This window comes from Haliotis cracherodii, unplaced genomic scaffold, assembly GCF_022045235.1.
Source record: "Haliotis cracherodii isolate W230 unplaced genomic scaffold, xgHalCrac1.p SCAF_4, whole genome shotgun sequence".
Taxonomy (NCBI): Eukaryota; Metazoa; Mollusca; class Gastropoda; order Lepetellida; family Haliotidae; genus Haliotis; species Haliotis cracherodii.
Window position 1 is genome coordinate 4966660 of NW_027266297.1, and position 139949 is coordinate 5106608.

At 41.9% G+C, this 139949-nt stretch overlaps 2 protein-coding genes across 2 annotated transcripts; one reads left to right on the plus strand and one right to left on the minus strand.

Annotated features, from left to right (window-relative positions):
• The first annotated feature begins 2335 nt into the window (after window positions 1-2335).
• Window positions 2336-73115, plus strand: LOC139480212 (potassium voltage-gated channel protein Shaw-like). The gene is made up of 3 exons (XM_071263243.1): window positions 2336-3070; window positions 49402-49667; window positions 70935-73115. The coding sequence occupies exons 1-3, from the start codon at window positions 2752-2754 to the stop codon at window positions 71991-71993; spliced, it is 1644 nt and encodes a 547-aa protein (XP_071119344.1). The 5' UTR covers window positions 2336-2751; the 3' UTR covers window positions 71994-73115.
• Window positions 73116-85053: 11938 nt separating this feature from the next.
• Window positions 85054-110172, minus strand: LOC139478611 (very long chain fatty acid elongase 4-like). The gene is made up of 8 exons (XM_071261163.1): window positions 109808-110172; window positions 100697-100774; window positions 99699-99886; window positions 97087-97167; window positions 96510-96566; window positions 94626-94740; window positions 93850-93977; window positions 85054-87659 (listed from the first exon to the last, which is right to left on the minus strand). Exons 2-8 carry the CDS (start codon window positions 100758-100760, stop codon window positions 87465-87467), a joined length of 828 nt encoding a protein of 275 aa, XP_071117264.1. The 5' UTR covers window positions 100761-100774; window positions 109808-110172; the 3' UTR covers window positions 85054-87464.
• Between the last annotated feature and the right edge of the window lie 29777 nt (window positions 110173-139949).

Sequence of the window (139949 nt, forward strand, 5' to 3'; positions counted from 1 at the left end):
ATAACCAAAAGCATGCGGAATTTGATACATCGTAGAATATCTTTCATTTTCAATAATACATATCGGAATAGAAGGATACATTAACTTAATCATTCAATCATATGCTCCAGAAAGTGAAAGCGTCACGCAAGGATGTACCGTTTGAAAATCTAATTAAGTCATCAATCAGGAAAACTTCATCGTGAAAAGTGGAAACAGTTATTGCAAAGTTATTCAGAGTAGCCTTGTGGTTAAAGGGCTCGGTCGTCACGCCGAAGATCCGGGTTCGATTCTTCACGTGTGTACCATGTTTAAAGCCCATTTCTGGTGTCACCCCACCGTGATATTACTGGAATATTGTCGAAAGCGGCGTAAAACCATATTAACTCACAATAAGGAGAGAGTGAATGTTGCTTTAAGCTGTTTGCAATGTTCCAGTTTATAAAAAGCGACCTGCAAATATGAAAAAATATAATTATATTGATAACAATGGGTGGCAGCCCCATTACAAGAAGCGGTAGTGCGGACACATTCTGTCCCTATGCAAACGAGAGGGGACGGATCGCTTGGGATATTGCCATTTTGGAGACCGTGCGGGTAACGTTACTCTGTATACGAGTCCCTGCCATTTTAAGCTGTTTAACTAACATTTATATAGCTCCTTAATTCCAATTAGATATATGCTGATGTATACAATGTTTTACTTTTGTTAAAAGAAGTAACGTTTAAGTGCTTGCTTGGCGTGTTTTGAAATCTTCGTTCCATTTGCGATGTGGGATTCAGAACTCATCTAAATTTATACTTGAAAGGAATGTGAACACACTGACGCTGAGAGTTACCTAACGCATTAGGGTACATTATTTATAATGACAAAGCTGAAAGGTTAGTCGATATTAATCCCATTGTTGTCGCTTCCTCTGCCGATATTCAATGAACTTTTTCTGCACAAAACTGAGGACAATTTCAGCATGTATTTTAAGTCAAGTGTATCTGTGTGTGTGTGTGTGTGTGTGTGTGTGTGTGTGTGTGTGTGTGTGTGTGTGTGTGTGTGTGTGTGTGTTATCGCCGCATTTAACAATAGTTAATGCATCTTTATGACAGAGACATGTAAGTGGAATCTTGACCAGACAGTTCGGTGATCGTTATTATGAGCAACGATCCACGTCGTATGGCATGGAGGTAGGTGGAGGAAAGTACCATTCTCTGGAAGAATCTGCCCAATCTGCCAGTTGTATGACATAGGTGATACATTTCACTGTTTGTGTATGTGTCCTTCATTTGAAGAAGAGAGGAAACATCTCATTCATACTTTTATTATGCTAAATCGAACATGTATAAAATGAATTTACTCTTTAATAGCAGAGAAAGGTATCCAAGTTATGAAAAATAATCATGATAGAGTCCAAACCAGGAAAGAATGTCTCATAAATGTTTGTATAGATTTTCAGCTGTGTTCTGTACCTGATCCGACAGCTGGGAAAAGATATTTATGACATCGTAATACTGTTTTCATGTACATACGTTTGTATAATCAATACATGAATTGTATGTCTAATGCCGCTGCTAGCGACCCGAGTTAAATAAAGTTCAGTTCTGGCAAACCATCAAGTGAGCGAGTTTGGACATATGGGTCCCCTCACACAACATGGGTTACTTGAGACCAACATGGGTTACTTGGGACTAATTCTAACCTGGAATCGTGTTCCCAATTTACTCTTACGTCCATTTATGAGGAGCTTGGGACAAATTCTACTCCGATCAGTCACGCAGACCCTAGCCCAGATCGAGACAATACAGCTAACAATGTGAAGAACTGTAAATATTGTTCAATTAGAGTATGTTAATTACTCAAATTGATGAGCCTGAACTTATCAAGTAAGATTAATCAACCAGCTCATCGTGTCCTACAGCCCGACACACCAAGGATGTCCCCTAACACACTGTCATTTAAGAAAAACGTCAAGCATGCTGTATATTAGCCCAAATGGGCTTGATGTTACACTACTGTCGTCAAGTAGGAAGAGCACCAAGGCTAGGGCGTCCCTTGTCGCCTGCAGCATGTACAAGGCTGCCGCCGGTGGATGTCGACTCGGATATAATTAGCCTACACAGACGTTCCTGGCCGTAAGCATAAGTTTTTTTCTAATCGGTCCTGTGAGGTAGTGGATATGGTAGTGTGATGTGTGCTTCTGCAAGAACGGGCGGTAGTCATGGTGACGATTTAGTGAAACTTTCAGTGTTTTACCGGACTCTACGCTTGATCGAGGAGCGATGTTACACGGGATCGTCTCAATCCGCTCAGACGGTAGTTCCACGATCGAAGAGTAGTGTGTTTAGAAACGGAGGGTCGGGCGGCAGGCTGCGGAGGATTCAGCGACAAGCTGTACAATACTGAGCAACCGACACGCGGAGTTTTGTCTTTGTCTTATGCCACCAAGTGGACTTTGAAAACTGGGATGAATATTTCATGAGTTTGTGCTTCACAGAATCCATGACCTGGGGTGACCCGCGAATCCATTGGCCGTAGTGGTGGGATCGGTTATGTTTTATTAAATGCGGCAACCACAGAGGTTGAGCGATGTAAGACAGCGTTTCTTGTAGCCGTTGTCAATGAATGGAATGTCGTTGCTTGGATGGCAGTAGCAGACGACTTTAGCAGAAGCAGACGACACTACTTCAAATTGTGTTTCGTGTCTGTTGCTCCAGAATGACAGGAGGCTCGCACAGATGTAGAGGGGAGGAGGAGGAGGTTGAAAGCCCCTTTGGCAAACTATGATAATTACCCATGCAACTTTAATCATGAGTGCGTATGTTCGAGGTAGCAAGGATGGTCAGCGTTTCATAGTGGACGAGGACGATGGCGGGAACACCCCTCTTAAAGTCCGCAGACAGTCGTTGACTGATGACGAGGAGATTGTTCTCAACGTGGGGGGCGTGCGGCACGAAACGCACGCGTCAACCCTGCAGAACGTGCCCAACACGCGCCTGTCACGTCTGGCAGAAAACCACCTGTTGGGTGGCGGGAAGGAGGAATATTTCTTTGACCGACACCCTGCCGTTTTTAACTCTATCATCGACTTCTACAGAACAGGTAGGTGACAAAAATGTTTTACAACTCCCATCCACCTACACCCTACACCCATGCCATATTCAACCCTGTACCCAGAAGATCAGAAACAGATGTGCCATGACTGTCAATCTCTTCACTACCTATATATATTATACCCGACTCTTGTCAAACACCCTAACATATGTCAAACCATCATCACCTTCTTTTTGTTCTATTACCAGTAATTGTCCAGATGAGTACACTTCCTATCGAGACCCGTGAAAATCCGGGGTAGAATAGGTCTTCAGGAACCCATGTTGCCGTAAAAAGCGACTATGCTTGTCGTAAGAGGCGACTAACTGGATCGGGTGGTCAGGCTCGCTGACTTGGTTGATGCATGCCATCGATCCCAATTGCGTGTATCAATGCTCATGACATCAATCACTGGGTTGTCTTGTCCAGATTATTTACAGACCGCCGTCATATTGCCATTGGAAGAGTGCGGCGTTAAACAATAAACAAACTTGCTATCGAAAATTGTTTGAAATGTACACCAGTTGTCAATACTTGTTGTGGTAACATCTGCAAACATTTTCATTATGCAGATGTAGTGAACGCCATTGTGAAATGAACAATTGTTTTCTTATCAGATATTATGTTTATTCGCGATTTAGAATATATGTAACAGTCGTACCTTGATTAAAACACACAATGTGTGGTATGGCCACAGAGTGCCGTTCTCCTCCCAGTGTTTACAATGCAATTCACATACAAAACACATGTCGACGGCTGATGAAATACATACGTTATATACCATGTTATATATATAAACCGTTAAGGATGATCATACTCGTATATATTTACATTAACAATGCTAATTCTCAAGAGGTATTCCTTCACATGCTTTCCATCAGTACAATGGTAGTTTTGTGATTTTTTCGTGTTTATTGTACGTCAACACGCAACACCAGCAAGGTACACAGACAGTATACATGTCATCAGGCAATGATGGCTCGCTAATGCGTGGTTTGCTGTAATCATGTCTGTCTCCCGACCTAAGACCATCATGAATCTTCTGATGAAGGGAGGGTCATGTATGTAGTGCCACGACCATTTTGTCTCTTGATGTGCTCTATCCTGTCGGAGTTTCCACAGGGTTTTCTTTGAATATTGTTCTAAAATATTTTGTGATTAGGTAATTATTGACTGGAAATATTTCTAATACCAGCTCCATTGACGGAAATGATTGCTTAATCAAGCTTTTTGTCAAATAAATGGCATGGTAAATGTCCAAGGTCAACCCAACACTGAGTAAACGTTACCCTATTTTCAATGACGGCCAACTCGCAAGGCTCAAGGTTGATGGTTGGCTACATGGTTCAGTCTGTTTCATGTTCGTTGTATTGACCTGTGGTATATGCTGGCCTGGGCTAATTGGGGTCGTCGTAAAGCTGACTACACTGCCGTCAGGGTTGAAACAGTCCAACGAAGTACAAGCTGGAATCATCCATATCGCCTTTGGATTCTCTAGGGCACCGGCAAGTGCGGTTCGGCGGTTATTGGTACCGAAGTATCTGAGTCACGTGGAGGTCTCGCTGGTGTCAGTTCTCTTTGTTTCATGCACATGTGATGTGCAAGAAAGTATTGATTTGGTTCCCATATTTGACAATCAAATCAAAGAAATTTCACTGTCAGAGTCCCTCAGGGTTTTATCGGTGGTGATTGTATTTCGAAATTGACGTTAGGACTGCTATTTAAAGTCCGTCCGTTTCACGTACAGCAAAACCCCTTTCAAGCCGACGTTGTCGTTCCCAATGGACTCGTCCGTATTGATGTAATTCAAGGTTAACGAAATCTGGTGACAGAGTAAAGTTAATATATATTTTTGTACACACGGTTTCAAACGTTATCTGTCGGAATGCAGATTTAACGGCGCCGGACTAACATGGGTATATGGTAGGACGTGCCAGTGTTTGTCTTGAATGGCCCAAAGCATGGCAGTATAATTTGTTTGTTGTTTAACGCCGTAATATTCCAGCTATATGACGGCGGTCTGTAAATAATCGAGTCTGAACCAGACAACGCAGTGATTGACATCATAAGCATCGGTCGAAGCACTTGGAATAACAATTGCATGCATTAACCAAGTCAGTGAGACTGACTACCCGATCCCGTTAGTCGCCTCTTACCAGAAGCATAATCGCCCTTTACGGCAAGACTTGGTGCTGAAGACCTATTCTAACCCGGATCTTCATGTCATAAGGTCAAGAGTTCGTCCATTTTTCTTGAAGTCGCTATATACCAAAGTGCAATAAAGACAATTCGCTGTTTAAGTACACGAGGATGAGATATTTATTTACAATGTTGATAAACGTTACGTGTTTTAAGAGTTATATGTGTTGACTATTGTATGTCCGTGAACTTCATCCTTTGAAGTCGACATGACCCCAACGAATCTAAAACCACATTTATAACGCCTAAAGGTTACACACAACCAAATGTTTTCCCATAGACTTCTATAGTAACGTTATGATTTTTTTAAAAATAACTAAGCATTCAACAGCTATTACCTGTACGTGTGTGCACAGTTTGGCCTTAGAGCAGCAATAAAAAAAATAAAAATGACTAGCTTAGCCAGCTCCTTTTCCGAGTACCGGAAGCTAAACACACCACCCCCAGTTTCGCACCAAATGCCACCTACTTGAAAATAGCTGTGGTCACATTCAGCATAAGTCATCATGTTGAAAAAGACAGTACTAAATATAGAAAAACATGGTCAGTTTTAATAACTGGATGGATGTACATTTGAAAGACATAAAAATCTTACAGAATATCCTCCAATCACAGCCTGCAGATATCTCTTGATCTGCACTGAAGGCTCACTACGAAAACCGCACTCTCCAAACTGGTACTGATTTGGTGTAGTAGAACCTGTAGACAAATCAGAATATATTTGCACTTGTCAAATCTGTGATTTATATGTTGTATATATATGTAGCTTCTCAGAAAAAAAATTGAAATTGGATTAAACTTCACTACTTGTTCCTATCCAGCATGTCTATATGGCACCAGAATACATAGTTTTGATGCACAGAAAGAGTTGTGAGAGTTTAATGATGTACACTTCATCAATGTTTTACAAAAGGTATTTCTGTATTAATAAAGAAGTTTTTACCTTCATGCACTGGCCATGGACGTTCATTTATATTTCATAAAAGATGGTGGTCAGGGGTCAATTCTATAAATGATTGAGGCTGCATAGATCATATCACCCTAAATTATTTTTTCGACTAAAAATATTGAACAAATCTTTAAACCTCAAAACCAGTTACAATACATATTTAAAATTGAGTAGTGGTCTGTTGTTTGCCTTCCTTTGCTGACATCATCAGAACATAGCAGAGTCTGCTACATTCATGGAATATGGTTTTGACACTCATGACATGATGCGATTGATATTGTTTGAGATTGCTCGAACTTACACCATCCATTGTTTATATAATTAAACACTCAAATGGCTGTCAGCATTTGGTAAATCATCTATGGAGGGGCTATCACAAATGTTTGTGCTTTCATATACTCCAAAAATCAAAAGTATAATCCTCTATGATATAGGCTGATGACATAAGTACACATGGAAAGGAATCAGAAAAAAAATCTCAAAATTGGACAGAGAGCATGGAATTCAGGCCAACAATAAGCAAGGGACACATTAAGCAGCTTTAAAGTCATCATATATGTAAGGCTGGATAATGAACTTTACCAGAAAATAGGAAATAAAGGGGTGCATTGTTAACAGCAATCTCAAACACTGACCAGTCAACCATACCGCCTATTAAAGCCGAGAAATTGAAATGGACCCTCAAGTAGTAAAAAGCTTTTTGAAACCACAGCATGGAAGGAAATTACACTTAACTCTATTGATTTATTTAGTTAAGACTTTAAAATACTCACAGGACATCAAACATTCTTACTGTTTAATGTTTCAAGGTGGCTAAACTTGCTTATTTCAGTTATTTGCCAGTTTCAATGAAACAAAGTTAAAATTCCATATAATTTTGAAAATGTACAGCTTATTCTGACATAAATGTAATTCTTTCTATTCACAATTAACAGTGTCATGCAATACCAGCTTAAAATAGTGTTTCTCTCCAATAATTTATGGGTTTATAGGGGAATGAAAGATACAATGCATTTTACTAAACAGGGGAGATAATTTAATTTTGTCGAACACTATCACATTCTTTACAGATGATTTCAGAACCATAATGTTACATTCCAAAAGAGCCAGTGGATATTATTTTCATCTAAGTAGGTTCTGGGACTGGTGTATAGCCCTTACTTCATGTTTGCAAACTAAAAAACTGCACAGTGAGGCATTAAGGGAGCACTGTCAGAAATGTCTAGTGCATGAGGGTCATCTTATTATGGCACTTGATAGTGAGCAACAGAGGGGCCTCAAGTGGACTGGAGTTCTTAAATGTACTTACTGTACCTACATGTCCAAGTTCCACAACTTCTGCAAGGTAATAAAGCGCAGCAAGGCAAAACAAGGGTTGTCGATCACACACTGCCAACACCGGACTTCGGATCAGCTTCTCCAAATGCCAAATTCGATGTCGAAACTCCTACTTCTTCTGCATGAGTGCACATATACCTCCCCAGTCAACATCAGGCATGTGAAAAGCTGAAAAAAAGTGTTCAGACAATATCAAATGGCAAACCAGTTTGGGTATAACAGCCAGGAGTCAGTTCCTGAGGGGACAAAATAATTATTTGAAAGTTATATGAGTGAAAAATAAGTCTGTTTTAAGAAACTTAATAGAAAAATAGCATCATTCATTCACACAAGAGCACCTAACAGAAAGACATATTGGTATGCTACATTGTTTACTATAAATAAGGGGATGTTTGACATATTCTGCTGTCAGCAGTGTACATGCTTCATATTCAAGATAACGGCATCGCGTAACTTGACTGGCAAGCGATTGACACAAGGCAGAAATTGTTGTGGCAGTGGTGACTTTATCCTAATTTGTTGTCAAATTCATCAGTTTCAACAAATTCAGAAGGCAGGAGGAGGGTTTGTTGGACAGAGGTACCCTGGGGGGTTCGTGCTGAGTTCGACCACAATACGAAGCAACATTCATTTCCAGCCCATCCAAATGCTCCATTCAACTCAAAATGTCCCCAACTTCACTGTCATTATTTTTAAATTTGCCTCCATGGTGTATCCATGGTGAAATATAAACAGAAAAGCATGTAAAGTATGAATTACTGAAATGTGCACTCACCCTACAGGTTACACACAACCAAATGTTTTCCCATAGACTTCTATAGTAACGTTATGATTTTTTTTAAAATAACTAAGCATTCAACAGCTATTACCTGTACGTGTGTGCACAGTTTGGCCTTAGAGCAGCAATAAAAAAAATAAAAATGACTAGCTTAGCCAGCTCCTTTTCCGAGTACCGGAAGCTAAACACACCACCCCCAGTTTCGCACCAAATGCCACCTACTTGAAAATAGCTGTGGTCACATTCAGCATAAGTCATCATGTTGAAAAAGACAGTACTAAATATAGAAAAACATGGTCAGTTTTAATAACTGGATGGATGTACATTTGAAAGACATAAAAATCTTACAGAATATCCTCCAATCACAGCCTGCAGATATCTCTTGATCTGCACTGAAGGCTCACTACGAAAACCGCACTCTCCAAACTGGTACTGATTTGGTGTAGTAGAACCTGTAGACACAGTAGCTACTTTTCTGTTATAGTGAGTCAATGACTGAGTATGATTTTACGCCGCTGTTGATGGGGACACCTGAAATGGGCTTCACATATCTACATTGATACATTGATTTAGTAGAATATGTATCTCTCTCTCCATAGTGCTTTACATGAATGTGCATATAACGTTCATTGATTGACACACTGTACCATATGGGGGAATCGACCACGAGCCTTCGGCGTGACGATCGAACGCTTTAACCACAAGCACCCCCCCCCCCCCCTCCCCCTCTGTTGTGTTATAGGTCATACAGGGCATGTTTGTTTCAAATAAGAGCTATTGGTGGTTTTAACGAACGCTAGTGTAAGAGGCTTGTGGTAGTTGATCGCTGCAGTTGAAAGGGGGTCGTGGAATGGATTAGAAGCGATCGAGAATATCGCAGGCTTAGATTATGTTGTGGTCAGGATCGACAGTAGCTGCCTGACATTGACCACAACTAAATGAGACAAATTTGGAAAACATTTTTTGAGAGACATCAGCATTGTCTTTTCGCCTTTCGCAAGATATAACTTCAAAATGGTCAATGTTTTCGACAAGTTGTAACGTGAAGCAGTTCATTTCATGAACGTCAGTGTTGAGGTAAATATAATTAAAGCGGTAGTTATGACTTTATCAAGGTCAGTGTTAGCGTCAAGATGATGCACACATCGGTAGATATGACTTTATCAAGGTCAGTGTTAGCGTCAAGATGATGCACACAGCGGTAGATATGACATTATCAAGGTCAGAGTTAGCGTCAAGATGATGCACACAGCGGTAGATATGACTTTATCAAGGTCAGAGTTAGCGTCAAGATGATGCACACAGCGGTAGATATATGATTTGTTTGATGTTTAACGTCACACTCAGCAGTAGTCCAGCTACATGATGGCGGTTTGTAAATAATCAGGTCTGAACCAGACAATCCAGTATAATACACCGTGCGCATCGATCTACGCCTTGGGATAAGATGACATGCATTAACTAAATCAGCAAGTCTGACCACTTGATCCCGTCAGTCGCCTCTTACAAGCATTGGTTGGTGAGGTCCAATTCTAACCCGGATCTTCACGGAGTCTGTGGATCTGACTTTACCAGTAGACAGTGTTGGTGTCCAGATGATGTATACAGCAGTAGATATGTTTTGACGGAGGGCAGTGTTAGTGTCAAGATGATGGCTACAGCAGTAGATATGTTTTGACGAAGGACAGTGTTAGTGTCAAGATGATGGCTACAGCGATAGATATGTTTTTACGAAGGACAGTGTTAGTGTCAAGATGATGGCTACAGCAGTAGATATGTTTTGACGAAGGACAGTGTTAGTGTCAAGATGATGGCTACAGCAGTAGATATGTTTTGACGGAGAGCAGTGTTAGTGTCAAGATGATGTATACAGAGGTAGATATGTTTTGACGAAGGACAGTGTTAGTGTCAAGATGATGGCTACAGCAGTAGATATGTTTTGACGATGGACAGTGTTAGTGTCAAGATGATGTATACAGCAGTAGATATGTTTTGACGAAGAACAGTGTTAGTGTCAAGATGATGTATACAGCGATAGATATGTTTTGTCGAAGGACAGTGTTAGTGTCAAGATGATGACTACAGCGATATATATGTTTTGATAAAGTACAGTGTTAGTGTCAAGATGATGTCTACAGCGATAGATATGTTTTGACGGAGGGCAGTGTAAGTGTCAAGATGATGTATACAGCAGTAGATATGTTTTGACGAAGGACAGTGTTAGTGTCAAGATGATGTCTACAGCGATAGATATGTTTTGACGAAGGGCAGTGTTGGTGTTAAGATAATGTATACAGCAGTAGATATGTTTTGACGGAGGGCAGTGTTGGTGTTAAGATAATGTATACAGCAGTAGATATGTTTTGACGAAGGGCAGTGTTAGTGTCAAGATGATTGCCACAGCAGTAGATATGTTTTGACGATGGACAGTGTTAGTGTCAAGATGATGTATACAGCAGTAGATATGTTTTGACGATGGACAGTGTTAGTGTCAAGATGATGTATACAGCAGTAGATATGTCTTGACGATGGACAGTGTTAGTGTCAAGATGATGGCTACAGCGATAGATATGTTTTGACGGAGGGCAGTGTTAGTGTCAAGATGATGGCTACAGCGATAGATATGTTTTGACGGAGGGCAGTGTTAGTGTCAAGATGATGGCTACAGCGATAGATATGTTTTGTCGAAGGGCAGTGTTAGTGTCAAGATGATGACTACAGCGATAGATATGTTTTGATAAAGTACAGTGTTAGTGTCAAGATGATGTATACAGCAGTAGATATGTTTTGACGAAGGACAGTGTTAGTGTCAAGATGATGTCTACAGCGATAGATATGTTTTGACGAAGGGCAGTGTTGGTGTTAAGATAATGTATACAGCAGTAGATATGTTTTGACGAAGGGCAGTGTTGGTGTTAAGATAATGTATACAGCAGTAGATATGTTTTGACGAAGGGCAGTGTTAGTGTCAAGATAATGTATACAGCAGTAGATTTGTTTTGACGAAGGGCAGTGTTAGTGTCAAGATGATGGCTACAGCAGTAGATATGTTTTGACGATGGACAGTGTTAGTGTCAAGATGATGTATACAGCAGTAGATATGTCTTGACGATGGACAGTGTTAGTGTCAAGATGATGGCTACAGCGATAGATATGTTTTGACGGAGGGCAGTGTTAGTGTCAAGATGATGGCTACAGCGATAGATATGTTTTGACAAAGGACAGTGTTGGTGTCAAGATAATGTATACAACAGTAGATATGTTTTGACGAAGGACAGTGTTAGTGTCAAGATGATGGCTACAGCGATAGATATGTTTTGACGATGGACAGTGTTAGTGTCAAGATGATGTATACAGCAGTAGATATGTTTTGACGATGGACAGTGTTAGTGTCAAGATGATGTATACAGCAGTAGATATGTTTTGACGGAGAGCAGTGTTAGTGTCAAGATGATGACTACAGCGATAGATATGTTTTGATAAAGTACAGTGTTAGTGTCAAGATGATGTATACAGCAGTAGATATGTTTTGACGAAGGACAGTGTTAGTGTCAAGATGATGTCTACAGCGATAGATATGTTTTGACGAAGGGCAGTGTTGGTGTTAAGATAATGTATACAGCAGTAGATATGTTTTGACGAAGGGCAGTGTTAGTGTCAAGATAATGTATACAGCAGTAGATATGTTTTGACGAAGGGCAGTGTTAGTGTCAAGATGATGGCTACAGCAGTAGATATGTTTTGACGATGGACAGTGTTAGTGTCAAGATAATGTATACAGCAGTAGATATGTTTTGACGATGGACAGTGTTAGTGTCAAGATGATGTATACAGCAGTAGATATGTCTTGACGATGGACAGTGTTAGTGTCAAGATGATGGCTACAGCGATAGATATGTTTTGACGGAGGGCAGTGTTAGTGTCAAGATGATGGCTACAGCGATAGATATGTTTTGACAAAGGGCAGTGTTGGTGTCAAGATAATGTATACAACAGTAGATATGTTTTGACGAAGGACAGTGTTAGTGTCAAGATGATGGCTACAGCGATAGATATGTTTTGACGATGGACAGTGTTAGTGTCAAGATGATGTATACAGCAGTAGATATGTTTTGACGATGGACAGTGTTAGTGTCAAGATGATGTATACAGCAGTAGATATGTTTTGACGGAGAGCAGTGTTAGTGTCAAGATGATGTATACAGAGGTAGATATGTTTTGACGAAGGACAGTGTTAGTGTCAAGATGATGGCTACAGCAGTAGATATGTTTTGACGATGGACAGTGTTAGTGTCAAGATGATGGCTACAGCAGTAGATATGTTTTGACGATGGACAGTGCTAGTGTCAAGATGATGTATACAGCAGTAGATATGTCTTGACGATGGACAGTGTTAGTGTCAAGATGATGACTACAGCGATAGATATGTTTTGACGGAGGGCAGTGTTAGTGTCAAGATGATGGCTACAGCGATAGATATGTTTTGACGAAGGGCAGTGTTGGTGTCAAGATAATGTATACAGCAGTAGATATGTTTTGACGAAGAACAGTGTTAGTGTCAAGATGATGGCTACAGCGATAGATATGTTTTGACGATGGACAGTGTTAGTGTCAAGATGATGTATACAGCAGTAGATATGTTTTGACGATGGACAGTGTTAGTGTCAAGATGATGTATACAGCAGTAGATATGTTTTGACGAAGGGCAGTGTTAGTGTCAAGATGATGTATACAGCGATAGATATGTTTTGACGAAGGACAGTGTTAGTGTCAAGATGATGGCTACAGCGATAGATATGTTTTGACGAAGGACAGTGCTGTGTCAGGAGGATGTCTACAGCAGTAGATATGTTTTGACGAAGAACAGTATTGTGTCAAGATGATGTATACAGCAGTAGATATGTTTTGACGAAGCACAGTGTTAGTGTCAAGATGATGTATACAGCAGTAGATATGTTTTGACGAGGCACAGTGTTAGTGTCAAGATGATGGCTACAGCGATAGATATGTTTTGACGAAGGGCAGTGTTAGTGTCAAGATGATGTATACAATTGCAGATATGGTTTCACAAACACAAATGTTGGCCGTCAAGATGGTAGACAGGACTTCCCGAAGGGCAGTGTTAGTGTCAAGATGGAAGTAATAATGGATAAACTAGGGTATTGCTAACGCAAGCAAAGACTTCATTCACACGTCACTTGTAACTGATATATGTTTAATCTACTTGATATCATAATCATTTCGGTTATTGTATGGATTAAACGTTAGCCGATCTGGGCACGCGTCTTCCATAATGTCCTTAAACCACCGGCGTGGTGCCATTATGGTAAACGGTAGACGCGATGGCCCCGGTTGCAGCAGCGCTGTTGGTGCCATGCCATAGTTACATTCTTCCCGTTTCCTCATAAATCATAGGAAGACTCCAGAATACATGTATTCTCAGATTCTCAGACATATGCATTACACGAGACCATTTCATCTCTCTTTAGTTGTCGACTAGATTTCAGGTTTGCACACCCAATATATGTATTGGATTGGACAACGCAGAAAATGACTGGGCGATTGACTAATGACACGGCAAATGACACTGTGATATTCCTATTGGAAATGCCCATTTTCCTCCGTCATAAGAAGGCGGAAGTGGTATGTAACATGAACCTATCGTGTATAATGGCGGTGTTCCCCAATTTCGATGTTGTTATAAAGGTCGATTTTCTTAAAACCAAGATGTCATGCGACTGGAGTACCTAAAATACCAACCTGAAGATTTATAGACGAAGGAAGTGTAGATACTAACTCGATTAAGCAGAATCAGATGCACGGAACCGTTTTGCTATTTCACAATACGTTATCGATCGAGTGACGTTTTCAGATTGATGTCTATCAGAAGGAGTCTTGTAGCTACGTCGTAGTGTTTATATATGGCATTTCACTTGTGCGTCACGTTCTCTTGTTATTTTCAATGATTATCTTTGATTATCTCGGGTTGCCAAATATCATGAGAGGCGCATCTCGTTATGCAGAGTCGTGTCCCTTAGCTATGCCAGGATCAGCTAAATTTGTGTTCGCCCAGATTATGACCCTTGGTCTGTCGGCACCAAGCATACGCTCAGGGATTTCACCAACGTGGTTTGAGGACGACCTACCTCACTTTAACGTTCTCCCTACAGTGTAAGAATTCGCTGTTGCATCTTCGATCAGCCAGGTGTTATTTCTCCATTCCATTATTATGACCCTTGACCTATCCGCTACAGTAATTTGTTTCTGAAGTGACGTCACAAGCTCATGAGTAAATTGATTGGAGGACTAGTTTTGCTTCATGTCTTTCGAATCGGGCTTATTGTATTATTGTAGCGAATGGATCCTGGGGTTTTATCATAATAGAATAGATATTTAACATACTGGAAAATTCGAGGATGACGATTTTATACTCGTGTAACTAAAATACCGTTCTAAACGGTGGGAAACCCAGCTCACCCGCTAACGCAAGAGTTTTTAATGAAGATGCGAATTTGATCAAAAAGTTACATTGGATGAAATCTATTCAGTTTGTATTCTAATTAACGTGATGTCGGTGATGTGCAAAATATGAGTAAGTGCCCATTCCGCATTTTCTTCATCATTTGATCCCCGTTGAATTACATCCTGTTTAAAATTTAAGCGGTATCAATTGTTAAGTGGAAAACGTTATTAATCAATATCCATATTTCTAAAAAATACCAATGTTTGAGTGTAGTAAACATAATGAATATTATTGGATTGAAATATATTATTGGATTATTAGTGTGAAACATTTATATCCCTGTAATGAGATTGACAAAAAAAAACAATCTTGGAAAATGCGCTTACGCTCTCTGTCGTTTTCAGTTACTCATAGGCCATTTATTGATTCCGGATTACAATCTATGTTTGTCGGACGCATCTATTCAATTGATCGGCTAACTACACTATCATTTAGTAAACTGTTTTCTTACGCCGGGTCGTTGTTCATAATATGAGTCACTGTTTGTCGTGATTAAATTATTCATAAATAGTTTCTCAAGGAATACGGATCCACCATCCTATATTGAAGTAACATATGCAGCTTCTGACTATTGTTAGATATCCCCCACCCCCTCAACTCCCGAAGATTATTCTCCAGTAACCTATGTCTGTGGTGAGAGACGGCCAAACTTGATCGGGTGGCGTATCACAGCTAATGGTTTCATTCTCCGTCTACTTAGAGATGTCTCCTGGCAACGGTTGAGAAAGAAAATAATCGCCTTAAAGAAAAGTGAGTTGATGTAAGAGCCCATGGCTGTAAACATTTCGCGGTAATATTACTTCGAATCGGTTTCCAAAAAGGCATCAGGAAGATATTTTTTATACTTCTGCAGAAGTTGTTTCTGTATGGCAAGCGAGTACCCCAGTCTGTCCGTTCTATTTGAACACTATCCTTTTCTGTGTAGTCAGTGTGCTTATGTTGCAATGAAACACGCCCGAGACTTTCTGCTGCCAATGGTGCTGCATATCCCCTGCTGCCATCTGTCGCCAGGTTGGGAATAATCCGTGGGCGATAGCAGTGCGGACAGGTGTACATGCTCAATAATTAACGTTATGCATCTCAATTACAGAACTAACGTTCAGCATTGCAATGAGTAATTGATGTTTTCATAAAAAAACCATACCTTTGCTGAAACATCTGATTAATGGCATGTATCTACGCCCGCGCTTCTCCCGTGTACTGTACAGCCACCCTCTTGTTACACTGTGATATGAAAAAATAAAGTATATAAATAATAAAAATAAAGAAATGAATCTCTCTCCCTCTCAAATGAAAGCGTACCAATCGTAACAGAAGTATTATCCAATATGGCGGCAGGCCCGCCATCTTTGAAAATAATCCATTCCGCAGTGAGATTAGAGCACGCTGAAGACTGGGTGACTTAAAATTTAATGTCGCATCGGCATTATTTCAGCCATATAGCACGCTCAAGATACAAGCGGGGCAAGTCATTAGATGAAGACTCAGATAGCGGCCAGCTGTGGTTCTGTGCGTGACCCGTTGATCAAAGTGATGCCACACGACAGTCGACATGACTTATTCATTACTGGGATTCACTCCCTCTACAGCACATGTAACATTAACATTATAGACGCTGGAGCCCGAGTGGACTTCGTTTACAAATATCTGACTTTTAGATGGCCGCAGCGAGCCGTTTTGCTCCTGACGACCGTGGAAACGCTGCTTCAACTGCACCAGTATTTGAGGATTGGTTTAATATATTTGAATTATCTGTATTAATTACGGCAAACCATGATGTAGTAACGAAACTATAGTGTTAATGAGTCTGAGTACAACCGGCGAACCACGTGAATCCCACAGCTCGCTCAAATACAGACTGTTAACGTGTACAAAGCATACTAACGAAAAAATCAAAGTGATTTTATTCTAAAATTAGATAATGCATCTTTCAATACACGACCGTGATGAATCTCCTCGACTTAAAGGTTGCGATACAGAATTTGGATGTGCATGTGAATGCATGGCGCACAATTTGGATGTTTGCGTGTTTGTTGGGAGCATGAGACTCACAAACGTGTTGTTATTGTGAATATCTTATTGAAACTTAAAATAAAACGTAAATAACGCTTACGTGCCACGGGTATGCTGCAAACAAGAATGGCGCCAGACACAGCTGCCAGACATTTTTATGTTTATCGAATCGCCATATCGTCTCTTTGAGACGTTATCTGCAACAGCGTCACACTTATGACTTGCCACGCGTCGGTCGTCCACGTTGGACGTCACGTCAACAAGACAACTATTTTCGATGGTACATCTAAGGAATAAATACCCAAACTGCCACATTAACAGCTCCCGACAATTCCTGGGTAGAGACCAATTACTGGCAGATCCGTACTCAACTGGTTGAACGAGCAAAACATACGACCTTACGTATACCCATAGAGTGAATATTGACCCGTTTGTGTTCAGAGATGTTTCCTCCTGTTGAACTAAATATCTTTTTTCTCTTCTAAAAATTGAAGGTTTGAAGTAAAAATCATTGAAACACATTCGTCTGTATGGCCTCATGTAGCCGTCACCTTCTTATATTGTGAGTTAACATTCGTCCGTACATTCCCATGTTACCGTCACATTCCTTCACACCATGAACCGTCACAAGTCGATATTGTTGCGCCTATGCAGAGCATGCTTTCTGAACATGGCTATCATTTCAAGAGAGCCCTAATGTCATCACACCTAGAGGTTTTGCACATGACTGAAGTTTCTGAAAACAGATGAAGTCATTGATTGGTTCATTCCCAAAGGAGACTACAATTAGCGGAAGCATTACGTGCCCATTCATTGTGACATAACATGCAGGGAATATGTATTTCAAACAAAAGCTCGTTTTCAGACAAAACTTGTCTTGTCAAAACATAGTTTCGTTAGTAAGCATTGCAGGTTGTTGGAGACCGTGACATCGTGTCTGCCGTAGTTAAGGATGGTGGGTAATTACTGAAGCACGCCAGTCAGGTAGTCTCATAGGGCTGTGTCTGGGGAAGTGGAGTGGAAATCATTAAGATTAATTTTGAGATTATTTCATGTAGATCACCTGTTTAGAAATGTATTTCTTTCACATTGTAGGACATATTTTCCTTATGGGAAGAATGTGTTGTAAACTGCAACAATCCATGCAGTAATTTGTTTTGTTTGTTTGTTGTTTAACGCCGCACTCATCAATATTCCAGCTATATGACGGCGGTCTGTAAATAGTCTGGACCAGACAATCCAGTCATTGACATCATGAGCATCGGTCCACGCAATGGGGACCAAGTCAGCGAGCCTGACCACCCGATCCCGTAAGTCGCCTTTTACGACAAGCATATAGTCGCCTTTTAGGGCAAGCATGGGTTCCTGAAGAATTATTCCACCCCGGATCTTCACGGGTCTCCATGTAGTAAATATAAGAGTAGCGGTAAAAATGATATGGATGGATTACTGAAAATTAGTTATGTCCCCGGGTGTTGGCAAGAATGTTAAGGATCCTGATCTATCGGTAGCATACGCAACTCACTCAAGTTGCAGGAAAGAGTAAGTGGTTCTTTGTTGCCTAACATCGCACAGCGGTACTCCTGTCACACGGGGATGCGACGGCGAGTGTTGACAATCCACTGACATGATAGCGCATTTGCTATTAAGCCCGAAATGTTCAGGTCTCAGACGTTTACCACCTTGGTGAAACCCACGAACACAGGTATGGTGCTGACAAACCTAGACACATATTCGGGGCGAACCAGATTCGAACAAACGATCATAGGTTTCTGATTTGTCCAAGGGACACAACCCTGCATATCGACGCGGCACCTTTGACTACTGAGTCACCCGTGCCCCCATCTAGACAGGAGTAAGTGAGTAAGTGAGTTGGGTTTTAACGCCGCTTTTAACAGCATTCCAGCGTGTCAGCTTAATGTGGGAGGAAAGCCCGAAGTGATGCAGTTCTCAGACGTTTACCAATTCGGTGAAACCCACGAGCACGGGTATGGTGCTGACAAACCTAGAAACAATAATCGGGGCGAACAGGGATTCGAACCCACAATCATAGGTTTTTGGCGTGCCCAACGGACGCAACTTTGCACAGAGAATCGCGACGCCTTAGACGACTGGGTCACCAGTGCCCCCTCTAGACAGGAAGTAATGCTTGCTTCAAATAGGAATTTTCAAATTAATAAATCCGAAATACATTGGTTTATCGTCCCTGGTGTGTTCGGAATGAAAAAAAAACCCGCTGGAAGCAGACGCGCTATTTTATAACCTTTTACGAACAAATTTTCAAATTTGATATTTTGTTTGTTTTAAGGTAATGTTTATTATAAGAAAATGGAGACGGCTCCAGCCCATGCCGCATCTGGCTTCCTTCAATCGTGGCAGTCAATCGTAAAGTTGGGCGGTCGGGTAGCCTAGTGGTTAAAGCGTTCGCTCGTCACGCCGAAGACCCGGGTTCGATTCCCGACATGGGTACAATGTGTGAAGCCCATTTCTGGTGTCCCCCGCCGTGATATTGCTGGAATATTGCTAAAAGCGGCGTAAAACCATACTCACTCACTCAATCGTGGTGGTCAATCGTAAAGTTGGGCGGTGGGGTAGCCTTGTAGTTAAAGGGTTCACTCGTGACGAAAAAGGCTCGGCTTTGATTTGCCTCCATGGGTACAATGTGTGAAGCCATATCGGTGTTCCCAGCCTTGATATTGCTGTAATATTTCTATAAGCGGCATAGAACCATACTCACCCGCACAATCTTAAAGTAGGGGATTTACGAACGTCTCGGCCCTAGGAGCGCTTCTTGGACCCAGGTTCCCGTGCCAAGCGACCTTTGCGCCAAGACTGTCGTTAGTCAATGTTAAATAATAAGAATAACGATCGCCTCCGCGCTACGATTTTTTTTCTGGAACGAGACACCGATAAACTATATATCTATGTTGTTAGTACCTTGTAAGCACATGAGAGACACACGAGACTGCTGATGTAAGCACTTCACTCGCATGGACAAATGTTATTGCGTGCCGGATGAAGCAGTGATGTTTACACACACAAATCAAAACGTTTGGCATCACCTCCATGATTTCAACCAACATTTACCGACTGCCATATCCAATTGCTTCTAACAACAGCAGGTTAATTATTAATGTATGTGAGTTAGGAAGTACAGTTTCACGCCGCTTTTAGCAATATTCCAGCAATATCATGGCCGGGGACTCCAGGAATGGGTCTCAGACATTGATTAATGTATGTAATTGCTCAGAATATTTTTCTCTGAAGGAACTTGTTGCTTTGGCCAGTGTAAGTTCCATACAGCTTTGCTACTCTGAATGAAAATGGGCCGAATATTATGATTATTTTGTACATTAACACCAGAAATTAACACCAAATGTTTCATAGGATGTAACAATTGTCCCACCACAGTGCTGTTGGTGGTTAATATATGCCTACCTCCATAATCAGATACTTTTACCATACACTGCCATCGTTGTAACGCTTTAAAACAGTAATATAAACAAGAACATAGCTTGCATACGCATCTGTAGTTTCTCCCATGCACATATGGCATGTTGCATGGTTGAAGTCAACCTTTCTGCCAACATAACCCCCGTACACCAGTTCGTCTTTTTATTCATGGGTTAAATTATGCGAGTTATTAGATGCACAGCCTGCGTTTATTCCACATATTGAACTACCCACGCGCTTGATGATAACACCTGTCACCGACAGTAGGGTTGGTGCACAGATACAGCACAGCGGGTTACCATACTCATGTATACGTATCGTGTTATAATTGAAAACGATCATTAGGTAAGATAATATTGATTATATACTATAGTGATCGGCCGACTTGTCAACATAGGGTTGATGTGCATTTGTAATGGGAATCGACCCCCAAAACACAAGAAATTTAATTACGAGTGTAAATTTAAAACGTCAAAGCTGGAGAAAAACAATCATCTCGATCATCCACCAAAAACATGTTTACGCTACCCCGGCCATGGTGTTTGATACATATTTGCCTGTTTACCGTTGAACAAAACAACGTTAGCCCTTCGACTGTCTAGAGGGGGCACTGGTGGCCAAGTCGTCTGAGGCGGCGCGGTTCGCTGTGCTGAGTTGCGTCTCTTGGGCACGCCAGAAACCTATGATTGTGGGTTCGAATGCCAGTTCGCCCCGATTATGTTTCTAGGATTGTAAGCACAACACCCGTGCTCGTGGGTTTCACCGAAGTGTGTGTGAGTATTGTTTAACGCCGGGGGACACCAGAAATGGGCTTCACACTTTGTACCCATGTCGGGAATCGAACCCGTGACGCTATAAAATTAGGCTACCCGATCGCCCTTCATCGAAGTGGTAAACGTCTAAGACCTGCGTCAGTTCGGGCTTTCCTCCCACATTAAACTGACACGCCGTGATATAACTGAAATACTTTTAAAAAAGGCACTCTCACTCACTCACTCGACAGTTGTAAGTCTATGTTAAGGTATTGGAGTTACGATCACCTTAGCGCTAAGATCGCTTTGTACAACGGCGCACTGCACACGAATACACGTGACGGATATAAGCATGGTATATTACACATATTGCCCTGTTCAGAAATACATGTTACAGATATAAGCATGGTCTATTACACATATTGCCCTGTTCAGAAATACATGTTACTGATATAAGCATGGTATATTACACATATTGCCCTGTTCAGAAATACATGTTACCGATATAAGCATGGTCTATTACACATATTGCCCTGTTCAGAAATACATGTTACTGATATGAGCATGGCATATTACACATATTAACCTATTCAAAAATACATGTTACTGATATAAGCATGGTATATTACATATATTAACCTGTTCAGAAATACGTGTTACTGATATAAGCATGGTCTATTACACATATTGACCTCTTCAGAAATACGTGTTACTGATATAAGCATGGTCTATTACACATATTGACCTCTTCAGAAATACGTGTTACTGATATAAGCATGGTCTATTACACATATTGACCTCTTCAGAAATACACGTGACTGATGTAAGCATTGTCTATTACACATATTGATCTGTTCAGATATATATGTTGCTGATATAAGCTTAGTGTAATGCACATATTTGCCTACACGTCAAAGACCCTACACATGCACAGCTGTTACCACACACACTGCAGAGTGTATTACATATAGGAGTCTGTATTCTCACGCTAATTAACTTGTCATGATACATTACCGATTATCCATATACGTTAGTTGTATAGGTTTTTATGTGCCTATGTCTAAGCATGAGCTTGATGTGTTTTTAAATTGTTTTACACATGCTTATGATATTGTCAGAATTTGCTTTTAGTAGAGATTTCTTATGATTATGGAAACGATTGTGTTCGGTTTGTTTTGCATCAAACTTGCTGGGACTGCCATTTAGTCCGAGTCTAGTCGTCCAATAAATTATTAACGATGCTGTTCCCTATGCAACATAAATATTGCTTACATAGCCACAGCGTACTGTGGTTTGAGAAATAACTATTCTTACTACCGTAATACCCCCCGACATGTTTTCAGATGCCTACTGATTGTAGTATTGTTCTCGTCACGAACATTTTCTCGTTTGTGGAATGTAGCCAATCGATTTCGCTTTTGTCTAGCCATCATTTGTGCTGATATCACGAAAGCAATTTTGTAGACATCTTCACAAGGCTTCCAGTGCTCCGAAATGACAAAAGACAAGATCACTCATATAAAATGATGTTTGTCATGAGCCAAACGTTCACCACTGCAGGGGGCACGAGTGGCCTCGTCATCTAAGGCGCCGCAATTCGCTGTGCAGAGTTGCGTCCCTTGGGCACGCAAGAAACCAACGATCGTGCGATGGAATCCCTGTTCGCCCCAAATGTTTGTAAGTTTGTAAGCACCATATCCGTGTTCTAGGGTTTCATCAAAGTGGTAAACGTCTGAGATCTGCATCGCTTCGGGCTTAACAGCAAATGCGCTTTCATTATTGTTTACAGGCCACCGTCGTATCATCGTATGACAGGAGAACTGCGGCGTCATGCAACAAACAGAATAGGTAAACGTCTGAGATCTGCATCACTTCGGGCTTTCCTGTAACATTAAGCTGAGACGCCGTGATATAACTTGAATACTGTTCAAAGCGGCGTTAAACACAACTCACTCACTCACCGACTGCAGATATAATAGAATTAGACAGATTTACTTGCAAAACCTAATTATCTAATCGGTATTACTGTTTCACGTTTAAAACGGCCGCCCAGTGTGATGTAAGGGTGTCGTTAATTATTTTTTTTGTGAAGGGAGAGTATGGGACGTGATGGGTATTCTGAAAACTAATGTATATCTGGATCAGAAAAACTATTTCACGCCTCCTTTTTGGGAAGCGCAGACTGAAAAAAACCCATTCCGTCTTAACCACAAACCCCAACACACCTGACACCGAACATTAATGGTTAGTCCCTAAAGAAGGCCGTGGATGTGTTTATTTCAAACACCTGGTATCATCATATTTTCAGTGCTCCAAAATATACATTTTGCCTTTTAAGCCCAATTGAGTCAGTTTCGGCAGATAATGGAGACTGATTATTGTCTGGCTTTGACGTTTTATATTTAGGTCCCCGCCATTGCATAGATCGTGAGGAGTTTTGACGAGGGAGACGCTGCGAGGCATCAGGAGTATTATTGGACTATATATACACGGAAGGACTAATGGCTCTTGGCGTTGTTTTCTTCCTGTGTGTCCTCATTAAGTCTTCACCCTTCTTGTTATCATCTCCCTTAGTACACGAGGTGGGATATTGGCGTCATCAACACAGTAACAACTAGACGCCATAATGGTCGTATATAGAAGAAAAATCCTAGTTGTGTTTATCAAAGCTCGAAATATATAAGCATTTTGGATATGCTCTTGTTTGTACTTAATTGTATTTGCTAGTTTCACTTCAAATTCAAGACCCAGAGAAGATTTGGGTTAGAAGTAGTCTTCAGCATCTCATGTAAGAGGCGACTAACGGGGACCGTTGATCAGACTCGCTGACTTGGTTTGATGCATGATGTCATATCCCAATTGCGTGGATCGATGCTCATGATGTCAATGACCGGTTCGTCTGATCCACACTCGATTATTTACAGACCACCGTCATGTAGCTGGAATATTGCTGAGTGCGGCGTTAAACAACGAACGAACAAACAAACAACATCCATTTGAATAAGTGAGTGATTTTGATTAAACGCTGCTTTGAACATACTTTTATGTAAAATTAACGTCGAAAAATTAGTATGATGATATATATGTATTTCCAGGAAGTAGTAACCTTTTTGAGTCAGTGAGTTGGTTTTGACGCCGCTTTCAACAGTATTTCAGTTACATCACGGCGTGTCAGCCTGGGGGCGGGGACACGCCCAAACCTGATGCAGGACCTAGACGTTTACCACTTGGGTGAAACTCACCAGCAGGGGTAGGTGATGACGAACCTGGAAACATAACCAGGACGAATCTGGGATTCGAACCCACGGTCATTGAGAACCTGAGGCGCACAGGGAATCCCGACGGCCAAGACAACCTAGCCACCAGTCCCTTCAGTTAATGTATTGGGGAAATAGCATGGTGTCCATAACGCAACTGTTTTACTGTTACTGATGAAGTATGGGCTACAGAGTGGGTAGATAGTGTGATTATACACACATACTTGGTGGCTAGACTTGCACAATAACAACTGTTTTACTGTCACTGATAAAGTATGGGCTACAGAGAGGCTTTCAGATATTGTGATTATACACACATACTTGGTGGCTACAGTTGCATACTAACAGAAGGTGTCTTCGCAATGCACCTTTCATTTCCAAGTGATAATATTGCAATATTGTCATGATGTTAAAAAATGTCACGTATCTGTCAGAACATTGCCATAACATAACACGAGTTTTTGATTGTTTCCACTGATTCATTATCATAGCATTGCCATTAGTCGGCCCTTAATGATTTCTACCTCAACAAAAGCCAGCTATACAAACAGGAATCACTGGTTCGTGTGGGCGCATCGTTTGCTTATGGTGATTGTGGAGACCCAAGTGACTCAGTTTCAAAAGTCTGTTTCATTTTTATTTACCTGTTACTGTTCGATGTTGGCGTTATTTGACTAAAGAATAATGCTATTTAGAATGTATACGATGTCTTGTGTGATACTGACAATTACGCAATAGTGTAACTCAGTAATCCGGAGTCCTTGTATAGTCTTAAGGGTAACCATAGTGTTATGTGGTGTTTATCAACCAGTGCTAGTATTTTAGGGAGGAAATCAGTCAAAAAAGCCAATAACGATTTGACATAGAACTCCATGGACGAATATCGTCATGATTGTTTCTTTACCCTTGTATGTAACGTGCATTTCACATTATAATCGGTAATCAGGAATGTCATGTATAGTTACTTTATTGCATTGTATAAACATATGACCCTCAGAATACGAAATATATTATCCATCCCTCAAATCTCCTATTGGCACCCCAGTCCGTCCAATTTCGAGTATCACAGAGTTCCTTATATCTCGTAGTATAAAAAAAGTCTCTGATATGTAGACGGTGATTCTTGATTACCATCTTTCTCTGTTTCGAAAGTCTCAAATTTAACACAGAAGGTCTAATATTAATAATACATAGGAAACCGGATATTAACACGCCAGAGCGTTTAAACTCTGGCAGCTTGTGTCAGACAATGCATTGCTCAGGTCATGTACATGTGGCAGGGTAATTCCATTGTTTACAAGCCTTATGCTTATATCGTGGTTGAAAGGTACTTATAAATGTTGTATAACAACTGGCGCCACGGCAGACCATGGCATATCAAAGCATCGTATTTAATGCGTGTAACTTAATATAACCAGACAAGCAGAATGTGCCTGGCGCATCTAGGTTGTTTGACGTCACGGGATCAATGCAGCCGTCCACGTTGACGTACACACGTCATCCCGTCCCCCCTACCCCAATACACCATTGAAGCATACTCATGCTGACGTATAAAAAACACATGAACCAAATCAACAAAAATAGCGATTGACTAACTCCATTTTGGCTCAAAAACGTAAATTGTTTCCGAATTGCTTCGATTTTTCATATTTTTCACCCCGTCTCTTTCACAAAATACTGTATCCACGCTTGATACCTGTGCCAAGATAAAATGCTAAATGACAAATATTAGAATCGCTCGTTTATTCTGTGTAAAAAATCATGGCTTTATATTTCCCATCCATACTTTACAATAACAACGGTTTTCTATTACCTAAGCAATCTACTACAGTAGAGTAATACGAAACCGAGTAGAAAAGTAATGTTTCGCTGTCGTGATTGAAGAATTATCCACTCAATGTGTCTAGGTATCTCTAGATTGATTGTACATAGCGTACTGGAAAGTAGGGATGCTCCTCCCTGTCCATGGAATCTAGCAACGCCAACAGCTCCAGGGACATACAGTTGCGTCAACGACCACAATGGCTGTAACTCCATTTACGCCGGTATACATAATGGAAAGTGTGTTAGCACAACCGTCTCGCTGGTGCAGGGACGTCAGTTCAAAGTCCTGGGTTTCCAAAAGTAAAATTAACAACTATGCCGTTAGTTTGAGCCCGCGCCACCTTCGTGCCGCCATTCATATTTTATAGCCGCTGCCGCTGTGGGCGACTATTCCGCCGGCGGCGACGAAATATGACGGGTTCTGTTGTCTGGTTGTAATAGATCCGTGATTAAAAATTCATTTTGTTTCAGAGAAATGAAAAAGATTACCTCCTTGTTGTTACGTTTATCGTAATAATGTTAATAATACATGTAGCGCGAAGCGGTTAAATGGATCGGGAGGCCAGGCTCGGTGACTTGGTGTCACCAGAAGATTTTGTGTCTTCTCAACGTCGTGGATCGTCGCTCCCGTTATCAATCACTGGATTGTCTGATCCAGACTCATTTATTTAGCCGTTGAGCTGGAATTAAGCTGACTGGAAGGTCAACGTATGAAATATGATTTCAGACCTGACCAACGTATGCTTTAACCAATAGACTACCTATTCCCCCGAATTGAAAGAGTGAGTGAATGTGGTTTTACGCCACGTTTAGCAATACTCCAGCAATATGATGGCGGGGTACACCAGAAATGTGTTTCACACATTGTATCCATGAATTGAACCCGGGCCTTCGGCGTGACGAGGGAACGCTTTAACCACGAGGCAACCCCACCGTCTCCCCGAATAGGATGAGGGGATTAAGTTGATATATAGGTTTAGAGACTGACGTGAGTTTGTGCCTATAATGTAAGAGGTAAACCAACTCGGGGATATATGATATGGAGATTTAAACAAGCGAGCAACCGTAACAAACACGCGCCACGTTCGAAACCGCCAATGGGTCTCCAAGTTTAGCTGAGTAAGTGCTTTTATCATGTATTCAGCTCGCGTCTTTTACCATATTAAAACGCCTCTTTGTATCTGTCAAGTTGTTTTATTTTCACAAGTGTATGTGACCAGAGTGTAGCTTAACCACGTTATTCCTCTTTTCGGCAGCTCTTGGTGCCCGGGTCGAATTCGACGGAACAACCAGGGGCTATGTTAATTTGCTCAGAGAGGTGATTGTGTGTGGGTAATGAATTCTCCGCCATGTAATTGCGATTGGTAACCGCCACGCGCTCGCAGCCTGAGGGATATTGCCTCAGGGAGTATTGCCTCATTTGAAGAAACTGACGCTCGTCCCTTGTCACGCGCGTTCTGTAGAACGAAGTTTTTCCACCGCAGTTCTTCATGGTGCCATTTTGGTGGAATCTCTGATCAATAAATGTGCAGCGTACAGCAGGCTGCCAATGCTGGAAACGGCACACGGTTCCCGCGTAGCTGTGCACCCTTCGACGCAAAGACCTAGCCCGCTCCATTTGCGTCAACACAATAACGCCATAGGTATGCTTCACGTGCTAGGTCAAGGATACTTGATGGCTTCTGACGTTATGTTGAGTCAGATATAGCTGAATAAGCCCACTTGATACTCAACAACAGCGGCATATTTCATGTCATCGGTATTAATACAAATGGTATCATTAATGGTTAAATGATTGCACGGAAATCGGCTCAAGCGGCGTTTTTCCCGTCTAGTTTTTATCAAATTAGTAAATCATTTACACATTATAGGATCATTACACGGACACTTTTGCATTATACTGCTTGTGTAGAGACGTATGTGGACGATGGTAAATAACTTGTGTTACGTTGTATTCTGTATTTTGAAATTTTGTGAACCTGTGACCTATGACTGACCACCGGACGCAAGCTAATCATGTCGAAAACGTAATTTTGACCTCTACATTGGAAGGTTATTAATTATATATAGGGGCGATCGGATAGCCTAGTGGTTGAAGCGTTCGCTCGTCACGCCGAAGACCCGGGTTCGATTCCCGACATGGGTACAATGTGTGACGCCCATTTCTGTTGTCCCCCGTCGTGATATTGCTGGAATATTGCTCAAAGCGGCGTAAAACCATACTCACTCACTCACTATTTATATATACTTCTCAAAAGAAATGAAGGAACGCCCGTTTCTGTCATTTCACTATAGTTCATTTGTCATGACATGACATATTAACTGAACTATTGGAATATGAAAGAATCTGGAGTTCTAACTTGACCTTTTTTCAAGTAGCATATCTTTCTTTATTGTTATATTCAAGTAATCCTGAGAACCCCCTGATCCTATTGGTTGCATTTCTCATTTATAATCCGATGTTCATAAAAGTTATTGCTTTGTTTGTTGTTAACGCCGGACTCACAATATTCCAGATATATAAACGGCGTTCTGTAAATAATCGAGTCTGGACCAGACATTCCAGTGATCGATATCATGAGCATTGATCTACGCAACTGGGATACGATGACATGCATTAACCAAGTCGGCGAGCCTGACGACCCGATCCCGTTAGCCGCCTTTTACGACAAGCATAGGTTGCTGAAGACTTATTCTTACCCGGATCTTCCCGGGTGAAAAGTTATTAAGAAATCGAGGTGAACTACAGACTCGTGGCTCTATTTTTTAATCAATGATCATGCTCCAGATGATGTAAACAATGCAGGGCCTTTCATCTTTGTATATCAAACAATTTCTGTATTTAATATAGAAAAATTCATTGTTTCCCTTTTAAAGCTGATACCATCAATATGAATAATTAAAGAATTCCGTACATATGCAACACGCTGTATGGTTTTCTTGGTTTACATCAGTTATCGCTGATGCCCGCGGAAGGCTCATGTTCGTTGGGGGAATGTATACATGATATCGTTAGGCCCTTTGAGGTGAGTGAGTTTGTTTGTTTTAACGCCGCTTTAAACAGTATGTATTTTATATCACGGCGTGTCAGTTTGACGTACAAGTGATACATATTTAGACGTTTACTAATCCACAAGAGCGGGTATGGTGCTGACAAATCTAGTCAGGGCGAATCTGGGATTCGAACCCACGCGCACAGGTTTTTTGCACGCAATGGACGCCACCCATGCCCCCGACACGGTGGAGTATGTGTTCATGATGTGAACTGTGGGTGATGTCTTGGATAACCTCAGACAGGAGCTTCTGACTGCAGCATCAACCTGAACGACGAGGGACGTCATCACACCTTTGACTACCAAGGCCCTTTTACACTTTCCAGGACGCTGTGACATAAGCGTACCACTGATGCGGCGTAAAATGTCATTCGCACACTACCTTGTAACACCACGCATCCAGTGCTCCTGATCCATCTTGTACCAGTTAACATTTGCCTGGTCAAGTCTATTCTACCGTGATAAAAACGGTGTTGGTACGGCGTTTAACACCATTCTTTCAAACAGGCCTGTCTAACGCTAATGGATTACACAGTCTTCTCTGTTGTCGCTTTTTATTACTTTCATGATACTGTCAACCGTGAGACTTGCTATCCCAAGTTGAAAGGAGTGAGTGAGTATGGTTTTACGCCGCTTTTAGCAATATCCCAGCAATATCACGGCGGGGGACACCAGAAATGGGCTTCACACATTGTACCCATGTCGGGAATCGAACCCGGGTGTTCGGCGTGACGAGCGAACGCTTTAACCACTAGGCTACCCGACCGCCCCCAAGTTTAAAGGAACGCCTGTGTGGGAAACAATGGGGCAATGATACTCGCATATCGAGACAACAGTGATGGAGACGACTTAATTCAACAAGAGGGAACTGTAGTGCACTTAACGACCGATAATCATTTAAAGTCTTCGTATTCCCATTATTCGCAAGACGTGGGTAAGCCAAGATGGCATTTTAAAGCCTTTTTTACAGTATATTCTGGACATAATAAACGACAGCTAATCATTACAAGTCTGTGCATTCCTAGCATGCGATTGTTGAAAGCAGTGGAGTAAGCAAAGAGGATATTTCAATGTCTCTCTTACAGTATATTACCAATACAAATGGGACATCACTTCCGATCGTCTGCTCCCGGAGCATCTGTGGCACGTGAAGTGCAGAGTTTGCAATGCAATATGTGTCAGGATCCCCGTGAGAGTAAACCCAAGACTTGACGTCTGCACACTGCCAGCCTGACAGGTTTTACTGGATCTCGGGAAACTTGACTGACGCAACGCGCCATCATGAATAAAGATGTCGGCACACTGCAGGCGACGTACAGATACATGGCACTGAGGGTCTCTTTCAGAACCCATCCTGCTGCAACGCAGACACGTTATTGGGATCAAGATCTTCCCTTATGTTCTACACCGAGTCTTATTGAAAGATCAATACATCTGCAACCGTGTCTGTTATGAGTATATATAATTAATAATTTAAACTAACAGTGGGTAGAGATGCTTTGAACTATCAGTGGGCAAAATTCGGTTCAAGTTTGATCTCAACCCCGGCACCACCAATAAGATCATTTTAAACCCCTAAGTACGCCTTTATCATTAAAATGCTCTAATTGCAGTGTAGTGTTTTTCTGGTTTTTGAGATGAAGCCCGTCTGATCAATGGCCCACGTGACCTATTGCGAAGCATTTGTCTGCAACTTCCGGTGTATTTCATTGCACGGAATTGTGGGATCGATTGGGCGCCTTCCACTATCACGACACACTCTCCGTTCCCCCGTCCGTCACTGTCTCTATTAATGACTTCAGTCTTTCCTTGTCGCATCTTAATTCGTTTTTTAAGCCTATTTGGATAATGTCAATAGATCGGTTAACATCGTAAATGTCAAATGGTTCTTGCTCTATATTTATTAGCTTGTGTGAATACCTGGCCCTTTTTAGTCATTTCAAAGGATAATTCACAATTTTGAAATTACTCATATTTAAATTGCGTAGAAAAAATCTATTTGTGTTATCATGAAGATCTCTGTAAACATGTCGTCTGTAAATATATCAAACGAATAACATTACATTAGTATAGCCTATCCCCCAGTGGTATCGTCGTTTTTCGTTTATCCAGACCCTTGAAAGTAGACACTTAAACACGCAGTACACTTTATCTGCGCTCGGCCCTTTTATCGCCAATCTTTTCGATATTCTTGTCGATGGAAACAGATCGTCCGATTTAGCAAGGTTCTTCTCTACTATTCTCCTATTCAGAGGCATGGTGTCGTATGGAGTTCTATAGCTACTGCATCCAACGAAACAATTCTTTTCTCTATGCTTTGTTGTTTAATGCCGCATTCAGCAATATTCCAGCTATATGACAGCTGTCTAAGTAATAGAGTCTGGACCAGACAATCCAGTGATTGACAACATGAGCAGCGATTCACACAATTGGGATCGATGACATGGATCAACCAGTCAGCGAGCCTGACCACCCGATCCCGTTAGTCGCCTCTTACGACAAACATAGTCGCCTATTACGGCAAGCATGGGTGCTGAAGACCTGTTCTACCCCGGATCTTCACGGGCCTTCTCTATGCGTCTTTGGGACAAGACATCTGACACGGTGTGGTGTTCATCAGGCAGACCGCCCACACATCTTCCAAAGTTCTTACTGTTGTAATGATTTACGTTGGATAGAGCTGTCTGGTCTTTTTACTCAGGAACTATCTCCGGCGATACCACAAGTATAGCCGTATACATATTCATAGTCTGACCTGTTGAGATGAGGTCTCTAGTTTGTAATTGCTGTATAGTGTTTGCTTCACTCGCTGCTGACAGTCAAGGCTGTGGTGGGCAAACTTCAAGCAACATGTGTGTTAGTTTTCTAACTATCGCTAGAAGACATGGGTTTCTCTGGTACGTATGTGGCCATGTGACGCCTTGTATTTACCTCACTTAAAGCCGAAATAATGAATTTTCAGATAAAGTGATATCTCGATAGTCTGAACCTTGTTAATCCGGAAGCCCAACATTCTTCATAAATACTGCTGATAATGTGTACAGAGTGACATTACTCCATAACCATAGTTCATTACCCTTTTCTGGACATTTATTAATCCGGACGATTTCAATGAGAACTATAATCTGGATTAACAGGGGGCGCTGTAACTATGGATTGTCTCCGTTGTCATAGAGACAAATTATTTGTTATGTAATCAATTCGACATATGCAATTATTTCTGATCGGGGACCATGTGCACAAAGTGATCTTAGCGCTACAACTGCTGGAAGCAGGTGCTAGAGTTAAGGAGTTACATTTCTCGTATGCTCGCTTTGTGCAAGTGGGTCCTGAAGTTACAGAGTGTATGGGTCAGTTGCGGGTTCCAGTTGTCACGGCGGCCCATAATCGGGTCTGGACCAGGCGAACCCAGTTGTTGATAGCATGAGCAACGTTTCAAGCCAATCGGGATCACCGAGGCCTCGTTTTGTCGGCCCTTACGACAAGCATGAGATTTGGAAATATTTGTATTTGTACAGCAAACAAATTACACTGAAGATATCTGCTGTTATCTTGCTATTAACTAAATTCCCTTTTTGGAGATTGTTCAAGCCGGATTAAGTTTTGAAAAGTTTCGATTTCAGAGAATGACCCCTCATCTGCCCATATTGAGCAATGTTTACGTGCTAATTCAGCCCGCAGCCGTAAGCCTGTGATCAGTAGTCAAGTCTTGCAACTCTCCTATAACAGCTACTTCAATAACTTGCAATCTTTATTGGAGGAAAGGTGAGCGTTGAAATTCCTACAATCAATCAGCCTGCTGTTGCTCACGTCTCTCTGAGTAAGGTGTGAGGCACGGACTGTTGGTATGATATCTTATGATTTGACGTACTTTTAAATCTTTAAGCACTTCACAGGAATTTGGCGATCCTTTCTGCCAGGAATGTAGACGACCTTGGGGAAGGATTTCAATGATTGTACGTGTTGAGAACCCTTATGGCTAGTCATGGCCAATGTGCAGCACTAAATAGCATGCACGGTCACACAAAGCCCTTTTTAAACTGCATTAGACGAAATCGATACACGAAAAGCTTTTAAGCACAATATTCTTAAACGGATTAATGATTCGGATATTGACTGTGCCAAAGCATCCTCATTTGCAACAGCAGCAGGTGCTGTGGGCAGTGTTGAAGAAAATTACTGCCACGTCCATCCTTGATTTTATTGTTAAAAATATACCTACCAAACCATGATTTATGGCTTATTTTCCTATTAGTCAATGAGTTGTATTATATATGTCCCATATTGTACGTAGAACAGTTCTCTAGACATCTGGTCATCCCGAGAACCCACAGGGACCCGTATTCCTTATGTAACTGTTCTACAACACGCAACTGAAACGAAGTCCTTCCTTTAACGCAATTACTGACCCAACATCAGTCGATGGTTCCCTTCTTGTCTAATGCGGGTTGTCTGGGATGGCTGTGTATATATACTATCTGTGTGGCAAATGTTTAATCTCAAAGTCACCTTCCAGAAACCCCAGACCTTCTTGCAAACAGACCACGGCGCCTTCTCTGCAAGAATAGTGATCTTAAGCCAACAACCGACGAAATGCATTCATCTACAATGAGGATGGGTCAGTCGAGGATTAACCCTGAGCCGGCATTAACCCTAAGCCGATGTCTCTGGATGTATTCGATGATACGTTGAGTCCTGATCTTGTCGTTGCGGTTCACAAACGACCATAGTGCGTACTATACCGATGGCTGCAAGACATGTTTAGGATTGTGAACAATTCTGATGTTTCCCCTGCAGTGACCCAATAGCCAATTAATGGCGTATTTCTGCTCTGTTCCGAATGGCGTATTTTACACTAAGTCTAATAAACGTCTTCTGCGATCAGGTGGCCCATGACTGGGATATGAATGACTATAAATTAGCAACTGATTGTATCCTTGTTCTTGTTGCTGGACCTATGTTCTAGTACAAGCAGTCAATTAGTGGCCTACGGCTGATGATGGTGTCAATACAGTTTACCTTCATACATACTGCAGCAGCGAGTGCATCTCAAGGCCTTGGTTACCGGTCCTTTGTTTCTGGAAGAATCACGCACCCATTACTCTTTGCCAGGACTCGATTATTCACAGTCAGCCGTCATATAGCTGGAATGTTGCTGAATGAGGCGGTAAACAACAAACAAAGCATAGAGAAAAGAATTGTTTCGTTGGGTGCAACAGTTGAGTGCGGCGTTAAACAGCAAACAAACAAACGAACAACCTACTCTGAGCTTCTTCTAATTCACTTCTCGTTTCCCCTTCGAGATTTCCCACTATGCTCTTTTCACACGCTCTGTCTCATCCGTCCTCGCTTTCTCATTATGTTTCACTTTCGTAATGTACATTCATAGAGCGCCAATATCCAGAAGGGCCCTGCTGAGTGACGCTTTTGCACTAGTCTGGTAGTGAACATAGTCAATGGGAGATGTAGGTCGATTGGGACAAATGTGTTTTTAACAGTCCCTCGAATTCGTTGATGCCTTTGGCACTCTTAGTGTCGATGGAAATATTGGTCCAAAGAGTTGAACCGGCCTTGGCATAACATCGGTCGCCCTATGCGTGGTTCTGGTTTGAGGAACAAGGATGAGTTTATTGAACTAGACCAAAGTGATCACACTAGTTGATGGTGCTGTATCAGCTCGCTGGTGTAGTGTGGACCATTACCACAAAGTGTACCAGACCAAGTGTTTTGAACTCTGCGCTGTACGACCGGGAGCCAGTGCAGTCACATACGTACATGTGTAATGTGATCAGAATTACCAGTACTCGTGACCACTCGGGCAGCTGTGTCTTGGACACGCTGAATCTTTGCAATCTGTCTTTTTGGCAACCCATACAAAAGGGCATTACAATAGTCCAGACGAGATATCGCGAATGTCCGAATTAGAGATACAGGAAGCCACACGTGAATTGATGTATTTTCTGATATGGACAATATTTCTAATATTTCTCGTATCACCCTCTCTATCTCTCGCCCACATTTCTCTCTTTCTCTTATCTTCCTCTGTCTCTCTCTCTCTCAATGTGTCTAACCGTGTGAGGATCATGTTCGACAAGAAAGTTTAATCTTAGTCCCATCTCCTCCACGACTTAAGAGGGGCGGTCGGGTAGCCTAGTGGTTAAAGCGTTCGCTCGTCACTCCGAAGACCCGGGTTCGATTCCCGCCGTGATGTTGCTGGAATATTCCTAAAAACGGCGTAAAACTATACTCACTCACTCCACGACTTAAGTGTATCTAATGTTCACTGAAAGTAGTGCACACGGTCATCGACGTTATGGATGCACATTGATAAGCGTTTGGGAAATAATCGCAGCTTCTATCGAGGCCTGGCACCCTAATCCATTCCATATATCACATCGTATCCCGCACTTAGTATCACATTATTACGGCAGAGCTATGCTCCAGTTTCTGTGACGTCATTCCGTGGTAATTAATCATCCATTTAAGCGACCAGCTCCTCCACTGTCCCTACCAGACCACCTTGCTCGCTAACTGCTTCCGGTATCTGATGTTGAAAACGTAATGATCGTCATCGGGGGACGACAGAAACGCGCACTGTTTAAATACCAAGTCAATATCTCGCCAGTGCTGTACCCCCGATGAATTGCGGGGGTTATTAGCGGAAGAGGTGCCTGTTCACATCCGTGTCATTAATGGTGGTCTACCTCTTAATAGTTCCAGAACAAAATTGGACCGTTTAACCCATGAACCTCACAGTCAGTGTCTCGTGGGTTGCTATGCTTTTTGGAAACACCGGACACTTCCTATTGACGTGAGGAAGACAAGGCTCTCGTGTCCTGCTCGTAACGGGATTTACAGCCATGTTAAACTGGTTCATTATGGAGAGGCCACTCTGTAGGCTGATACACTAAGAGGCGCTCACTCACACTTAGGTTCTTCGTGTGCGATGGCTTGAAAGACAACCAACTAAAGTAACCTTTCCATTGACTTTTATTTGATCGATAACAGTTAAATAATTCATTAATGTGTCTCACTATGTTCTCATAAGGCCATATCTGGCGATTGGTTAATCTGGTGGTAACGTTAATTGTGAGTGCATCTCAATGTCAAACAAGACCCGGATTCAAAACGGCAATTGTCCGGCTCTACCTCCCGAAGAGTGACGTTTAATTATCCTGTCTCCAGAAAATTTCATAGCGACGAAAACACCCTCAAACCCCCCCCCCCCCCCCCCCCCCCCAACCCCTCCCCCCAACCCCACCCACCCATTCAACGTGTTTAAGACAGGCAGCACAGCTATACCACAATCTCATTAAAATCAGATCTTAGTTCTCGCTACCAATAAACAAAGATCTGAGGACATCCCATTAGGGGCCACGTTAGAACGACCTTTCATCCGATCAATCAGAGCGTCGCTTACCAGATCATGAAAGTTACAGTTGGAATGTGATTGCTAATCATGCAACCTCGAAAACTTAAACACAGGGTATTCCGAACGATAGTTACGGGCTCAACGACTGAATCCATACAATCTAGACCATTCCAGAATGTTCTTTAGTTCAGGTTTCAAGAATTTGTCTAAATATGTTTCGAAGCGTAGTCGCCAATTGGAAATTAGAACCGTAAAGCACGAGAAAGCTGCCTTCTGACTGGCAAATGTCGACTTCTTGTCAGTCATTTCATTGGTCGGTCAAAGTTCGCGCAAGGTCGGTCTGACGTGACCCGTAATGAGATGACCTCAGATCTTTGTTTAGCGGTAGCGAGAATTAAGATCTGATTATAATGAGAATGAGCTATAACGATGACATCATTGAAAATACAAAGGAAGAGATCTTGAACATCACTGGTTTATCAAATACAAATCTATGCACCAGTATTTCATTGTATTCTCCGTCCAGTGCTATTTTGAGGAGCATTGTGATACTAAAAGATGACTTGTTTGGACACTCAGAAGATGTTTTGTTGAATATGTGTTGAATAATAGTATTTGTATGTTTACCATCAAAACCAATTGTTTAAAAACGGGGTCAATTACAAACCGAGATGGTCTAGTGCTGTTTGAACAGTATTCTTCTTATCACACAAAACAAAACGATGAAAAACAAACGCACAGTGTCACCATTCACAATACCTGTTTTAACGAGAATATTATGTTTTTAATGATTATCTTTGCCAAGCAGTATAGTTTGTACTCTACTATACGACCCGTTGTTTATGTACGGGTTCGTCACAAGACGTGGAGCACCAACTGCTATGATGGTAAAATTATCCAGTCATAAAGAGAATAGTTTCTTGCATAGATTTTCAACAACCCATCACTTGCTTCGAGGACCAGAATCTACCGCAGATTAAATAACATTTTCAATCAGAAATCGATATTTAATCATCGTAAAATAACGACGTTCTACAACGCAATCTCCGGACGGTACGTTCTTGACAATATTTACACAACCGGAAGACAATTCAGATATGTACCTTTGATACTCCGACCAGCTTCCCCGTGAAATCAACACTAGATGATACACACAGGTGGGCATTCAGCATTAACCCTTGGTAGCCCATACAAGGAGGCACGTGACATTAACCCTTGGTGACCAATACCAGGAGGCAACCCCTGAAGATCCGGGTTATAATTCGTCTTCAGCAACTCATGCTTGTCGTAAGAGGCGCAATCGGGTGGTCAGACTCGCTGACGTGGTTGATGCATGTCATCATATCCCAATTGCGTAGCTCGATGTTCTTGATGTCAATCACTGGATTATCTGGACCGGATTCGAATATTTAATGACCGCCGTGAAGTATTGCCTAACGCGGCACTAATAAAGAAACAAACAAACACAACATACAAGGAGGCATTCAACATTAACCCTTGGAAGCCGAGACAAGGAAGCATACACATCATGAACCCTTAGTGACATGTACAAGGAGGCACTCAACATTAACCCTTGATGTCCCATACAAGAAGCACTTAACATTAACCCTTGATGCCCCATACAAGAAGCACTTAACATTAACCCTTGGTGCCCCCATACACGGAGGCCCTCAACATTAACCCTTGGTTCCCCAAACAAGGAAGCACTCAACATTAACCCTTGGTTCCCCATACAAGGAAGCACTCAACATTAACCCTTGGTTCCCCATACAAGGAAGCACTCAACATTAACCCTTGGTGCACCATACAGGGAAAATTCAGCAATAACCCTTAGTGGTCCATACAAATGGGCACTTAACACCAATATGTGATAGCCCATACATCGGGGTGCTCAACGTTAACTATGAAGCACTCAGCATTAACACATGGAGACTCACACACGAAGGCACATCTAATATAATATAAAACACTATGACGTAACCATGTCCGTACAGACCGACAAACTTGTGAGGGTTTTTCCAAGACGTCGATTAGCCAATCCGATAGCTGGACCCCTTACGCCAACAGAATACCACAAGTCATGTTGTTACACGTGAAAAGTCATTAAATCCCCTAAAATGGCCTGGGGGAATGTAACATTGAAACAGCACATCATGTTGCGAAGCCCGTTTTATCGGAAATAACAAAGAACGTAGGACCGCTGTTTTTTTTTTTATCAAAGCTCAATCCCTGCATGTGGTTTTAGCTAAGTGCACAGGGGTTCCAGTTTCGACTCGGTGACCTACATCAACATTTCCAGAACGTTTTTTACAATCGTCTTACTGTAATCTTAGCAGTCAAGTTAACCTATACCTTTTGTTTCTTTGTTGTTTGACGCCCATCAATATTGCAGTTGTAAGACGGCGGTCTGCAAAGAATCGAGTCTGGACCAGACAATCCAGTGGTTGACATCATGAGCATCGATCCACTGGGATACGATGACATGTATCAACAAGGCCAGCGAGCCTGATCACACGATCCCGTTAGTCGCCTCTTACGACAGGCATATACGTCAAGCATGGGTTGCTGAGGACCTATTCTAACCCGTATCTTTAATGGTTTAACCTGTACATAATACATTTCACATGTTTCAACTCTGGAACATGAAGAAGGGTCCATGACCTCGCTCAGAGTGGTACCAGATGAGTACCAGCAGAGTCTATTGTACGATTCCGACAATATCATGACTGTTTATGAACTACTATCGAATAGTGATGCTACCAAATACATGCAAGGGCAAGTCAGTTTTTCACCTGAAAAAAACATGGGACCACATAGTACAGGTCAGGTTTGTCACTGATGCGTCAAATTTGAAAATGTCCTCCATATATCTACCATAAAACGTTTGGAAAGCTTTGCTAAGGCCCTGGATGTTGTAACCTTGATCAAACAACCTTTGTGCAAAAGTCGCATGACTGGGTGTCCGAAAAAAACAAATGCGTTGTGAAATCTTTGTTCGAATCCTCCTTTCTGAGATACCCGTAAAGACCCGGGGTAGAATAGGCCATCAGCAACCCATGCTTGCCGTAAAAGACGACTATGCTTGTCGTAAGAGGCGACTAACGGGATCGGGTGGTCAGGCTCACTGACTAGGTTGATGCATGTCATCGTATCCCAATTGCGTGGATCGATGCTCATGATATCAATCACTGGATTGTCTGGTCCTGACTCGATTATTTACAGACAGCTGTCATATAGCTGGAATAGTGCTGAGTGCGGCGTTAACCAACCAACCAACCAACCAACCGTGTCTACCGTACCTGTACTGAGTGTATGTTATTGTCCTTCATTGTGTAGACCTGGGTGTAAAGTCCGTGATAGACTCATGTGTGTCATGGCGGACAGGCGGACAGGATCCTCTGAAGTAGTGTTTGTTCATCTGATTAGGCCTACAGACGTATTACTTGTTGTCGTTCTCAGTCTGACCAAATGAAGGAACATCAAACATTGGTCAGATCGTAGGCTCAGACAAAAATGCATGGGAAATCCACGACGTCAAGAGACGCTGGAACCGTTCGTTTGATTCCTAATAGGTCAGCTGACGGCCTCCTTTGGGAATTGGGACCCAGGTTTCAGGGTCAGTGATTATTTAACAGCAATCACATAGAAGGATTCATATTCAGTTATCCACGTCTGATAGTGTCGGTGTCTTGGTTTGGGCCGGGGTTGTGAAGGAAAATTGATATTAATGGATTGCTGCTTGACGCCTAAAGTCTGGGTCCACAGCAGTAGGAGCTATTTGTGTTGGTCTACTGTATAGGTCCTGTTCATAACACCCCTGTTCTGTCAGGATCTTTATTAGTGTGTAACATCCCCCAAGAAGAAAGTCTCCCCCTTAGTAAAACACGTTATTTTGGGAAATTTGTACTTTTAGCCGATAATGTGAGGTTTTGATTGGAAAATAATATGACATATAGTGTGTTCGTTAAAGCGTGATGTAACCGTCTATTACTCGTCAAGTTTGACATGCATCGGTCAATTTCGTGAAGACCCCAAGTCATTCAGTGTGTAATATTTGAAGGGTGTATTTGCTTTAACCATCTGCTGATTGGTTTATCCGACACATGTCGTTAGAATTCAATTATACTGTACAAATTTGATTGAGCAGTTTGCCTATAATTCAAGCACGGAGCCACGGGGCCGAGAAGTAGGGATGCTCCTTGATCGAGCGCCTGATATTGTGGGCAAAAAACTGCTGGCCTGTCAGTGTAAGCTCACTCATAATGAAATCCCGAGGTTTTTCTGGAAATAATCAATACAAAGTGTCGAGATTGTGTGTCCTCCTGGATGCGGTTCCTTACCAGTCATGTGAGATGTCTTGGAGGAAGAAACACGGCTCTCTTTCGTCACGCTAGGACGGCAGGTGGATTGTCTTGTCACCACACACTTTTTGCGTTGAATTCTGAGTGGCTCAGCGGTGCTAGAACTGAAGAGCTACCAATTACTTAGTTGTGCAGGTTAAAGTATATGACCTTTGCATTAAGAAAGCATGAGCATGAGACGGAGAAGAGGAGAGAGAGAAGAGGAGAAGGAATGATCTCGTGAGAAGATAAGACAAAGATGAATCGAGAAGATAAATAAAAGCGACAAAGCCATTTCCACATTCATAAGAAATCTCCACCTAAATCAGAGTTGATTGTACGATAGAGAAGATGAGAGGAAGAACGAGAAGATGAGAGGAAGAACGAGAGAATGGACGAGTGGAAGGACGAGAGAATGAGAGGAAGGACATGAGGAAGGACGAGAGAATGAGAGGAAGGACATGAGGAAGGACGAGAGGAAGCGTATGATAAGAACCTAATGGGAAAGAGAGAGGATGAGTTGGTAGAGGAAAAGAACAGCGACTCAGTTGTGATTATCGCCCATTTCAACAGGTCTTCAGTTACATCCCATCCTAACGGCTTCATGTGGAAATTAAGTCAAACGTAATGCAGGTCATAGACGAACATCGTGATCCATTTATATAATTGTCAGCGTTATTTTGCCTCTTTCCCCAAATGGAGTCTGTTTCGTGGGCGTTGACGTGTTATGTTTACTTGAGCTAGGTCGATGTTTCTGTTAGTTTGTTTGTTGTTTAACGCCGCACTCAGCAATATTCCAGCTATATGACGGCGGTCTGTACGCCATCGAGTAAGGACCAGACAATCCAGTGATTGACAACATGAGTGTTTCTGTTTGTGAACTGGCATCCACGAGTTTCAGCAGCATTTTTTAATTATGCTGAGTCAACAAAAAAAAGCAATGTTGGAATCGAGACATTAAAACTGTTCCCCACTGTGTTGCAAAACGAACATATTTCTGAAATGTGTTTTCTATATCTATGAATATCCGAATCTCTGCACTTGTTCTCAGCAGACGTAATTCAAAATTAACATACCGTTCTTAGTTTCAACAAACTCTGTATGGGCTAAAATGCGCTATCGTGTCACTGGACACCTGATGCTTATAGCAGGAGGGCCATAATTGATGCGATCTTGGATTTAAATCTACGGAAAGTGGATTTGGGCACAACTCGGGGACGTAGTGAGTGAGTGAGTGATTATGGTTTTACGCCGCTTTTAGCAATATCACGGCGGGGGACACCAGAAATGGGCTTCACTCTTTGTACCCATGTCGGGAATGAAACCCGGGTCTTGGGCGTGACGAGTGAACGCTTTAACCACTAGGCTACCCGACCGCCCCTTCGGGGACGTAGCTCTGCAAAGGGAGGGAATGGGCAAGCGAGAATCTGAAAAGAGTTTGGGATTGAGCTTGGTTACACCGTAAGTAGCTATGTTCCAGCAATGTGACAGTGGGGACCCAAGAAATGGGCTTCACACATACTTTTTTCACATGGGCCAAATTTTGTTTTGTTGTTATAACGATAAAAAGCGGTCATGTGGGGAATCGAACCAGGGCCTTCGGCGTGGTGAGCGTGAAGCGCTTGGCTATCCCACCGCCAAACGAGTGTTTTTGTTTTGTTCATGGGATGGCAGAGAAAAACGAAACATTATTGTCAGTCTTGCATTAGCAGAACATGTCTGATTCGTCTAGAAAAACTGTAAACCACAAACTGCCCAGCAATTAGACAACTTTACGATTTTGTTTGCAAAGAACTTCGTCTCTCCTTTCTTACGCCGATGGTGTGACGGCATAAACCGCGTGGTCGATGTGGACGCTGTCCTTCTTATACTGGCGTAGTCGGCTCATAAACACCTTGTTTGGCTGTTGGTCGAACCAGCGCAAATGGAATTACCTTCATCCAGACGCCTGTATCGACTTAAAGGAATCTTTTCAAGCTGATCTGGGGCGAAGAAGAAGAACGACAACTCGTGCCGATGGGAACGGTTGCCACCAGGTGTTGCACCGCGGAGGCTCAAGGTTGGGAAATTTAGAGCCAAATCGCTTTTATCGGATTTAAGAGTGAGTGAGTTGTGTTTAACGCCATATTGAACAGTATTTCAGTCATATCACGTCGTGTCAGCTTGATATCGGATGAAAACTCGAAGCAGGTCTTTCACCTTTACCACCTGGCGAAATCCACAAGCACGGGCGTGGTTCTGACTAAGTCTAAAACGACCTCAGTCCGAACAGGGATTCGAACCCACGATCTTAGGTTTCTAGCACGCCTAACTGTATAATTTGGCATCCCATGCCCCAATCGGACTTTAGAGGAAGGGAAGTTAAAATACAATAGTTAGATCACCTGGAAATAAATACGTTAGCTTGTCCGGGTACGTTGGTTGGTAGGTAGGTTTGATGTTTAACACCGCACTAAGCAATATTCCAGCTATATTACGATTAATATCATGAGCATCGACCTATTCTACCCCGGATCTTCACGGGTCTGTCTGAAGATCCGGGGTAGAATAGGTCTTCGGCAAACCATGCTTGCTGTAAAAGGTGACTATGTCGTAAGTGGCGACTTACGGAATCGGGTGGTCAGGCTCGCTGACTTGGTTGATGCATGTCGTTCGATCCCAGTTGCGTAGATCAATGCTCAAAATATCAATCACTGGATTATCTGGTCCAGACTGGATTATTTACAGACCGCCGTCATATAGCTGGAATATTGCTGAGTGCAGCGTTAAACAACAAACAAACCAACCAACACGGGTCTGTCCAGGTATGTCTGCCACCTCCACCTGGTAAGATGTCCTCGGATTCCACGTACTTTGTGAAGCTGGCACTTGAATGTCAGCCGACCTTCGGAATGGTCTGAAGGCTAACCCACGCAACTCAGATCAACGTTATAACAGTTGCTCTCAGAAATGATGATCAGATTTTAAACATGGCCGCCTCGTCAGCCATATTGAAAGCCTTATTATAGTCCATTCCTCAGCTGTTTCTAATTGTATCAGTTTTGACACGTAGAGTGACTAAGTTCTGATATATAGAGTGAGTGAGTGACTTAGAGTCAATAGCGTAAATATTAACATCAACGTCAGAGAACAAAACCAGACTCCATTGTCCACCGAAACAGATTCCATTTGGCATAAAAAAACCATTGGCATTTCTTTAATAGTCTCTGCCAAGACATTCACCTTTTTTATCCCAGTTGGCTGATGTGTGCCTTATGTCCTACAAGTAAGACCACAGAATATCAATTACCAGTGTCTTGAAATATAACTCCGTGGATTTTCTTGAAATTATAGCGTGCGTTTTATCGCCCCAAGCAGTAAACATTACCCTACAACGTCCGCTATATAACCACAGCATCATAAACAGCGACCTCGACGGCGCGAAAGCTTAGACGCTGATTGTGGTTTATGTAAAATGGAAGCTATGAAGGGTTTATGCGACAAAACTAATCAACCTGAATCGGGCGAATTGTCAGACATCGAATCAAGAGCGCCTGAAGAACGTCAAATCATGCAAAAAAAATTTAAAACGGCCCTTAGTACAAAAAACTATACGTATTTTTTGTTGAAATTTACACGACGCGCTATCGTCTCTATACAACCTCACACCAGTTTTAACATCATCATACTCGCATCATGCAATAAGCCTCAACCCAGATGACTAATTCAGCTTTGCGTCCTTCACACTGAAGAGGGAAATTGGTATAAAGCCCCGCAATTGATTGTCTGCACGGGCCGCACGTGTGCATGTATTGATCTCGTAGTGCACGGGATTCCCGTGCTTTTTCCGTAACGATGAATTAAGCAAATCAGGAGCCTGGATGGCACATGATTCACTGCCATGGATTCCACGACTTGAATCCGAATCTTTAAATCTCCCACAGTAGGAAGAGTGGTTTTTTTTAGGTCTGGCGGTTGCCGCCAATCTTTCTTGTGTTTTTTAATCATCCCATGATGCGAGTTTGTGAGAGCCGCTGGCAATTCCGCCATGGTCACACCCATCTGGAAATGTACATTTTACGTTCATGAATAGATTATTGGGTATAAGGTACATCAAGTTCACCCATTGTTTAGTTTGTTGATTAACGCCGCACTCAGCAATGGCCCAACTATATAAAGTTCACTCTTTTGTAACCACTATGCTTGTCGTAGGAGGCGACTAACGGGATCGGGCCGTCAGGCTGGCTGACTGGGTTGATGAATGTCATCGTATCCCAATTGCGTGGATCGATGCTCATGATGTCAATCACTGGCTTGATCACTGTCATATAGCTGGAATATTGCTGAGTGCAGCGTTAAACAACAAACAAACAACAACGACACACTTCTATCTCAAACTTGAAGCGAACCACGTCTCGTTTATCACCGATCCTGAACTTCTGTTTGAGATTGTATTTGGAAGAATTTTGTTTCTTTGTTTGTGTTATTGTCTTCCTCATCGCATAGCGTTATCTTTATACCACGAGGGGCTAATGCGTACGCTCGTCACGCCGAAGACCCGGGTTCGATTCCCGACATGGGTACAATGTATGAAGCCCATTTCTGGTGTCCCCGTCGTGATATAGCTAGAATATTGCAAAAAGCGGCGTAAAACCATTCTCACTCACTCACTTATACTACGATTATTGTATGACGGGGGTATAAAAAGGTTTCGAAGAAGCTGGCCCTTGTTTGCTTCTTTCAAACATCATGTAGGCATTGAGCTTTGAATAGTACAAAATAATAGGAGTCTTTTGGGCATTTCCGATCTATAAATTTCTCAACATGAGACGTTATGTCAACGCTAGACTTCTCAGGACCTCCCTAGGTATCGTAATGGGTTCACACTTGTAAAGACCTGTGAAGATCCGGGGTAGAATAGGTCATCAGCAGACCATGCTTGCCGTTAGAGGCGACTAACGGAATCAGGCGGTCAGGCTCGCTGACATGGTTGATGCATGTCATCGTATCCCAATTGCGTGGATCGACGTTCATGATTCAGTCACTGGATTGTCTGGATCAGACTCGATTATTTACGGACCGCCGTCACATAGCTGTAATATTGCTGAGTGTGGCGTTAAACAACAAAGAAACAAATCACGCTTGAAACAACCTAGCTTGATGGATATGTCCAAGCTACCATAACTACTCACAGGTCTGGTAAACAAATAAAATATCCGCCTGTCTGTATCGACTTTCGTGTCGCCTCTTATCATATGATCATCTCCTGCCCTAGCAGTGATGGCACTGAAATTGTATTGCCTTGATACATCCATGCCTTCATTTGAGCTGAAGTGTTACTTTAGGAGGGGAATGTTATTCACGCACACTGGTTACATTCCAGTCAATACACGACTCTAAAATTCCTGTTTTCATCAGAATGGAGATGATATGATATCGGTACCATAAAAAGCCACTCGCTCTTGGTGCATATTTGATGGGCACATACAGTTCCGTTGTCTTTGGAGTCAATGAGAATCATGAAAAACTGTATCCTCAAAAGACTGGTACATTTTGGGAGATATGAGAAAATAATTCCCGGAAGAGGCCAAAAGAAAACATGTGTGATGAGAATCGATTACAGGGCCTGTTGTACAAGATTGGATTTGGCATGGGTATGTGGAGAGAAGAATGAGGATGTGTCATAAAAAAAAACATGGCCTGTCATTGTGAGGCTTTGATAGGGGATATACTACGCATATATCTTCAGAGTATTGAGAATCTAGGCGTATGAACCACTTTCAGTGTATTGAGAAATTAGACGTACGGACCACTTTCAGTGTATTGAGAATCTAGGCGTATGGACCACTTTCAGTGTGTTGAGAATCTAGGCGTACAGACCACCTTCAGTGTATTGAGAATCTAGGCTTATGAACCACTTTCAGTGTATTGAGGATCTAGGTGTACGGACCACCTTCAGTGTATTGAAATTCGTGTCATATGGACCACTTTCAGTGTATTGATAATCTTGGCGTATGGACCACTTTCAGTGTATAGAGAATCTAGGCGTATGGACCACCTTCAGTGTATTGAGAATCTAGGCGTACGGACCACCCTCAGTGTATTGAGAATCTAGGCTTATGAACCACTTTCAGTGTATTGAGAATCTAGGCGTACGGACCACCCTCAGTGTATTGAGAATCTAGGCTTATGAACCACTTTCAGTGTATTGAGAATCTTGTCATATCGACCATCTTCAGTGTATTGAGAATCTAGGCGTACGGACCACTTTCAGTGTATTGAGAATCTAGGTGTATGAACAACCTTCAGTGTATTGAGAATCTAGGCGTATGAACAACCTTCAGTGTATTGAGAATCTAGGCGTACGCCCCACTTTCAGTGTATTGGGAATATAGACGAATTAGTACTGACTGCGTGGTCAACCAAACCATCAACACCTACATGGTATTGACTACGTTGAAATCAGTCGCCCCAGAACACGTGTGCCTTTACACTCTGATGCTTTGAGGTGCTCTCAGTCAAACTGAAATGTAACACAAACTCTGTCAATTATACACTAGATAATGTATTACATCCGAGAATTTAATCCGGGTTTCTAATTTTTATTTCATTTGGGTTTACGATAGCTTAGGGGCATGTAACAGGATACTTAGCGGTTATGAGGTCATATGATCTCCCTGATGACGCCATTACCCTGTAACATCTGCCTTCAGCGAGCCCGCATCAGCAAGACTGCCAATTCTCGTTTGTCTCCGTCACACAGCGCAATACAATTCAACGATTACCCGTACAAAGGAAGGAACTCGGCTGTGCCAGTACCGTTATTGTAGAAGCATTGATATTTGATTTTCTTTCTGGCTTGGAACATCCTCGTGATTAAGTTTTCTTGTCCTCATGTTTCGTACATAAAGTGTATTGGGGTTGTAAAATGAACAGGTTTGATTTCTGCGGAAGGGAAATTCAGTTATACAATAACGGCAATGCCGGCTATGTCACGAACTGTCATGTCTGGTGATGGATACTGTTTCGAAATACCACGTGACATGTGCATTAATCAGTTTTCTACTCGCCTATTTACGTCATATGTTCAAGTGAACAATGATGCGCAAGCAACGTTGAACACGTGCAAAGCATTAACGATGAACAATTTACGGTTCACAGGTGCAAAACATTAACGATGAACAATTTACGGTTCACAGGTGCAAATTAACAACGACCTACAATTTACGGTTAACAGGTGCAAATAAACAACGACGTACAATTTACGGTTAACAGATGCCAATAAACAACGACGTACAACTTACGGTTAACAGATGCCAATCAATAACGATGAACAATTTATGGTTAACAGGTGCAAATTAACGATGAACAATTTACGGTTAACAGGTGCAAATCAATAACGATAAACAATTTACTGTTAACAGGTGCAAATTAACAACAACGTACAATTTACGGTTAACAGGTGCAAATCAATAACGATGAACAATATACCGTTTACAGGTGAAATCAATAACGATGAACAATTTACGGTTAACAGATGCAGACCAACAACGACGTACAATTTACGGTTAACAGGTGCAAATCAATCACGATGAACAATTTACGGTTAACAGATGCAGATCAACAACGACGTACAATTTACGATTAACAGGTGCAAACTAACAACGACGTACAATTTACGGTTAACAGGCGCAAATCAACAACGACATACAATTTACGGTTAACAGGTGCAAATCAATAACGATGAACAATTTACCGTTTACAGGTGAAATCAATAACGATGAACAATTTACGGTTAACAGATGCAGATCAACAACGACGTACAATTTACGGTTAACAGGTGCAAATCAATCACGATGAACAATTTACGGTTAACAGATGCAGATCAACAACGACGTACAATTTACGGTTAACAGATGCAAACTAACAACGACGTACAATTTACGGTTAACAGGCGCAAATCAACAACGACATACAATTTACGGTTAACAGGTGCAAATTAACAATGACGTATAATTTACGGTTAACAGGTGCAAATCAACGACGTACAATTTACGGTTAACAGGTACCAATCAACAACGACGTACAATTTACAGTGCAAATCGAGAATTCACAATTTACGCTTAAGACATACAAATCAAGAACGATGCACATCTTACGTCTAACATGTCTAAATCAAGAACGATGCACATCTTACGTCTAACATGTCTAAATCAAGAGCGATGCACAAGTTACATTTAATGCGTACAAATCAGGGGCAATTCACAATTTACGTGTAGCACGTAAGAATCAAGAACAATGTTCAAGTGGCTCTCTTACGACAAGAATTGGTAACTGGGAACCAATACTTTCCAGGAATCGTCAGAAATTAAATAATCAGAAACCATAGTTCGAAATCAGACTGTGTTTAATCTCTGAGATATGTTTCATTGACACTGGAAGTAATTGCGACGTGTAAACATGTCTGCCCTGCTTCAGTACGCATTCATTTTGCGAATCCTATGTTACAGGTGAGCTGCACGTGCCCCTGGAGGTGTGTGGAGCTGTGGTGAAGCGCGAGCTGGACTTCTGGCAGATGAACGAACACGAGATTAAGGCCTGCTGTTGGCGCCATTACCGCTCCTACATAGAGAATCAGAGGATACTCGACTCATTTGACTCCTCGCTCCAGAAGGAAAACTTTAACGTTGACCTCAACGTCCTGACAGGATGGAAATACTGGCAGACAAAGATCTGGCTCATCCTAGATCATCCGAGGACATCACGACTGGCCATGGTAAGTGTAGCATGTATTGCCGATAGCGTGTCCTAGATCACAGGAGGACATTACGACGGGCCATTGTAGGTGTAGTATATATCGAACTCATTAAAATCAGATCTTAGTTCTCGCTTCCGCTAAACAAAGATCTGAGGAAATCCCGTTAGGGGACACGTCAGAACGACCTTTCATCCGACCAATCATAGCGTCGCTTACCAGATCATGAAAGTTACAGTTGGAATGTGATTGCTAATCATGCAACCTCGAAAACTTTAACACAGGGTATTCCGAACGATAGTTACGGGCTCAACGACTGAATCCATACAATCTAGACGATTCCAGAATGTTCTTTTGTTCAGGTTTCAATTTTTTATCAAGAATTTTTCAAAATATGTTTCGAAGTGTAGTCGCCAATTTGAAATTAGTACCGTAAAGCACGAGAAAGTTGCCTTCTGATTGGCTAATGTCGACCTCTTGTCAGTCATTTAATTGGTCGGTCAAAGTTCGCGCAAGGTCGGTCTGACGTGACCTGTAATGAGATGTCCTCAGATCTTTGTTTAGCGGTAGCGAGTATATATTGCCGATAGCGGGTCCTAGATCACCGAGGCCATCACGACTGCCATGATTAGTGTAGTATATATTGCCGATAGCGGGTCCTAGATCACCGAGGCCATCACGACTGACCATGGTAAGTGTAGTATATATTGCCGATAGCGGGTCCTAGATTGCCCGAGGCCATCACGACTGGCCATGATTAGTTTAGTATATATTGCCGATAGCGGGTCCTAGATTGCCCGAGGCCATCACGACTGGCCATGATTAGTTTAGTATATATTGCCGATAGCGGGTCCTAGATTGCCCGAGGCCATCACGACTGGCCATGATTAGTGTAGTATATATTGCCGAAAGCGGGTCCTAGATTGCCCGAGGCCATCACGACTGGCCATGATTAGTGTAGTATATATTGCCGAAAGCGGGTCCTAGATTGCCCGAGGCCATCACGACTGGCCCTGATTAGTGTTACTGCCTACAGCTGGACCTCGACATGAATGTTGAACTGATTCTGACCTGATCAGGGTGATCCAAGTATTCCTACTGGCCATGTTTTACAACATCTCTCGATGCCATTCTGTCTGGCTATCATACAAGTCTATCACATAGCATCACACCAAAATAGAATATAACGTCATACCACTATAGAACATAGCACCATACCAATAAAGAATATAGCATCACACCAATGTAGAACATAGCACCATACCAATGTAGAACATAGCATCATACCAATGTCGATAGCATCGTACCAGCCTAGGAGATGGCATCATACCGGCCTAGGACATGGCATCATACAAGCCTAGGACATGGCATCATACCAGCCGAGGACATGGCATCATACCAGCCTAGGACATGGCATCATACCAGCCTAGGACATGGCATCATACAAGCCTAGGACATGGCATCATACCAGCCGAGGACATGACATCATACCAGCCTAGGACATGGCATCATACCAGCCTAGGACATGGCATCATACAGGCCTAGGACATGGCATCATACAAGTTTGGGACATGGCATCATACCAGCCTAGGACATGGCATCATGTAGGACATGGCATCATACAAGCCTAGGACATGGCATCATACCAGCCTAGGACATGGCATCATACCAGCCTAAGACATGGCATCATACCAGCCTAGGACATGGCATCATACCGGCCTAGGATGTGGCATCATACCAGCCGAGGACATGGCATCATACCGGCCTAGGACATGGTATCATACCAGCCTAGGGCATGTCATCATACCAGCCTAGGACATGGCATCATACGAGCCTTGGACATGGCATCATACAAGCCTAGGGCATGGCATCATACCAGCCGAGGACATGGCATCATACCAGCCGAGGACATGGCATCATACCAGTCCAGCCGTGTCGACCACAGCACAGCCCACTTTTTCTGGATCCGTTGGTTGTTGGCGCATGTGCTTCGATGATGATCTTTGGTCGGTGATGATCTTTGGTCGACGGTGGTCTTTGGGCTGTTCGCACCTTCCCCTAATACGGCTGATGCGCCGTGACATAACTGAATGCTCCTCAAAGCATCGTTGAACCAAACCCACCGCTCCTGCACCTGCAACATGATGTAATGGGACTTATCTCACAGCGTCCTAAGCCCAATCCATAAAGGACAATCCTTGACACACGGTGCCCTTGTTGCGACGTCCTCCATAGACGGAGCATGTAATCTGGCAGTCGTTGCTCGCTCTTCATGCTTGCTTCAATTAAGTAGCTTGTCGCCTAATAGACCGAACGTATTCCTGATCCATACGAGTCTTGTGAGTAAGGTCAGTGAGTCGAGATTCAAGGTTGAGACAGAGTGCTTTCATTAAGTCCAGTCTGGTTAAAAGGACCCATACGTGTTTAACCGATAATTACAAAATGATATCTGCGTGCATTTACATAAGACTAGACCCAGTCACCTCCCTTATCGATACTGTTACACTGTCTGACGTGGAACTCTGTGGTGAGGATCTTGAACTTCGTCTTAGAGAAACATCACCGTTAAGGAGTGTATACGAGCCACACATCAACGGATCCTTGAATATGTAAATCAATTCTTGGTTAAGCTCATCTGAAGCCACAGTCTAGTCAGCTTCGACCATCTCGTGTGGTTCAGTCGTCGCCAATTGCCTATCTTTTTTGTCCGAAACTATCTTCAAGCATGTTGACATCACGGTCGTCGGTGCAAGTAAGCACATCTGGCGTTGTGTTTATGATTCTGATCCTATGTTCAATATGACTGTCATAGCGGCCATTCAGATGTTTCCAATTCACTGTCACTTGTGAAAATACCCCGAAACACGTTGTTAGTCGCGTATTTGTGCACATTGTGTTTTGGTCATCTTTTGACCATTGGTACTGAATAACACTTTACCTAACCTAGGTACCGCTGAATACATTCAGATGTATCGGACTATACACTTTGCTCAAGGCATTACAATCGATAGTTGAACATCTCCGTTGGTCTTCTTGGTCAAAGTAGCAGTTATTTGGAATTAGGTTTGGCCGTATGTCTTTTGAGCCATGCGTTTCTAATTATCAAAGATAAATGGATTTATTGTGATACTGTGCCACGTCGATTTTCAAATTACTTTGGCCAAGATGTGATTTTATTTCGTGGCTTATGGACTTTATTCTCTATGAAATAACTCAATATTACCAAATATTGATTGTACTTGCTAAACAGCTTAATCATTTATTTTTTTGCAATTAAGCGAGATTCACCTAATTGTTGATGAGATGTAACCGTATTTGTACAAGATGTATAATGTATATCTTTAAAAGCCACACGCATTTTGCAGTAGTAATTCATTAACCTATTTACTAATCCAGCTCAGATCATCATAAAACAGCCGTAATCACCATACTTAATCAGACCCAACTGACATACTATACCCATCGAGATTGCCATACTTTACCGACCGAAATCGCCATACTAACCCAGCCCTGATCGCCATACTAATCCAGCCATGGATCACTATACTAATCTTGCCCTGATTGTCATACTAATCCAGCCATGGATCACTGTACTAATCTAGCTCTGATTGTCATATTAATCAAGCCGTGGATCACTATACTAATCTAGCCCTGATTGTCATACTAATCCAGCCTTGGATCACTATACTAATCTAGCCCTGATTGTCATACTAATCCAGCCGTGGATCACTATACTAATCTAGCCCTGATTGTCATACTAATCCAGCCGTGGATCACTATACTAATCTAGCCCTGAATGTCATACTAATCCAGCCGTGGATCACTATACTAATCTAGCCCTGATTGCCATACTAATCCAGCCGTGGATCACTATACTAATCTAGCCCTGATTGTCATACTAATCCAGCCGTGGATCACTATACTAATCTAGCCCTGATTGTCATTCTAATCGAGCCGTGGATCGCCATACTAAGCCAGCCTAATTCAGTCGTGATCAGCATACTGAACAGACCAAGATCGCCATACTCAACCGACCGAGATCACCATAGTAATCCATCCCTGATTATCATACTCACCCGATAGCTCGCCATACTAATTCAGACTCTACTGCCCTGGATGACGTGGAGTGTTTCAACACAAGTATCAGACACTGCCAAGGTTTCGAACAGACATGTAGGTGAATTGATGAATGAGCCCCACCGCTATGCTATAATGGATGCCTGTTTTTATTGATGAATAAACGGTACCGCAATGCCATAATTGATGCATAGGTTTTATTGATTAACAATCCGTACACACCGCAATGCTATAATTGATGCATAGCTTTTATTTATGAATCGACGTTAAATTGTGAATAATAGCCGTATGTAAAGTAAATTGGTTTTCAGCCTATTGGCTTTACTCAGAATTAATGCAACCTTTTTATCTGTAAATCTGACAATATATAAGGAAGAAATCTCAACAAGGGATGAGCTAAACCCACAAAGACAGGTTTCCCCACAACACCGACATCTATTGATGATTTAGAGAGACGGTTGTATTAACATTTTATTTTCACCCAACGTTTAAAACAAGATATACACTTGAAAATTGGATTTGAACAAACATTTACAAACGTTATCAAAACATTACAAGGCTGAAAACGATCCCCGAAGCACTGCAATATTAGGTCCAAAACACAAATATGACACCTGAATAAAAAACATAACCATCCCTTGTTTCTTTCATGTTTAGTCACCATCAAACATGGCTGTATTCCATCCTTTGCCTGCAGTTTATTTCGCCGTTCATCTAATGTGATGTCTGTTTAGAGAGATGGTTGCATCTATTTCTTTTTTCTTCTAACGTTTTGCCGGCTCAGAGAGACAGTTGTATGGCCAGCGTATTCTAATCCAACGATATCGGTTTAATGAGAGTCGGTTGTTTCTACAGTATATTCAAATAACAATTTGTTTGCTTGTTTAACGCCGCACTCAGCAATATTCCAGCTTTTTGATGGCGGTCTGTAAATAATCGATTCTGGACCAGACAACCCAGTGATTGACATCATAAGCATCAATCTACGCAATTGGGATACTATGACTGCATCAACCATCTCAGCGAGCCTGTTAGTCACCTCTTACGACAAGCATGGGTTGCTGAAGACCAAAGTGACATCAGTTCAATGATAAACGAGAGATGAGTTATTTACTTATACTTGTGTATTCTCATCCAACATGATGCCGGTTCAGAGAGAGACTGATATATCAACATTTCTACCTGGATAGCACATGATTCACTGCCATGGATTCCACGACTTGAATCCGAATCTTTATATCTCTCCCAGAAGGAAGAGTGGTTATCTAAGGTCTGGCGGTTGCCTCCAATCTTTCTTGTATTTTTTAATCATCCCATGATGCGAGTTTGTGAGAGCCGCTGGCAATTCCGCCATGGTCACATCCAACTGGAAATGTACATTTTACGTTCATGAATAGACTATTGTGTATTAGGTATATCAAGTTCACCCATTGTTTTGTTTGTTGATTAACGCCGCACTCAGCAATAGCCCAGCTATATAAAGTTCACTCTTTTGTAACCACTATTCTTGTCGTAGGAGGCGATTAACGGGATCGGGCCGTTAGGCTGGCTGACTGGGTTGATGAATGTCATCGTATCCCAATTGCGTGGATCGATGCTCATGATGTCAATCACTGGCTTGATCACTGTCATATAGCTGGAATATTGCTGAGTGCAGCGTTAAACAACAAACAAACAACGACACACTTCTATCTCAAACTTGAAACGAAGCACGTCTCGTTTATCGCCTATCCTGAACTTCTGTTTGAGATTGTATTTGGAAGAATTTTGTTTCTTTGTTTGTGTTATTGTCTTCCTCATCGCATAGCGTTATCTTCATACCACGAGGGGTGGTCGGGTAGCCGAGTGGCTAATGCGTACGCTCGTCACGCCCAAGACCCGGGTTCGATTCCCGACATGGGTACAACGTGTGAAGCCCATTTCTGGTGTCCCCCGCCGTGAAATTGCTTAATATTGCTGAAAGCGGCGTAAAACCAAACTCATTCACTCACTCAAAACAAACTATGGGACACATCAACCATCCACAGTAGCTCGTCTTGCTAGTTTTATGTATGCTACAAATACGTTACATTTCGTAAAGCTATTTGCTCTGCGTCCTGCCCCTGTTAACCGTAAAAAATTTACTTAGTCTTTTATATCATATAAATATTATTAAATATTCATGTCGATTATTTGCTCAGTGCATTCAGTGGTTCTAAAACTAGTTTCCCCGAGAAAAGGTCACGATAATCAACGAGTCGAGTCGTCAGGAATCAGGAAGCACATGTGCTGTGAATTTAGTTGATTCAGTGAAGCTTAAATCGTTGATATTCACTTGCATAGCGAGTTAACAGTTCGGCGAGGCAGTCCCGCCTGTGCGAGGCCTCGGTCACGTGCATGAGGCCATCGGGAAAGGCATGCATCAATACAGACATAGACAGCGTTATTACTTTTCACAATCAATCCGCTAGTTTCTCCGGCAGATTCGTCACATGTGTTTCTTCACTACGTCAAATTGATTTCTCCCGGATGAAAAGCAATGTATGTTCATGATTTTGAGGATAATGTATATATATGAATAAAACTACTCGACGCTTTCAATCGACCACCACATAAAATAACGGGCGCACTTGGCGGGTTTAATGTATTTGAAAAAGAGATCGAACTGTTGTTTCGCAAATATTTAGTATTCCGAGTCTCCGATACCCAATATCCCTGAAAGTAGAACGGTAATTACATGTTTAATACAACCCGTATCGTGCGATATTGTTTCAGGATATTGTGCGCATGCGTATAAAAGAAAATTACAATCCGATTGTTATAAAGGTGAACTCTCCATATCATATTTGTCAAAGTGTTTACAGTTATTTGTCATTATGCTCGAAAACAGATCGATCATGTGAATAACAAATGGATAATATTTAGTAATAATATGGCCGACATTATATGGTACTTGTTGTTACCCTGGCGCTCGGCATTTAAGGTCTCAAACAAGGACTGGTCGGCTCGGAGTCGGTATACTGTGTCTGAGTGGGGTATTCATGTTAAACTTCGGTATGGTATCTCAGTGCTAGCACTATAAATCGGCATCAGTCCGGACTAGTACGTGCATGCACGTCGCTATATAAGTGCAATAATTTTGGACGCGACGTTAAACCTATGTTCACCTCATCTCACCTCGATATATTGACGTTTGCAGATTAAAAACACTATCTGTCTGCTTTAGGCTCTTTACTATATCTGCCAGTCTCAATTCTGAGCTGGTTTGAGCAGCATCTCAACTGAGCAGGTGAAACCCTAAGTTTGGAAATGGACAACTCCTTTATATAAGTTTCTAGGCTAATTGAGGTTTTGAATTGAATATATGATAGCGATTCAGAGCTTGATGTCAGCGCTCCATGCCAATCCTGCTCACATGAACACTCTCTAAAATGAGATTCCGACAAAAAATTTAAAACATTATTTAGACATTGATGCTACCAAATGTAGCCAACCCCCCAAAAATAGATTTTGGAAACTCACTCTTTTCATTTTTACAATCTGATAATCATAGCATTTCCTAACAAATCCCGATTATAGCACATTGCTAATTTTGCACCAGTATTCCATAGCCCTCTTATAAGTGACTATATACATTGGATACCTTCCACACTCTCCTTTAACTACATGGGTAGAGGGTGCACGTGGTTGCTTTACACAGAACCGTATAATAAAATTGGGCTAATTTTAGTATCCAATATTTCAGAAGATAACTCATGGGTATGGTTTGAACATGTTTAAGGATTTAAAGACAGCACCAAGTACGTTTTTTGCCTGTACGGCAGCATTCCTCACATGATGAGTCCATGACAGTGTTCTTGAAAAATGTCTTTTCTAAAATCACAAATATTGCATACTGTTTGCCCCGCTTCCTTGACAAGTAGCGTTGGATAACAAACTGTAATATATACATGTTATCTGCTATGACCTTTTCTAAAACAAGCCTGAGACTCCACGATTTTCTCGTATGGCTCAGCCCCAAAATGATAACCTACTGGTAAGTATAGCTGTATAAATCTCGCCGAAAGTGCTCACAAGAGATATGCCTCTTGAACTGCTTGGATCTTTAATGTTGCCCCTTTTTGAACAATGTGACAAATATGTTGGGATTCCACACATCTGGAAATCGAGAGGAATCAAATGATATGTCAAAGAACAATTTAATATGTGATACTAATACCTCCATGGAAAGTTTAAAAAACTCAGGTGCTTTCGAACTTTTTTAATCTATTAAAAGAAGCATAAATTTCATCTACGGTAATAGGTAAATCAATGATACTGGCAGTCATTTCATCCGTGTTAAAGTCAATATCACCTTCCACTTGTGGTACTATGTCATCATTAATGTTACAATCTTGAAATAAATATTTAAAATGTGAAAAACAATCATCTAGTGGTATTTCGTCTTACTGTACTGCCGACGAGATATTTTCCTGAGTGCAGACCTGAATACTTTCGCATTATTAATATTCTATAATAACTTATCACGTTATGCAGTCTTTTTTGTTCTTATTAAGTCATCATATTTCTTTCTGGAATCCATATAAGATCTCAATGTTTTACAGTCTTTCTATCTCCTTAAAACGTTAGCTATGTTTCATATTTGAGGTAACTGATGTGTCATATTTGAAGTTAGCTAGGTTTCATATTTGAGGTAGCTAATGTGTCATATTTGAAGTTAGCTTTGTTTCACATTTGAGGTAACTAATGGGTCATATTTGAAGTTAGCTCTGTTTCATATTTGAGGTAACTAATGTGTCATATTTGAAGTTAGCTCTGTTTCATATTTGAGGTAACTGATGTGTCATATTTGAAGTTAGCTAGGTTTCACATTTGAGGTAACTGATGTGTCATATTTGAAGTTAGCTAGGTTTCATATTTGAGGTAACTGATGTGTCATATTTGAAGTTAGCTAGGTTTCATATTTGAGGAAACTGATGTGTCATATTTGAAGTTAGTTAGGTTTCATATCATATTTTGACTGAAGCTATACGTCTGCCCTTGAATCGACCATTGCCCCTGCGTCAAGACCAAACGTTCGATAACATATTCATTTCTACATATCGGAACAGGAATCAGCTTGAAACACATGTTTCTAAGGGGTGGATATTGTCAGCGATCATCCATGTTGCCATTACCGCCGACAAAAGCCGCGTCCCGCCCTGCGCGGGGCAGGTAAATGCACAGTACGTTTAGTAACGAGGACATCTCGTGCAGTACCCACGTGATCTCGCGTTGCTTGGACACTGAGAGGGAACCCAGGTAAAATTGATCGCCTGATTCAATGACAAGTCATGCTTAGTTATTACATAAACAGGTTTAGATCAATATAGCACTGATTTTACACAGTGCATTGTAAAGCAAGATGTATCAGCGACATGGAATCTAAATTAAATCGTTTTAGAGTCATGATATTTTATTTGTTTTAGCAATAATGGCATGGTATAGATGACGCTGTGTTTGACTTAATTCAAAACTGTTTTGTGTGTTTATTCTGCTGTCAGTATATTTAGTTGCTGAATGAGTGAGTGAATGGGGTTCTACGCCGCACGACCTGCGAAGTCATCAGGCCTGGGCCAAACAAACCAGTGGCTGATAGTGTGAGCACCGATCCATGACGCCGGGGCACGATGGCGAGCGCAGGCAGGGTAACAACAAGTACCATCTTTTAACGTCTTTTGGTATGACGCGGCCGGGGATCGTACTACCGATCTCCAGCTCTCCGTGCAGTTGAGAGCTCGTATGCCCTGACGCTTATCCTTTTAGGTTTATTCATATCCATCGTCCATTGTGACCACTCGATCCCCGTTTGTGTTGACTCTTGGGCAACAGAGAGTGTCGTGACTCGACTAGGCGAGGCGGGTAAACGTGAATTGAATTTGAGTTTTTTACTGGGTTGATGTCGTAAAGAGACATTTCTGATATATCACGAGTGAGTGAGTGAGTGAGTGAGTGAGTGAGTGAGTTGGGTTTAACGCCGCTTTTAACAGTATTCCAGTTATATCACGGCGTGTCAGCTTTATGTGGGAGGAAAGCCACAAGTACTTAAATCATGTATCTAATGTGAAATAAGACTACCTGTATTTATTTTCCTGACACCACGTGACGCAGCAATTATTGTAATTGTAATTGTACTCTAGGCCACATTGCCCAAAATACTGAATAAAGAATCTTGAAAACTTGAATCTTGAAATCTTGAAAGCCAGAAGTGATGCAGGTCTCAGACCACGGGTATGGTGCTGACAAACCTAGAAACATAATCGGGGCGAACCGGGATTCAAACCCACAATCATAGGTTTCTGGCTTGCCCAAGGGACGCAACTCTGCACAGAAAATCGCGGCACCTTAGACGACTTGGCCACCCGTGCCCCCGGATCTTTCACGACGGGCGTGTGAAGGATTACGGTTCTCTTTATCATGAGAACGATAGCATGAGCATCAGCTCATGTGGTAGGGTCACGATGACATACGTACATGGGCGTGGTACCCGTTCCTCTCGGTTACCCGCCTACAGTTATCTCAGAGCTTCGATTTTCGACAGTGGGAACACATTGATCGATTTGCAAGCGTGGATAAATGGTCGTCAAAATACTATCCCCACTGTCGCCCAACTGCCATTTTGCCCAATTTCTCCACTTCACAATGTTCACAATGGGACCCGCCCTATTCCCATTGGACGAATACATTGAATACCGCGTATAATGGGCTGACCAAACATGATTACTGGCAGGAATGAATGGCGTATTATATGGTGTGATTATATTCATGTGATCAAGTTGACAGCTCGTGAATAACTCTCCCTGTTGTGGGAGACGTGCTGTTACGGTGTTGTCTGTCTAGGTGCCCGGATGAAGAGGGGAATCAGGAAGGTGACTGGCGGCAAATCGATTGATCGCTCCCAAAATAGAGGAAGAGACTTCGAAATTTAATTCAGATAGAAACTTAGAAAGCAATCAATCGTGTTTGTATATACGAATCTCGATCTGTAGCCAGACTTAACTGAAGACTTGCTCAGATCCAACAAGAACAACCCCCCCCCCCCCCCTCAACCCCCAACACACACACACACACACACACACACACACACACACACACACACACACACACACACACACAAACACACACACACACACACACACAGAGATCTGTAGGGAATCCTATATATAGGAAGACCTGGTTGACGATGGGTTATAGCAGACAATTGAATATTACCGTGTAATGGCGTCTATTTATAGCGGAAGAGAGTGAGCGTCCCTGGCTATCGTCAGTTGCATCCAGTGTTCCTAAACCTGTTACAGCTGTATCTACGATCAGATTTTCTTTATTTGTTTCTTTTTTTTGTTGTGTAACGCCGCACTCAGCAATATTCCAGCAGTATGACGGCGGTCTGTAAATAATCGAGTCTTGACCAGACAATCCAGTAATTGATAACATGAGCATCGATCCACGCAATTGGGATACGAAGACATGCATCCAAGTCAGTGATCCTGACCACCCGATCCCGTTAGTCGCCTCTTACGACAAGCATGGGTTGCTAAAGACGTATTCTAACCCGGATCTGCACGGGTCACATATGATCAGGATCCGCTGCCCATTTGTTCGAATCCCAGATTTGCCCAGATAATGATCCATGTACCAATTGGTTCACGTCACACTTTGAGATAACCTATCCATCCACTGAATACCGGGCCAGACGTCATTACATACTCTCACTGCCCTATGCAATTCGAGCGGACATCTCGCTGAATTGGTTGATGGCCTGTCATTGTATCCCAACGCTGTGGATCTTTGTTCACTATATCAATTAGTGGATTGTTTGGTCCAGATTCGATTATTAACAGGCCGCAGTCATATAGCTGGAGTATTGCTGGAGTACGGCGTTAAGCAACAAAGAAACGGAGCACCTTCTCTGAAAGGATAATGGTGGGTTAGCGAGATGGTTAATGTATTTGTTGATAACGAAAACTTCAGGTTTTGATCCCCAGATGAGTCTTCACGGGTCAATCCTTCACGGGGTCAGTGTTCACGTGTGAGTTGTACACGGGTTAGTCACGGGGTCAGTTCTGCACGGGGTCAGTTCTTCATGGGGTGAGTTCTTCATTGGTCAGTTCTTCACGGGGTTAGTTCTTCACCGGTCAGTTGTTCACGGGTCAGTTTTCCTCGGGTCAGTTCTTCACAGGCCAGTTTTCCACGGGTCAGTTGTTCACGGTCCAGTTTTACACGGGTCACTATTCCTCGGGCAGTTGTTCACGGTCCAGTTGTTCACGGTCCAGTTTTACACGGGTCACTATTCCACGTGCAGTTGTTCACGGTCCAGTTTTACACGGGTCACTATTCCACGTGCAGTTGTTCACGGTCCAGTTGTTCAAGGTCCAGCTGTTCATGCTCAAACTGTTCTCGGCCCAGTTGTTCACAGGTCAGTTGTTCACGGTCCAGCTGTTCACGGTCAAGCTGTTCACAGGCCAGCTGTTCACGGTCAAACTGTTCACGGTCCCGTTGTTCACAAGCCAGTTGTTCACGGTCCAGCTGTTCACGGGTCAGTTGTTCACGGCTCAGTTGTTCACGGCTCAGTGTTTCACGAGTGTGTATACAATACAGTGGAGGCAGATCGAGTATGCAACATCTGGGAAGTTTTGATGTTCAACCCAAAGGAGATGATGAAAGCTGTGTGTGAATAACTTCACTGTTTGTTTGAACTGCAGTTTACACCTAATGACTTTGTGCATGCACCAATGCATGTTTAGTCATTTGTGTAATGACTCATATTTTCATTATGAAAATAGCGGGTAATGATGTTTATGTTTATACATTACGAGTGTGTGCATGTTCGCGTTCAATAACCATCGACCGGCTGCGTCTGCACTAGCCTTCAGAGTTACGCTTTTATTGCCAATTACACAACAATATATTTACAACACTGACGTGTTTATTTCTGTCTTTACGACAGTTTACAGATGACAATTTTCAAAGTAATTGTCTCGTTAGTCTTATTGAGAAACCAACAAAACCGGAACGGTCCCTGCCAGGCGTCACGTATTACTGAAAACTGTTTTTTCCATCTTGGGCGCTGTTTTCGCGACATCAACCACAACCTATTTGAAACGCGCAAGTTGTCTAATTCCACAAACACCATCCCCACAGTAGAAACATCAACTAGCGCAACGGCTGTCGATTTGACGACTATGAAAAGCCATCATGCACGACATCCCTAGGCAAACGCAGGCATCTGCCACCGCTTCAATGAAAACCAAGTGGCGTGTATTGTCGCCCACAGCAGTGGCGTGTATTGTAGCCCACAGCAGTGGCGTGTATTGTCGCCCACAGCAGTGGCGTGTTATGCAGTATAGAGCAGCCAGTTGAGAACACACTATTAATATGTTAATAAAATAAGTGCCGCATCTCTCAATGTAGCCCCCTAGGTGTAGGGAAAATGACATTATCAGGAAAAAATATTCATAATTACCCCCTCCCCTCCCCAGAGGTGTGACGTATTCAATGTGTTGCCAGCCCCATGGTGGGGAGAAGTTTCCCGAAAATCAAAGACGTGTTAGCAATGAATTATTTATGTGAGCGAGATGAGATGTTTCTTTCTATAAGCGTTCATCAACTTGCAGTTAGTAGAATGGCCTAGGCATATCAAGCAAATGAGTCGAGTTGAAAGGTCGAACACACCGTTCCCTAAACATACATGAAATCACCATAGAAATTGAAAATCTGCGGCGAATTGTTTTTTGCATAATGGCTTAATTTATATGTTACCACTGGATTTGTTTAAGTGCGGCGTGAACACCAGATTGCGACGCATCCATCATGTGCAATCATGAGTGATCCTTAGGGATTGATTGCCCGATGAAGAATGTTGCATAGTCAATAGACTTATCCAGTATACATGACTGGTCCTTCTGTTGTCGGCCGACTGGGCTGTCTTCATGCATCATAAATGGACACTTTTTCTTACGAAACGATCACTACAACTTCAATCACAGTTTTTCTCTAAGTAGTGTCTTGGTGTTGGATATTTTTACCTGTTTGTTTCATGTGCCTTTTTTGTTGTCCCGGGTATTGATGGAATAAAATGGTAGCAAGAAGGTTAATCTCCAAAAGGCATGTGTAACAATTGGCTCATTATTAAGACGGAGTCGGCGAAGTTTTCAAGAAGTCTCTTTTATTCCTGGGAGATGAACGGATGGAGTAGCGCTGGTACCACTTCACTGCTTTAGATCTTGACATGGTGAATAATTCAGTAGGAGATTGGTCCGTGAGGCATCATCTTCACATTAACGCTGTGGCAGTTCCAAATATTGTTACCTATTACTCATTTCGTTCGGAATCATTTGACACACATGATTGGTTCGTACAAGAGATATGTGGTATATGCATTGCCACCATTACCAACGCATTCATTAGCCACATTTGCTGGAACACCCCCCCACCCACCCACCCCCCCCCCCCCCCCCACCCCAGTCCAGCACAGAAATGTCCCTTTCCGGCACTCTGCGCGACTGGTGCACGACTGGTGCACATCACAACACTTCGCTGCGCAGAGTTGCTTCCCTTAGCTGTTACACTTGTTGATCATGAGTTCGAATCCCATATTCGCCCCGATTATGACATTTGGAGTGGTCACCGCTTGTTTCTATGGTTGGTTTTCACAAACTCAGAATGACACGTCCCTTCTATAAACCATCTGGTTTTGGTTACAGGGGCACGGATAGCCTATTTTGTAAGGTACCGCTGTGAGGAGTTGTGTCCCTTAAGTGTACCAGGATTCATTGAGCGTGGGTTTGAATCTCAAATGCGCCCTCCTTCCTCTCACATTAACCTGACTCTCAAATATACTCTAGAAATCATTCACTTGTAATCGTAATTGTTGTTTAAGCTAGGTTTCGACTAGATTTGTCTCCCAGACCCGAGAGAATAAATTAGACAAGGAGTCCAACTCGATAATTTGGCAAGTCCAGATTGCCTCAGCCTGGAATTATGGATGGTCCGGGCTCCATTTGGAATATATATTTTTTATTTTGTTGATATACAGTTTTGGATAAAATAACGTTATTTCTGGGAATAAATGTCAATCTAGATATCGATAAAGCATGATTCGTATGATTCTATTTGTTGATGTATTCCGAACACCGAAAAACATACGTGGCTCATAATACAAAATTACTATGTCATAAGTGTCATCATTTCACACTTATGCATTTAATTCTGTTGTATAGAGCTTAATTTTGAAACTAGTTGGAGTCTAGCGAGCTACGAAGAAGTACGTATTATCTGTAAAAGTGATTTAACTTTGTAAACTGTCAGCTTTGGCGAGAAAATTTCAACTTTAGTTCACGAGTGACAGATTATCCGTCAATTCGAGTGGCGAGTAGAATATTCTGTATTATTACCTATACTTTTTTCTGAGAAAATGTTTTAAATAAATGTTGGTTTATCTCAAGTGGAGATATCAGTTCAGTTGACCTATTGTTGGAACGACGTCACATTTGTTTTGTGTGACGTCATGAACAATGGATGAAATCTTCAATAATTTACAATACCTTCATGTATCACGTTACTAACACCCTCCACGCACACAATAAAAACGGGAACAACTGGAAAGAAATTCCACCTTCATCCGTGCCCTGGGAAAAATTGATGTATAAACCGTAATTTGACAAAAAAACCAACTAATTTTGTTTGTGATGGTTCATGAGCAATCGATTGGAGTGTGACGTCACGGATATTCAAATACCAAATTACGGTTCGACTGTTCGTCACAAATATCCATTCATTCATGAATATAACTGCCAGAAGGACTTATCAGGTAGGACAAACGCAGGCTTTATTACCAACTGTTTTGCTGCTAATGTCATTAAAGCCATGCTTACAGCCTTGGACGTTTAGGAGCAAGAAGTATTGAGATTACTTCTCCCTTTCAATTACACCAGCGCTTGGCTTCATCTCTATAAAACATGGCATGAAGTAAGTGCTGGCGGGAGAATCACTTAGCTTCCTCGCCCTATCCTATGGCACTGGCCGTAAAACAAAACAGCGGGATTTTATTCCTCCAATAAAAAAAACAGCATTGGATCACGGCGTTGTCCACAGCCGCAACTGTTAAAACCAATTTCAGAAAGCCATCTTGGGTTTCAGCACACGGACCACTCGTGTCGAAATCATGATCGCAACTCTCGCGAGACTTCACCAACCAACTGGACATGGGGGATTCGAGGGAAGATCGTAACAGTGTGACAAGGGAGCGTAATATTAGATTTGCGGGATGCCGTTTTTGTTTCTTTTTGCGGAAATGGCCGCCATGGGTTCTCAATGGGGTTCGATGTGTGGCAGAGGGATGCTTTTATGGGCGTTATCGTGCTTGTTCTGCCTTTCTCTGCACGTTGATACCATCGCGTCACGGAGCCGATATGAACTGATCTAATCATGCGAGTATGGGCGATCTTGTTTCAGTGCAATTAACGCATCATACATTGACTCATCAGTTTCGCAACGCCCGACCGCATGCTCTCGATGACGTAAATGCGAAGCGGGGTTTGGCTAAATGCTTCATCGATTACATTTTAACAATGTTAATTTCAGATATTTCTGAATAATATTAACAGCGATCAATATGTTTTCTGACGATCTCGCAGCTGTGTGATTCGAATATTAAACATGTTAAAGAATTCGTTTCACTTCTCTTAAGCTTTTAAAATAATTTGTGCTCTTTCCAACGTCCAGATACGTTAATAAGGTGGTCATTTTGTACCAGGAAATCACCAATACCGGGCTCCTTGAAAATCCGTAACAATGACGTGCAGATTCCGTACAGATTCCAAATTCCGTGCAGATTCCGTACAGATTCCAAATTCTGTAGAGATTCCTTGGTACCCGTGAAGATCCGGGGTAGAGTAGGTCTTCAGCAGCCCATGCTTGCCGTAAAAGGCGACTATGCTTGTCGTAAGAGGCGACTAACGGGATCGGGTGGTCAGGCTCGCTGACTTGGTTGATGCATGTCACCGTATCCCAATTGCATGGATCGATGCTCATGATGTCAATCACTGCATTGTCTGGTCCAGATTCGATTATTTACAGATCGCCGTCATATAGCTGGAATATTGCTGAGTGCGGCTTTCAACAAAAAAAATAAGAAAACAAACAAAGAGATTCCTTGGAATATACTCGGAGAAATCGGGTAATCTGGTTGACATTCTGTAGAGTTCCACTAGGATTCGGCGTCAAATCCTGGTATTTCGTTGAAGATTCTATGGAGTTTCCCTGCGGTTCCGTAGTGTTTCCGGGGGAAGTCCGAGTCAGGCAAATGTATGAATACCGTATGCTTGTCGTTCTGTCTTGTCGATTGGGTGGCTTCTAAAGTGTGCACGGTTGATTTACCTTGGTCTATCACGTATGTGCGAGTCCTGTGGACTCTAGGAGTAAATTGTACATGAAAAGGGGGTCCCTGGATTATCACTACCAGCAGCAAATTAAATACACAAGTATGTGTGATGCCTTATGGCTATGTTGGAATCGAAACATAGTTTCTGAGTGAAGACACACCGACATGGTCTCTCCGAACAGTGATTGTAGTTTTTATCAGAACAGAAGTATCAGATAAATCTAACCTTCATTCTTCAATTAATTTTACTCCAATCATTCTGATATTCGCACTTACTTGCATCCAATGAGACTCGCAATGGATATTACTTGGGTCCATCCTGAATTTTCATGCGTTTTTCACGCTCTGTTTTGTGTCCGGTGTATACTGTGTGCGAATTGACATTTCTATAGCTACTGCTGAAGATATGTACTTTCATCACACAACTTCGTCGAGTTGTGACGTACTAACAAGCATTGTTGTCGGGTTATTCTTGAAAGTCAAAATATCACAGGTCAGTCTGATGGGGAAGGAAAACCCGAATTGATGTAGTGATAAACTTTTAACACTTCACTGAGACCCGGGCACGGGTTGGTGCTGACAAACCTAGAAACATAATCAGGGTGGATCGGAGATTCGAACCCACGCTCACAGGCTTACAGCACGCCAGCTCTGCGTAGCGACCTTAGACGGCTGAGCACCTCGCGCCCCCCAGCAAGGTCTGAGTCGACAGTAAGTATAACAGTGTATGAATATTGCCGATTATCTTCATAACGGGCCATGTCCACCATGACATAAATACGGCATAATGACGGACTACGTCCCACGAGTCGGTGAGCTTCTGTTACCCTGCAATCACCCCGCTGTACATGTTCCTAGCGGCTCACTGTCCCACTGTCCCGAGCCTCATTAGCTCTTACTCTGTCCTTTCATTCTACAAGATTAGCCCGACTTACAGCTGGACTGGCGGCTTTGGGAGGCAATCACCCAGCCTGCCAGTTTCACTCTCCCTGCCTCACTAAGGCTCATCTGACTGGACTTCCATTTGACCTTGGAAGCTTGTTACCCTCATGGAGGCGATATGTAGGGATGAGTTAGGTTGTCATGAGGGATGTAATGAGGCCCACAGTCCAGTGTCATCAGCAACACCCACCCACGTACTTCACATTGGGTAGACACGTCCAGAGTGTAAGAAGGTTTTCGTCATCGCATTGACATTATTACAAACGAGACCGGTCAATACCGTCAGACAGTCGTACACAATCAGTCCGGTGGCCGGTCCACACCATCAGACAGTTGTACATCATCAGTCCGGTGGCCGGTCCACACCATCAGACAGCGGAACATCACCAGTCTGGTGGCCGGTCCACACCATCAGACAGTGGTACACCATCAGTCCGGTGGCCGGTCCACACCATCAGACAGCGGTACATCATCAGTCCGGTGGCCGGTCCACACCATCAGACAGTGGTACACCATCAGTCCGGTGGCCGGTCCACACCATCAGACAGCGGTACATCATCAGTCCGGTGGCCGGTCCACACCATCAGACAGTGGTACACCATCAGTCCGGTGGCCGGTTCACACCATCAGACAGTGGTACACAATCAGTCCGGTGGCCGGTCCACACCATCAGACAGTGGAACACCATCAGTCCGGTGGCCGGTCCACACCATCAGACAGTGGTACATCACCAGTCTGGTGGCCGGTCCACACCATCAGACAGTGGTACACCATCAGTCCGGTGGCCGGTCCACACCATCAGACAGCGGTACATCATCAGTCCGGTGGCCGGTCCACACCATGAGACAGTGGTACACCATCAGTCCGGTGGCCGGTCCACACCATGAGACAGTGGTACACCATCAGTCCGGTGGCCGGTCCACACCATCAGACAGTTGTACATCATCAGTCCGGTGGCCGGTCCACACCATGAGACAGTGGTACATCACCAGTCTGGTGGCGGGTCCACACCATCAGACAGTGGTAAACCATCAGTCCGGTGGCCGGTCCACACCATCAGACAGTTGTACATCATCAGTCCGGTGGCCGGTCCACACCATCAGACAGTGGTACACCATCAGTCCGGTGGCCGGTCCACACCATCAGACAATTGTACATCATCAGTCCGGTGGCCGGTCCACACCATCAGACAGTGGTACATCACCAGTCTGGTGGCCGGTCCACACCATCAGACAGTGGTAAACCATCAGTCCGGTGGCCGGTCCACACCATCAGACAGTGGTACATCACCAGTCCGGTGGCCGGTCCACAACCATCAGACAGCGGAACATCACCAGTCCGGTGGCCGGTCCACACCATCAGACAGTGGTACACCATCAGTCCGGTGGCTGGTCCACACCATCAGACAGTGGTACATCACCAGTCCGGTGGTCGGTCCACACCATCAGACAGCGGTACACAATCAGTCCGGTGGCCGGTCCACACCATCAGACAGCGGTACAGCATCAGTCTTGTGGCCGGTCCACACTATCAGATAGTCGTGCCCTTTAACAATGCCCATGACAGTCACATCTGACATGCATCTGTACAACTAATTACTGTTCCCACACACGCGTGATCGCAATTACAGTTGCTCCTTATTTCATTCGAGCGGTACCTGCCCTGGTTCCCTATGGTGAGGTCGGTCTGCCTGTGTTCCCCAGGGTGAGGTCGGTCTGCCCTTGTTCCCCAGGGTGAGGTCGGTCTGCCCTGGTTCCCCGGGTGAGGTCGGTCTGCCATTGTTCCCCAGGGTGAGGTCGGTCTGCCCTTGTTCCCCAGGGTGAGGTCGGTCCCCTTGTACCCCAGGGTGAGGTCGCTCTGCCCTGGTTCCCCAGGGTGAGATCGGTCTGCCCTCACTCCTCACGTCAACGCTTTCACTCCATTCGTAGACGTGTTCTTGTCCTGACTCCCCACGTGAACGCGTTCTTGTCCCAGGAAATGTGGCTCGAATCCAAGCATGTGACCCGGAAATGCTTTGACTACTACAAATAGAATCGTAATGCCAACTTGAAAGACTTCCTATTCCGTTTCGTAAGGCTCGGTAGCAAACACCATGTTAAATCAGCATCCTCCGGGGCATACTTTGTACATGCTGGGTTTTTTTATAACGGTGAACTTTTGTAAGGTGAAAACTAGTGCATCTGCGTTCTATACTCATAGATGGGAATAAGGGAGAGAGTGACCTAGCTGCCGGGACCCCCACCCCAAAATTATGATTATACACCCATGTTTGATGGTGGCTAAAAATGAAACAAACAAGAAATGGTTATTCGAAGGTGACGTTTTTGATACGGGTATTTGATAACGTTTTACTTTGCTTTTATGTACTACCTGTGAAGATGCGGGGCTGAATAGGTTTTCATCAACCCATGCTTGCCGTAAAAGGCGACTGTGCTTGTCTTAAGAGGCGACTAACGTGATCGGGTGGTCAGACTCGCTGCTTCCGGGCGTTTACGATTACAGAAAGCGTAATCATCCGTAACCATGATTCAATGGGAACGTTACAGCCCGGGTGAACTAGGTGCAACACACCTTGATTCCAGGTGTTGGAGGCGATGGGGTAGCTTAGCGGTTATAACGTTCGCTCGTCCCGCCGAGGACCTATTTTTTGGTTCTCCAAATGGGTGAGAAGCATGTTTCTGGTGTCAGATGCTATGTGACTTGACTATAAAGGGCTAAATAGTTCTAAGTAGGGCGTAAATTCCGTAAAACTCACTCGCACTCACTAGATACGGAGTAAAACCTAACTCACTCTCTCCCTCATTCTATCACTCATTCACTCACTCACTCACTCACTAAACCAAGTTTTCAGTCTTTGCTCTATGTTTCAGATCTACGGCATCACATCCTTCCTGTTCGTCGCTCTGTCTATCGCCGGCTTTTGTCTTGAGACGTTGCCTGACTTGAGGCCGGTGACGAACGTGACGACCAAATGTGACGGCGTTGACAGCATATCCAGCGTCATCACCTCACACGAGGCCCTGAATATCATCGACCTTATCTGTACCGTCTTCTTCACACTGGAGTTGATATTGAGGTTTACGGTAGCCCCGAATAAACTGAAGTTCGTACGTTCGCCAATGAACATAATTGACCTACTGGCTCTGGTCCCTCTTTATGTTCAAATTATTTTCGAAAGGTCGGACCAAAAAGCCTGTTACCTTAACGAAAGACTTGTGATTGAGATTCTGTTCATCCTCAGGATCATCCGTATGTTCCGCATCTTCCACCTTGTGAAGCACTACCAGGCCCTGAAGGTCCTGGTGTATGCACTCAAGGCCAGCCTCCAGGAATTGCTGATGCTCTTCATCTTCCTCATGATCGGGATGCTTGTGTTTGCCACCATGATCTACTACACGGAGAGGAAGGATGCCACGAACCCCAGCGACACCTTCAACACAATCCCCGTCGGCTTCTGGTGGGCCATCATCACCATGACAACAGTTGGATACGGCGATATTTATCCTCGGACTCCCATTGGATACATTGTGGGAACAGCCTGCTCCGTTTGTGGTGTTCTGCTCGTGGCCTTGACCTTTCCTGTCATATCCAATAACTTCAGCCTGTTCTATACTCACGTCAGGTCTCGGTCGCAGGCACCACGACGCATAGACGCGGAATCTAAGGATCCCCTTACACAGATCCCTCCGGTAACTGACCGGCCCCCTTCTGTAGCCTCCACTGTGGTAGAGCCGTACATGAACGGTAACGCTAGAGACAAGGGGAGCGATAAGACAAGTCCGATCGTTGTCTCAAGAATGTCCAGGAATGGTTCCATCAGTGACGTGATTATGAAGAATATAGATTCCTCGTACAGCCTCCATCAAAACGGTTCTGCGAAAACACGCTCAGACGACGGAGGGTCGTGTCAAGGGGAGACGCACGTGTGATGCGCTGGTGTGTGAGCCGTGATGCGCTGGTTGGAATTCTTGTGATGTGGAGTAGTACCGTTTCCTTATTCCTAGTGGCATCTCAACGTAGTGCTCAAGCCTGTAGGACCAACGCTGAGAATTGTCCACATTCTCACAGCAGTGTGACAACGTACTCGTTTACCTACTTACAATTTTTCAACTTTTCTTCTGTGATTTGTTTCTGAATTTGATGCTTTCTGCTGGGCGGAGGCAACAACAAGACGGCTCCTATACAGAGCAGCGTCAGTACGGGACTTACTATATTACCGTATCTTCCATCGACAATACGTCACGGGTTTACATAAACGACGTTCCTCCATCACCCGTGAATATATACGACAGCTATTTTTAACCAACGAATCAGGGCATGGCTTATTTCAAGTGAGAGGGAAACCATCGAGGGCTGACCAATGAGCACCCAGATTACATCGACAATATTTCCCATGCAACATGCGTCTATCTTTTGTCAGGTAATAAAATGAGGCGGGTATAATTGAAAGAAATGAGCTCTATTCCGTTCCCGCTCCCTGCTTTCTGCGCATATACCGTTGCCTGATATTGAAGCAATGTTTGGAGGAGCGGTCGCAAGGCCATGGCGCATGTTGGATGGGCAATATTTCCTATGTAAGCTGAACCCTGATTGGCCAAGCACTCGCTGGGTTCCTTCTCGTCGAAAGGGGTGCCTTGATTCGCTGGTTAAAAATAGAGCCTGTAGCACAACGGCCTTATGTGTTCGATGGTGGCGGAGGAAAGCAGTGTGTACGAACCCGTGTTGACGATGGGTTTCATCAGGTTCCAAGATAACTCGTTCCTACTACTTGTACCTCAGGTTAGACCAACGGGATGCAATAGCTACGTTCGTTATGACAGACGCTTGTCTCCAGGTTCCTAATACATTATACAGCAATAACAACACGTACTGAACACCGAGTTAGCACCAATTTAGCAATAACACTAGACTTCACATTTAGAAATAACTGGCTAAAAGCGAAGCACCAGAGCACTAGAAATCATAACTCTTTAAACCATGAGACGCCGTTTTACTCTTCAATCTCTGTTTACATATCAACAAGATATTTATGATATTGATAAGGGTGCCATTATAACAGGGGCTAAATGTTATCACATTCTTCAACTTATTTATTACAAGTTATTAAAAAAATAATTTGTTATAAAGTAGCATTGGTCATGTCAATAATTGGAGTCCCTGATGTTTAAAAATCTACAGATTTGCCTTGTACCTATTATCAAAATTGTCAATTATTTGCTGATATTTTAAATAGTTTGTGATATTACATAAATATATATTAATGATTTGACGAAATGCAGAATAAGGGTTAAACAGCGCCCCGTGGTAAACACTTCATAATCTAAATAATGTTTCGAATGTCAATAACGTGCGACACGTCAGTGGTGTTCTGTCTTGGAAGTCGTGAACGTCCCTGTAAGGCTGTCCGTATGTTTTCATTCCCACGTGAAATAATATAAAGTTTCCTGAAGCCAATTTCCCCTGCCGCTGTTGGAAATTAATCCACAATGTGATACTCCTACCATTGCACCGTCAGCTTCATCTTTCTTCAGCCATGTTTATTAAGTATTCGATTCCGAAGCAAGCGTCCCGATATACGTCATAAATTAATTTTTACCAAGTGTTTAACTTTAAAATGTCACACAATAAGTTACACTATGTAGGAAAAACCCCCAGTTATTTTTAATTATTATATTCTGTTTTATTACGCTCACCTATGTGAGGTTGGAGGCGATGGGATAGCCTGGTGGTTAAAGCGTTCGCTCGTCACGCTGAATACCCGGGTTCGATTCCCGACATGGGTACAATGTGTGAAGCCCATTTCTGGTGTACCCCGCCGTGGCATTGCTGGGATATTGCTTTAAGCGGCGTAAAGCCATATGCATGCACTATTTGAGGTTGGAGATAAGAAACATGAAATATTGATGGCCTGAAAACCACGTTCCCACCTGATGCTTGATAGACGAAGGGAGATAACTCTGAACTCTGCTGACATATCCCCATAGCCGAACACAGCTATAAATCTGACTACTACTACTACTACTACTACTACTACTATTACTACTAAGTACTACCAATTCTACTTGATGTCAATTCTTTAACGAGTTTACATAAATAGTTTAGGTCGAGAAAATACATTTTAATCAATGCGTGTATGCTTCCGCCGTTGACAATGTATTTTGAAATATCAACAAAGGCACATCGAATCATACATTTACTTAACAGTTTCCATTTGTTTTATTAATAATAATACCACTGACTTAACTGAGGTGTCTGCAATTAACAGTAACAAAAAGAAGTTTGGCAAAGGAACGACTGGCTTTGGTTTAGGTAGTGTGATGCATGTTTGGAATTGATTTTATGTTGTTTCAATTCAAAAGACTTGGTTATTGTCGTCCCATTTTAAACGGCGGAATAACAGCCTGGTTCCCTGTGTATGCTGCGCTGGCGCTACACCGCAGTATACTCAGAGACCCAGGCTGCACGGATAAAAGCCCGTTCGGCCATTTCCGTGGTCCGAGTTATTTACATGTTATTTACAGCTGTATACATACGTCCTCGGGGGTAAATCCACCAAAAGCGTTGGTACTTCCTAAACATCTGTGAGAAACATTCTTGACAACTCGTGTCATTCCGGTTGGTAGTGTAAGTTACGGAAAGGGGCGAATAGTGACGAACGCTGTTCGAAACTCGTATCTGAAGCATTTACTTTGCTATCCTGATTGTCTCCCTTTGTTTAATCCTCCCTCGCCATGGACACTGCCAGCAGCTGGCGTCCTGCATTTTGTGATATTATGAACTATAATACTCGAGTAATCATATTTGAATCGCTATCATAAACATAATCATAATCATATTTGAGCCGATATTAATGACATTGTTCGCTGTGAAACTTGTCATCACTGGTATATGTAAGCGCGTCTTTGTTATCCGTGCACACCGTCAGTTTTACTATCCGTGTTTTGTATCTCAGCGTCGTGCCTGTGGCGTTTGCATTAATATTTTACCTGCTTCAGTTTTAATCAATGAAGTAGATTTTTTTCTGTTCGTCATTACTTAGATCGAAGTGTTTCATCAACGATTGCATGATGGCAGGCGTGTGGGGGCTGGGGTGGGGTTATGTTGACGTGTGGTTGTGGAGATGTGACGGGTGGGGTTATGCTGACGTGTGGTTGTGGAGATGTGAGGGGTGGGGTTATGCTGACGTGTGGCTGTGGAGATGTGACGGGTGGGGTTATGCTGACGTGTGGTTGTGGAGATGTGACGGGTGGGGTTATGCTGACGTGTGGTTGTGGAGATGTGACGGGTGGGGTTATGTTGACGTGTGGTTGTGGAGATGTGACGGGTGGGGTTATGCTGACGTGTGGTTGTGGAGATGTGACGGGTGGGGTTATGCTGACGTGTGGTTGTGGAGATGTGAGGGGTGGGGTTATGCTGACCTTTTTTGTGAGATGTGAGGGGTGGGGTTATGCTGACCTTTTTTGTGAGATGTGACGGGTGGGGTTATGCTGACCTGTGGTTGTGGAGATGTGACTGGTGGGGTTATGCTGACGTGTGGTTGTGGAGATGTGACGGGTGGGGTTATGCTGACCTGTGGTTGTGGAGATGTGACGGGTGGGGTTATGCTGACGTGTGGTTGTGGAGATGTGAGGGGCGGGGTTATGCTGACCTTTTTTGTGAGATGTGAGGGGCGGGGTTATGCTGACCTTTTTTGTGAGATGTGAGGGTTGGGGTTATGCTGACCTGTGGTTGTGGAGATGTGACGGATGGGGTTATGTTGACGTGTGGTTGTGGAGATGTGAGGGGTGGGGTTATGCTGACGTGTGGTTGTGGAGATGTGACGGGTGGGGTTATGCTGACGTGTGGTTGTGGAGATGTGACGGGTGGGGATATGTTGACGTGTGGTTGTGGAGATGGGACGGGGGGGGGGGGGTTATGCTGACGTGTGGTTGTGGAGATGTGACGGGTGGGGTTATGCTGACGTGTGGTTGTGGAGATGTGACGGGTGGGGTTATGCTGACGTGTGGTTGTGGAGATGTGACGGGTGGGGATATGTTGACGTGTGGTTGTGGAGATGGGACGGGTGAGGTTATGCTGACGTGTGGTTGTGGAGATGTGACGGGTGGGGATATGCTGACGTGTTGTGGAGATGTGAGGGGTGGGGATATGCTGACGTGTGGTTGTGGAGATGTGAGGGGTGGGGTTATGCTGACGTGTGGTTGTGGAGATGTGAGGGGCGGGGTTATGTTGACGTGTGGTTGTGGAGATGTGACGGGCGGGGTTATGCTGACGTGTGGTTGTGGAGATGTGAGGGGTGGGGTTATGCTGACGTGTGGTTGTGGACTTGTGAGGGGCGGGGTTATGTTGACGTGTGGTTGTGGAGATGTGACGGGCGGGGTTATGCTGACGTGTGGTTGTGGAGATGTGAGGGGCGGGGTTATGCTGACGTGTGGTTGTGGACTTGTGAGGGGCGGGGTTATGTTGACGTATGGTTGTGGACTTGTGAGGGGCGGGGTTATGTTGACGTGTGGTTGTGGACTTGTGAGGGGCGGGGTTATGCTGACGTGTGGTTGTGGACTTGTGAGGGGCGGGGTTATGTTGACGTGTGGTTGTGGAGATGTGACGGATGGGGTTATGTTGACGTGTGGTTGTGGAGATGTGACGGGTGGGGTTATGCTGACGTGTGGTTGTGGAGATGTGACGGGTGGGGTTATGCTGACGTGTGGTTGTGGAGATGTGACGGGTGGGGTTATGCTGACGTGTGGTTGTGGAGATGGGACGGGTGGGGTTATTGTGAGATGTAGTTGTAAATATGTGAGGGGTGGGGGTTATGTTGAGATGTGGTTGTGGAGATGTGAGGGCTGGGGTTATGTAGGGCGGGGGTTGTGTGAGGTTCTGATAGCTCCTGAGGACGATACAGTTTGTTTCTGACCCATGACGTGATTGAACAGTGTTGCACAAAGCAGCCCCGACACCGACATGCACCTCCGGCTTGATAGTGTCACTGGTAGGAACAATGCTATGTTACTAGCCGCATGTACCCTAACAATAATCTTCCCTAATGATTTACCACTTTGTAAAATCTGACATTTGATTTTGGTACACCTTAATCACACGTTATTTATAACACCCACGCTATATATCCCAGTTTGAACCCACACCCTGTATATCCACGCGCTATATATATCCCAGCTTGAATCCACACCCTATATGTACATATATATTTTTTATTCAAGGTTGAACCAACATGCTATATATGCTATTAATCCCACACTCTTTATATCCCACTTTATATCCAACACTCTCTATATACCTTGTAACCCTGCACGCAAACCGACGTTGATCCCACACGCTCTTTATCCCGGTTAACTAGAGCCGTCACGTGACTGTATGTTATATCCATCCAAAGCCCATCCCGTCACTGTTTGTTTAGACTAACCCTTTGTTCAACGTGAAAAGGATTTTCGCTTGAGACAAATAATTGTCCCCCAACACATTTTTTTCTCGAGATCAGAGGTGACAGAAATTGCTTGGCGTTGTGTATTTACCACTACATATCAAGTTAAAAAATATCTTCTTATATTTCGCAACACCTATACTTTCCTAGTATTTCTGGGTAATGCAGTTATGATTTATAACATTTGTTTTGTGATGGTTCGGCTTTGAGATCTGTAATCTGTAATTCCGAAACGACACCTCTCATCGAAAATCTGTCGACACCTCCATTAGGGGTCACGTTAGGTGACCTATGAGCGAACTTTGACCATCCAGTCAAAATGCAGGATGCATGTGTTCTTGGGCCAATCAAATGTCAGCATACTGAAACGATTCGGCTTCGTTACTTTACCACATTGTTTCGGAAATTTCGAATTTTACAATTAAATTCCCATACAGAACAAATATTCCTTCGATAGTACTCTTTTTAGATGTAGATGCAATGACGCTCAGAAACGAGATGTTGTACATTCGGAACTTGTCGTTTTAGTGTATCATCGAGAAACAGTAATCAAATATGCTGATCTAAATGCTTTGCTCACTCGTACCGATAATTTAAAAGCTCCCACGCTGATTGGCTGATTATAGGTAATCTGACGAGACTCGGTAGAGGTGTCCTCGGATCTTCACCGTGAGAGTTGTCGTGTCGTAGTACAATATCGGATTATATACAGATTGGATTTATGGCGAGTTGATCTTGCAGAAAAGACACCGGACAGGCCTCGATATTTGCTTGCTCACAAAGTAATAATAACACTGTTTAGGAACACATTTGGGAAAGGCAATTGTAGCATCCATCAGTCGCAATGCTTTTCATTTGTACATGTACAAAAAGATGGGCCAGTTTTGGTAGCTATTGCAATTTACAGTATTGCTCTTAGTCGTTGACTCTATCCATAGGGATATGATTAGGTATATATTATCACTGATACAATATCACGAATCACAGCAAAAATTAGACCAACAACTGACTTAAAGTGCACCCAGCTTTTCATAAGGTCAGCAAAAATTGGATACCTGAAAATACTTAAACCTTTTACCTTCACGAACAGGGCTTCACTTGATGATTTCATGTTTTGAGTGGCCGAAAGTATAAGATTAAAAGACCAACTTGATATTTTTCCTCTAAGACACTTACAGTGGGAATGTGTTGTTATTTCATGATATATCTGTATTATACCATCACATATATGTATTATACCATCCTCATATCATACGCACAAGCGTTCCGTTTGTTGACCAGAGATTCTTTATGAAGACTGTCACCAGATGACCTATATTTGAAAGCTGCGGTGAGATAGACAGTGTTGCTTTACATATTATCGAATGGTATCTGTAACCCCTTGTTGCCACAAAAGACAATAGCACCACCACTTCCTTGTTCTTATTGGAAGGAAAGCCTCTACCAGACCAAACTCTCCCGTGTTACCCCACACCAGCAGACGCTTGGGTAGCCCAGTGGGTACAGCGTTGGCTTCGTAACGCCAGCCCTTGTTCGATTCCCTGTAGGGTTACAATGTGTGAAGCCCATTTGGGGCCGTTATTTTCGTCTTGAATTAACCTAGTAGGGTCGTAATAATCTGCTCATTCTATCACCCACTATTTTTATGTTCGTGCAATAGTTTCAAGCACGCATATTATTCCATATTACGGATAAATTGCCAAACAACAATTGTAAATAGATATTTGCATAAATGTGCATGAGTTTAACTTTATATGTTGATATTTTCTTCAGCTACTTTTAAATAGAATGGTTTCAACAGAAGCCCAATTTATCACTATTAAATGAACATACAAAGTGAACACCTTTTTACTGAATGAATTGATGTATTCAAATTAAATTAATAGTTACTCACTCCACCAATACGTCAAATACAAAGTCCTACTCCCAGCGTCACGGTACCAGATGGTACGACCGAGGCCCAGCCCAGCCAGCCAATCTGAATAACAGAAAGTAGGTCCCTAGCCAGTTCTTGTGTTGAAGCCATCGCTCAGTAACATGTATTCAATATAATCCATTTATAATCAGTTGAGCAATGGATCCAAATATTATCATAGGCAACAAACTAAAAATTAAAATAATTATAATTGATAATTGAATAATTGAACAATAATGATATTAACAATTAATAATTATATGACTTCAGAAATAGATAATTTTACACTTACATATAAATGTTGTCGTAATGTATCGTAGGGTCAAATGGGGTGTGTGTGTGGGGGGGGGATTTCATCATTACTAAAAACTAAAACATCTTTTAGAAGTACCAGGCATTAAAAGAAGAAGAAAAGAAAGAATTGTATTTTTAACTTCCATTCAAGTTTGCGGAGTTGGCATATTCTTTTCGCCGTATATCATGTAATATTTTTGAATGAAAGAGACGATGCTCAATGCTAAAGAATAACCTGAGCTGACGAGATACATGTAATTTATATATTTTTTCTTGCATTGACATGGTGTAGCCAAGTTCTGCCAGTTGATCTCGTAGAGTCCTGCAAGAATTGAATTGTCAGCGACAAACATTACATTGTAGAAAGGTGTGTTTCAGAATTTATATTCAGGTTTTAATTAAAATATCTGGTTTTGCAACTGTAGCTGAGAAGATATCTAGCCTGCATCAAAATCCCTTAGTAATAGGTGTTGATGACTGTTATGGGGGCTGGCATGTTTGATGAAGCAAGCAAGCTTCGTAGCCAGGCACATTTCATGCTTAACAATAAGGTTAATGACACTTTTGCATTTAACAAGATAACTGTTTTTTGTTCTTCTGACTGCACACGTTCCTAAGTGTGCTAAGTCCCTCATGCACACAAGCACCAGGTCCCCGCAGAAGCCCTTTTTAGCTCACCTGGCCTAAGGTCTGCATGATCACATGGCGAAGAAAGCCGTCCGTTGCTGTCTGTTAGCTTATCGTTCTATTGTCCAGATCCCCGTCTTATGGTAGTCAGTAACTGTGTGCAAAGTATTGGCGTATGTTACTGCAGTCAACTGACATCCAAATGAAGTAATCAAAAACACTAAATTTCCTCTGGAGTCAAACTATACTGCCCCAAAGAAGGTGAAGAACACCCTATTTCTTTCCTATGAATATAGTTAATCTGTCATGGCTGGTGGCTATCGCAACACACAGTCAGTGGTGGTTGTTCTTCAACTTGTTTGAGTTAGATATATAAAAGTGTCACATTGCTTAAGTATATGAGTACGGTCATCATCCGTTCCCTACTGGTTACAGTTTAGAAGGCCGTGACATTTAATTGACATTTTAATGACATTAGAATTGGATACATTTTAGTAATATCTATTCCAAATCAGAGTTTATGAAAACTGAATGTTAATGAGACCAGCTGCCCGTCTGAATTTCAAATGACATCTTCGCTATAAATATTGACCGAATCTTGACTATGGCTTTGGTACACCAGTGGCAATTGTATAATGTACTCAGCAATAGGTCATCGAACGGACTTAGCTATAAGTCATCGGTGAGCTACAGAACCTTTTAGCCATTTCCATACTGCGAAGCACAGTTATATGTGTGTCTGACTAACACACTTTCTATAAAAACAAACATAAATAGTGAATCCTCGTTTATCCCGACTCCGTTAATCTGGAAACATACTTTCTGGACCACCACTGTCATGAACGCCTTTATGAATGGAGGAATATTACTGTGTAATCACGAATCGGTAATCCGGACATCTCTTATTCCGGAGGATAAAACTGGGAAAGGTCTGATCCGGATTAACGAGGTTTCACTGTCTTTTATAAACGTATACTGCTCAAATGAAGTTAAAGAACACCCGATTCTTTCGTATTACTATAGTTAATCTGTGTTTAACTTCTTTTGAGCAGTATATATCACGGATAGTCACAAGCAGCTTGTATCATTAATGCTCTTGTTCAGTATGGTGCCGAGTTGTATAAGTTCACAATTGCCAATGTAAGCATTGCAAGGCCGTCATGAGGATGTAAGATGAGGATGCAGGCTGCAATATTTCCCATCATTGAAAGCTTACCGCCTTGCCAACATCCCGCTGGGAGTGTGGTGTATGCCGTGTGCCGTGTATGCGGTATTTATGCCACTACGGCGCGTTCACTATATATGCTTGTTTGTTACTTGATCATATGATTTCTTTTGGAGTTTCCATTCATTAGCAGCATTTAAATGTAACTGGATGACGTTGAGACCGGTGACAACAATTATATACATATCACTCCTGCCAGACGGCACGGACACGACTGCCGGGGTTCTATCAGACACAAACAGCCCAATACTAGGGTGTTGATACCCGAGTACCCGTCGGACGAAGGGAAAACGTGAGGTGTTCCTGAAGACCGCACTAACGTATCTTAGACTTATTAAACTCAGATTTATTAAAGAAAATGTCATGTTTAAAACAGATTTATTGGCTGTCCCGAATAAAAAAATGGGCATTTAATACATAAATGTCCTTTCAGAGGAAGATGTAGTGACAGAAGACGTATACCACCTCTAAAAAAACTCCCAGCCTCTCCCCGACCTCCCTCGCCACTCCCACCCCGATTATCCAATGAACGGTCACAAAGGTGCAACGGGCAAGTCGGGCTGACTTTACAGTTGGCTCCGAGCGAGATTTGTTCCCACGTAATCGACCATCCGTTAAGCTTCTACCCCCACGCAAACATGTCTAGGATATTTCCTGTGTTCCTTACGATCACTTCAAAGGTATAATTGATTCCTGAAAGTGTGCCACTGTGTATCAGACGCCCAAGTTGCCAGGGTAACTGAGGACCCGGATTAAAGGTTTACCGTCTGGCCGGGTGTTCATTTGCTCCACGACAATGCTATGCAATAAAAACGCTTTAAAACATATGTAACCACGTTTTGTTTTGATATAAAGATCGAGATCGATCCACGATGAATTGGAGCCAAGGTTTTGACCTAATCTGGCGAATGGACAAGTAAGAAATCTATCTTAAGATGGACATACTCAATAGAAATAGTCAATGAAACACAAGATTGTGCTTAATCGCAATTTATTGAGTATTTTACAATACGTAAGTACAGCTTGTATCATCTCCAAAATATGAATCGGCCAGCTGACACTCTTACAACGTATTCTACACACGTAGACGCAATCAGACCATCAATGTACGCGTCTGCGGTGACAGTAAACACGCTCCATACATTACTGCCATGACAATATCAACTATTCCCATTCAGGGAAGGGTTGGAGAGGAAGGTTTACTGCATCATCTGCCTCATGGTCCAGGAACCGTCTCATACATTCTATATTAATTGTTTTTATATTGCTTTTGGATACTAATTGGATGCGTGTATACCAAGCATGATGACCTTTTAAGAATTATTACGTTTGGAACATTGCTGTCTCACCATCAGTGGTGCAGGTGACACGGCAAGAAAACTTTCCAATTTGTTTACGTTGAACGTATATAGTCTGCTTTATCTCCCACATTTGTTCAAAAACATAAACGTGTGTCCTATCAGAACCATTAATATTCATCAAATCAAACTTTAAAGTTGTACATAAACGTGCTTCAAGTTAAAAGATGTACATAAACGTGCTTCAAGTTAAAAGTTGTTCATAAACTTGCTTCAAGTTAAACGTTGTACATAAACGTGCTTCAAGTTAAACGCTGTACATAAACTTGCTTCAAGTTAAAAGTTGTACATAAACGTGCTTCAAGTTAAAAGTTGTACATAAACTTGCTTCAAGTTATAAGTTGTACATAAACTTGCTTCAAATTATAAGTTGTACATAAACTTTCACCAAATCTAAAGTTGTTTATTAGAGCGTTTTGTTCAACAACACATTACGTTTTTGCAGCTTTCTGATGCCTTTGATTTTAAACATGTACTGAAAACAGATTTTAACGTTTCGAAGAAAAGTTTTACAAAAAAGTAGGGACCATTACGAACAAATACGGTCAATTCTGAGACGAGATCATTTATGAAATATGAAATTTAAATCTCCTATTCAGTGATAACAGCTGCTGCTAACCGATGATCTATTACAGAATAATGAAACTGACAGTGTTGAGATAGCAAAATTTATCGATTTTAGTACGGGACGGTCATAAATGACAACACCATTTTCTATTGGAATGAAACCCGAACAAATGCTTTAACCGCTGACACAAAGGAGAAGTGGTTGCATTCATGTATACACTCTTCAAAAAAAGAAACGCAAATCCGGTATATGAATTGTTTAATGTTATTGGAAAATGTTGGTGGCCTGATATTCGACAAACGGTGCGTTCAAACGCAGCCATTGTCCATTTGCAATGCCTTATACAGCATTGTTTTCACACTTGTTCAAAAATATCATAGAGGAATACAGTAAAGCAAAAGGTATGGCATTCGTTCCTCGCGGTAGTTGCTATAAAAATGCAAGCTAAGCTAATAATTTGTCATTCAATTGTCAACATTTTTTAAGTTCGAAAATGCCGAGACTCAGCGCTGCCGATCGGAACATAATGAGATAATGATAATGATGACACCAGGTGTTCGCCATCAAATAGTGATGACACCAGGTGTTCGCCAAAAGGTGACACCCATCACAAAACGCAAGTACACCCCTAAAGCAAGGAATTTCAATGTTTTCACAAACATATGCTATGTAATGAAACGTATTTCATCGATGTTTGATCGATGAAGGTATGTGGTCGATGAATATATTCGGGACAGAAAATGAGCTTTCGGCAATATCACTGCCGGGGCATCTTCACGCATGGTATCGACATGGGGAATCGAACCCGGGTATTCGGCGTGACGAGCGAAAGCTTTACCAACTAGGCTTCCCTATCACCCGAATGTGTTATGAACAAACAATTACTAAAGCAAATACCGTTTTGTCGAACTAACATTTGTCTCGAAGTAAAAGCTTGGTCTCGGTTTATTCATTCATTATTCATGATTTTTGGTTGTGTCGAACCTCGGATAACTCAAAGTATTTACGTAGGACCCTTATACTTCGACAAAACGGTGTTTGTACTCATGTTTTTGTTCGCAATAGGCGACTTTTTTACAATAAATCCTCGAGAATGTATAAATAATAACTAAGATATAAGATCATATTAGGGGCCAGTTCAAACCTGCATCCCCAAGTACGTATAGGCCTGGCCTTCCACGAGATGGTCAATAACTCTTCCCCAAAGTGAACTGACTGATCCTTCCTCTTCTACCTTGCCACGTTTCAGGCGAAGAATGTTGCATTTGTGGAGTCCAAAGGATATGCCAATATCATTAGAAAAGGACTCGACAAGGAGATTCTGTTTTTTAGAGTCGATTCCCCTTTGGCAAAACGTTCAAGGTAGTCCATGTAAAGGAGTTGAGTAAGGTGTATTGTGATGATGATGATGATGATGATGATGATGATGATGATGTATGGAGGTAAAAAGGCATGTATACTGTTTCCTCCATTACCATAAACGCAAAATGATATTGAAGTAAATTCTTATAAATGATTACGTCAACACTAACTTCACAGACTGTTTATTCTTAATCAATACCAAGCAAGAGAATTGTAGACAACAGTCCGAAGTAATTATCATCCTTCAGCGCAATAATGCAACACAACGCTTCCCATTTTATTATCAGCCAATCAGGAAACAGTATTCCGTCACTGGTGTATTGTTTTTGAAATATAATCATCAAAATGCCAAGGCATAACTTGCAATCTATTTATTCACAAATAAACAAAACTGAATGCATAATAAATACATAATAATACACAATAACCTTTTACTCTTTATGGTGTTACACATTCATACATGCTGCATGTTTGGTTATACAGATCACTCTCAACAGATTGATATAAACATTCATACTGACTTTTGATAGACATGTGATCGATATATATTTTACTCTCAAATCACTGACCATTGTACATGCATACGGGGTTGTGATAGCCATAGATGGTGGTCGATATGTTCAAAAGTAAAGTGAGAAAATAAAAAGACCGGTATGTGATCGAATGGTTGTCTTCTAAAGACGATAAAACATTTGTACGCCGTACATACTCTTTCATATAGTGGACGCCCATTTAAAGGGGTGCTCTGCTCTGTGATCAGAATCCCATTTTATGGATAGGGTTAGACTTTGGTATTGGTGATTGTCTGTGGGTAATTAGGATTAATATTAACAGATGGATACATATACATAATACAGTTTGAGGGTCCAGACAAATTGGGTTTTTAATAACTTTAATCAAGTGCTAGGCCTCGAGCCTAGCCTCCACTGAAATAAATAGATGGATGGTTTGATATTTACATATCATTATCGAGATGTATATTCAGTTTGTATTTGTACCTTTAAATAACTTTACCTGGAAATAAATGAATGTGTTCATGCCTTCCGTTATAGGAATAGAATATTATCACTCAGGTATCATATAAGCACAAAATAGTGAGTGAGTGAATTGGGTTTAGCGCCGCTTTTAACAGTATTCCAGTTATATCAAGGGGTGTCAGTTTGATGTTGGAGGAAGGCCCAAAGTGATGCAGGTCTCAAACATTCACCATTTTGGTAAAGCCCACGAGCACGGGTAGCACAATATACATTTGTAAACGACAGTTTTGACGTGCAGTTTCATTTACAGTCAAATATTCACACAGAATAGACAGACACAAAACATTCCTAAAATACCCAGTGTTGTACTAAGGCACCAATATATTTAAAGCCAACTTTTATCACAAGGAAGGTACTCTCATTAAATTCAGATTGTTTACTCCGATACGATACCTCCCTGGCTGATCTGACAACAAAGCCGCATCAGGTCAACTTTCATATCAGCCAATCAACGTCGAGGATCCTAAATTGTCGTACGAGTGAGCGATGCATTCAGTCCAGAAAACGAACTTAAACGACCAGTTCCGAATGTCATATAAACGTCGTGCCATTATATTGTTGTGGATATTTTACACACCCTGTCGTTTCTGAACGCCTGGGCATTGACACTCAAAAGGGAGTACAATCTGAGGAATACTTCTTTGTTGGTTTCCTTCCTCAAATCGAAATTTCCGAATCGAGGTTGGTATGGCGGTAAGAAATTAAAGCCGTATCCTTCTTGAAAGCTGACTGAGCGACCACTCACGGCTCACATCAACGACCTTCTATAGAGGTGTCCTCGGGGCTATACGCAGAGAGAATCGTATCGAAGTAAACGATCAGATGTTAACGAGCTTACAAAGAATGCAGCCTTCACATAGGTATCATTGCATAGCAGCGTCCCGGCGCTGGTCCGCACAGTCTGATGCTACACCGTCACCACACCTGAGGTCAACTTCGAGTTTTTCATCGATATATAGTTTAACACCGAGACAGAATTCTTGTCGGCACCGTGGTCCAATATAGACACTATAACCCAATGTCGGCACCGTGGTCAGATATCGGCACTATAACCCAATGTCGGCACTGTGGTCCAATATCGGCACTATAAGCATATATCAGCACTATGGTCTTGTTTCGCGATCGGCACTATGTTCTAATATCGGCACTGTAATCCAATATCGGCTCTATGGTCTAATATCGACACTATGTTCTTATATCGGCACTATGTTCTAATATCGGTACTGTGGTCTAATGTCGGCACTGTGGTCTAAAATTGGCACTGTAATCCAATATCGGCTCTATGGTCTAATATCAACACTACGTTCTAATATCGGCTCTATGTTCTAATATTGGACCACCGCTTGCGTCAAACTACGGACGGTGAGGTAAAGAGGACTCATTGTATAAGACTAAGTCAAATTCACAAAGGTTTACAAAGTCTTAGCCATGTATGATACCGAGCTGTCATTAAAAAAAAGAAAATGGTGGGATTAGTATTAACAATTGTTAAATCTACAAATATACCACGTTCAAGCTAGAAAACACTTGACTTTTCAATCATTCCAAGACATCATGACTGCTATGAAGAAATTGTTGTTATTTGTTTTTGTTTGTTCTGGTGACGGAGGGGGCTCGTCGCTTGCCCTGGATATATGCCCTGAAGTAGAAGTTGAGGAACAGCGCCATGATGGAGGCAGCGTATGTGAAGAGCAGCTTGTCGAACAACTTGGGAAAGTCGCACTCCACGAAAAAGTTCACGCCTGCGTGGACAAGCATGAGCACAAACTGCGTCTGGAATATAAGGAAAATAAGTAAATATAAAACATCAAATATATAAAATATAATTATATACTGTATAAAAATATACAATGTAAAAATCATGTTTTTTATAATATTTTCCAACAGTGTTCGTTTTTGGTTGTTTAACGCTGCCTTAGCAATAATACAGGCATATGACACCTTTGTGTAATACATTTGGACAATACATCCTGTGATTAACATTATGAGTATCGATCTATGCAATTGGGTTACGACTAGACGCAACCAACCAAGTCACCTAGCTTGACTACCCGGTCGATTTAATCGCCTTTTTCTACAATCATTGGTTGCTTGGGACCTACATTCATATAAAAAATTCCCATGGGTACTCGCACGAGTGAGTGAGTGAGTTGGGTTAAAACGCCGCATTTAACAGTATTCCAGTTATATCACGGCGTGTTAACTAGCTTGATGTGGAGGAAAGCCCGAAGTGATGCAGGTTGGGACGTTTACCACCTTGCTGAAACCCACGAGCACGGGTATGGTACTGACGCGCCCAGAAACATTATCAGGACAAATCTGGGATTCGAACCTACAAACAGGTTTCCGGCTGCGAGCTCTGCACTGAGAATTGTGTCACGACCGGTTGTAGACGACCGAGACACTACACTTTCGATCAATCTACATGGGTTATATATTTGTGATCAGTGTCGGATCCAGGTGGGTTCTGCGGTGGCAGCCTCGCTTTTGACGATGAAATTTTGTATGGGCAAAGCCTATCAAGATAACATGTTGATTTGGTTGACAAAGTCAAATTCACAAAGGTTTACAAAGTCTTAGCCATGGATGATACCGACCTGTCATTAAAAGAAAGAAAATGGTGGGAAAAGTATTAACAATTGTTAAATCTACAAATATGCCACGTTCAAGCAAACATTCTGATGACGTAAAGTTATCAATTTGTGATGTCGTGAACAATGATCAAGTTACTTTGTTCTTTACGTGACAGGTGTATATCGTCATATTAATTACGGTGATTTATCGATAAAGGCATCGTCAAACTATGGAATCCTAGTAGGGACATTGTCGCGTTGTTACAAAAACAAGCAAAAACTGTTACCAAATTTCACCAAAGCCCGACCATGCGACAAATGGTCAAAATGTAATGGCAACATCGCGTCAATGTCACTTCTAGCATATCAAACTGCACATTGCAAAATTAATGAATTATTATGGACAATAAAATCCCAATCACGCCAGTGACCAACAATCAACGGTAACAGTCTGTGTGTTTCTTCGTCATGTTTCGGTCGCATCCCTGAAGCTCTCTCATGTACAAATGGGTATTAATGGTATTTCTACGGCATCGATACCAACACCACATCTTGGAATAAATACGTTATTTAAAACAACAGGATTTCATTATCAAAGGCACGCACTGTTCAAAATCCACCAAGGATGTGTAGCGTGACAACATGGTGTTACTTTGATGAACTTAGGTCTGTCATGCTGTGATGAAATGTCCTTTTTTGGTCACCCGCTGAAGGTTGAGCTAATTAAACATGCTGAGAACGTACAAGGAAACATTGATCACGAAAGCCGACTTTCAAAGTGAATCTTGTGATGCATCCCGTCGAGAGGAGGAAGACTATGTTTGTGTTGTACGTGTCATACTTCCAGTCAATGGCGAGTGAAGGACAACTCCCTATGGCTTGTGGAGTGAGTGAGTGAGTTGGGTTTAACGCCGCTTTTAACAGTATTCCAGTTACATCAAGGCGTGTCAGATTAAAGCCCGAAGTGATACAAGTCTCTGACGTTTACCACTTCGCTGAAACCTTGGAGCATGGGTATGGTGCTGATAAACCTAGAAACATAATCAGGGTGAACCGGGATTCGAACCCACAATCATAGGTTTCTGGCGGGCCCAAGGGACGCAACTCTGCACAGCGAATTGCGGCGCCTTAGACGACTGAGCCACCCGTGCCCCTTTGGTTTGTGGACAACTTGTTGCTTGAACAGTAATCAATATGTCGATAAACGCGGATGGGGTCTGATTCTATTTGTCTACAGAAGTTGGCGAAAGTTAAGGTGTTTGAAAATTGTTCTACTGGATTGAGGTATGTTTGGAAATACAGTTCACTTCATGGCGTCATACTATTTTGTCTATGTCGTCATAACATTCAACTTATTGAATAAAACGACAAGCTCACACACAGTGGTATGTACAATGCGTGGCGACGTAATGTCACATAAAGGTGCTCCACATATCGTACGAATGTGGGGACTCGAATCCGGTTCTTCAGCTTAACGAGCAGACGCTTTAACTAATGGGCTACCCTACCAGCCCACAAGGCATAATATCTACTAGATTGACAATGAATAGACTACAGACAATCAGACCCGTGAGTCTTTTGATATCAAATTTAATACGAGTTGATAAAAGTGGCAAAACACACAGGTTTGCCGAGGAGTTTTTTTCCACTTTTATCAGCGAGTGTTGATATATTTCATGTCAAAAGACACGAGGGTGAGATTTTATTTATAATCCAGCATCATTCTTCCAACTTTTTCAGTTTGTAGATAGTAATAAGCAGTGTCTTAAGTGTAAATAATACTGTTCAGCTTCAGCAGCAGAGCCATTGGCGAAGTCATTTGATTGTGACGTCATGATAACCAATGACGTCACAATGGTCTGCAAATGATATCTACAATATAGATATCGCTTAATCTCATCCAAGCGATATCTCCCGTGGAGCCAGTTTGGGATGATAAATGTACTTATTCTCGCCACTGAACATATCTGAGATGTCTGGCCATATCGAACGGCTATATGAAGTCAATGATGAAGACAAATATACATGTTAGCGATGTGTTCGGTGTGAGGAATCAATCTACATTGTGCGCCAAAACCACGAGTAATGTCGGGCAGAAATAGGCCATACATTGCCGCCTGTGAATCAATGGTACAACATGCACCATCAAAACATCGCCTTACAAAAGCACGTGGTAACCAAACACTGGAACCGCTTCATGAGTTGATTATCATTTGAAGCGCAAATAATGGTAGACATAATTATAGCTCAGGGTACAGCTCTTTGGAAAAGTGGATGTGGGATGGGAGTATAGGGGTTGGGACGTCGGTGCACTTAAAATACATATAACTACAGTAAAGTTCGTTTATGACGAACACGCTTACACGGGATATAACGAACATATTTTTTTTTGGTCACGGCCATTTTCTGTATATATGCTGTATATTTGCTTATAACGAACAACGGTTATGAGAACTAAAATAAGTGGCTCCAGTGAGTTCGTTATAACCGTAGTTTACTGTATATGGAAATAATTCGGGATACCATGTGCGTTTTTGAGCCAAAGTAATATTCAATTAATTGGTATTTTTGTTGAAAACGTGACACTTAATTAAAATGTATTTTTTATATTCTTCAGCATTAGTATGCTTCAACAAAAGGGTGTGTGTTTGGGGGTGTGGAGGTCCCTCCTGAAGGTGCCCCACCCCTTCATCCCCTCTCGGGATCCGTGAATGCTACTTTCAAGTGGAACTATCGCAAACAGTGCCAACTGTTCTGAGTGCTGATTTTCATAGCGCCTGACGTACAGGCTGTCTTGTTATAGGTCGGCGTAGGTATCCACAAACACAAGCATTGATATCACCACGTCCTATCAAGCAGCCCTATCAATATTAACTACCAATAAACGTAACCGAAACTATATATCGTGCATCAAAGTATTCACATTTACACGATTACACTCGTGATTTATCACGACACACTCCGAAATATCAGACCATAAAATAGTTCTCGTAGACGCCATCCTCCATTATCTGTGTATAATATCTCCGTCCTGTAAATACAAATACCCTGGAGTCTACCGTTGCCGTCTCCATATCTCACTAGGTATTATTTCTCCCACATGAATGAAATTTGATTAAGTGGCTATTTTAAACGTTGTGTCATTTACATCGGACTCAAAACGAAGTTCCGACGCCCACAGTGCAGCCATTGTCGATGCTGATCCGGAAATGGATTTTGAACCTAATTTTTCACCATGGCTAGAACACTACGTCTACACTGCAACGCCCGATGGTGGATGTGGATGTGGGTGTGGGTGTGGGTGTGGGTGTGGGTGTGGGTGAGGATGAGGATGGGTGTGAATTTACAGATAACGGTGTAGGGCGTGTGCGTGTGCGTGTGCGTGTGCGTTTGTGTGTGTGCTTCAGGCTGTTGAAAAACATTGCCTCTTACAAAAGTTGTATTGTGACAACGTATTCTTCTAAAAAATATTAATTTCAGACTCATAGTTTTAAATAAAATAAAATATCTGTCGTTGTGTAAGAAGTATTTCCAGATTTAGGTTAGTTTGACAATATGCCATGCGTTCATTCGATAATGGGTCTTTCAAAGGGTCTCGATCACTGACATGTAATGGAATTTACAGATAACGGAAGACCTGAAGTGCTTTAAGAGCTCTGAGAAGATACATCCGTGAACGACAACAGTGAAAAACGGCAACAACCTTTTCTACACTACTTTATCAAAAACGGTAAACCCCAAAACGCCAACACGAATTCGTAAAATAACAATGTGTAATCTGTCAGAACAAAGCTATACATAATTGTGTCAAATGTGCTCTCCGTGTCTAGCTTTACCTGTCAATCAGTAAAATAACATGGGAAGATTGGAATACGAATATTTTTTGGCTAAAAATGTTAATGGGCATGGATACACACGTTTGGGTATTTGTTATGTGTTTTAAGTAAATATATTGTGCATTGTTTTTCTCAAATAAATCCGTATTGATAGAATAGTGACGAAAGACGTGTAAACAATGATGACGTGGAAACGCTTACATAAATCATTTTAATTGCCAATTTCTGTTCTTCTCGTCTCCTTCTGATAGGGGGCGGTCGGATAGCCTAGTGGTTAAAGCGTTAGCTCGTCACGCCGAAGACCCGCGTTCGATTCCCGACATAGGTACAATGTGTGAAGCCCCCGTCGGGATATTGCTAAAAGCGGCGTAAAACCATACTCACTCACTCACTCACTCACTCCTTCTGACCGTTACAAATACCATACTAGATATATACTATGCAAAAAAAGTAGGGGATAGTGGGAATCATCAAGACACATCTTCCGATCTATATGATATTGGCAAAAGGAAATGATGTGATCATATCTGCTGGGGAGAAGCCGATCATATCTGCCGGAGAGAAGGCGATCAGATCTAATGGGTTCTGATGGCCGGCACCAGGTCGTTAAAGAAGTCGGGGGTCAAATTCGAAATTTGCGTTTTACAGCCAACGTCACTCATATCGGATAAAACTCACGTTGTTCCACTCATCAGTGAGATCTCCGAGTTCATAGAGAGTGATGGGTGGATTTTGAGGTTGATGTACACGTCTGCCAATGACGTTCCAGACGTGTACAATGGGGAAAAGATCAGTGTGGACTGACTGTTTGCCATGGCATAACATGGATGTATTGCTGTTGGAGGAATAGGGTCAATATCCTGGCACGTCTGGGCAACAATATTCTGACGTATGCCCCCACGCAACATGCCTATGTGACGTAAAATAATATTTGTTGGTTTGTTGTCTTACGCCGCACTCAGCAATATTCCAGCTATATGACGGCGGTCTGTAAATATCTGGACCAGACAATCCAGTGATTGACATCATAAGCATCGATCCACGCAGTGAATATCTCTCAGACTTGTGTACTATACTACATCAATAATCCCTGTTATGTGTAATTGGTCATGCTTTTTGGGGCTTGACGTCATCAAACTGTGAGGAGCAGACAATCTAGTGATTGAAATCATGAGCATCGATCCACAAAATGGGATACGATGACATGCATTAACCAAGTCAGCAAGCCTGACCACCCGATCACGTTAGTCGCCTCCTACAAGTCATAGTTGCCTTTTACGGCAAGCATGGGTTGCTGAAGACCTATTCTACCTCGGATTTTCACGGGTTAAAATAATAATAATTAATTTTGAGTATGGACATGTGTATAAATGACAATAGCATTTGATTGTGTTACTGGGGCCATCTGGACTCGCCATATCATTCTAGACTTGAGTTGGATTCATGTTTCAATTTCTCTAGGATCTGGGAGAGAAACTAGTCTTCGAATTGTGCTTTACGGAAACAGGCGAGAAATGACGACTGCAGCATGTGAGGAGATCCCGTGATACTTACCAGCTGGAACATGGTGAGGTAGCGCTTCCACCAGAGGTACTTCTGCATGCTGGGCCCTATGGCGGACAGTCCATAGTAGAGGTACATCACGACGTGCACCAGAGAGTTGAGCAACGGGTACACGAAACCTGGCACACAGAAGTGACACGGAGTTACATAGAAGCACGATCATCCTCGAGTATCCAGGGACTTAAATCTCAACTCAATTATGATTAATACCCTGGACCCCATTCTACTATATAGAGTGGGTGAGGGTTGTTGAGTTTAACGACGCTTTAAACAGTATTGTCAGCTTGGTGTGGGAGGAAAGTCATTTTCCGAATAATTCCCACATACATATACGCGGTAATGCACAATACATGTTTAATGTGTCTTCAATATGATCCAATCATTTCCATTTGTTGTTGGACGTATTTTCATATTCAGGCGCTCCCTATGCAAACCTTTTATCAGATGAATTTGGCAAGTGATCTTACAGTCAAATAAAGGAACCAACATTCCGCGAAGCAACTACTACAAAGGTAAGTGACTTTGTTCGAAATGTGCCTCTGTTCACCCAGCAGTGTGTGGGTACCCGGTGGGGTGAGATGGTAACCTTCTAGCGCCTCACAGGCAGCTTGGGTTGTATACTCCCCAGGGAGCTGAGAATGAAAATCGAGAGCTCACTGATCCATTGACCGGGGTAATAATAGTGTAGCGCTATGAGCATCCACTTGGTGAATGGAATCTGGTGCAACATAAATGCACTTATTATCATTATTATTATTATTACTCACTTTGCCCTCCGGATACCCATTTCATGCCTGACCACGTGACCACAACTATGCTGGTGTGATGATACACGTGTAGAAACGTTATCTGCGAATTTTTCTTCCTCAAAATGAAAAATACCTGCAAAGCAAACATTTCAAGAAAATATAATTGATACTCAAATGAAGTTGTTTGACAGGCATTACTTAGAAGTTGACGGATGACAAAGTAGAAACAAATTATGGATAACCCGACGTTATGGTATATATCCTTATATCGTTGTCAAGCAGGACTGAACAATGAACATGTTACAGGATATACGAGGATATAATGAGGATTTTTTTGTACATTACCGAACGTCGCGTTTCTTGCAGTCTTGTTCTTTAACGTTTTCCATGCGAAGCATGTATTACACAGCAAAAAACAAAATAACTAATCAATATGGCAAAAAAGGTCTAGTAAACGACCCGGTTCAAATATCATGTAGAATCATTAGTTTCGTACATGTAACAACTACGACACAAAACCATTTCAATTATTACTTCTATGGCGTGCTCTGCTTGTCACGTGTTCTTTTTAAATGTAACTTATTCAGTTGAAAAAGAGTTCATACCACCATATGTATGTCCATATGAAAGCAGTGAAGCGTGTGTGTTCTCGCCACACGCCAGGTCGATGTGTGCGATCAGGGAATAATAGCGTTTGGGGAAGTAAAGGATGTCTTTGACAATGGTGACAGCTGTCACAGTCGAGGTACTGATTTCATGCCATTCCCACCACAACCTATAATTGTTTAGGACATATTGGTGCTTCGCAGACCTAACGAACGTTGACAATGAAACAGTCACGAATAGATTACTCGGTAGCGTAGCCCAGTGGTTATAAGCGTACGCTCGGATACCTTACATCGATGTATTGTGAGTGAAGCTCATTCTGGTGTCCCCTGACCTGATATTGCTGGAATATTGTTAATAGCAGCGGGAAATCCCAATATACACTCTCACTATCTAAAGGAGGCAATGTTTTTTGATCTGGTCTCACGTTGTGGCCTGGGTCTAGAGTTCGTAATTAGTGAATTGTGTCAAACTCAGATGTTGTGCTTTTGTATATTTGGCAAGCATCAAATGCTAGATTGATATGCATAAGATGGACCAATTAATACAAGTCTATTCCCCTTTAAACAGGGTTGAGTCAAACGAACGGTTGAGTGGATGGGCCATTGAATGGATATTATTTTACGCCGCATCAGCAATATCTATGCTGTATCACACGGGCATGTAAACAGTAAAATCTGGGTCACCCAAACCAGTGGTTGATAGCAGGAGGAACACAATTTGCCGACCCTTACTGTACACTCATGGGGTCCTATTCTACTCCGGAATTCCTACTATGGCACTCAAGTTGGATGCGGGAAACTTACAAACTAGAATAGAAAAACAGTAAATGAAAGGTGTGCGCAGTGAAGCATCCCTAAAGCAGTATGAGTGAGTGAGTGAGTTGGGTTTAACACCGCTTTAAAGAATATTCCAGTTATATCACGGCGTTGAAGCAGGATGAAATATAGACATGCCCATATAATGTTCCTACAAATATTAAAACTTATATTCAAATTAATGTTCAAATTCGACCTTCCTGCACCTAGGAACCCAATGTCCAGCACATAACATGTGCCTCCACCATATGGCTGGAATATAGCCGAGTGCGGCGTTAAACAACAAACAATCACTGCATTGAGTGAGGGTTCTTTCGCCACTTTTAGCAATATTCCAGGAATAAAACGGCGGGGGATACCAGAAATGGGCTCCACACATTGTACCCATGAGGGAATCAAACCCGTGCATTTTGCGTGACGAGCAAACGCTTTAACCACTAGGCTACCCCCACCGTCCCTCATAATATATAAGCCTTACCGTATCTATAAGTTCTATAATCTTCGAAAAGAAAAACAGCCAGCCTACATACAGCGCCTGGAAGAAAGGTGGACAGAAAGTGACACTGTTATAATGCTGTCAAAAAGTGTATAAAAATGTCTACAAGAATAGAATGGTTACACAATCCTGGTTAAGACGTAACACACAACTTTTGGACACAGAAGAAAGCCTGACAGTCCAATCTTACCAAGGGGTGATAAGCATCATATTATCCTGCCCCACACAGCTTTTAAGTAACATTTAGTTAATAATGATATTGTCTATCCCAACCCATCCCCCATCATTCGCTGGGTCATTTTTCATGACCCGCATAATCACCCCCTCCCCAACTTCCCCTCAGCTCTGCCAAAACTCTCATTTCAGCACTTATGGGTGTCTGTATTGGCCCAGGAATTCATCACGTCCTGACTAGCAGGGGTTCCGCGTGCACCGGAAGAATCCATTTACATTGAACAGGGGCATGTGACGCGGTGCACGTGGAGTCCATGCTCTACGTATATTCGTCATTGCATACGTCGAGCCGACAAGCCAACCTTCCAATTTTCTCAATACCTACCTCAATGGCGTCTGGTCGATCTGTGTAGTCTATAGGCTGACACACCAAACTGAAGCGACCGCGGATCGCCATTTGAAGTGTCTGAAACATGAACACATTCTTTAAAGGGGTACAGTGGTGTCAGAATCAGTCCAGGCACAGATCAAGTCGATAGTTAGGATGTGCATTTCTTCATTTTGTTCCTAAAATGGTCGCAGCGAGGGTATTCGATCATCGACATGCAATCAAACACTATGCTATTTTGCAAATGTATGCAAAAATGCCGAGTTGAAGACTAAAAGGTCTTACATATATCAGAAACAACTCTTCTGTATGAATTTGTGCTAGAAACATTCCAAGAGGATTCCCCGGTAATATGGGAGTTGTCCCTTAATCGTTTAAAAAATTCCGTCTCGTGAATATGTGTGAATGATAAGCTATGATCGCCTATGAACGTCGGTTTTGCGGTCATGTGACCGGCCTCTCGCCCAAAGGAAAAACCATTATTTTACATTAAAAACTATTAAAATTTATGCAAGAATATTACCCACTGTTTGTAAACGCCCAATCTAGCGTCACATGTATTTCACTGCAGTATTATAGTCATAATGCTTATACACCTAGATAGATAATATGAGAGTCGAACCCACGATTAAGGGGCACACCATGCGGTGCCTTGGAAGTCTTGGCCACCTATGACCCACATCCACAATAATAATGTATTGACTGTCTAGTCTCTACACGTCTCTTGCACATTGTGTTGTGTATTAAAGGCGAGATCAAAGTCCACCTGAACGTGTAATTGTCACAAACATATATAATATACCAGTGTCAGTATTCTTCGTATTCTTGTTATAACATAATAAATCTTACGGTGTCTATGTAAGTATTTACAATACTGTGTCTACGTTATAATAAATCACACTATGTAATTATGAGTAAGTGAGTTTGGTTTAACGCCGCTTTTAACAGTATACGATTTATATCACGGCGTGTTAGCTTAATATTGGAGAAGCCCATTGCTGGTGTCCCCCGCCTGGATATTGCTGGAATATTGCTAAAAGCGGCGTCAAACCATACTCATTCACTCACTCACTTAATGTTGGAGGAAAATCCGAAATGATGTCTCAGACGTTTACAACTTTGGTGAAACCAACGAGCAAGGGTATGGTGCTGACAAACCTAGACACATAATCGGGGCGAACTGGGACTTGAACCCAGTATGAAAGGTTCCTGGGTGCCGTTGTACAAAACAACCTTAGCACTAAGACTGTCGTAAGTCTATGGCAAGGTTTGAGTGTTACGATCACCTTAGCGATAAGACCGCTTCGTACAACGGCACCCTGGTGTGCCCAAGGACACACGCATGTCATCATGAATCATGCTATGTAATTATAAATAACTCTGTGTATATACAATAATACATGACGCTGTGTGCCATGGGATGAAGCATTATTTGTATATAATTGTTAGTCATGATTTTGTTGTGCCTTGTCATCGCTATGTTGGCTATTACGCCCACAGGATTCTGTCTGAATAATCGAGACTGGCTATTCTCTGGAGATTACTTTTTATATAGTGTGAATATTGACCATGTATTAAATCTATAGAATTAGTAATACAAGTGTGTCTATGTGGGTATTGATCAATTTGTACCTTTGTCAGCATCACTGTTCTGCATCTGTATACGGAGAGAGATCTACATTCAGTTCACTGTGTGTACGCAAGTAATGTGTATAAAGAGTACAGGGCTCGATTTAAGGAACTTGATTTAACGCACACCAGGCGCAGGTTGACATGGAAACCTAGTTGCACCAGACAAAATAGGGTGAACCCTGGTCCCATATATTTATAAAAGTTGAAACCTAGATCCATAAACTATTCTGAATATATAAATCGTATTGCTGTTATACATTATAGGAACATAATCTTGCACTCACAGTTTGATGACGTCAAGCCCCCAAAAGCATGACCAATTACACATAACAGGGATTATTGATGTAGTATAGTACACAAGTCTGAGAGATATTCACTGCGTGGATCGATGCTCATGATGTCAATCACTGGATTGTCTGGTCCAGATATTTACAGATCGCCGTCATATAGCTGGAATATTGCTGAGTGCGGCGTTAAACAAAAAAGACAAAGAATTATTGATATACACGCTGTATACGTTTCTGTTATAAACATACTGTATAAGACAAAAATATTTTTTATAAAAATTAAGCCGTTGCTCAATTAATCAACATGTAGGCTTAAACTGAAGTGGTCTAAATTTTAATGATGGGGGCACATGTGGCCCAATCGTCTAAGGTGCTGAAATTCGCTATGCAGAGTTGTGTCTCTCGGGTACGATATATACCTATGATCGGGGGTTCGAATCACAGTTCACCATGATTATGTTTCTGGGTTTGTCAGCACCATTACTCTTGGGTTTCCCCAAAGTTGTAAAAGCCTTACACCTGCTTCACTTCGGGCTTTCCTCCCACATTAAGCTGACACGTGATATAACTGGAATGCCATTAAATACGGCGTTAAATCAAAGTCACTCATAAACTCGCTAAACTATTGTGATAAGTTGCATCCTGAAAGAAATACGTCCAGGTTTGAAGTCAGAAGAAGGGATGTCCTACCCTCACGAATATCCAGAAAGACAAGGCTACCATTGAAAAGTTGTAGCCGACGAGCAGCCATCTTAGATTGAACGGTTTCTGCTGCTCCATCATCCGGGGCCCGTGGAGGACGACCAGGATGTACAGAAGGAGGATGCTGAGGATGGGCATAGGGGTCTGGGCGAGGGGGAGATCAAAGGCCCGGGGGTCTGGCAGAGTAAAGGAATAGCAGCATGGTGAACTTCGGATCAAGTAATATGTAAAGTCAACAGGTTCCTAAACTTAAAGAGACCATAGAATAATAAACAATCTGAAATGTTCAGGAAAATTTGAAAATTGTTTAAATTGTTAAAAAAGGTTAATCATACATTTATCGACGGATCTAAAAACGAGATGACAGAATCTCACCAGATTGCGTTTTCAAAAACAACAACCCACACCGCACTTGTTGATAAATGATAAATAACAGCATCACATTACACTTCAAAGTCAATCTGTTCTATCAATAGCCTCTATATCGGACCGCCCCCGTGGTCTAGTGGTAGAGCATCCGCCCGGAGGTCGGTAGTTCGATCCCCGGCCGCGTCAAAGCCAAACTTGTGTAAAGTATGTACTTCTTGTAGCCCGGCCTGGCAGTCGGCATTGAGGGACTAAAACATGATCAGGCCCCTCGACGTCAGTATGATGACTGAGTAGGCTATCCTTGTGAAACTGCAGCATGGTATCTCAGTGCGTTGGCACAAAAAACGGCATTATTTGGAACTAGTACAAGCAGCTACACACACACACGCACACACACACACGCACACACACGCACGCACACGCACACGCACGCACGCACGCACACACGCGCGCACACGCACAGGCAATACACGGACAATGTACAATGTAAGTGCAATAGTCTTGAACGCGAAGTTAAACCCCATTTTACCTCACCTCACAACCTGTCGTCTCCATGGTTTTTCTAGCATTTACTTCGAGAATCCGGAAGTAATGACTTCAACACAACGTAGACGTACCTGCTTTGCCCATGGAGTCGTTGTACCATCCCCTCATATCCTCTAACAGCTCTTGCACCAACATGATGACGCTTGGTACTGTGGACAGAGAGGGCCTGTGTTTTATACGTATTCTTATCAACAATAAATAAATGTAAAAAAGCGTTCAAACTCATATCTCTGTTGCATGAAAAGACCCGGGGTACAATCAAGATGGAAGTGACACATTGACGAACGCGTATCCTCATGAAGCTCTCACGTTCCCAAGTCATTGGGTATGACCATCCGGCCCCGAAAGTTGCTGAATACCAATTCTGGCCCGGACTGAAGTACACACAGTTCGTTTAACGGGTGAATGTGTTCTGCCCTCGACGTGCGTGCCCGAGTGAGTGAGTGAGTGAGTGAGTGAGTGCGGGGGGAGGGCGCGAGGGAGTGACTAGCTCCACCCGTGTTCCCATGCAATCAGGACTGTCGAGAAGTCTTAGTCCCTTGAACGTTCTGAAGCCCCTTCTTTGCGACAGGGAAATATTAATTTCCATTGCTGTTAACAGGAAAGAATATGATTTCGCGAAACAGTATGACATGCCCAGCGGAAACGTTTCTCAATAGCAGATCCACATATATTTTTTTCAAACTTTCCAGCTTTATATCATAGGAAATGCGCGTCTCAGGGAGGCGGCTATTTAACAAAACAAAAAACATTGGCAAATAAATCATTCATGCCATACCCTATCCAGCTCCCCTACCAACTTCTGTGTTATTTTATGGAATCATATGTCCTCATACACAGTGGAGTCGTATTTGTCATTATCTTCGCACCGGGACCGACTATAGCTAAATGTCATTATCTTAACACCGGGACCGACTATAGTTAAATGTCATTATCTTAACACCGGGGCCGACTATAGCTAAATGTAATTATCTTCACTCTTGGACGGACTATAGCTAAATGTCATTATCTTAACACCTGGACCGACGATAGCTAAGTGTCATTATCTTAACACCGGGACCGACTATAGCTGATGTCATTATCTTCGCACCTGGACCGACTATAGCTAAATGTCATTATCTTCGCACCTGGACCGACTATAGCTAAATGTCATTATCTTAACACCGGGACCGACTATAGCTAAATGTCATTATCTTAACACCGGGACCGACTATAGCTAAATGTCATTATCTTAGCACCATTCCAGGAAACGGCTTCAACTAAATGTCATTATCGTAGCACCATTCCTGGATCTAGTTACAACTAAATGTCATTAGCTTAACACAATTCCAGGAATCGGTTACAACTAAATGTCATTATCTTACCACCACCAAGGAGCCAGTTACAAATAACTAAATGTCATTATCGTAGCACCACCAAGGAGACAGTTACAAATAACTAAATGTCATTATCTTACTACCACCAAGGAGCCAGTTATAACTAAATGTCATTATCGTAGCACCCTTCTGGGAATTAGTTACAACTAAATGTCCATATCTTAGCACCATTCCCGGGACCGACTACAGGTAAATGTCTTCAGCATTGCACCATTCCAGAACCAGTTACAACTAAATGTCAATATCTTAGCACCATTCCAACTCTGAACGGTTGATTGTCTGACACTCCAATCTATTTTTTTAATTTGGAATAACTGGTGTCGCTTAAAAACACCCCGGCTATCAACAGTAGTGTCGGATGTCACTGACACCAAGACATATCCTCAACGATGTAGCTGACAGTCATGGTATATCCTAATACTGAGTGTGTGAGTGAGTGAGTTGGGTTCAACGCCACTTTTAACTCCTAATACTGAATAGTGAAGAAGCAAACAAATATATAAGAAATGTGTTAACTTTTAATGTGTGCACTTGATACTGAATCCTTAAGTGACAAGTCAACGAATGAAATGGATGGATAAGCTACCCCCTAACAAGATAAAAAACACACACAACAGAACACCAATGTTTTTGAATTGATCTGGAGAAATACTGGTGAAAGTCGCATTTAAATGAAGAAGCTTCCTACAAAACTTGATGATGTCAAAATAGTAATTAATTAACAAGAGACAGTATTCCAATCTCGATATTTGTAAGACTGAATCCAACCGCTGAAAAAGTGTTCATCGGACAGATCAAGGATTTTTAGTCACAAATGAAGAATAGATTGGATGATATTATGAATATACCTGCACGTTTTGGTCACATTTTGAAGAAATTCACGGACTGATACTACGGACAGAATATGAACAATTAATTATGAAGGAAGACCGTGCCCACTGAAACAATACTGATGCACAAGTATTAGTTTGTGCTTAAAGCCCTGTTCTTAGTACCATATCTCCAAAAGAAAATTATAGTGGTGTTTCACAACCATACTGTTCTATCTCCAAAACGAACATGAAAGTGTCTGTATTCAGAGTTCAATAGAGATTACTACGTACACGAGTGTCTGTCAGATACCATTGATCTTACAACGAGTTGTTTCAAAACGTATCTAACGAGCGAAAGCGAGTTAGATACGCTTTGTAACAACGAGTTGTAAGATCAATGGTATCTGACAGACACGAGTGCAGTAATCTGTTTCTTACACCCCCCAAAATCGCACCTTTTTAGCATCGAACCGATGAATTTTGTCTATTCTCATGATTGCAGTAGCGCATTAATACGTAAAACCTCTGTCATAAGTGACGTCATCCTATGTGCTGCTTACTACTCATACATAATGTGACCCTACACAAAAAGGTTTCCGTCCTATCTGTGGATTATCAAGGCGATGATGAAAATGCTAACTAGACAAAAACAAAGAACACGCTGGGTGCCAAGTTGAAAGTTTACACCTCAAAGAAATTACCAAATGTGTACAACAATGTTTACTTCCGTATGACATCACTACCGGTGACCGACTTTTACAAAATGGCGTGTTCATTGACAACAGTACGCGGGATTTCCAGAGGAGGTTTTTGTTGATTGAGGGATCGTATACACATAAATGTGTCACGTTAGTAATCAGAAACATTCTGACAATCTGCGTACTGTTATTTGTTTACCATGTTTACCAATGTAACAAAGAGAATTAGTCAGAAATGCAGATAACTACCGTCATCGTTGTGCGTGATTTAGCGTCAGTCATGGCGTCACACAGGACGGAAACTTTTACGGCTTCTGTTGAATTTACCACATCATTGTAATTCCATACTTAGTGCAACGATACTCTTTCCATGAATATTCTCAAACGCGTGATCGAGCCAATGTATGCAACAATTAGATGAAAGTACCTCTTTTAATGCTACACAGTGTAAAATCTGAATTTTGCTTTGTTTACATTTCAGCAAGTACAATTTTCCGAGCACAGTTTTCGTTTCCATACCTAATTTATTTCGCATGATTTCATCTAGATCTAGATAATTCACATTGGTGACAAAGACCATTTATCCATTGTTTCGAAAATGTATGAGGAATTCAGGGATGCATGTATAGCAGCTGAGTCTGAAATAGAATCTATACCTGATCGAATATAGGCGTCTCATAACCGGCATTTTGTAAACACAATCCAATATGGCGGAACGTACACTTCGGCGTTCGTGTATGCATATTTTCCAAAACATTCTCAGCGACGTTTCAGAATTATCATTAGTGATTTGATACCAGTGATTGCTAATATGCTATTTTTCTACTTTAATTATTCGAGTAAATATCCGATATTTAGATTTCTAAACACACAGTAAATATTTATATAACGCCGTGAATTGTGATTTGGCGAGATTTACAATGTACCTAACTTTCAGTCACTTTCAGTAATTTTGAATTGCCTAAGATGACAGTAAATGATAAACAGAAGGGGGAATTCAAAACTGTGAAGTTGTCTGCGTGATTGTATTTTGAATTTTATTCGATTTCGAAGTGAGGTTTGAAGAGAAGGGACATGTGTCGCTGTGGCAGCCAGGGGGTTTACACTCTGAAAAAAACGATAATGTTGACATAACAACAGATAAATGTAACTGATAATAATAATAAAAAAAAACAACTCGCAGACGAGGACGAGTTTGTTTATTTTTTTTATTAATTACACGGTCCTGTTGTTCAATACAGACGTAGGTGAACATTCGACTGAAGCACGAGCAACTTATGAATGACTTACACTCAGGAAAGTAGTCCGTCATCATCTGACCCAGGTCATCACCATGGAGTAGCCAATCACGGGCCTGGAATTCGATCTCACACATATGTTTGATACCAGTTATCTCAAATGGGTTTCTCACCCACAGGTGTGTAAGAAATTCCAATAAGAAATAGCTGAATACTTTCCTCATTTGACTATTTTACAATTGTACATTTTCAGAGATAGTAAATGGAATGTAATAGTGATGCAAACTTTCAAAATATACTGACATTTTGCATCACTTATCATCCATCTTTTCAATTTCCTAATGTTCTATCTCCAGATCACGTGATAAAGGGAATTATTTTCATTGGATACGCACTTGGAACAGTCTGGAACTTAGATTTAGTTTTAGATTTGGAGATAACACAATGCTGTTAAATGTTAAATCTCATTTCTCTTCATAATAATGACTTGAATCTTCATCAGGACATAGAACAATGTCCCCTGAGTGATTCCAGAACCTTAACTCAATTTTGACCAAAAGTGGAGATAGAACAAGCTGGTTCTCAGGACACGAATTGTTTATATTCACAGTGAATTGTCACAGAAAAGTCTAATTAAATTATTTATTAAAAATATGTCATGACACTCTTAATATACCTCAATGTGTTGCCGACTAACAGTTTTTCTCGGTGAAGTGTAATCACTGTTTCACAGTCGAATGAATCCCTTTGTCAGAAGCGGCCATGGCGTGTGGTTGGGACCACGTGGTAACCTCTCACCTTCTCTCAAGGTCAATGTTTGTCACTAAATCATTAATGGCCTTTGTGCTGGTCAGTGTACGTGTTTGTATTATCGCCACTTGTTGAGGGCTTGGACGCAGGGGACTCCCCGTGACCCGTCATTTTAGATGACTGCGATGGCAAGAAATTGCTTGTTAAAACCCTTCCTAATATCTACCACGCCAAACAAGGGATTATTTATCATTAGACTTACCAATCTGAACTCATCTACCACACCAAACAAGCAATTGCTTCTTATTCACTTACTCAATATCTACCACGCCAAACAAGCAATTGCTTGTTATTAACTTACTCAATATCTACCACGCCAAACAAGATATTGGTTGTTTTACTTACTCAATATCTACCACGCCAAACAAGTAACTGCTTGTTATTAACTTACTCAATATCAACCACGCCAAACAAGGAATTGGTTGTTTTAAACTTACTCAATATCTACCACGCCAAACAAGGAAATGCTTGTTATTAACTTACTCATTATCTACCACGCCAAACAAGTAATTGGTTGTTTATAACTTACTCTACCACGCCAAAAAACAAAGAACTGCAGTTGCCCTTCTCCCCCCCCCCCCCCCCCCCCCACCCCCCCCCACCCCCCCCCCCCCCCCCCCCCGGACAAGTAATACTTGTACAAATATTTGCCCCACCCCCACCCCCACCCCCCACCCCCTGTCAAAAACAGTTAACAACGGCCTTGCACCCCTGGTATATCTGAATTTGTAATGTGTATATGGAAGCATACGCATGGCATGAAAAACACTTGCTAGTCACCAGTCTACAACTAAAAAAAGTCAAACACGTTTGTGTTGTCTGTGCAATATCCTATCCTTGGGAATCGCCTGTGCACAGGCAAGTTGTTAATTAATATTTTGAAAAAGAGAGTTAAACGACAGTTGTGACAGGGAGGATTGTATGGTAGTCGAAGCAGACAGAGTGACAGCCGTTGTCGACGAGAGTTGCTTGCATCACTAGGTTATTGTGCAGTGGCCTTCTAGTTATTTGTGTACCGATTACATAACTTCTACTGACAGTGTGGGGAAATGGGGAGGTAGTTTACGTGAAAGGGACAACACTATCTGTGTCCACTGGACTGTTATTGATATCGCCTCCAAACATACATGTAATAAAATGAACCATTATACGATGAATCACATCGGGAACGCGGAGGAAAAACAAGATTCGTTTTAGTTGTATATCAAGGCACCAATTCATCTTCCATAAACCTTTTGTGTCTTTGTGCCTAATATATCCACAAATAACGAAAACATGTAATACATGTATGTACAAAAATATATTTACACAGGCTAGGTATTTGCCCACAGTACCTGCATGTGGTGTGGCAGGTTGTAATTGTAGACTACTGTATTGCATTGTAGACTCACCTGTAAATTAGGCTGATTCTGTAATTAGATCTCTTAGGCGAGTGACATTGTGTATTCAAGAGTAAACTGACCTAATTATAAGAAGTATTAATTAATCCGCATATACAGAGAGACAGTTACAATGAATTGCGATTACTTAAATCATGTATTCGTGAACAAATTAAAAACTCGTTAAACAATTAAAAAACTATATATAATATCTACTCTTAAATATCTCACTTACGGATTAGACATTATATAAAGTAACAATTTTCCAACTGTGTTCTATCGTAATAAGGTAAGTAATGTTTGAATCTGGCGGTAACTGACCATGTTATTTGAAAAGCCCCCTACTCCCGGACATATTTCTTCCGGTTCGTTACAGTCTGACAGTTCCGGTTCTGTTCGCCTGTTGCCTTAATTGACAGGTCCAATGAACATTGTTTTGAACATACTCCCCGTTGATTGGCTACTGACTGTGATCACCTGATTCATGTCACGCCACAGTATGTATTCCTACGCGGATTCATACAGTTTGCACATCGGTTTTTCGATTCATACCTCTAATCCTTAAATCAACTTTAACTGTGTGGCCACACTAATCACAACGTCCCTCCGTACATGTACATTGTTTGTGTATTTTACCGTAGTTCATGTTTATACATCAACTGTGATATAACCAGTGTCAAAGTGGTATTCACACCAACCACTACATCAGTATACGCGAGTACATACATGTATACACGTAGATGTGTACAAGACAAGACACACGATGCTAGTTGATCATAAATATCAAACATTCATGCATGTCAAGAAGAATATTTAATGACAGCATTATCATAGCAGGAATATATTACATGTATGGAGACTATTGTCATGTCCCGGCACACGTTGATGGCGTGATAGTCCCATAAAAGTCCTAATTAGTGCCATTAAGCAATGAAATGGTTTTCGCAGAAATCCGCGGATATGCGCGGATTATTCGCGAATAATTTGCAAATAATTCTCCAATTATTCGCGAATTATCTTCAACTTATCCGCGGATTATTCGCAATTTTACCGCAGAACACGATAACAAACTTTTTCGTTTTATTTCACCAGTACAAATAATTATCGCTGAGGGCACAATAGTAAGTAAGTATGGTTTTACGCCACTTTTAGCAATATTCCAGCAATATCACGGCGGGGGGACACCAGAAATGGGCTTCACACATTGTGCCCATGTGGGGAATCGAACCCGGGCCTTCGGCGTGAGGAGCAGACGCTTTAACCACTAGACTACCCCACCGCCCCCTGAAGACAAATTAGAATTCCCTTGAGGGAATATGGTTTTACGCCATACATTGTAGTAATTGCAGTGGGATGAACGCCCAAAGTGATAGTCGTGTTAATTGTTCGCCACTTTTTTAGACCTATAAGCAAGGCTTTCGACCCATTCAAGTCAAATCTGTGATTCGAACCCATGATTATTATTTTGGGCAGATCTGCACAACGGATCGCGGCGTCTTTAAAGGACCGGGCCACTACAGTATTCCACTCAGAATTAGAAAACTGTAATCAGAAAATCTACCAGCTGCATATGTTTCAAATATTATGTCGATAACCTCTGCCTATCACTCACTGATGAAAACATGTCAACAACCCTTGCCTGGAAACAAATCGCTATACATTTGCAACACGTTGTTTTTCGACACGGTAGATATGGCGAACAGAACATCAATACTAGTATCGACATTTCTATGACGGCTGTCTCGTCAGCTATGCTATATCTACCATTGCCCCGGACGCGTGCGTCGCCATTGACGTGTAGAACAAGGGAACTTCGAAAACGACTAATTCGGCATTATATTGCCTGTTGAATGAACAACAGAGGGCGTGTCCACATTCTTGACATAGGTAAGCCAAGGTGTGTTGTTCGGCTTGGTCAACACAGTGTACAAACACATAGCAAGGGGGATAATTACTCGGCCAATTAGCGGACTGGAGGTCGCCTGGGGGTATTTATAGTTCCTCCGACAAATATGGCAGACGCGGGCTATATATATATGTTGATAATCCCCATAATGCAGCGTTGTGCACGACACTCGACATCTGTGCTGATGTACGACTACGAACTGGTGATGCACACTGACTCACACCTGGGTTAATATGTGATGTCAACAGTACATTTCAACATTTGTACTGCACTGTGCAAGTAGTTCTACAATGTACAGGCCACCTACTGTGGAAATAAACGTGTTGATAAAGATGGTGGTAGTAATAATGATGATGATGATGATGATGATGATGATGATGCTGTATTAATGACGATGATGCCCGCTGAGGTTTACAATGATTAGACTACCGTTACTAACCTCAAACACTTAAACCCATGATGATGATGATGATGATGACGATGATGATGCTGTATTGAAGATGATGATGGTCGCTGAGGTTCACAATGATTACACTACCGTTACTAACCCCAAACACTTAAACCGGGTACGTTGGGAGTTAAACATACATTGGATAGTATCACCCTTGGTGAACAATTATTTTCAGTTTGTTACATTGTATACCACGTGATATATACACATATCAGATAAAACGACGATGATGAACATTTTACATGCCCGTGTATTATATTACATGGCTGCATCATCCGTGTATGTGTAATGTATCCAGCAGACTCTCTCACCTACCTGCTATCCCACTCCCAACTGTACCGACACAGACGCTTTCTATTCCAAATACATAACGAACGTGACAGAAATACCATACAGTTCCACCAGCTATTTAACTATAGCTTGTAGTCATTGGACACACATGCTTCCATGTCTAGATTAAATCAATACTACGCATACGCGCAGAAAATAAAAGTGGTATTAATGAATTTTACCTGGTTAGACGAAATGTTTTCCGACCGGCGTCCGCCAGGTGAGGAGGCTGGGGTCAGAGGCCAGGATGCTGTAGGCTGCCTGTGTCGCCCGCAGCTTAACAACGTGTCGAGAGTGGCGAATGTCGCTCTCCGACCAGTCAACAGCGAACGGCAGCAGGTACGCACAGCCGGGATGCGTTGTTCATCGATGCTGATCTCACAAAGCAATGCAGTTGTTACAGATAGTGTTGCTGGTCCCTGTGGATGGAATGGTTTATTGCCCCTGACACTGTGGTTGTGATGGGTTCAAATGAGAACTCAATTCCTTGTACCTGTTGTCAATAAGCCCGTGTTTAGCTGAAGATCATTAGGAACGGCGTTGTGATGAGCTTTCACACACTGCTTGAAAGGACAATGCTGGATCAATAGATGGGAAAGTGTAAACAGTTTAGAGCGTAGGTACTCCGAGTAGAGAACTCTGGCCTATTTAACTGTGAGTAGGATCTGGTGGTTGTAATTGGTTGTTAGTGGAAGTCGCGAAGGGGGGGGGGGGGAGAGAGAATACGGGCTGGGGAAAATGCTGGTAGTCAGATGCGTGGGGGTGGTGAGGTGGGCGTGGGGGTGAGGTGGGCGTGGCGCGTATATGAAGGAGCTCGTTAGGGAGAGGGGATGCGCGCGCGCACGCATACAGACACACAGACACACACACACACACACACGCACACATTTGTCATACAGGGACATACTTGCCTATATTCTAGGACATATTTGTACTATACTTGCCTGTATACCAGGACATATTTGTGATATATACAGGGACATACGTGCCTATATACTAGGACATATTTGTACTATATACTGGAAAATACAGGTCGTGAAGGAAATATTAAGGAAATAATTTCCCTTAACCATGGAACATATTTGTCCTATATATTTACCGAGACATATCTGCCCCATATACCGAGAATTGTCTCTCCTATATACTGGTAAAAATCTGCCCTATAGATTGGAGAGAGAAAAGACGAACCAGACAGAATAAAACAGCACTATGCAGCGGCCGATGTAAATACATGTATTTCATTGTGGTGATATTGGGTATGAAATCAACAATTTAAGAACACGCTACTTCTCTAGTAATGCCTATACCCATTTATCACGCTAAAATTCTTTAACCGGGAGATTGTTTGCTTTGTTCCCTCGACTATCAAAGATGAAACCCACTACAATAGAGACGTGGCCATGTGTTACAGCGCTAGATGCACCAGCTGGCTCTCCGTGGAAGGTGCTGCTGAAGACATTGATTCCTAGTGTCGGGATGACCCAAACACACGTGCAGTACAAACTGGGACACAGTTGTCCTAGGTAGGAGGCACACGTACAGTACAAACTGGGACACAGTTGTCCTAGATACTGTGACATACGTGCCTTATATACAAGGACACAGTTGTCCTAGATACTGTGACATACGTGTCTTATATACAAGGACACAGTTGTCCTAGATACTGTGACATACGTGCCTTATATACAAGGACACAGTTGTCCTAGATACTGTGACATACGTGTCTTATATACAAGGACACAGTTGTCCTAGATACTGGGAGATACGTGCCTTATATACAAGGACATAGTTGTCCTAGATACTGTGACATACGTGCCTTATATACAAGGACACAGTTGTCCTATAGACTGACATACGTGCCTTATATACAAGAACACAGTTGTCCTATATACTGTGACATACGTGTCTTATATACAAGGACATAGTTGTCCTATATACTGTGACATACGTGTCTTATATACAAGGACATGGTTGTCCTAGATACTGTGACATACGTGCCTTATATACAAGGACACAGTTGTCCTAGATACTGTGACATACGTGCCTTATATACAAGAACACAGTTGTCCTATATACTGTGACATACGTGTCTTATATACAAGGACATAGTTGTCCTAGATACTGTGACATACGTGCCTTATATACAAGGACACAGTTGTCCTAGATACTGTGACATACGTGCCTTATATACAAGAACACAGTTGTCCTATATACTGTGACATACGTGTCTTATATACAAGGACACAGTTGTCCTAGATACTGTGACATACGTGCCTTATATACAAGGACACAGTTGTCCTAGATACTGTGACATACGTGCCTTATATACAAGAACACAGTTGTCCTATATACTGTGACATACGTGTCTTATATACAAGGACATAGTTGTCCTATATACTGTGACATACGTGCCGTATATACAAGGACATAGTTGTCCTAGATACTGTGACATACGTGCCTTATATACAAGGACACAGTTGTCCTAGATACTGTGACATATGTGCCTTATATACAAGGACACAGTTGTCCTAGATACTGTGACATACGTGTCTTATATACAAGGACACAGTTGTCCTAGATACTGGGAGATACGTGCCTTATATACAAGGACATAGTTGTCCTAGATACTGTGACATACGTGCCTTATATACAAGGACACAGTTGTCCTATAGACTGACATACGTGCCTTATATACAAGAACACAGTTGTCCTATATACTGTGACATACGTGCCTTATATACAAGGTGACAGTTGTCCTAGATACTGTGACATACGTGTCTTATATACAAGGACATAGTTGTCCTAGATACTGTGACATACGTGCCTTATATACAAGGACATAGTTGTCCTAGATACTGTGACATACGTGCCTTATATACAAGGACACAGTTGTCCTATAGACTGACATACGTGCCGTATATACAAGGACACAGTTGTCCTAGATACTGTGACATACGTGCCTTATATACAAGGACACAGTTGTCCTGTAGACTGTGACATACGTGCCATATATACAAGGACATATTTGTCCTAGATACTATGACATACGTGCCTTATATACAAGGACATATTTGTCCAATATACAGGGACATACGTGCCTATATACTAGAACATATTTGTCCTATATGCTGTGACATACTTGCCTATATACAAAGACATATTTGTCACAAATACAGGGACATACGTGCCTTATGTACTAGGACACGTTTGCCATATATACTGTGACATACGTGCCTGTATACTAGGACATCTTTGTCATATATACAGGGACATACGTGCCTATATACCAAGACATATTTATCATATATACAGGGACATACTTGCCTATATACCAGGATATATTTGTACTACATACTGGAAAATACACGTCGTATATGAAGGAAAATAACTTCCCTAAACCATGGAATATATTTGTTCTACTTACCGAGACATATACCGAGAACTGTCTCTCCTATATACAGGTAAATATCTCTACTATACAGTGTGAAACATCATCAAGGCTCATCAAGGCTAGCTAAATACAGTATTTATTTATAATGCAAGATATTTACCTCCCCCAAAACACTCGCGTGATAACCTCTTTATTTGGGATATCACTTTTTTAGTTAAGTACAGATTCTCGTACTTTGGGTTGAGTCCAGTCCGGTATTCGAATTCGAACCTATACTGCCAGAGTGAGGCACCTTGTGTGGGAGGCCTGGGTGGCCAAGTGAGTTAGATCGCTGACTTTGTGTGCTGGCAATTATCTGTACTATACCCTGGGAAATATCTGTCTTATATATTGGGAAATATCTGTCCTATATCTTAGGAAATATCTGTATCATACACTGGGGAATATCTGTCCTATATTTTGGGAAATATATGCCACACATAAGGTGGGGGTGGGGGGGGTGGGTTATACTTGTAAATATCTGCTTTATGTACGGAAGAATATCTGTCCTATATATTGGGAAATATCTGTACTAAACACTGGGAAATTTCTGCTCTATACTCTGGTAAAAATAAACTGACGGGCAAAAGAAAGTATACCAACATTAATTTGGTGTTGACAACATTTTCAAATATATCACAAAAATATAGTTTTGCGAGATGGAAAGAAAATTTATCTGACAATGTTCTGATTCAAATTCCACAAAAGTGGCATTTATAGGAACTTCAATATCAGGTAAGGAATGACACAGGGGGTAAATGCCAATTTGCAAAATAAACAAATCATCTGAACGAAAACAGAAAACGCATTTTTTTCACAAATGCATTACTGTCAGTACCTTGTATGGCCTCCATTGCTCTGAATACAGGCTTGGACACGTCGCCGCGCGGAGTTTACAAGATCCCTGATGACGTCATTGGGGATGGCTCGCCATTCTTTCAACAGTGCCTGAATCAACGTTTGACGACTTGACGGAGGGGGATTTCTTTCCCTTATTTGTCTGTCCAGATAGTCCCACAAGTGCTCAATGGGTGTTAAGTCTTACTGGCCATTGCAAAAGGTTTACATTATTTGCAGTTAGGAAGTCTCTGGTGATCCTGGCGGTGTGGGGGCGAGCGTTGTCCTGTTGGAAGATTACTCTGGGATTCCTCTGGAGGAAGGGAAGCACCACTGGACGCAATACATGGTCGATGTAGACTTGAGCATTTAAATTACGGTCAAAGACAACCAGGTCTGTTGTACGGTCCCTGCAAATCCCACCCCAGACCATGACGCTTCCACCACCGAATGGCACGGTCTCCTGAACACAACATTGGGCTGTTCTCTCTCCTCTCCGACGATACAAACGCACACGGCCATCAGCTCGATACAACTGGAACCTGCTCTCATCAGAAAATAGAATTCGTTGCCAGTTCCTGTTTTGCCACCGCTGTACCATTCTTGCCCAATGGAGGCGGTTATGTCCGTCACGACGGCTCAAGGTCATCCCGCGAAAGGGCCGGTAGGCCCGAATACCATGTTGTTGAAGACGCCTGGCAACTGTCCTGCTGACCACATGATGTAAGGCTGTGGCTGCCGATGACGTCACAGTGACGAAACGATTGCGTAGATGTAAGATGCGGAGGAACCGATGTTCATTGGCGGTTGTGACCCTGGGTCTTCCACTTCTTGGCCTGTCATCCGTACGACCTGTTTGTGTGAGTCGTGTCTGCAGCCTCGTTTTCGTTGTTCTGGTACAGTTGAAGATGCGAGCAACATGGGCATGGCGTGCTCCCAACTGCAACATCCCAATTGCTCTCTCTCGCTCTTCTGCGGTCAGTCTCGGCATGTCAGCTGTTGTGGTCGGTACGATTGTGGTTTAAAACATACAGATTGGCGGTTTTTATACCCTTCCGAGCCATTTTGAATGAAAAAAGTTCGATAAAGTCCATATTCGGGAAGAAGCAGGGTTTTTTAAACTCATTAATGATGAAGCTGCGTTCATGCGATTTTGTTTGACAATGAAGACTCCAGTTCAGTGCTGATGTGATATTTTTTAAATAAAAAATACTTTGGTACAGTTTCTTTTACCCGTCAGTTTATGTTTTATATATTGGTAAATATCTGTTCTAAAAACTGGGAAATTCCTGTTATATTTTCGGTTGAATATGTGGTCTATATACTGGGCAATATGTGTCCTATATAATAAGAAATATATGTCATATGTAGTGAGAAATATCCGTCCTATATACTGCGACATATTTGTCCTATATACAGGGAACTAGCTGTCCTATATACTGAGAAATACCTCACCTATTTACTGGGACAAATGTGTCTTACAAACTAGGAAATCTATGTCGCCCCAAACACACAAACAACAAAATAAAACAATAAAAACAAGATGATGTTTACAAGAACTTGCGTGATGTTTGGTTAACTGAATAGAAACTATCACTGAGAAAATCTTGTCCGCCAAGGTAGATTCCAAGTGAAATGTACTCAAACGAGGACTTAAAATGTTTTCTTTGTGTTAATTAAGTGTGAAACAGGGGTTTGTTTGTTGTCAGAGGCGTCTGTAGAAACAATATACTTTGCTTGAAACTTTAAGACGAATGGTAAGTAACAAACATCCATATCAAGTAGCACCGCATTGGAACAGCAGTATCTGAGAAATAATACATACATATTCTCTCAACATGGTTAAGATGATTATGCCTAAAATAGATTTGAGATTACTGCAAAGTTACCAATTATTTCAGAAAACAGTTACATTCTTCATTCATATTCCATGACTAAATAGGAAATTCAATGATGTGCTGTTTTAACCTTTTCCAATTTTTTAATAACTGTTTTTCAGTTAAATTTTTGAAAATAATTTCTGTTCAACAGTTTCTTCACTCGAGTCCGAGAAGAACCCGAACGTTATGGCTGAACGAATAAAACATTCCAGAACAGGAAGCCCCGATACTTCACTCAACAGCGTTCTATATTATTTCAGTGTAAAATAAAATTTTCCAAGGATTTAATTGTCCAAATTAATGGAAAAATAACAGTCGGGTAAATATGTATTAATTCAGCCTTTAATTATTTTCTAGAATAGCGGAACATCACATTGTTGACACAACTCTGTATGTGTATTTGTGTCTAAATCTGTTGCTTAGCAATGGGTGAGTGAGCTGCGTTTGATGCCTCTTTGCATATAATCAGGAGGAGCCGTGACTCAAACACGTGACACGAGGTTTTGGGGCATGCCCAAGGGACGTAACTCTGCAGAGTTAATCGCTTAAGCTGAAACTTCATTCCTAGACCTATGGGGCTTTTGGCACTTAACGTGGTGACTATAGATGTAGTTAAATATCTTTTAAGGTTCGGAAATCCGTGTGAAATATGGGGATAAAATATCCCCATGGGCATCATATATGCCCCCTTTCTTGCCGATCGGAATTTCAAATCAAAACAAAGGAATCTCGCCCAAAAGTTTCAGAACTACAGATTCCCGTATATCGATGATCTGACATCGTTTAATAATGGTTTCTTTGTTTTGTTTGTTGTTTAACGCCGCACCCAGCAACATTCCAGCTAAATGACGGCGTAAATAATCGCGTCTGCACCAGACAATCCAGTGATTAATATCATGAGCATCAATCCACGCAATTCGGATAAGATCATGCACCAACCAAGTCAGCGAGCCTGACTACCCGATCCCGTTAGTCGCCTTTACGACAAATCATTAGTTGCTGAAGACCTATAACAACCCGCATATTGACGGGTTCAATAATGGTCAAGCAGCCAATTCCCTTCCATTGATTTATCCGCCTGAACTAGAAATATAGGTTTCTGTTTCTTATTTAGATCAACGCATAACGATTCAGAGTGACAATGAGCTATCCACAAGACTGTAAGACAAGACGGATGACTTCAGCAGTTCCTTCATCTCGAGCAATGTTCCCGTAGTGTCGTATAGTCAGGTTTACAACAGTCCAGGCCTCAGTAAAACTTTCAAAACGTTTTAGACCCCTGAAGATTCCGGGGTAGAATAGGTCTTCAGCAACCTATGCTTGCCGTAAAAGGTGACTATGCTTGTCGTAAAAGGCGACTAACGGGATCTGGTGGTCAGGCTCGCTGACTTGGTTTGATGCATGTCATCGATCCAAATTGGGTGGATCGATGCTCACGATGTCAATCACTGGATTGTCTGGTCCAGACTCGATTATTTACAGACCTCAGTCATATAGCTGGAATATTGCTGAGTGCGGCGTTGAACAACAAACCAACCAACCAAATCAAAACGTTTTATGGTAGACAGTTGGAGGACATTTACAAAAGCTGTCGCGTGTATCAAATAACTAACGAGGTACGAGTGATTATGGAAATTATGTCACGAGTGAAATTAATGTTAATGTTAAACACACTTTCCGTAATCACGAGTGCCAAGTGGGTTGTTCTATTTATTACCCATTCTCATTCTAAACACATTAATTTGAAGATACAAAGCTGAACTCGTAATGGATTTCCGCCATTTCCATACTTCTCCCCGCTTGGCGTCTCCCAGATCTGACGGTACCTGATATCATTATATCACAAAGTGACCTCATTCAGTTTGTTTTGTTCACATTGTGATTTTTTACTGACCACTCAGCAGCTGCCATTTCCATAACATCTCCCTGGGGTCAGATAATTCATTGAAACATTGTCAACCTCTACAGTAGATGCAACTGGTAAATATGTAGACAGGTCATATATGTTCAAATCTGAACAAGTAACTTCAGTAAAAACTGCATCGCAACCTTTAAAATCGTTTTATGACGGGTGATATAATAATTTATTCTCTCTTTGTTTGGGACAAACGAATCATTGCTGAAACATAATAAAAGAATAGCATCACTTGCTGGATTAGTTAGCTGATAGAATATGATTTCATCGTATTGGGAAACTTTGTGCTGCAAAAATACATACAATTTCAGTCCTTATCGAAGGTCAAATTCCACTTATCTGAAAAATATTGATCATGGTACTGCATTTTTGTATTCATATTTCATAAACTAAATTTAGAGACTTTTTCAATTTGAAATTCCTTCTTAAAATGACATTGTAAATTCTATGAAGCTTAAACTGAATAGTTTCAGACCATATGTTTAAGTCGGATAACTGCCCACATTATTTGTGTGCTGCATACAGTTATTTACAGACCGCGACCATATAGCTGGAATATTGCTGAGTTCGGCGTTAAAAAAACAAAACAAAACAAAACAAAGCACAAAAAACCCAAACAAACAAACAAACCTATGTACATTGAAACCTTGCAAGTCCGGATACGACTCATTCCGGACAATCTCTCCTGGAACGCATTATGAAAGGACATTACTCTATCAATGAAGTGTATTAAGTTCGGACATTCGGTTATCCGGACGTTTAGCTGGACACCGTCCAATGAGATTGTACTGTATACAGGGGGTTCATTCTACCAGGAATGACAGGATCTATGATACGCTTTATTATCCAGAATTCGATTTCCATTCCATGAAAATGAACCCAGCTCATGATAGGAATGAGCAGTATTTATTTGGAATGGCAGAATTGTTTTGTAATCTCTTTCTCCATCAATTAACATTTTGCACCCGTGTTCAGTTTCTTAATTTTTAGTTTGAATCTGTCTGTTGCTCTATAGACAGTGTAAATGGACTAAGTGTAATACTGTATGTTAGTATGCGCATTTGCTTATATATTCAACAACAAAAGTTCCTTTGACACCAATTTTTTAGTGCATCTTTCAAACAAGTAAAGTTTGGTTTTCAATATTGTAGTACATATATGGAATCAAGTCACAAAAACGCAACTGCTTCAGAAAAGCATGCATCCCATGCAAATGTTGACTTTTATGCATGCTTTTGTTGAGATTTATGAATTTCACTACCCAAGAATGGGTAAAAACACATGTGCGTTAACGGGATTCCATATGCATTGTTTAGCATCGTGCTGACAACCACCCAGAAAAACAACAAAATTACACAATTATTCAACATTACGAAATGACACGCCTGTCCGAAAATGAGCATCTGTGAGCCATGGGTATGCTTGAAGCAGGAACGAGTCAACGTGATGTTGCAAGACAATTTAACATCCACAGAAACACCATTTGGTGTTTATGGCCACGTTGGCAACAGACGAATGCAGTCAGAGACCATCCTCAGAGTGGCAGCCCACGCGTAACCAATAATCGACAAGACAACTGGATTCGAACAACACACCTACGAAATCGATTCCAGCCAGCAACAGTGACTGCAAGAAGCATCCCTGGCCTTCGACGAATATCTTCACAAACCGTACGTCGTCACCTCAAATGTGCAGGGATTGTCGCCAGAAGACCCACCAAACGTCCCATTTTGACAGGAAACCACCGTCAAGCCCGTCTACAATGGTGCAGACAGCGTCTACGCTGCACGGCCATGCAGTGGGGACTAGTTCTATTCCCTGACGAGTCTCGTTTTCACCTCAGCCACAGCGATGGACGGATTCGAGTGTACCGACGTCGAGGGGAACGTTACGTCAATCATTATATACAAGAGAAAGGGTGACCCGTTAGACCCTGCCTCTTATCGACCTATCACAATACTGAATTGTCTTGGTAAGCTATTTACTGGTATTTTAAACACTAGATTAACTAACTATTTAAATGTGAATAACATGTTATCGCCAGCCCAAGCTGGATTTCGTAAGGGATTTTCTACAATTGATAATATTTTTGTTTTGAATATGCTAATGAATATTCAAAAAAATAATAAAGAAAAATTATATTGTGTATTCATTGACTTTTCAAAAGCTTTTGATAATGTCTGGAGGGTGGGTCTCTGGTCAAAATTGTTAAATTCTGGAATTACGGGTAAATTTTTAACATTAGTTAAAAACATGTATAGTGACATTAAGTTATGTGTTCAAATTGGCAAACACACTTCTAACTTCTTCTCAAGTTACACTGGAGTTCGCCAGGGAGAAAATTTATCTCCCCTTCTATTTTCAATATTCCTTAACGACCTCGAACCGTGGTTGATAGAAAACTGTTGTCAAGGTGTCAAGTTAACGCTGTCAGAGGAAACATTTACTCTCTGTGTACAGCTCCTGTTACTGCTGTACGCTGATGACATAGCTCTAAGTGGTACCGATCCTGGATCTCTACGAACGTCTTTAAACTCCCTCTTATTATACTGTCGAAAATGGAAACTAACGGTTAACATATCTAAAACTAAAGTTGTTGTGTTTGACAGTGGTACTACAAAAAAAAATCGCCCCCTTCATTTTCGACAATAAAGAATTAGAAACGGTAGACTTCTATGATTATTTAGGAATAAAATTCAATAAAAATAGGAAATTTGGACTTGCCATCAAAACTTTAACCGAGAATGCCACAAAATGTATGTACTGTCTCCTGAAGAAAGCCAGAAATATCAATCTCCCACTCGATTGTATTATTAAAGCATTTGATGTTATGGTGTTACCAATCTTACTGTACGGCGCGGAAGTGTGGTGATTTGAATGTTTAAAAATGGTTTAAAAAGTTCATTTAAAATTCCTTAAATTAGCGGCTGGATTGAAAGTATCAACTCCTTCCTTTATGGTCTATGGAGAATTAGGCAGGACCCCCCTTTAGATTAGAGTAGCTAAGAGAATTATACGTTTTTGGCATAGACATATACGATCTCAACAAAATAAGTTTTCGACTCTAATATATCAATTCATAAGGATGGATGCTCACGTAAACTCCAATATTCACCCTTGGTTATGTAATCTAGAATGTCTATTAAGCTCCTGTGGCCTGACCCAAGTTTATGATATGCCATGTAATTTCAACACCAAGTGGCTAGTCTCTTCTGTGGAAAGAATATTGACCGATCATTTTCTACAATCCTGGAGAAGTTCAATATTGTCGAGTTCAAAAGGTTTCTATTATAAATATCTTAAAGAAATGCCATTATTTGAAAACTATCTCTACCTACCTAAATCTGTTTATTACCCGCTCTTAAAATTTCGCACTAATAACCACAATTTTCCAGTCGAGACTGGCCGTTGGAATAATGTACCCAGAGAACAACGTCTATGTTCACTCTGTAACTCACCAGCAATAGCAGAAGAATTCCATTACATATTTCGATGTCCAGCTTTTGATAACAAAAGACTTGCACTTATTCCTAGAAGATATTTAACTTGGTCAAATGTGTTTTCATTAAGAAGCCTATTTTCAACGACCAAACTAAACGAGCTAAAACGTCTATCAAAATATGTATTATTTGTATTTAACACTTTGAATGCTAAATCTAAATGCACACAGCCGTCTTGATGTACATATTATATTTATCTCTGTACTTTATGTATGCTCTTGTACCACCGTCGGTGGTCTATGGAGAATAAAGAATCTGAATCTGACAATTACAGACACTCCAGGAACTTCGAAACATGCTCCAGCAGATATGGACAGATATTCCACAGGACTTTGTGCGACGCCTGGTCCATTCCATGAGACGAAGATCTGTTGTTTGCATCGCAACCAGAGTAGGACACACGCTACTGATTTGTAAATTGACATTTTGGCATGTTCATTTTTTTAATGAAATCATGCATTTTCTGAAGTCAGTATGGCAAATTAAAACCATTGGAACACTTACAGGAGTTTTTTATCTGTTGCAAACCGAAATTGTTTCAGATTTGGTAAAAAACATAACTTTGAACATTAAATCTTATTCAATGTCACAGGAACTTTTGTTGTTCAGTATATATGTCGGGTACCAAACGAAGGTCATTAATAATTCCTGGCCTGTTTATAAGTTGTCGTATATCATGTTTACACACATAATTGGCTTTACATATTCTTCTTCCATGAAATTCTTCTGAGATTTGACTAATTTGTTTATTTAGAAAATTGCATTGAAGAGTTTGTTCTGTAAGTTCTTGCAAACACCACTGGTTACTTTATGCTAGTTCCTCTTCTTGCTTGATCAAATTTCAATTTGTGATATGTACCAATGAAATGTCACATAATCAATAAGTATGATTTTTTTTCCAAAAATATTATTTGTTTTGCTTCATAAGCATAAAGAAATATGATACTGATCAGCCATAACACAGGTGCTGAACAAATATAAAATATACTAATGCCCTGAATGTTTTCCTACTATGAATACAGCTTACTTAACACAAGTTGTAGTTCCATGCTAGTAATCAAATGACATTGATATTTTTTTCTGTGCTTTATTAAGGTGTTTTCTATGGATGCCATTAGTCTTATTCACCAATTTGGGACAATTGTATTGTGTTTCGTACTCCCATGAATCTACACTGTCCAGATATAACAAGTACTGATACCGTTCCAAACTAATCTTTTAATTTCACCAGGGCCAAATGCCAAAGCACATAACCAATGACTTTCCATTTTTTCTGAGTGAGAATGGTGTTATGCCACTTTTAGCAATATTGCAACACTATCACGGTGGGTGACACCAGCAATCGAACTTGTGAACAATGCATGCCCACATATCTCAGTTTTAGGAGGATATTTACAACTAAAATAACACAGAATATTACAACAGCTATCTCATATGTACAGGCTAACATTAATAACCTGGAACAAGACATGAAGAAAATTTGCATCCGGATACCTTCCGGAAACCTTCCGCAAACCTACCAGATGCCTTCAGCAACCTTCAACTTTCTTGGTATTTTCTTGATAATTTTTTTATGTGTTTCACACTTAAGTGAACAAAATGCACCCCCCAAATTTTGACCCTTTTTTTGAAGGTTTCCGAAAGGTTTCCGGAAGGTAACCGGGCCGGATCCAAAATGGGCAGGTATCCGGGCCGGATCCAAAATGGGCAGGTATCCGGAAGGTTTCCGTGAGGTTTCCGGAAAACGGAAACCTACACTTTTTTAGCTGTGTCAGTTTATAAAGTAGCATTCTGGAACATACTGGAGGGCACACATTGTACATTATAATCCGACAGACAGACAGATGTATTCAACAGTTTGGTCTGCAGACCATTATACAGGATAGATGTAAGAACATTAAATAAAATGCCGTCCAGTGAAAGTATACAACAACAAATTACAAACGTTATCAAACGTTCATAAGTGTCGCCAAAACACTATAAGGTCCAAAATACAACTACCCGTATTAAATACATCACCAATGAATAACCATTTTTTGTTTGTTTCATTTTTAGTCACCATCAAACATGTGTGTATACTTTCTTGTGCCCGGCAATCTAGTTTGGCATAAAACTAAATAAAGATATCAGCCGTTAGCCTAAAGCAAACACACTCCCTATCTGGTCGGTAATTTAACATGGTGCTTTTGTATTATCAGGCTCCTCGATATTATTTGTTTTTAGGAATTTCGATTTTGGACACTATTTGTTGTCTTGGTTTGCATACCGTGATTATCATCGATCTGTGGTGATGTAACATTGTTTAGTTACACAATCTGACTTTCTATTGTTGGTTTTGCCGTTTTTATCCTTAACTCAAGACAATGTGTTGCCTAGATACACACTCCACTGCAACCGCCCGTGCGAGTGGCCGACTCCTCTGAGGCGAGGCGAGTCGCTGTGCGAAGTTGCGTCCCTTGGTCGTCACATATTCCTGTAGTCGTGGGTTCGAATTCCACAATCGCCGTCATTATGATTCTTGGTTGTCAGCACCATATCTAAGCTGATGGGTTTCACCAAAGTGGTATACCTTTTAAGGCATGTGTCACTTTCCTGCTGCAAGAAGATGACAACGTGATCAAACTGAAATACTGTTGCTGGCCGCGTCAAACACAACGATCCTTTTGTTTGAAATGGCGATTGCAGGTAAATTTGAATAAAATTAACATGATTGCGTTTAGAATGGCGGTATGGTTGCGAAAATGGTAAGATGAACTTATGGAACTGTTTCGGTCAAATATTTAGGTATTAGGTTTTCTTCTAGAATAATATGGACTTTTGCTTATAAGTAACATATTCAAGCTTCTAAAGCACGTACAGTCAAACACCGTTGTGTCGAAGTTGAAAGGAACTTTGTAAATATTTCGAGTTATCAAGGTTCGAGACAACCGAACATGACGAATAAAGAAGCAGAACGCAGGGACCAAATTTCGAGACAACCTCATGTTCGACACATCAAAGTTCGACGCAAATGTGTTGGAATGCATATCTGTGTAAAACCGTTCAACGTATATGTAATTTTCAACAGCTTGTAACACTTTTGACTGTAAAATTGCACCAATATTACTTTATTATGCCTCAAACGCCATCATATAGCTGGAATATTTCTTGTGACCCATTTTCTTTGAATTCTATTTCAACATTCTGTATAAAATATTGTAGAAAAAGAGGACTCTGAACTGTGTCTTCAATCTAAAAATTGAGTTGAGTGAATATAAATAGAATTGAGACTTGATTACCGTTATTTCGACAATCGGGACAAACGGTAATAATACTGACTCATGTGTCTACAGTCAGTGCCTATAAAGAAATGTTTGGCCTATACAATCAATTGTGATTTTATGTTTTAGCGGTTGTAAAGTAAGGCTAAACAGACAAATATTGAGAACAATATTCTCGTTTATTTTATATTCCACCTACTTGATGTAAATAATTCAAGGTTTGACCATACAATCCAGTGATTGTTATCATAAGCATCTATCTACATACATGTTTAAGATTATATGCACCAATCAAGTCAGCGAGTGACCACCCGATCTCATTTGTCGCCTCTAGGACAAGCATGGGTTGCTGAAGACCAATTCCAACCTGGATCTTCACAGGTGAGAAACGGCATAAATGTCTCACATGACCTATAGAATACATAATTCTTTTACTCTGTGGGTTAGAAATAACCGAAATCATAAAAAAATCATATGAACACTAATCTAATACAAATATCACTTCACGCGCACCAATGTATTGTATACGTCATCCGGACGGCAATGTTGATTTCAACCCAATCGTATTGTGACGTAAGGTCGGACTGACGTCATAGCAGAAGATTGTTGACGCCATTCGACAATTTTAAGATAGCGGGCGTGATCAGTGCATTTTTCTAAAGAGGAACTGAATAGGATTAAGAAATAATGGGCAATAAAGAAATTACTACACTCGCTAATATATCGTACTGATTCTACGAAACCCTGTAATAAAATACTCGCTCGGGAAATACAAGAATTGTGACACTCGTTTTATAAAATCTGTATGACACACATGCTCGTATAATAATTTGTATGTATTACCTTGACATGTATCTATTTGGCCTTCACATTAAATTTGGCTTACGCCTGCAAAGAATATTTACATTCAACACAAATACTACTACTTATTCCCTGAATCTCCACCGACCTCATGACCTCATCGTTGTATTTATCCCAAACACAGACACTGAGGGCGTCACTTATAGACATGTGGAGGACATTTCCAAATTTGACGCATCAGTGAAAAAACGATGGCCGGTGCAATTCCCTATTTTGACTTATACCATATGTTCCCGGGTTTTTTAAGGCGAATAATTGTATGTGTTTGTGCCCGGTGTCACCGGTGGGGCAGGATACGATCACCTTTTCGCGAACATCACTATCACTAATTGATTGTGATACATAAACTTGCTCATGATATAGTCGGAATCGTACAATCGACTCTGTTTTAGCAGAGTATTCTTATGGCTATGGAAAGGGCGTTGTTGCTTTAATTATACCGTAGTAGCTGCAATAAGTCCATCATCCAGGCTTGGTTTATTAAAATTGTATTTGTGTCGCTTCATGACGCCCCCTAGAGGGAGAACGTGGACGCCACTTGGTGGCCTGGCTAAAAACGTCGCCTTCAGCAACCAACACGCTGTGCACACTAATCGCTTATGTATCTTTGATCCTTACGTCAAACATGAGTTCAAACATGCTGCCATATTTAAGCGTCCACAAAACGCAGTGGGTCAAACGGTTTTAATGATGATGATTATTTCTCATGTTTTTCCGTCAATTGCTTTGTTCATCTCCAAATGATGTTTCGCTAAGAGTTTTTGTTGTTGAGATCATTGCTGTCGTGTTGTGTTGGGACTGTTGTAGTCTATTTTCACCCGTTGAATTTGCCAGGTAAAAATAATGTATATCTATTAATATTTATTTCTCCAAAATGATATTATTGAAATGTATAGCCAAAGTAATGGTAGTAACAGTAGTATATTATAACGGTAGAAATAATGGTAGTACCGTAGTGGTAGCAGTAGTAGCTGTAGTTGAAGTAGGGGTGGTAGTAGTAGTGATAGTAGAAGTTGTGGTTGTGGTTGTAGTAGTAGTAGTAGTAGTAGTAGTAGTAGTAGTAGTAGCGGTGGTGGTGCTAGTGGTTGTAGTAATAGTAGAGGTAGTAGTTGTAGAAGTAGTGGTAGTAGTAGTGGTAGATGTAGTAGTGGTAGTAGTACTGGTGACACCCATGTTTGATGGTGCTAAAATAAAACAAGCAACAAATGCTTACTCGATGGTGATTAGTGAGTGAGTGAGCATTGTTTTACGCCGCTTTTAGCAATATTCCAAGACTATCACGGCGGGGGACACCAGAATAGGGCTTCACCCATTGTACCCATGTGGGGAATGGAACCCGGGCCTTCGGCGTGACGAGCGAACGCTTGAACCACTAGGCTACCCGACCGCCCCTTGATGGTGAAGAATTTGATCCGGGTATCACAGGCAGTATGACATGCATCATGTCAGTGAGGATCTCACAACAGATGACGTGTGTGTGGCATCTCAATGGACATGGGCGTCACAATGTCGGCGACTGTTTTCAAGTGTACACAACTCCTCTGCTAGGCAGTTTAGTAGACGAAGAAGTCGTTTGGTAGAAGTAGTAGCAATGACAGAAGTTGTTGTAGTAGTGAAAGTAGTTGTGGTTGAAGTAGTAGGTTTGTTTGTTGTTAAGCGTCCAGCAATATTCCAGCTATATGACCGCGGACTGTGGATGATCGAGTCTGGACCAAACAATCCACTGATTATCATCATGAGCATCGATTCTCTCTCTCTCTCTCTCTCTCTCTCTCTCTGTGTCTCTCTCTCTCTCTCTCTCTCTCTCACTCTCTCTTAACGGTGTTAAATCCTACTCCGAAACGTCCCTCCTAATTGTAATAAAAAAGTTATTCGTCTACATGTTATATCTTATCCTTACTTGGTAGTCCAACTTCTAAATACCTCTTCCGACATGGGTACAATGTGTGAAGCCCATTTCTGGTGTCCCCAGCAGTGATTTTGCTGGAATATTGCTAAAAGTGGCGTAAAACCATACTCACTCACTCTAAATGCCTCTCTAAGAAGTCAAGCAAATATCGACCTATAGTTTGAACTACTTGAGTATGTTTGATGCAACCACTTTACGCGAGGAAAATCGATGGGCATATTTCATATGTCCGAATAGAAATAGTGGAAGCCAACTATTATAGATGTTTAAAAACACTGACCAGTTATATATACTTAATACATCGATTTATTTTCGCATGAAGTGTTATTGCATTGGAAATTATAATGTAAGCGTTTATAAATGCTTCTTTGAAGTTTGGTTGATTGTCGTACCACAACGTACGTTCACAACATTTATCCACAGGAAAAACCACGAGAACGTGCTGCTTAATGAAGTCGCACGAAGAAAGGGTCGTCTAAAAAAAATGACATTTACATACTAGATTTAGACAGTTTTGCCAATAGTTAAATAATACATTTATACATTGTACATATGATACAGGCTCAAAATAACTATTACAGAATCAGACAGGAACAAAAGAATAATGAAATGGCATATGTAATATACCCGTATCACAACACGTGATGTGATAAGCGTAGTCTGTATTTGAATATTAGATTGCTCTTGGCTGAGTAAGAGTTTTTTGTTTGTTTGTTGTTTAACGCCACACTCCATATTCCAGCTATATGACGGCGGTCTGAAAATGATCGAGTCTGGACCAGACAATCCAGTGATCGATATCACGAGCATCGATCCACGCAATCGGGATACGATGACATGCATCAACTGAGTCAGCGAACCCGACCATCCATATCCCGTTAGTCGCCTCTTACGACAAGCATAGTTGCCTTTTACAGCAAACATGGGTTGCTGAAGACCTTTTCTACCCCGGGTCTTCACGGGTCAGAGTAAGGGTAAACACCCTTTGGGTATAACTAAACATTCACTTAGTATACCAAATCCGCTCGCATGATTTAGATTCACTCTGTTTATAGTTACTTTCATAAGATAGCAGCCTAAATTAATTTTCTTCTGTAGAAAAGGTGAGATGATTATACGAAGGGGCAATGCAAAGGAAGGTGTTTTGAATAACCTCCCTTACATTTGACAATATGAAGCGCACGTAAAATATTTTTTATAGCCTCAATGATTTCTTTGAGGAAAGCACAGTCAGGACGATTACAGCTGTGCTGCAGAGGCCTGTAAATAACAGCGTCTGGGCCAGACGGACCAGTGATTGATAGTATGAGCAACGTCACGGGTCGTCGTTGTACGATGGCGCGTAATCAACCGAGTCGCCGGCCCAGACCCCTAGATGTACTCAGTCGCTTCTGTTGTCCTTGCTACTTGAAATAGAATCACGAAATATCGCGATGATTAATTAATTAACGGAGACAGCTGCAAGTGTGCTATACTTTCAAAGTGAAAACAAGCCATTGCACCGATAAGAAATATTACTTAAGTAATGACAAACATTGCAAAGTGCGCTTTTCAAGAAATATCCATTTTGCTAGCGATAAACGTCATCGTTGAGTTTTGAACACGTGGTTAGAGTGATCACGTGATCAAAAGTCAATGATGATGTTTATCGTTTGCGAAATGGACATTTCTTGAAAAGCGTAGTGCTTGTCAATACTGTAAGTAATATTTCTGATTGGCGAAGTGGCTTATTTTCACTTTAAAATATTAGCACACACACGCAGTTATCACCGTCAATTAATCATCGCGATACTTCATGATGCTATCTGAAGTGACGGGTACTATAAGGATATGCATAGATTGCTGTAAACGCAGGAGTCCCGGTTCTATGAGGAAACCAAGATATGATCGATATACTTTTTATACTTGTCACAACGTCATATTGCATCACCATACAGCTCCTTCACACTGTCACAAGGTCATAACTCATAACCATGAAGCTCCTTGACACAGTCACAGCGTCATAATGCATCACCATACAGCTCCTTGACACAGTAACAACGTCATAATGCATCACCATACCGCTCCTTGACACAGTCACAGCGTCATAATGCATCACCATACAGCTCCTTGACACAGTAACAACGTCATAATGCATCACCATACAGCTCCTTGACACAGTCACAGCGTCATAATGCATCACCATACAGCTCCTTGACACAGTCACAACGTCACAATGCTTCATCACACAGCTCCTTGGCAGTCACAACCTCATAATGCATCACCATACAGCTCCTTGGAACAGTCACAACGTCATAATGCATCACCATACAGCTCCTTGACACAGTCACAACGTCATAATGCATCACCATACAGCTCCTTGACACAGTCACAACGTCATAATGCATCACCGTGGAGCTCCTTGACACAGTCACAACGTCATAATGCATCACCGTGGAGCTCCTTGGCACAGTCTCAACGTCATAATGCACCCTTACACAGCCACTTGACACAGTCACAGCGTCATAATGCATCACCATACAGCTCATTGGCACATTCACAACGTCATAATGCATCACCATACAGCTCCTTGGAACATTCACAACGTCATAATGCACCACCATACAGCTCCTTGACACAGTCACAGCGTCATAATGCATCACCATACAGCTCCTTGACACAGTCACAATGTCATAATGCATCACCATACAGCTCCTTGTCACAGTCACAACGTCATAATGCATCATCATACAGCTCCTTGACACAGTCACAACGTCATAATGCATGACATCAGAGCTCCTTGGTACAGTCACAACGTCACAATGCACTGCTATACAGCTCCTTGGTACAGTCACAATATCATAATGCACCACCATACAGCTCCTTGACACAGTCACAGCGTCATAATGCATCACCATACAGCTCCTTGACACAGTCACAACGTCATAATGCATCACCATACAGCTCCTTGACACAGTCACAGCGTCATAATGCACCACCATACAGCTCCTTGACACAGTCACAGCGTCATAATGCATCACCATACAGCTCCTTGACACAGTCAAAACGTCATAATGCATCACCATACAGCTCCTTGACACAGTCACAACATCATAATGCACTACCATACAGCTCCTTGACACAGTCACAACGTCATAATGCACCACCATACAGCTCCTTGACACAGTCACAAGGTCATAATGCACCACCATACAGCTCCTTGACACAGTCACAACGTCATAATGCATCACCATACAGCTCCTTGACACAGTCACAACGTCATAACGCCTCGCATTCACACCCTCAAAATGCATCACAGTTACACCATCATAATGCATCACAATCTCCTCGTTATAATTATGCAATAAACTTCGCTCTGCCCCAATGAGTGGTGTAATGAAGTACAGTTTTGCCCTGAACTAGTATAGTTAAATCACGAAGACGCCATATTCCCGAGGCAAGGGCGTTACCTGACGACAAAAAGTCCAATTTCCACCCTTGCCAAACTGGGCTAGAACTTCTAGGCTCGATCGTAGCGCCCCCATTGGCTATTGCGGGTTATGTCCCTTCAATGTCCCTCCAACTGACCAATCAGATTTTATCTCTCATATCACTTTTATTTGCCTCAAACAAAATGGCGGCTCAAGTCAAGACGATCTAATCGATAATCAAGATCTATATTGCAATAAAACGGCTCTTACCCCGCGAAGTGCATCAAATCTCTGTATCTCCTTGATTAACATGAACCGATTTGCAAAATATCTATCGACGCCAAGTTGACGGTAAACATGCTTTGCAAATCCTGCAGTCGACCGAAATTCACGTTGCACGTTGAAATCCATGTTGTTTACGAACCGGATGTCTAGTTCCTTACGCAATTTTGTCTGGACTATGCATAGACTCGTTAGTCGAGCCAAACTATAACTCCGGAATTCCGGTCCAGTTCGGCAAGGGTGAAAACTGGACTCTTATAGTAAGTTAACTTCCTTGCCTCAAGAAGAGGGAGGAGGCTTGCGTCCGAGTACTATGACGTTATAATAGATCAGGGCAAAACTAAACTTTCTTAAACTACACATATGAGTAGAGCACACTTTATGACTTTTCTAAGATGCCTAATTTGCGAATAACCTGGTGTTTTATTGGAGATGCGTTAAAAACTAAATCTGTTCTAAAAAGTGCCTTACGAAATCCCCGAACAGGGCAAACTGACGGGATGCACCCTTACGTTAAGAGACTTATTAACTTACTAACTAAAATGGGTTGTAAGTTATTCAAATAGGTCACATTCATTATCCATTCAGTGTTTGGTTACCCATAATCCCATGAGGCAATAAGTCGGATTTAAATTTCAGTTTTTTAATTATATTGCTTTAATGAAATCGCGTGACTTGAAACATTCCACAAGTGCATTTTTGGTCCGAGCTAATGTACACACAGCTAAAGTTCGGTGTCGCTGGTAACTGTGAGTGAAAAGTTTATTTCCACCACGACTGTCAGCAGACTGCAGCAACTGCAAGCCATGAAATAGTGGGCTTAGCAAGTTGCAAATTTACAAATTGGTTGCGCTGCATGATATCGTAACCGACGACCTGGGGCGTCGTATGGCGTCGCCGTGGGACGAACATGGCGGAAGAAGAGCAACAGCGGCCGTTTTGTTTGCCCTACAGTGAGCACCAGGTGTTTACATTGTCATTAAACTTTTTCAAGGATTGCCCATTCCTGTGTCCAGAGAGATATACTTAATTCCTAGGGCACCAACGCCCGTCACGGACAATTTTGTGACTGCGGTGGCACGGACCCAGTGGTTTGAATATGTTTAGGATAAGCCTGCGGCAAGAGAGATGGAAAGATAATCTTTCCATATTTTTTCCGGATGCGCCAACTTGCTTGACAGTAGTGAAAGAAGGGTGAGACCAAAGATACGTCAGATCACAGATGATGTCATTTGAACAGCGCCATGACGTCAGTCTATTATGACGTAACGCAAAGAGTAACGCACAATGCATCACACAGTCAAACCGTCATAATGCATCACACAATCAACCGTCATAATGCATCAGGCAGTCACACCGTCATAATGCATCACACAGTCACACCACACAGTCAAACAGTAACACCGCCATAATGCATCACGCAGTCACACCGTCACGATGCATCACACAGTCAAACCATCAAAATGCATCATACAGTCAAACCGTCATAATGCATCAGACAGTCACACCACCATAATGCATCACACAGTCATACCACACAGTCACACCGCCATAATGCATCATACAGTCATACCACACAGTCACACCGCCATAATGCATCATACAGTCATACCACACAGTCACACCGCCATAATGCATCACACAGTCATACCACAAAGTCACACCGCCATAATGCATCACACAGTCATACCACACAGTCACACCGCCATAATGCATCATACAGTCATACCACACAGTCACACCGCCATAATGCATCATACAGTCATACCACACAGTCACACCACCATAATGCATCATACAGTCATACCACACAGTCACACCGCCATAATGCATCATACAGTCATACCACACAGTCACACCACCATAATGCATCACACAGTCATACCACACAGTCACACCTCCATAATGCATCATACAGTCATACCACACAGTCACACCGCCATAATGCATCACACAGTCATACCACACAGTCACACCGTCATAATGCATCATACAGTCATACCACACAGTCACACCGCCATAATGCATCACACAGTCATACCACACAGTCACACCACCATAATGTATCATACAGTCATACCACGCAGTCACACCGCCATAATGCATCATACAGTCATACCACACATTCACACCGCCATAATGCACTACACAGTCATACCACACAGTCACACCACCATAATGCATCATACAGTCATACCACACAGTCACACCGCCATAATGCATCATACAGTCATACCACACAGTCACACCGCCATAATGCATCATACAGTCATACCACACATTCACACCACCATAATGCACTACAGAGTCATACCACACAGTCACACCACCATAATGCATCATACAGTCATACCACACAGTCACACCGCCATAATGCATCATACAGTCATACCACACAGTCACACCACCATAATGCATCATACAGCAAACAAAACGTAATTAATAAATCCGGAGATTAAACAAAGTATAATTCCTTCATTATTTTAAGAGTTGACGTGATATACTTGATTTCCTTTTAAACGAATGCGGTATTTATTTGATATCTCTATATTTAGGAGCTTGATTAATGTTTACCTCATGTGGTTTTTTTTCTAAAAAAAACAAACTTTGTGGCACCACAGATGAACGACGTTCCCTTCATATTAATGCAGATTAGCATTTTAATACGATAAGCGCCTTAAAGAAAATAAAAATTCTCTTGCTCTCGATTTTCCTTGTTCAGATTAGACATGATTTGAGGTGATGAATATGCAAATTCCTGCTTAAGATCACAACGGCACCCGGGGCGCTAAGCTGTGCTCTATAATCAAATAGAAATAGCTTTCATTACCCGGGTAATGTATCACGGCTCGTAGATCAAGTCTAATTGTGTTTTTTTATCCTACCCACTTGTGATCCTACAGGAGTCCTCACAGCAACCTCCCGTCCAGTACAACTGGCTAATTTATTGAGAGAAAAACTCGTCTTCATTAAGTGAAAGTGTGACTTCCTTGTAATCAATAGCATCTCAGTCCCGGACTATTTTTTTGTGGCGGATTGGATTGCAGGTCCTGTATGGTAGTGAGAGGGCCTGAATGTCACAAGACGTAAATGGAATACCTAATACTGTTCCGTCTGCGTTTGACGCATGTCGTGAAAAAAATGACGCTTTGAGTTTGTCTTTATTTGAATTCATGGCACTGCTAATGTTCTTAGCTTTCTAGTTGGTTAACATTCTCTACAAATAATCCAATGCATTGCGTCTGAGGGTTGCGGTTGCCTATAATTTCACTTCGCATTATTGATCAGAGATATTGATTCACCAACTTATCTCCACGAATCCAACTTTATGAGCTCTGTCATTGAAAAACAGTAGTCAGCAACACTATTAAATCCATGTATGCTGGTATTAAACTGTTTTCTTATCAGCTTTGGCATTGGTCAGCAATAAAGAGTGAGCGAGTGAGTGAGTATGGTTTTACGCCGCTTTTCGCAATATTCCAGCAATATCACGGCGGGGGACACAAGAAATGGGCTTCACATATTGTACCCATGTCGGGAATCGAACCCGGATCTTCGGCGTGACGAGCGAACGCTTTAACCACTAGGCTACCCGACCGCCCCTTCATTACTGATTGTTCGCACACCTCCTGTGTGACTGCGAGGAGCAGGTTTGCCATTTTATGTGTTGTACTATCAGTGGCAGTACACAACAGACTGTCACACATTTGACCGTGATCTTCACACAGGCCTGGAATACAAAGTGGACCGTATCTTTAACATGGCTGGTATACCTGTCATCTTGTATTTGAAGTGTTCCGTGTTAAGCTGCAAAGGGAAGAGGTTCCCTTGAGAAACCTTGTCATCTGTTGAGGAATTTTACCTTGTTTCATTAAAACTGCACATTGAACACACAGGTGCGACCTAGTCTTGTCAATCAGGTGAGGTGAAATGGGGTTTAACGTCGCGTCCAAGACTATGGCACTAATATAGCGACGTTCTTGTACGTACGTGTACCTGTGTGTGTGTGTGTGTGTGGCTGCTTGTACTCGTTTGGACTAATGCCGATTGTATAGTGCATGCTGCAGTTTAACATGAATACCCCACTCAGACACAGTATACTGACCCCGAGTCACCTCGTCTTGTTTTAGCCCCTTAATGCCAAGCGCCAGGCATGGTAACAACAAGTACCATCTTTTAACGTCTTTTGGTATGATGCGAACGGGGATCGAACCCCGGACCTCCCGCTCTCCGGGTGGACGCTCTACCACTAGACCACTGAGGCGGTCTTATTGTCAGTGAGCCCTCCTGCCGAGTGAGGCTTTACCCTGGTCAAGACATCATCCATGTCCTGGGTATGACCTGGTCCTTGACATTGAATCCTCCTGCTGCTGAAACTTCCCTTTAGGAGTGGCGTATTGGCACATAGAACGTTTTGCAATATATCGCAATCCAGTCCATCCAAATGCCTCAAGATAATATTGATATAATTATATATTCATTCTTCTGTGACAGTATTGATAAAATATATCAATACGCAAGGGCTGTACTGCGATACGCGTGTCACTGACGGCAATATAACCATATATCTGTTATATTCCAAGCCACGACTTCCCTGACTCTTGCCAAAGCATCTTCCTACTGTGTACGGCTTTGCAACATACTCCCTGTGCTCGGTTAGGCCTAGGCCTTGACAATACATCTTCCCTGTGCTCGATTAGGCCTAGCCCTTGACAATACATCTTCCCTGTGCTTGGTTAGGCCTAGGCCAAGGCCTTGACAATAGATCTTTCCTGTGCCCAGTTAGGCCTAGCCCTTGACAATACATCTTTCCTGTGCTCAGTTAGGCCTAGCCCTTGACAATACATCTTCCCTGTGCTCGATTAAGCCTAGCCATTGACAATACATCTTCCCTGTGCTCGGTTAGGTCTAGCACTTGACAATACATCTTGCCTGTGCTCAGTTAGGCCTAGGCCTTGACAATACATAATCTCTGTGCTCGATTAGGCCTAGGCATTGACAATACATATTCTCTGTGCTCGGTTAGACCTAGGCCTTAACAATACATCTTCCCTGTGCTCAGTTAGGCCTAGGCCTTGACAATACATCTTTCCTGTGCTCGGTTAGACCTAGGCCTTAACAATACATCTTCCCTGTGCTCAGTTAGGCCTAGGCCTTGACAATACATCTTTCCTGTCCTCGGTTAGGCCTAGGCCTTGACAATATATCTTCCCTGTGCTCAGTTGGGCCTAGCCCTTGACAATACATCTTTCCTGTGCTCGGTTAGGCCTAGCCCTTGACAATACACCTCCTTCTGTGCTCGGTTAGGCCTAGCCCTTGACAATACATCTTTCTTGTGCTCGGTTAGGCCTAGCCCTTGACAATACATCTTCCCTGTGTTCGGTTAGGCCTAGTCTTTGACAATACATCTTTCTTGTGCTCAGTCAGGGCCTAGCCCTTGACAATACATATTCTCTGTGCTCGGGTAGGCCTAGGCATTGACAATACATATTCTCTGTTCTCGAGTAGGCCTAGGCCTTGACAATACATCTTTCCTGTCCTCGGTTAGGCCTAGGCCTTGACAATATATCTTCCCTGTGCTCGGTTGGGCCTAGCCCTTGACAATACATCTTTCCTGTGCTCGGTTAGGCCTAGCCCTTGACAATACACCTCCTTCTGTGCTCGGTTAGGCCTAGCCCTTGACAATACATCTTTCTTGTGCTCGGTTAGGCCTAGCCCTTGACAATACATCTTCCCTGTGTTCGGTTAGGCCTAGTCTTTGACAATACATCTTTCTTGTGCTCAGTCAGGGCCTAGCCCTTGACAATACATATTCTCTGTGCTCTGTTAGGCCTAGCCCTTGACAATACATATTCTCTGTGCTCGGGTAGGCCTAGGCATTGACAATACATATTCTCTGTGCTCGGGTAGGCCTAGGCATTGACAATACATATTCTCTGTGCTCGGTTAGGCCTAGGCATTGACAATACATATTCTCTGTGCTCGGTTAGGCCTAGGCCTTGACAATGCATTTTATCTGTGCTCGGTAAATTACTGCCTTCATTCCTGATCTTAATGCCATAACGGTTAAGGTCATGAAAGATGTAAACTAAATCAAGATGAAAGTGATGTATCGAACACGCCATTTAATTATGGGATATAAATATCGTGGCCTGGGTGGAAGTATATGATAGTTTAATATAGATCCCTGAATAATTATGTAAAGTACTTAGCCAGCAGGGAAATAAAGCTTCTCTCGCACGCAAACGAAGTTAAATAAGCTACTTTGCTTGAACATGAATATACGAACAGACACTCCGACTGTAGCTGAAACAGTAAACGTGTACTTTATAACAAAGTGACCTTAACCTCAGACTTAAATGAACCAGGAAGGGCTTCCTAAATGAAAGCGTTAATTGTTAATGAATACACTGTTAGCGCTGAAAAAACATTATCACCCGCTTGATATTGCCACATAGTGAATCTTTCGGTCTTAATTGTTTCATTGCGTGTGATAAAGCCATTGAGAGCTTGACATGCTGCTCACGTGTCATATTTTATTCTGTGTGATCCTCCGCCGCAGCTGTGACTCATGGATCGTTCACTGGATGGCCACAGTAGTTGTACTCATGTAGAGTGTCAGAGGTACACAGCTGTGACTCATGGATCGTTCACTGGATGGCCACAGTAGTTGTACTCATGAAGAGTGTCAGAGGTACACAGCTGTGACTCATGGATCGTTCACTGGATGGCCACAGTAGTTGTACTCATGTAGAGTGTCAGAGGTACACAGCTGTGACTCATGGATCGTTCACTGGATGGCCACAGTAGTTGTACTCATGACGAGTGTCAGAAGTACGCAGCTGTGACTCATTGATCGTTCACTGGATGGCCACAGTAGTTGTACTCATGTAGAGTGTCAGAGGTACGCAGCTGTGACTCATGGATCGTTGACTGGATGGCCACAGTAGTTGTACTCATGAAGAGAGTCAGAGTTCACAGCTGTGACTCATGGATCGTTCACTGGATGGCCACAGTAGTTGTACTCATGAAGAGAGTCAGAGGTACGCAGCTGTGACTCATGGATCGTTGACTGGATGGCCACAGTAGTTGTACTCATGACGAGTGTCAGAGATACGCACCCTAGTTACAAACGAGAGCGTGACAAAATCTCAGATCTGTTTATATTACTACCTTTACACACGGGTAGACGAACCGCACGGGACTTCGCACGTACTAAATGCAACTATCCGTGCGTAGGTTGGCATAACCACTTGAGTAGTTCGCACTTAAGTACACTCCACTATATGACTGCACTGGTAGGTAGAACTACGTTAGAGGTGCGTAGGTATATTGTATTTTCATCTCTCTGTGTGCCCTGATAGGCGTACGTCCGTAAAACGATCTTACGTACGTACTGCAGTAAATTGTTTGTGCGCGCGGATAGGTATAACCACGTCGGTAGTTCGCACGTACGCACACATTCAACTGTTTTGGCGAGGGTATATGTGTACCTACGTGAGGATTGCGCACGTGCTTCCTCATTCAACAACCTAGGTTTGACTATGTCCTAAAGATCATTTATGTTGTAAAGGTTTGACTGTGTTCTAAAGGTTATATATGTTGTCAAGGTTTGGCTGTTCTAAGGTCATCTACGTTGTCAATGTTTGACTATGTTCTAAAGGTCATCTATGTTCTGAAGGTTTGACTATGTTCCAAAGGCCACCTATGTTGTCAAGGTTTGACTGTGTTCTAAAGGTCATTTATGTTGTCCATGTTTGACTATGTTCCAAAGGCCACCTATGTTCTAAAGGTTTGACTGTGTTCTAAAGGTCATTTATGTTGTCAAGGTTTGACAGTGTTCTAAAGGCCATCTATGTTCTAAAGGTTTGACTATGTTCTAAAGGTCATCTATGTTGTCCAGGTTTGACTATGTTCTAAAGGCCACCTATGTTCTAAAGGTTTGACTATGTTCTAAAGGCCATCTATGTTGTCAATGTTTGACTATGTTCTAAAGGTCATCTATGTTGTCAAAGTTTGACTATGTTCTTAAGGCCATCTGTGTTGTCAAGGTTTAACTGTGTTCTAAAGGTCTTCTATGTTGTCAAGATTTGACTATGTTCTGAAGGATATCTGTGTTGTCAAGGTTTGACAGTGTTCTAAAGGTAATCTATGTTGACAATGTTTGACTATGTTCTAAAGGCCATCTATGTTGTCAAGGTTTGACTGTGTTGTAAAGGTCATCTATGTTGTCAAAGTTTGACTGTGTTGTAAAGGTAATCTATGTTGTCAAGGTTTGACTATGCCCTAAGGTTATCTATGTTGTCAAGGTTTGACTGTGTTGTAAAGGTCATCTATGTTGTCAAGGTTTGACTGTGTTCTAAAGGTTATCTATGTTGTCAAGGCCTGACTGTGTTCTAGGGTAATCTATGTTGTCAAGGTTTAACTTTGTTCTAAAGGCCACCTATGTTGTCAAGGTTTAACTATGTTCTAAAGGCCATCTATGTTGTCAATGTTTGACTATGTTCTAAAGGCCTCCTATGTTGTCAAGGGTTAACTATGTTCTAAAGGCCACCTATTATGTCAAGGATTGACTATGTTCTAAAGGCCATCTATATTGTCAAGGTTTGACTGTGTTCTAAAGGTCATCTACGCTGTCAAGAAGGTCATCTACGTTGTCAAGAAGGTCATCTACGTTGTCAAGAAGGTCATCTATGTTGTCAAGGGTAGACAAGACAAACCAATATCCCCGTGACATACGTTGATTTAAAGACATATATTATAAATTAGTTCAATGGCACATATAGACAAAAGTCGCATATCAATAAAAACATGGCCGACATTTCCGTGATGTAAGAATTATATCATAGCCGAAACTAACTGCCAGTGTTTGCCACTAATATGTATAATTATCAATAAACATCCCCATTGTTAATTATAAGCCTTCAGAAAAATACACTCAATGAGCAAACATATTAGAATTTATATTCGGATAAAATCGTTTCAAATTACAGACACTCGCATTTCTCTGGAAGCATGATCACCATCAGCAGTCACCAAC

Bases quoted from the DNA above. Each gene is read 5' to 3' on its own strand.
- LOC139480212 (XM_071263243.1), top strand. From the start codon at position 2,752: ATGATAATTACCCATGCAACTTTAATCATGAGTGCGTATGTTCGAGGT. The intron at 3,071-49,401 runs GTAGGTGACAAA...CCTATGTTACAG, and splicing joins CATCGACTTCTACAGAACAG to GTGAGCTGCACGTGCCCCTG. The intron at 49,668-70,934 runs GTAAGTGTAGCA...TCTATGTTTCAG, and splicing joins GGACATCACGACTGGCCATG to ATCTACGGCATCACATCCTT.
- LOC139478611 (XM_071261163.1), bottom strand. From the start codon at position 100,760: ATGTTGGTGCAAGAGCTGTTAGAGGATATGAGGGGATGGTACAACGAC. The intron at 97,168-99,698 runs GTAGGACATCCC...TTCATGTTTCAG, and splicing joins CTTTCTGGATATTCGTGAGG to ACACTTCAAATGGCGATCCG. The intron at 93,978-94,625 runs GTGAGTAATAAT...TCTGTGTGCCAG, and splicing joins ATGGGTATCCGGAGGGCAAA to GTTTCGTGTACCCGTTGCTC.